This window comes from Prinia subflava (genome assembly GCF_021018805.1).
Source record: "Prinia subflava isolate CZ2003 ecotype Zambia chromosome W unlocalized genomic scaffold, Cam_Psub_1.2 scaffold_36_NEW, whole genome shotgun sequence".
NCBI lineage: Eukaryota > Metazoa > Chordata > Aves > Passeriformes > Cisticolidae > Prinia > Prinia subflava.
The window spans coordinates 1124829-1269007 of NW_026960611.1; the positions used below are offsets into that span (position 1 = coordinate 1124829).

At 43.4% G+C, this 144179-nt stretch overlaps 1 protein-coding gene across 1 annotated transcript; it reads right to left on the reverse strand.

Moving 5' to 3' along the window:
- Positions 1-30194: 30194 nt before the first annotated feature.
- On the reverse strand, positions 30195-90295 carry LOC134565141 (mothers against decapentaplegic homolog 2-like). Its single transcript, XM_063424589.1, has 11 exons — positions 90166-90295; positions 77644-77936; positions 47870-47959; positions 46540-46733; positions 45904-46038; positions 41421-41495; positions 39692-39745; positions 37617-37829; positions 35705-35842; positions 35399-35543; positions 30195-32062 (listed from the first exon to the last, which is right to left on the reverse strand). Exons 2-11 carry the CDS (start codon positions 77877-77879, stop codon positions 31939-31941), a joined length of 1404 nt encoding a protein of 467 aa, XP_063280659.1. The 5' UTR covers positions 77880-77936; positions 90166-90295; the 3' UTR covers positions 30195-31938.
- Between the last annotated feature and the right edge of the window lie 53884 nt (positions 90296-144179).

Below are 144179 nucleotides of genomic sequence, written 5' to 3' on the forward strand. Positions count from 1 at the left end.
CAGTTTCTAACACAGCTGGCATATTAATTACTGTATTTGTAATTCTTCTAACAAAGACAGTACCTCACTGATTCCTCAGAGGTAACACTGAAGCTTCAGCATACACAAAATCAGGTTATAGTCAAACTTGATTTAGTAAAAAGAACACTGCTTCATACTCAAGTAAAACATTGTGTGGGTGGATGTCTTGGTTTGAAAGACAGATGTCTGCCTAAGAAGGCAGGAACCTCCCTAAGAACAGAAAATGTGATCCCCTTCCCTCCAAATTATTATAATTCAAAAATGATGGGGCTTTCAGGCAAAGATATGGGAAAAGGAATAAGAGTTCTTTACTAGTATGTATATGGATAACAAGGCAAACAAACAACCATAACTGTTGGAGTCCATGTTCCCATGGATCCTCCGCAGAGAGTGAAAGGTGAAGGGGTTGAATTAAAACCTTTAGAAAAATTAAAATATATAAAGCCACACACACATAAAGTATAAATTTAAGCCTCAGTTTTAAGCTTTACATATCCTAAGTGCCTAATTTTTAGTGTAGAAGTACTGAGCTTCAGGCCTAGTGATAGAATTTAGACATAACATGATATTTCCCTCCTTATTCCCCTCAAGGGTCTCAGCTAGCTCAGCCCTTCTCAGGCCTAGGAGGATTATATCAAGAAAGACAGGATAAGGATTCAAAAGAGGCTCTCTTACCCTTTTTTGCTGCAAGTCTTTATTCCAGGATGATGTCCCAGGAGAGAGAGAGGACGATCCCGGGGGACAGGGGTCTTTTCTCAGGGTTTCTGAGGGAGGGGCAAGCTGGCACACAGCCAATGGTGTCAGAAGGGGAAGGAAGGGTCAAACTACATGACAGGAGTTCCAGGGGTCCCTGAGGGAGAAGAAACCATTTCCCCAGGGGGATGTAACATCTCCTCCTTTTTTTGTTTAAAAAGATACAGAGAGAAATTCTCAAATTCTGTTTGACACGGAGTGTGGGTTTTCCCACCACTTATGGTTGGTAGGGAGACTAGATCGCTTTAGGTTTGCCAACTCTATATGGTTGACTTCTGAGGTAGAAGATATGAGGCCATTAATAGCCTTGAAAATCAAACAGCGTAGGATCCCGAATGCTATGGTTACAAGGAAAAGGATAACAAAAAGTAACAAAATTGTTTTGACTACAGAAGTCCACCACCCAGTGAATCCCCAGCCCTTGAACAGTTCCTTGATCCAATCTTCTGATTCTTGCTTCACTTGTCCGATCATGTTGTTCATGCTTCGGAGGGCAGCATGGATGTTTGGAGCCTTTGAGGACAAATTCATGCAACAGAGTCCTTCAAATTCCTGGCATTCATGTCCATGCAATAGCAAAAGATAATCGATCGCGGCACGGTTCTGGATGGTGGCCTGTCTGGTAATCTCCTCGTCTTCTAGGAGGGAGCTGATGGCGATGGATGTTAAATTAGCTTGCTTGACCACCCAGCACTCTAGGTGGCCCAATTCACCTAGAGCTTTGGCTGCTGCTACCCACGGAAGAAACAGGGATACAGCAACTCTTTTTGACTTTGCCCAATGAAAAATGTCTGAATTACAATTTGGGTCCAAATTGTCAGCACTCCTTTTTTGAATTTTGTCAGCCGATTTGTTTTTGTGTGTCCATTCACGAATTAAAGTTTGGTTAGGCGTCAACACGGACAATCGCCCTATGGTACATGGCCCTCCGAAAAGCCGGGATGGAATTCCTGCCCATGCCCGATCCCCACAAACCAAGAACAATCCTCTAGGGAGGCTTCTGGGTTTGGAGTGAGATGGGTTGTCTGCTGCAATGTGGCTTATATTATGACACCACCTCTTTGCAGTAAATTCTCCCCGGAACTGCTTTATAAGGTGGTACTCGTCAGTGTTACGGGGTATTGGGATGATAGAGAACTGGATGCAGTATGTGGCAGGGGAGGAACCCAATAGTTCTAACTCCTGGGGTTCATGAGCTACCCTGGGCAAACCCTGCACCCATTCTGCTAAGGGGTTCATGGCGAACACACCTTGCTTTTGATGATCTTTGTGTGGTTGTGGGGTGTGTGCCTCTGGAATTTCGTTGGACTTGTATTTGTCCAAGCCTGCTGGAAATTCTCCAGCCTGCAAAGGAATTCCTACCAGACAGGTAGACATAGGATTCTTAGCTGCTGCAGTGGACAAACATATGTTTTCTTGCTGAAGTGTCTGTGCCAGGGTTACCCAGACGTTCTGACGTGGTTGAGGGATGATCCATGCAGCTGCCAGACTGTTCAGCATTAGCAAGATGACAACTTGGATGGGGTTCATCATAGGGTTGAGTGGGAGGTAGGTTTTCTCTGGAAGGGAAAAATAAACATTTTTTAAAACATGTTAAAAAGGTTCCTGTTTCTGCCAGAAGGAATCCACCTCTAAGGAGGTTCTTTCTCTTCCATCCGGCGGCGTCTTCTCTTTGAAGTATCAGTCACTTGCTTCTCGTCCCCTTCTGCTGGAGCTGGATTTTTGGGGACTAAATGTTTCACCCATTTCTGGGGAATCCACCGAGGGCCTGAGGGAGTAGCCACACACGCATAGCCACGACCCCAGGTCACCAGCTCATAGGGACCTCTGGTTTCCCAAGTTTCAGGATCCCTAATCAAAACCGGTGGACGCTGAGACAATTTAAACTGATTGCCACTATTAAAATGACGTACCACAGGTGGACTCATGTTTTCAAATGAACAGTTCAGAAAATTGATGGTGAACATGGCTTTGCAGAGCTTCTGCTGTGGTGTCATCCACGAAACCGAGGAGTTCTGCCTAGCCAGAACCTGTTTGAGCGTCTGGTGTGCACGCTCAATCACAGCTTGACCTGTGGGGGAGTGAGGGATGCCAGTTTTATGCTCCACTCCCCACTGCTGGACAAATTCTAGGAACTCCTTGGACACATACCCTGGGCCGTTATCAGTTTTGATTGTTTTTGGAATTCCCAACACTGCAAAGGCTTGCACTAGGTGCTGCTTGGCATGTATGGATTTTTCTCCTGCGTGGGCAGAGGCATACACTGCACCTGAATATGTGTCAATGCTCACATGAACATATTTGAGGCGACCAAAACTAGGAATGTGTGTCATGTCTGTTTGCCATACCTCACAGCTGCCCAGGCCTCTGGGGTTAACCCCCATGCCCATCGATGGCATGACCTGGAGCTGGCAGTTCGGACAGGTACCTACAATGGCTCGAGCCTGGCTCCGTGTTAGCTGGAATTGTCAGATCAGAGCTGGCACATTTTGATGGTAGTGTTGGTGACTCAGTTTTGCCTGTTGGAAGACATCAGGGAGATGTGCCTTTTCAACTGGGGCAGCAAGGGAGTCTGCCTGGCGATTCCCCTCTGCGATCTCACCTGGCAAATCAGTGTGTGACCTCACATGCATCACGTAAAACGGGTGCTGTCGATGAGAAACCAAATAGATTAGCTTTGAAAGCAACCTGAAGAGATGTTCATTCTCTATTTCTTTGAGCACAGCCTGCTCCGCTCTGGACACTACTCCCGCCACATAGGCAGAGTCAGTTACCAAATTGATTGGTTCTGAGAACTTCTCAAAAGCTCTTACCACTGCGGCCAGTTCAGCCACTTGGGGGGATCCCTCCACAAACTCGACATCAGCTTCCCAATGCTGAGTCTGTGGGTTCCTCCAAGTCATCACCGACTTGTTTGAAGCCCCCGATGCGTCTGTGAAGACTGTGAGAGCTTTGAGTGGTCTCCGACTCCTTTTCTCATGAGGAATGAGGTGGAATTCCTCATTGAACAACTTGTGGGACGGGGCATGGACTGATATTTGTCCCCTGTAGCTGTCCAGAGATAATTGGAGACTGGCATTACTCTGCAGCAAATGCTCAAACATCTCTTTGGTCAATCTCTCAGGAGAGTTCTTTCCCTCCTCTGAAAGTCTGACCGGGAGGTGAATGCATGCAAAGTCACAACCTGCCAATTCACACAATCTTACCCTGGCCTTCCGAATCAGCTGCGCTATCAGCTCCTGCGGCTCTGTGATGGTCTTGGATCTTTGGTGGGAGAGGAAAACCCACTCTATTATCAACAGTGAATCTCTCTCTTCCTCGATCCATTGAAAGATCAAGCCATGCAGGTGTGGCAGTTTTCCTAGAACAATGAACTGGAAAGGCACCTTTGGCTCACACCGGTGAGCCTGTCTCTCTGACAAGGCTTTTTGTACCTTTTCGATTGCTGTCTTCGCCTCTGGGGTCAGCTCCCTGGGAGATGTCAGCTCCTTCTCCCCCTTCAATAAATTGAAGAGGGGTTCTAGATCTTGATTTGTGAGGCCTAACCAGGGTCTTACCCAATTCAAAGACCCACACAGGGAGTGGAGATCTGCTAGAGTTTTTGGATTGCAACCAATTTCTAAGCTCTGTGGAACAACAGTCCTTGCACTGATTTTCAAGCCCAGGTATTTCCAAGGTGGCATCCTTTGAACCTTGTCCTCCTGTAATTGAAATCCAGCAGAGGTTAAAACTTTAACCACTAGGTCAAGCGTGTGTTGGAGTATAGAGTCATTGGGGCCACACACTAGCACATCATCCATGTAGTGAAGGATGATGGCTTCTTTTCTCTGTGCGCGTACTGGAGACAGTAATGAGGCTACATATTGTTGGCATATGAAAGGACTCGATTTGAGACCCTGGGGAAGGACCCTCCAGTGATAACGCTTCATTGGGGCCTGTCTATTGACAGTGGGAACTGAGAAGGCAAACCTAGGGGCATCTTCAGGGTGCAATGGAATTTGGAAAAAACAGTCCTTGATGTCTAAGACAGCCAATTTCCAATCTCGGGGGAGCATTGTTGGAGTGGGCATCCCTGGTTGGAGGGGTCCCATGTCTTCTACTATTTTATTAATTTCTCTTAGATCATGGAGCAACCTCCACTTGTCCTTTCCCGGTTTCTTTATCACAAAGATCGGGAAATTCCAGGGGCTAGTTGTCTCCACAATGTGTCCCTGAGCCAATTGCTCTTCCACGAGTTTTTCCAGCGCCTTGAGCTTTTCTTTACTCAAAGGCCACTGTGCTACCCATCTGGGGGTGTTTTCCAACCACTTTAACTTCTGGGTAGGGCGCTCCACAGTGGCTACTTGCAAAAATCCTGGGGTGTTTTAGGAATGACCAATTGGACTCCCCACTGAGACATGGTGTCCCTCCCCCACAGTGGGGCCTTATAATCTGCTACGAAAGGACGGACATTCACCACCTTTCCATCAGGTCCCTCAATTTGCACCACGTTTTTCGAAATCCTTGCCATTGAGATTCCTCCTATGCCCTGAAGTTTGCCTGCCACCGGCTGTAATTCCCAGTTCGAAGGCCACATGCTTTGTGGCAGAAGAGTAATCTCAGCTCCCGTGTCGAGCACTCCTGCCACTAGGAGGCGCTCTTGTCCACAAATGATGTTGCACATCATAGAGGGTTTAGGTTCCCCCACCACCTCTGTCCAGTAGACCTCTGGTGATTTACCGTCTGCTGTGATCTCTGCTGGAACCGGTATGGCTTGGGCAAGAATTTGCCCCGCTACCAGATAAAAGGGTGGGTGCATACAACGAGCCAACAACATGAGGCCTATTATTTTTCCCTTTATGGTCATGGGAGCTATCTCAATTTCCAAGGGTGTGTGTGCCGTGTCCCCAATAACAAAATACTCACTGTCCAATCCCATGTGGTAAACCGTCAGGTCCTGTGAGATGTCAGACAGGTCAACTGTTATAACCATCCACTCAGTAGATCTGAAATGGAAACCTTTGGTAGTTACAAGTCTAAAACGGCCAAGTGGCTGCCAAACCTTGTTAGTTGAGCATTTAACATTTACATTTTTCTGCACCTCCACACCCCGTGACCTGCCCTCCCCCCCCTTTTTCTTTAAGAGAGAAGCTTTTGCCAATGTGAGTCCCGCTACATTTATATCTTTGCGCGTTGTAGTATCAACAGCGGGCACGCGCTGTAAATTCAGTTTTTTTGTTTGTGGGATTTCTTCTGCTTCTGCGTCTGGGGGCAGGATCTGGCGAAGTGTCCTGGTTTCCTGCAGCGGAGGCAGATGATGCGCTGCAGCTGGTCTGGTGGCATCTGTTGCCTGCTGGGGTGTGGTCCAGCAGGGGCTGTATGCTGTGGGTGTGTTGTTCCAGGATGTCTTTCAGATGTGCAGAACATTTCTGCCCGTCTGGAACAAGCTTCTATCATCTGGGACAGAGTAGGTGGAGGGTCCAAGGGGAGAGTGAGGATAATTCTACGACAGGTCTCATTAGCATTTCTTTGAGCCATCTCTTTGATCAGCTCTGCCTGCACCACGGGATCTGGTATTTGGTGTTCCACCTGTGTCCTCAGACGATCAACAAACTGTAAGAAATTCTCCGTAGCAAATTGTTTAACATTGACATAACTTCCTTTCCCTTCCCTTGATGGTAGCTGATAAAACATTTTCTCTGCAACATTGCTAATCCTAAGTAAAATTGGTTTGGATAATACTCGGGTTTGTTTTTCGGGGCAAGCCCATGCACCTTCACCACACAGATGTTCAAATGTAATATCATTATTTTCAGTGTCCTTAGCCATATTAGGGTTTTGCTGAATCTCCTGTAAAAGTGTTCTTAAAGCTCTTTTCCACATATTGTCCCACAGATCATACTCTGAGGGAGATAACAGACATCTGAATAAGTCTTTAATATCATTAGGAACCATTTCATTAGAATCAAATGTGGCTCTAAACATCCCTTTAAAGATGGGAGTGTCCCTCCCAAACTCACGTTGTACTTTGCATAGTTCTTTCTTGTCTTGGTAGGAGAGTGGCTGGTATTGCCTAGAACCTTGCCTTCTACCTACATATGTAACAGGAGCTACAGAGAAAATGTGTTCATCTGCATTTGCCAAGGGTCTGGAAACTGCTGCTGATATCCCTGTACCCGGGGACACTGAAGTTACTGCGTTGGCAGTCCCTTGGGTGTTGGGAAGGGAGGGAGTGCTCTCTCCGTGCTGGCTGGGCAGCCCAGGCTGTCCCCCTCCCCCCGCCGTGTGGCAATCATACCCCCCGCCGTGGCCGTGCGGAGGGGGTGGGCCGGCCCTCTCCCTGCTGCCAGGGAGGCAGGGGGAGGAGGGGCCGGCCCTCTCCCTGCTGCCGCAACAGCCGGGAAGGAGGCAGGGGGAGGAGGGGTGGGGTGGGGCTGCCGGAGGCCAGCAGGGGTTGGCACAGGGGTATGGGGTGGGGGCGGGGACAGGGGGAGGGGGTAGGGGGGGAAGGGGTTGTGGGAGGAAGCTCGGGGCACATGGCAGCCGCCATTATTATCTGCCACGTGGAATGTGATCCCCAGGGGCTCTGCAGCCTGGCAGGAGTCCCGGGCCGCCGCTGCCCCCCCACCGAGACCATCCGGAGAGAAACTGGCTTTGTTAAAAGGATCCCGGGACAAAGGTAAACCCGGGTATAAAGGTGGATCAGAGGGAGGATTACATGGGGAAAGTTTTTGCTCCTGGCTGGGTTTGCTTAACTCTAAAAGATGTTTACGAGCTTGCAAAAATATTGGGATAAATACAGAAGCGGCGTGATCATTATTTTGGACTTTATCTGTGATCACAGTACCCACGTGGTCCCAAAAGGGAACAGTATCTATCTGTAACAATTCAGCTTCAGTAAATTCATGTTCTAACCAACGAACAAATCGTTTTTGCAGCCTTTTGGAAATTTTAACGTTAATTAGAAGGTCCTGGAGTTGTTTTAATATACTCTTTTGAGGAGCCGATAGCTGTATGCCCATGATTCGATATTATTGAAAGCTATTTGCTCAAAATCCAGCCTCCAGCTGCTACAGTCAGCTGTATGTAACTCCTGTGTCTCCTATAACCAGAGAGAACAGGCGGGGAAAACTCGGGGGCTGCGGTTGCGTATTCGCGCCGTTTCTCCAGCCCCGGTGGCACCGGGGGGGTCCCCGCAGCCTTGCTTGACCGATGGGATACGTGCCCGGGCCGGGGTTTCCCCGAAAAGCAGGGCTTCCTATGCGGAGCCACTCCACGGGCCCGCGGGCTGCGGCAATCAGAAACGAAAGAAAAAAAAAGAAAAAAAAAATCCCAGCCGCTGGGTCCTAAAACCACCCGCTTGCTATAATTGCAAAGGTAAAATGACGCCCTCCCAGTTTGCGGTACCGATCAAACGGAGGTCTTTACCTGGTCCGTGGTATCATATGCTGAGTCAGAAGCAACTGAAGGTCCTGTCTTTTAGCTCACTCGTGGCTGGGCAACCACAAGCTACGAGCTTATCCCTACCCACCTATAGCAACAACATGTGGCCAAAGTGGCTAGGGTAATTGAACTTCCCAAAAAGCTTATAAGACCCTGAAAGGTCTCCAGCTCCGCATGGGTTTCTATATTTAAACCCAGGTTGGGGGCCAATTGATATTTCCCTCCTTATTCCCCTCAAGGGTCTCAGCTAGCTCAGCCCTTCTCAGGCCTAGGAGGATTATATCAAGAAAGACAGGATAAGGATTCAAAAGAGGCTCTCTTACCCTTTTTTGCTGCAAGTCTTTATTCCAGGATGATGTCCCAGGAGAGAGAGAGGACGATCCCGGGGGACAGGGGTCTTTTCTCAGGGTTTCTGAGGGAGGAGCAAGCTGGCACACAGCCAATGGGGTCAGAAGGGGAAGGAAGGGTCAAACTACATGACAGGAGTTCCAGGGGTCCCTGAGGGAGAAGAAACCATTTCCCCAGGGGGATGTAACAATAACAAAAATAGAGTAGAGTACTGCTTATAATTTTTGGTATGAATTTTGTGCAAATAAGATAAAGTTTTTCACATAACAAGATAGAACTTTTATGCTAGCAAGATAGAGATTTTGTGCTAATAGATATACTATATGCGTAGGGTTTTGATACTGCTTTTCATAGTTTTTCGTAGTTTTACAAACTTTAAAAATTGTACCTAGATTGGCCAGTGTGTAGATAAATATATGAATATGCATTTGTAACTTACAGATAAAAAGCCTCTGGTTTGAAGGTGGAGGTATCGATCAATCAATCCGATCTATAGATCCAACCTTCACCTTCTGCAGCCTGGGGAAGGAGCCCTGCCAGGGAGCCAAATGGGATTTTAAAGTTACTATCTATTGTAGTCTTTGTCGCTTGGGATCAGGGCCCCAGGGTCCCTTTCCCCCTTGCGGCGCTTGTCGCCAGAGCTCTGGTCAGGGCCGCTGGGAACTCTGCGCAGGTTTGGGACCCCAGGACCCCCCTTCCTGTCCTTGTGACCCTGCGGCCGGGAACCCTGTCTGGAATTCGTGACCTCGGGACCCCTCCCTGCCATCACGACCTTGCGGCCAGGAACTCTGCGTGGGTTCTGGACCTCAGGACCTCCCTTCCTGTACTTGTGACCCCGCAGCTGGGAACCCTGTCTGGAATTTGTGATCTTGGGACCCTTTTCTGTCACTGCAATCCCTGCGGCCAGGAACCCTGCTTGGGTCTGGAAATTGGAGGTTGTTTTACCCGGAGGCTGTGGTGCTGTGTTCAGCTCTATGTTCTGACTGTTACTTTACTGGTATTTCATTTTTTAAAGACTTTATATTCATAACCAATTGTAAGACCACTCATTTAGGACTCTCACACCTTCATATATATGCTTTCATGTAATAAACAACTTCATATAAGACTTTAAAATGTTCTTGGACCTTTAAGAACTATTAACCTGTAGAAACAGCCTTGGCAAATAACAGCAGCAACAACAAACAAAACCAGAAACCCAACAACAGCCTTCTCTCGTCTATCAAGCACTTTCCCCTTTGGTGTAGTTATGATCTCTGCCAGAAGGGGTGTTGTTGGCTCCTGGCCAGGCAGGGCAGGTGTGATGAGTCTCCCATGGCTGCAGGGGGCACTGTAGTGCGAGCTCAGCTATGGGAGATAAGACAGAGAGTACAATGGAACTGATAAAGTAGCCTGATATCTTAGGCCTAATCGAGCAAAAACCATGGGACAGACAGACACAGATAACTGATCCCTGGGGTAGAAGTGACCAAGAAACATGTAAAACTTTGTAATGATTACCAAGTAACTGATGTCATGAAGAATGTATAACCAATGGGAAATTGTTACCAAAAATAGAATCCTATATAAGTGCCATACAAGAAAAACCCTATATAAATGCCTTGTATGCTCAATAAATTAGCTTCTGATTAGAACTCAGAATGTCCCCATCTCTCAATCACTGATACTCAATTGCTTCTCTCCACACGGTAATGGCAGGTGTGCCAGAGGGAGAGATAAGAAAAGGGTCTTTCTTTACAAACCCACAGGGGCAGCTGGGCTCAGTGCCCCTCTGGATGATGAAATGGGCTGTAGCAGGAACCTCATAGTAGTGGCTGGAACAGCAGAGGCAGGCACACCCCAGGGTGGCAAACAAAATGTAACAGAAAACTCTGCAGCATTAGCAAGAACCATAGGGATTGGGCAGACACAGGGTGTTGGATTAGAGTGTAGAGAAAAAGCCCGAGGCAGAAGCAGAAAGCAGTGGGACTGGGCAGTGGCAGCCGGGCTTCTCTGTAGTAGCTGCCACAAGCAGCCAGGGAGATGTGCCCTCTGGGAAGGGTTTGGGGTCCCAGGTTTTTCCCGAGGTACCTGAGTAGATGGTGAGGGTCCTTTCCAGTGAGATTGGGTGTTAATAAGGTCCCAGTTCAACAACGGTAAAGAAGAAAGCAGTAACAGGCTAGACTCTGCAGTGGCAGCAAATTCTCCTGCGGTAGCAGCAGCTTGACCATTCCCCTCCGATTCCAACAGCAAGAGAAAGGAGCTGAGCCCAGCCCCCTCACCCCCAAGCCAAAATCTTGCAGTATCTCTGCCCTTCCCAAGAGAAAAGCCCCCAGCTAAGAAGCTGCAGCCAGCTGCACCCCTTCCTCTCACCTTTGCCACTTCTTTTGTCTCTTAAGTACCGGTTATCATCTCTTAGGCAACAGATGGGAGAAAACTCCCTGAGACAAAGGGGGGGAAAAAAAAAAAAGAAAAAAAATCCTAACCTCCACCAGTGGAGTATAGTGAAGTCCCATATTTCACAATATTTTAATTCAAAACCCAACTGCAGTAAAATTTCAGTTTGCAATGCTGAAAAAAGCTGTAACCACAAAAATAAGAGAAGGTTGAAGGTTAAAACAGAGTTCACTGTGCCAACAATTCAGAGCTACAGATGATTATTAACCACCGAATTTCACACCCTCCCACTTCAACATGAAAAATCAAGTTGGACACATGAAAATCAAAAGCTTAGTGAAGTATGGTAGCTGTGATTTCTAGTTTTAACTGTGTTAATTAAAGCTACTATTCTTAAACATCCAAACTGACTACTTTGATAGCACCCAAGAACCTATCAAGGCAGTGTTGTGACTTAGGAATGGTATTCCCCAATTGAGTGTTCCCACTAAAACACTCCAAACAACACTGCTTGCTCACTCCCCCCTATGCTTCCACCCTGTGACAGGATGGAGAGGAGAATTAGGAGTACTAAAGGAAAACATCACAGGTTAAGAACAATTTACTGGAAATAGCAATGAGATAAGGAAACAAACAGTAACAGCAACGATATTAATAACAGGGTGTACAAGGGAGGCAAACGATTCACATGTGATTTGCCCACCACACAGAGCCTGGCAATATCAAATGGACCACCATGCTATGCGACCCTGAAGGGACCCCTTCCCCCATCTCTGGAAAATTATGTGAGGGTATATAGAATACAATCCAGGTCCTAGACATGCCCCCACCTGGCTACTGCAAAAAATAACCCTGTCCTGGCTGGAACAAGTACATTATCCACCCCTTTTTCTATACCATCATGGCCAGATCCTACTCTTTCCAACTATATATACATACATACATATATATACACGTACAAGCATGAGTATCTGACAGAAGTATGACTAACACCAAAGAAGGCTTCAAGCATCAGCACTTTATTGTTCTTTAGTACAACCTTTCATACTATTCATCTTACATGCATTATGCCTGTGTGCCCCCTCTACCCTTTTGTGATTGGTCAGTACACCTCAGCACTCCATGTTTCATTACCTTGAATACTGTTCACCTGTCCTACACAGTTGTAGCCCATTAGGGATGAGGCTCGGTCACAGCCCCATTCCCAATCACCACAAACTGTGCCTACAATTCCCCCTTCTTTTTCTTTTAAATAAATGACGTGATTACCATCCTTCTACAGGGCCCTTGCAGAAGAAATAGTAAACATGGTCCAAGTATCTTTTTTTGTAGGTTCCACTAGCTCTGGAATGCATCTGTGTACTGACCTTGATTCATTCCTCAAATCTACATTACATTTCATCAAAATCCTTGTACTTACACTTAAGGAATATTGACAATCAAAATCCTTATATCTACATTTATAGAATACTGACAATCAAAATCCTTATACCTACATTTATAGAATATTGACAATATCAATAGCAACATACACAAATAAGCCAAAGGCTGCATGTTAGGATATTAACAAAATCAACAGCTATGTAATTCTATCAATAGCTATACAACTTTAACAACATCAGTAACTATACAGCTCCATAAAGTAACATACAAGGATAAGATAGAATCTATATGTTCCCATTGCCCACGTCTTTGCTTATTCCAAGGAGTCAGGTGAGCCGCAGCCAGGTTTGTTGCTTTGAGGGGCATTATCCTGCACAGGTTGAATCCAATGAGCAGGCACCCATTGAACTCCAGTATCTGTTGAGATACAGGCATATCCATGTCCCCAGGTGACAAGATCCCATGGGCCCTCCCAGGCTCGTGTTTGCAAATTACGAACCCAGACTGGAGCAAGGCCATGAGTCCTGTCACTTGGTAACAAAAGTGCATTAGAATAACCGGCATTGTACAAGAGGGAGGAACAGTAAGATGATTCAATGTAAACACAGCTTTCCAAACTCTTTGCCAGTGGGGTTCCACTTACCATTTGCCCTGTTTTGTTTCTGAAGAAAGGCTTTAAGTGTAGAATGAAAACGTCTTATAATAGCTGGACCAGTTGAAAAATGCGAAATACTAGTAGCATGTTGAACACCCCAAGACTGTAAGAATTGTTGGGTACGCTGAGCTACATAACTAGGTCCATTATTAGCCTTGACAATATGTGGTACACCTAAAGCTGCAAAAGCACTACGTCAATGCAAGATCACATCTTTTTGCCTTCTCTCCTGTATGTACAGAAGCTCAACAGGCCTTAGAATGTGTCCACAGAAACATGTATATATTTAAAGTGACTAAACTCTGAAATATGACTGAGTTGTAACTGTTTTTCTGCGCTGATAAAAATACCCATTGCAAGAAATGCAAAGGATCGTGCTGTCACACCATTGAGCTATGAGGCCCACAGGGTGGTCCAGAGATAGTAATATATATATATATATATATACTGAGAGGTATGGTGGCAACCACCCTCCAAGCTTTTCTGTTTTGTACTCTTAATTCTACTTGCCTCAGTGTAGCAAGTGCTTCTGGTGAAAAGCTCCTGGAAAACAACAAGGAAGGACTACCTTCTAATGAATCAAAAAGTTGTGCCAACAGCACATTCCATAATCCCAACAATGGTTTGATCTAATTAATTGTACCTAATAATTTTTGCAAGTCATTCAATGTTTGTATAGAGTGCTGAACAGTCAGCATCTACGGTTTAACAGTTTGGTCCAAGATTTTCATCCCTAAATACTTCCAGGGAGCTTGCTGTTGTACTTTCCCAGGAGTAATGCACAAACTATAACTTGTTAAAGCCTCTTGCATTACAGGCATTGCCATAGCGAGCTGTTCTACAGTTGGCACAGTGACTAAGATAGAATCCATATACTATACTGAGTTCCAAGACACTATAAGTTGCTTTTTTACTGTTCATTGTTCCCTAGCTCTGCATTAGTTTTAAGGCTAAGTATAGAAATATGCATATGTCAGTCAGGGAAAGACAAATATAGCAAAATGCACTGTACCACACTGTCCTATCAAGAAGTAATTATACAACAAGTTCTGATTTTGTTAAACTGCAGTAAATGTTACAATCCACTTGTGTAACTGATTTTCCTTTTGAGAAGGCTGCCTACTAAATGAGTAAACTACATATGAAATACAATATTCTCAACCAAAAAGACAATACGAGGTGGACAAAACAGAAGTTTTGCAAACACGACTGACTTGAAAACTTAATTTTCTTATGCTCAATGGGAGAAAGCTGATCTTAAATCAAATTAGCTTATCTTATAAAATTTCAAGCAGTTAAATATTGTCAACATGCTATACCTCAAGTTACAAGTATCCCATTTATTATTATTCAAAAAAAATTCTTTCCTTACTGTCTTGGTTTAAAAGACAGATATCTGCTAGGAAGGGGGCATGACCTCCCTAGAGATGGAGAATTCAAATCCCCTCTGTCATGGGTTGGCGCTGGCCAAATGCCAGTGCACCCATGAGTGTATGTTTTTCCTAATGAACTACTGTGAGATGGGGTCAAGAACACAGCAGAGCAGGCCTAAAACTTGAAATAGAAAAAAAACTTTACTAAACTACACAACAACAGAAAATAGAAAAAGAAAAGAAAACCTAAACACCCAAAACCAGAAATGAAAACCTCCCAGAAATTTTCTTCTCCTCCCCCAATTTCCACCCCTTACATGCTCAAACTGTTAACACACGTTACCCTCATCTTACTTGCTTAAACCAAAACCCTGGGTTCCCCAATCAAAGTCATCATCACTCAAAAAAAACCAATCTTCAATCCATCCAGGGAGAGAGGAGTCTCTCTCGCACCACAGACCCCCCACAGGAAACACAGGTCCACCCTCCTGTGTTTCCATGTCACCCATGGCACTGCCCAAAGAAGTCTGTCATGGTGACACCCTCCTTTCCATGTCCAGTGCTCTCACCACCGTCCATGGACCAAAACCGCATATAGGGCTCTTTTTAGGATGTTCGGCCAAGTACCAAAAACCAGCCATCTTCTCATATTGGGACTAGCAGTCCCCCCCACATTTACCCCTGGGGCCGAGGGTTCCAAGAACAGGCCACAAAGTCTTTGGTTTTGAGCCAAATGCATCCACCCAAATATAGTCTTATTTATGTTCAGGAGAATTCAGGGTCCGTCTATGGCTAACATTACGCAAGAAAAGTCCAGGCCAAAAGCCACTCCTCTTCATCTCTGCCCATCTGGGGGTTCTTTTCATCGTCCTTTATCATCTCGGTCCCAGGCTGTCTCTCTCTCTTCTGAAACCACCAGCCATGAGAATCAATGTCTGGGAAAAGTTTTCCTCTGCCTCAGAAAGAGTTAAAAGCTTCTGTCTCCCAGCAAGGCCACAGGCTCAGGCACTCGCAGGCTCGCCAACTCCCACATGCAGCTTGGCACCTTCTCCCTGAGGGGGGAAAAGACGGGATGGGGGGGGGGCGGGGACGGGGGGATGGGGGGACGGGGGGACGGAAGGCACCTCCAAAGTTCTCCACCCCTCCATCCTCGATGGGGATAGCTCAGGTCCAGTCCCGTTCTCTCTCTTCCCCCCCCCCGGGGCATGGGCCTACCACAGCCTGGCCACCTGGCCCCCCTCCCCCGCCCAGCCTTGTAAGCTGGGCAGGGGAGGAGGAAAAAGATGCTCCTCTCCTGAAAGCGAAACCATGTGGGATTGCATTTTATGGAAATGGTTTGCTCTTGTTCACCCCTGGAAAATGTATGGTTTATCCCAAGTCTGTACCCTCCCTGCAGTATCGTGTATCTGTAACCTCATTGGCTGGAGAATGTTACCGCGCCCACCTTGAACCTCTGTGTTAAGAATGCAAACGCAGAAGGCTCGGCCTCTTTGCCCTTCTTCCCCCTGGAGGTCTTTGGATGCTCCCCTTCCCTCTCCCCCCTTCCCCCTCTCCCCTTCCCTTTCCCCTCTCCCGCAGGACCATGCTCCCTGCCTGGAGTGAGACTTTGAATAAACCCTCATCTCAGCAGCCGTCTGAAGTCTCTTTGCCTGCCAGCAAGCGAACACCCGTGACCCTAGGACCCGGGGGGCTCCCGGGGAACCCTCCCCGGGAACCCTCTCCAAAATTTAAACTACAACAGAACCAGAAAGAGGAAGTCCCTCTGGGAGTCCTTGCTTTTAACCCCTTGTGTCCTCAGAGGCGTGTCCAACCCCTCAGTGGCAACTCTAGGTGCCAGCATTCAAACCTGACCACTGATTGGTTTGACCTCAGCTTCCTGAAAAACTCACTTCCCCTCAAACCAAGACACCCTCCCTCCAGATTATTCTAATTTAGAAAATTAAAGGGGCTTTCAGGCAGAGGTATGGGAATATGAGCAACAGTTCTTTACTAGTATATATGACAAAACAAACAAACAAACAACTACAGCATTAATAATAAACAGAAACAGGAACCTTGAGGGCTTTCTTTCACAAAAGCCCAGGGCAGTTTGATCTCGGTGCCCCTGCAGGACTCCGAGAGGCCAAGCTGGAAATGGTGGAAAGTCCCGAGCTGGTGGATGAGATCAGATGCACTGTGCTGGTAGCTGGAGTGGCAGGGGTGTCCCGGCAGAGCTGGGCAGTGCAGGGCTACAGAGTAGAAGGAAAACCTCCAAGCTCCGAAGAAGCAGCGGCGGTGGGGGGAGGGCCAGAGAAAGCGAGCTCAGAATTCCTGGGTACACAAGGAGATGATGGTAGATTTCCCAGGACGAGGCAGAGTGATGGCCGTGAACTCTTCCTGCAGCGAGGGGCAGCTTCACTGTCCTCCTCGATGCTGAGAGCAAGTGGGCAACTGCCCCTCTAGCTCTGTCTTTTACCTTTCCCAAAGCTCGCATTTTCTCTCCCCTCTGAGCGAAACTCCCAGAGACTCAAAACAATAGTTGTAGCCTTGTGCTGCCATGTCGTTCAGCTACTTCCTTTGTTCAGGTTAAGCACTGTTGTTAAGTTTTCCAAGCAACTTATGGGAAAAAATTCTCTGAGTGAAAAAGAGGCAAATCTAACCCCCAACATTATCCACCCCAAATTTTTTTCCATACCAACCTACTACATTGAATTTAAATCTTTAAAATATATACACACATGCACTACCTAAATTATATACGTATATACATACAGGTATGGGTACAGGCACAGTGATGTGGGTAGTTCATCCTAAAGCAAGGTCTCCTTGAGGTATGCATCGGGTCTCTCCATCCCTTTGCATCACCCACCAGGTGCATCCTGGTCCCTGAGCGAAGACAACCCCACGGATGGGATTGTCTTTGCTGCAGACAGAATTAATCCAAACAGTTTTTCCCAGCATACTTCTCATGTGTACCACTGGAACCTTATCTCCATCTGTTGTTCTCAGGGGCTCAGATTGGGCAGGGCATGCTCGGTTGGTAGAACCTTGAGTGTTCACTAACCATGTGGCCTTTGCTAAATTAATCTCCCAGTTCTTGAAAGTCCCCCCACCCAGTGCCTTCAAGGTGGTTTTAAGCAGGCCATTGCACCGTTCAACTCTCCCGGCTGCTGGTGCATGATAAGGAATATGGTACACCCACTCAACGCCATGTTCTCTTGCCCAGGTTGTTATAAGACTGTTCTTGAAATGAGTCTCACTGTTTGACTCAATTCTCTCAGGGGTGCCATGTCTCCACAGGACTTGCTTTTCCAGGCCCAGGATGGTGTTCCGGGCAGTAGCATGAGGCACAGGGTAGGTTTCCAGCCATCCAGTGGTGGCTTCCACCATGGTCAGTACATAGCGCTTGCCTTGGCGGGTTTGGGGAAGGGTGATGTAGTCAATTTGCCAGGCTTCCCCATACCTGTATTTGGACCACCGCCTGCCATACCATAGGGGCTTCACTCGCTTGGCCTGCTTTATTGCAGCACACGTCTCACAGTCATGGATAACCTGAGAAATGCTGTCCATGGTTAGATCCACCCCTCGGTCTCGTGCCCACTTATAGGTGGCATCTCTGCCCTGATGACCTGAGGCGTCATGGGCCCACTGAGCTAGGAACAACTCTCCCTTGTGTTGCCAATTTAAGTCTATCTTTGACACTTCTATCTTGGCAGTTTGATCTACTTGCTCGTTGTTTCGGTGCTCCTCATTAGCCCGACTCTTGGGGATGTGCGCATCCATGTGTCGAACCCTCACTGTCAGCTTCTGTACTCGGGTGGCAATGTCCTGCCAAATCTCAGCAACCCAGATTGGTTTTCCTCTGCGCTGCCAGTTGGCCTTTTTCCACCTTTCTAGCCTACCCCACAGAGCATGGTCTACCATCCATGAATCAGTGTAGAGGCAGAGCTTTGGCCACTTCTCTCTTTCAGCAATGTCCAGGGCCAATTGAATAGCCTTGAGTTCTGCAAGTTGACTCGATCCAACTTCTCCTTAAGCGGCTTGTGCAACCTGTCGTGTAGGGCTCCATATGGCTGCTTTCCACTTCTGGTTCATCCCTACGATGCACAGGAACCGTCAGTGAAAAGAGCATAGCGTGTTTCTTCGGCTGGCAGCTGATTATACGGTGGAGCTTCTTCACCACGTGTCACTTGCTCTTGTTCCTCTTCATCAGTGAGACCAAAGTTTTCACCTTCTGACCAGTTTGTAATTATCTCCAAAATTCCAGGGCGATTCAGGTTTCCAATACGGGCATGCTGACTGATGAGGGCACTCCATTTGCTCCATGTGGTGTCAGTGGGATGGTGGGTAGAGGGAACCTTTCCTTTGAACATCCACCCCAGCATTGGTAGTCGTGGTGCCAGGAGGAGTTGTGCTTCTGTGCCAACCACCCCCAAGGCGGCTTGAACTCCTTCATAGGCAGCCAAGATTTCCTTCTCTGTTGGAGTGTAGTTGGCTACGGACCCTCTGTAACTTCAGCTCCAGAATCCCAGGGGTCAGCCTTGAGTCTCACCAGGCATCTTCTGCCAAAGGCTCCACGACAGACTGTGTTTCCCAGCTGCAGAGTAGAGCATGTTCTTCACCTCTGGTCCTGTCCTGACTGGGCCAAGGGCTACCGCATGGGCGATCTCCTGCTTGATCTGGGCAAAGGCTTGTTGCTGTTCAGGGCCCCAGTGGAAATCATTCTTCTTGCAGGTAACCAGGTAGAGAGGGCTCACAATCTGGCTATACTCAGGAATGTGCATTCTCCAAAAGCCTATGGCACCTAGGAAAGCTTGTGTTTCCTTCTTGCTGGTCGGTGGAGACAATGTAGTGATCTTATTGATGACATCAGTGGGAATCTGACGCTGCCCATCTTCCGACTTTACTCTTAGGAACTGGATCTCCTTGGCAGGTCCCTTGACTTTACTCTTCTTGATGGCAAAACGGGCTTCTAGGAAAATCTGGATGATCTTCTCTCCTTTCTCAAACACTTCCCTTGCCGTGTTCCCCCACACAATGATGTCATCGATGTACTGTAGATGTTCTGGAGCCTCACCCTTTTCCAGTGCAGCCTGGATCAGTCCATGGCAGATGGTGGGACTGTGTTTCCACCCCTGGGGCAGTCGGTTCCAGGTGTACTGCACGCCCCTCCAGGTGAAAGCAAACTGAGGCCTGCATTCTGCAGCCAGGGGAATGGAGAAAAACGCATTAGCAATGTCGATTGTGGCATACCACTTTGCTGCCTTGGACTCCAGCTCATACTGGAGTTTTAGCATGTCTGGCACAGCGGCACTCAGTGGTGGAGTCACTTCATTCAAGCTACAATAGTCCACAGTAAGTTTCCATTCTCCGTCAGACTTGCACACAGGCCAAATGGGGCTGTTGAAGGGTGAGTGGGTTTTGCCGACCACCCCTTGGCTCTCCAGCTCTCGGATCATCTTGTGGATGGGGATCACAGCATCTTGATTCGTTCGATACTGCCAGCGATGCACCATCGAGGTGGCAACAGGTACTCATTGCTGTCGTGGTTGGGGGGGGAGGTGAATTTTTCCAGGGGAATGTGGGCAGTCCAATCAGTGATCAGCTTTTCTGCTGGCACCTGGGTTGGTCACTCGGAGGTTTGGACACGCCTCTGAGGACACAAAGAGTTAAAAGCAAGAGTCTGGGGGGTTCGGCCTCTTTTTCGGATCCGGGTTTTCAGCAGAGAGACGTCTCCAGTCTCCTTCCCCTGCCCGGCCACGAGGCTGGGTGGGGGAGGGGAAACACGTGGTCGGCTCAGGTAAGCCGGAGCCCCCGGGGGGGGGAAGAAGAGAGGGGACAGGACTGGAACTGAGCTGCCCCGTCCAGGATGGAGGGGTGGAAAACTGTGGAAGTGCCTTCTGTGTGTGCTCACCCCCCTCCTCCCCCCCAAACTCCGGGAGAAGTTGCTCAGCCACGTGGGGGTTTGCGGAGCCTGGGAGTGCCTCCGCCTGCAGCACCCCTGCTGAGAAGAAACTGTTAACCCTTGCTTGGTAGACAGAAACTTTTCTTAGACATTGATTCTCATGACTGGTGGTTTTCGGAGAGAGGGAAGCGGCCTGGGACCGAGATGATAAAGCATGATTGGAAGGAACTCGATGGAAGAATGAGAGGAGTAGCCTTCGGAGCTGGACTTTTCTTGCATAATGTCAGCCATGGACTGAACTTGAGCCTCTTTTGAACATAAACTGCATTTTTGGGTGGATGCAGCTGCCCTTGCTTTTGCTACAGTGACTGGCACTTGAAGAGTTGGAGCGAGCAGAGAAGAGAGGGGGAGGGTGAGGTGGTGCCCTCTGCCCTCAGGGCAGACCTGCTCCTGGAACCCCGGCCCCTGGGTGAAAAGGGGAGAGCTCGGCATGCAGCATCCTTAAAAAGCCCTGTATGTAGTTTTGGCCTATGAGACAGCGGTGAGAGCGCTGGACATAGGAAAAAGAGAGTGTCACCTTAGCAGACTTCTCCGGGCGGTGCTATGGGTGACATGGAAACACATAAGGGGTGGACCCGTGTTTTCTGAGGAACAGTCAGTGGTGCGAGAGAGACTCCTCTCTCCCTTGCTGAATTGAAGATTAGTTTGTTTTTGAGTGGTGACTGTTTAATCTAAAACCCAAGAGTTGGTCTTTGAAGAGTGATGGGTGGGGAGGTAGAAACTGGGAGAAGAAATGCTCTAAGAAGTTTTTATTTCTGTCTCTGTGTGTGTTTAAGAGTATTTCTGTCCCTGTTCTTATGTAATTAATAAAGTTTTGGTGGGTTTTTTTTGTTTTCAAGATTTAAGCCTGCTCTGCTCTGTTCCTGATCACATCCCACAGGAGTTGTTAGAGAAAAAACATATATTCATGGGTGCACTAACATCTGGCCAGTGCTAACCCATGACAGTTGCTCTTCTACCTTCAGGAGTCCTACTGCAGATGGGTTCTCTGATAATCCAGGCAGGGTGTTCAATTTCTTAATGCCCTCTGCCTCCACGGCAGCTATTCCAAAAGCCCACCTTAGTCCCTTAGGGTCTTTGTAATAGCCATTTCTGAGAAAGTCTATGCCTAGAATACATGGAGCCTTTGGGCCAGTTGCAATCAGATGTTTCTGCCACTCCTTCCCAGTCAGGCTCACCTCGGCTTCCAACAGAGTCAATTCTTGTGATCCCCCGTCACCCCGGCAATGGAAATAGGTTCTTCTCCTGCATGTCTCGATTGCATTAGGGTACGCTGCGCACCAGTATCAAACAAAGCTTCATATTTCTGTGGCTCTGATGTGCCAGGCCATCGGATCCACACCTTCCAAAAGACTTGGTTTTCCCGTGCCTCTTCCTGGCTAGAGGCAGGGCCCCTCTAGCACCGGTTACTACTCTCCTCCTGTGCATACATAGTAGAGGTTCCTTCAAGGGGATCTGACAGAGCATCCTCATTTCTGTAATACCTGACAGCCTGGTCATGGGAGGCTGAGGCTACCTTCATTCTAGTGGAACCCCTTCACTTAGTGTTTCTCTCTTTGAGCTCACACACCCATGCTGCTAGAACAGAAGTGGGTTTCCCATCCCACCTTCCCATGTCTTCCCCATGGTCACACAGGAAGGACCACAGGTCAGCTCGTGGGGTGTACCCTCTCTCTCTAGCTGAGGGACATTGGGCTTTGACTCTGGGGCCTGTGACTCGCACCGGTGCCACACAGGAACTGTTCCTCCTCATCTCCTCCCTTACCTTCCTTATCTCCTTTTGGAGTTCTTTAACCACGGCAGAGACCTGAGTCTGCATTGGGCCACTGATCATACTGTCAAAATTTCTAAGCTTGCTGGCTACAGAACCTACGGTCTCTCAGTTGGTATCAGAATTAATCGTTGCCATGAATGTGGTGTATTCAGATGGCCCTTTAGTTGTTAGATTCCACAACATTTGCCCTGTGGACCTGATTTTGTCGAGGTCATTATCATGCTGTCTGCTCCTCCCAAAGAGTACCTCCAGTATTGCCACTTCTCTCAGCTGTTGGATCCCATCCTCAAGAGTCTTCCAGCGCATGCTATGGTGGTGGTCCTGCATTCTGTCTCTGTGGACAAACCTCTCCCTTATACTCATTAAAAGCCACTCCCAAAGGGAAAGGGGTCCTTGCTCCCTTACGAATACCTGATTCACACCTGAGTCTTGGGTCAAGGGTCCCATATTCCTTGCCTCACCACCATCCAGTTGCACACCTGTACCCTTAAGGTCCCAGACCTGAAGTAACCAGGCTGTATAAGGCTCACGTCCCCATCGTGCAGTATCTTTTTGCAGACTACGGAGACCTTCATACAACAGGGACTCAGTGATGATCTCAACCTCTGACTCCCCTGTGGGTTGTGAGGGCCCTCCTTTCTTATCTTTATTACCTGGGTGCTCTGATTTCATCTTATATTTCTGTTTCCACAGGGGCAACTGCTGCTGGCTGTGACTCCCCCTGTGGTTCAGCTGGAACCTGGACGGTTGTAACGTCTGTGGGTTCCACTGCTGCACCTTCAGACTCTCCTTTTTCAGGGAAGAGGGAGGGTTTCCCACCAGCTGGGGCTAATAAGGCCAATGAGGCCACCACTGGGGAAATGTGCTCTTTCAGCATCTGGCCTATCTCTTTCACCAGAACTCCCACCCAGTCTGGGTGGTTCATTTCTGAGGTGGGCTGCAGGGCAGGGTCAGGTGGTGGGGCAGCATCCTTAGTCTGTGGGGCAGTGTCAGGCTCCATGGCAGCATCCCCAGTCTCTAGGGGAGTGTCAGGCTCCATGGCAGCATCCCCAGTCTCTAGGGCAGTATCCTTATTCTCTGGGGTAGGTATCAGGGTGGTTATCCAGGTCGATCTCCCCTTATCTCTGAATACTAAATAGAATAGGCCTGTGAGCAATACCAGCCATTGAATTATATCATTAGCATTCAGAGAAGATTTAAACCCTTCAAAAACTGGTGGAATAGACCCAAACAGTTGAGTGAAAGGTTCGGAAAAAATTTCCCCTGGTGTCATTTTCTCACAGTAGGTACCATTGTTAAAGTAACCCCACAAACAAACACTTAGAGTGTGATAGCCATGTATCCATGTGCCTGCCTTCCAGAGGAAGGTAAAAATCCATGAATTGAATTTCCTGGGCAGGTCCCTAGACCATACTTTGCTTTATGGAAAAAAATGGCCTTCAGGACAATCTGGATTATCTTCACCCCTTTCTTGAAGACTTCCTCTGTTGTGTTGCACCATATGATGATGTCATCAACGTATTGCAAGTGTTCTGGAGCGTCATCCTTTTCCAGTAGAGTCTGGATCAGTCCATGGCAAACCATGGGGCTGTGTTTCCACCCCTGCAGCAGGTGGTTCCAGGTGTACTGGACGTCTTTCCAGGTAAAAGCAAACTGTGGTCTGTACTCTGCTGCTAAAGGAATAGAGAAAAACACATTAGCAATGTCAGGGGTGGCACCACTTTGCTGCATTGGATTCCAGGTCATACTGAATTTCCAACGTCTGGCACAGCAGCACTCAGTGGTGGTGTTACTTTGTTCAGGCCATGATAGTCCACTGTCAGTCTCCACTCTCCACTGGACTTAGACACTGGCCATATAGGGCTATTGAAGGGTGAGTGAGTCTTGCTAACCGCTCCCTGGCTCTCCAGTTCATGAGTCATCTCATGGATGAGGGTCACTAAGTCCTGGTTGGTGTGACATTGTTGACAGTGCACTGTTGTGATAGCAATCAGTACCCGTTGTTCTTTGACCCTCAGCAGTCCCACAGAAGGGTCCTCTGAGAGACCAGGAAAGGTATTCAGCTGTCTAATTTCCTCTGTCTCCAAAGCAGCTATCCCAAAATGCCAATGATGTCTTTTTGGGCCCTTGAAATACCCTCTCCTGAGGTAATCTATGCCAAAGATGCATGGGCCTCTGGGCAAGTCTCAATGGGGTGTTTTTGCCATTTGTTCCCAATCAGGCTCACTTCAGTTTCCAGTACAGTCAGCTGTTGGGATCACCCGACATCCTAGGTTGAAAAATGTAACAAAAAATGTGTATTCTATTTTCATCTCTTGAAACCGGTTGAGAGATAGTGTTCTTTATCTCTTATAACTCTAGGGGGGGTAGAGGGCAGATGCCTTCTTTTAATGGGACAACTGATAACACCAGATAAGGCAGTGCCTTCTTCTCTCTTCCTCCACCCATTTTCCTCCGAGGGACATCACCTGTGAATGGGCCATTTAAGGCCTCTCACATGACTGATAACATTACTTCATTCAATTGTGTGATGCTCCACCCAGTGGGAGGAGCCAAAGCCTTTCCACTGGGATAAAACCGGCCATCCCAAACACCAAGATAGCTGGCTTTCCACTGAATTCTTGGAGGAAGACCAGACCCATCTTGCCAAGCACTGGACCTTTCTGTTCTACAGATTCATCTCAACTTCACAGAACAACATCTGTTAGTCCAGGAAGACTTATTTGGACTGCTTCCAACACCCTGACCAACAGGGTGTCAGGTCATATCTCTGACTGTCAGGGTTTTCTAGGACTTTTGTTTGTTTGCTTGTTTGGTTTTTTTTGTACTATTGCATTTGTATTTTTAATATTCCTAGTAAAGAACTGTTACTCCTATTTCCATATTCTTTGCCTGAAAGCTCCTAATTGCAAAATTGTAATAATTTGGAGTGAGAGGGCTTTTACATTCTCCATTCCAAGGGAAACTCCAGTTTTCCCTGACAGATACCTGTCTTTCCAAACCAAGACACCCTGTCACCCCAGAAATAGAGATGGATTCTGTCCCTACATATCTTGATGACATCAGGGTACATTGTGCACCACTGTCAACTAAAGCCTTATACTCTTGTGGGTCTGATGTGCCAGGCCATTGGATCCACACAGTCCAATAGATCCGATTGTCCATTTCCTCCACCTGGCCAGAGGCCTTTAGTCCTTGTCATAGTACTCATTGCTCACTTCTTGTAAATATGAACTGGAGGTCCTTTCAAGAGAATCACAAGTGACATCAGCCCTCAGTACTGTGTCTGACTGAGATAGAGTTCATTTTTCCTTAGCACCCCTCACAGTTCTGTGCTTTGCATTGGTAGTGTTTTGGCTACTGCTGAGCAGCGCTGTCCCTCTAACATTCCTTCTCCCCAATCAAGGGGCTGGGAGTGGGCAAGATTCTGGGAGGGGATGCAACCAGGCCAGCTGACCCACATTAACCAAAGGGATATTCTATACTATATGATGTCAGCTCAGATATAAAAGCTAAGGGAAGGGAGGAAGAATGGGAGGCATTAGTTATTCTACATTTGCCTTCCAGAGCAACTGCTGCATGTGTTTTAGCCCTGCTTCCTGGGAAGTGGCTGATAATTGCTCGCTGATGGGAAGTAGAGATTAACTTTTCCCTTTGCTGATGTGAGTGCAAGCTTTCGCTTGTTAATTTCTTTGCTTTTGTAAATCGCCTTATCTAAACCTCCTAGCGTTTTCCATCTTATTCTTCCTCCCCTGTCCCACTAGGAAAGGGAGTGATAGAGTAGCTTAGTGGGCACCTGGCCAAGGTCAGACCACTACATCCTCCTCTTCTGTCTGAGGACTTGCCCACTGGAAAATGGAGCAGCATTTATCCTTGAAAGATTTTTTGCAATACTTGTTCTTCCTCTCAACTCACATACCCATGCTGTTAGGGCAGAGGTGGGTTTTCCATTCTACTTCCTCATGTCCTCTCCGTGGCCATGTAGGTAAGACCACAAGTGACCTTGTGGTGTGTACCCTTTCTCTTGAGCAGGAGGGCACTTTCTCCCAATAGCAGAGACTCTTGTTTGTACTAGTAGGGCATGGGACACTCCTTTAAATTGCTGGTAGTCCTCTTTAAATTGATGGAGGTCCTTGGACAGTCTTTACACAGACGAGACACAGGCCCATATAGGGTAAGAGATACTTTCTTCATATTGCTGGAGTTTGGTAACCAAATTATCTACTCTTTGTTCTCTTTCTTTCATTGACATCAATGCCAATGAGTTGATGCATGACAATGACACTCTGTATAGGAACTTCCACTGCACGGTTTATGCACACTTGACCATATCTGGGTTTATAGGGGATTGCTCATTATTTGAATCCTTAAAGAGTACCTCTAGCACAGCTAATTCTCTCAGGTGCCAGATACCTTGCTCCATGGTGTTCCACCTATTTTGGTGCACTACTAGATCATCCTTGAAAAGATATCTTTCCCTCAAGCCAGTCAGGAGTTGCCTCCAGAGGCTGAGTTTTTATTCTTTTCACAATCTCCTGGTCAATGCCCACATCCTGGGACAGGGATCCCAGTTGCTTGGCTTCACTACCATCTAGTTTCATATTGTGGGCCATGACATCCCAGCATCAGAGAAACCAGGTCACCAGGGGCTCACCCAACTGGCAGTTGAAATCTTTTTGCATACCTCGCAGCTTACCCAGGAATAAGGATTGGATGATTATCTCTGGCCCTGCCTCTTCCTCCTGCTGTGAGGGCCCTACTTCTTCATCCCTAAAAGAACTGATTTTCTTGGCTTTCTTTTCTGTACAGGGGCAACTGCTACCAGTCCAGGTTGTTCCTCTGGTTCAGCTGCAGTTTGAGTGGCCATAGTGTCTGTTGGTTTGCTTTCCTTCTCCTCCTCCCCATCCCCCTGAGGGTGCTGTCTAGTAATGGGCAGTGTCCGATAAATAGTAGCCAGGGCCTAGCACCTTGCATAACTTCACGCCTCTCTAGAATTGCCACAGCATTTTTCTTTCAAATATACTGCCGCTTTATCAGGGTCCTGTAGTTGTTCAGGGCTGAACTTCCAAACCATTGGAGCAGAATAGTCCTTCAAAAGCTGGTTCATTTTCTCCCAGCTTCCATGCGACTCATCACAGAATCACACAGAATCACTAGGTTGGAAGAGACCTTCAAGATCAAGTCCAACCCAGCCCTAACACCTCAACTAAACCATGGCACCGAGTGCCACATCCAGTCTTTTTTAAAACACATCCAGGGATGGTGACTCCACCATCTCCCTGGGCAGACCATTCCAGTACTTTATCACCCTTTCTGTAAAAAACTTTTTGCTAACATCCAACCTATATTTCCCTTGGCGCAGACTATGTCCCCTTATTCTGTCAGTGACTCATGATTACCCACTCTCAGAGCAGATTTCTGAAAGACCCTCCTAAAAATCTCTTGTAACTCTAAACATGGTGTGGACTTCACTGAGGAGACCTGGCAGACATAACAACAAGAACATGCTTTCCTTAACACCCAGAGGAAATTCAAAATTCTAAAAACCTGTTCTAACAGGCCTGAAGGAGGAAAAAGGGATGAAAAGCTGGGGAAATTCATCCTCCCCTGTTCCCCCCACAGGCTGGGTACGATTATTAAAGGACTCCTAGAATTTGCACGCAACGTAAGGGCAGAAGGGAAGCACTGAAGACATCCCAAATGACCCTCATTGCCCTTGATGTTGTGTCATAAACTGTTATCACACAGTACATCAACAAAACGCTTCTGATCCCTCTCCCTGTTCTGAAAATCATCACGAGGAGGACATGTTGCATATATGGGAATATATACAGGGTTAGGTGCCACAACCACATGAACAGACCAAGCAACATTGTGACCAGTGTCTCTGAACCTAATACAACAAATGCTTAGATCAAATTTGGTTCCAACCCACTCTGGTAAGATCTGTTGTTATCTCAACCCTTTGAGCCCCAAATTGGGCACCAAATAAGGCTATCATGGTTTAGGAATGATATTCCCCAATTTAGTGTTCCCACTGAAACACTCCAAACAATGCACTGTTTGCTCACTCCTCCCTTTCCCCTGTTGGCAGGCTGGAGAGGAGAATTGGAAGCACAAAAGGTTAAGATCATGGGCTGAGATAAAAACAATTTACTGAAAACAGCAATGAAATAAGGAAACAACCAGTAATAGCAACAATATTAATAACAAAAGTGTATGAGGGAGGTGAACGATTCACACAGGATTTGTTCACCACACAGAGCCTAGCAATACATGCCCACTCACCACACTACATGATCCCAAAGGGATCCCTTCCCCCGTTTACAGAAAATGACACGAGGTTGTGAAGAATAACCTCTGTGTGCTAGGTGTGCCCCCTCCTGGCTACTGCAAAAATTAACCCTGCCCAGCCAGAACCAGGCCAGACAGATATTCCTACTTACTTTATGCATTTAAATCAGGCACCTCAGCCAACAGCCTAGATTCTCTACCAGAGAGCAGTTCAGAGCCCCAAATTCAGACTTTACCTCTCTGTTCTGATTATACAGGTAGTCTGAAAATAAACTATTTATGCCGCTTGCCTGCAATCAGTCTCAAGGAGGTTAAGTTCTGATTAAGAACAATGTCCTGATTAAGAGCAGGAAAATACCACAGCTCTCACTGCTCTAGATTTATATAACAGCACCTGAAAGCCAAAGTACTCTGCAAGATGCTAAAGTAACAGCAGAGAATTACTGTTGCAGAGAGCTTACCACCTAGATAGGAAACATGCACTAAAGTAAGGGGGAAATACACAGAGAAAATGCTCTACTATCAGTTCTCACAATTAAAAGCCACAAGAGTCCAGGCATTTGACATTGTTCTCAAAGCCTCAGCCTTGAAACAACATCAAAATGAAATCAGGTTTTTCTTTGGAGAGAAAAGGTTTCTTAAATGTTAGCTCAGCATACCCAAGTTGCCAAAAGGCAACTCAAAAATAATTTTTAGGCCTGGGTTTTTACATCAGCTATCTGATTTTTGACTACTTGATTTTAGCAATACTATGAAACTCAAGCTCAGACAGGGCTAGTGACAAGAGAGAGATCAGAACCCAGGGTTACAGAATCAGTCCAAACTTAAGGCACCAATTACATGTAGAGTTTTTCCAGCTTGACAGTACAGATAGGCAGCTGGTTACCCATACTTAAAGCCTCTCCATTTGAGTACTCCCTGCTTGGTAACTATTTTATTTTACAAAACAGCATAACTGAAAAAAAAAATCACTTTTCATATGTACTTTGAATATCAGTACTTTGGCAGAAGAGGGATGAAGTCGCATTCCTTATGTAAGACAGGCATTCTGCATTAAGATGCTTGAGCAGGCACTGGTCAGATTTTGAAGAGCAGAAAAGCAGTGGAATAAGTCAGAAAGGCACTGGATTAAGAAACAGGAGTAGGTAAAGTTACTCAAGAACTGACAAAAGAATTTAAATGAAATGCAGGCAAGCAAATGTTTCAAATGCAGATAAATTCCCTGGTGCCACTAAGCTGTGGCTGAAACAGCAATCATAGGAGACAATATTTAGTGGTACTAGCAGAAGTTAAAAAAACACGACGTACATAGACTGAGATGGCCTTGCATGCAGGCAGCACCACAGGTCCACAGATAATGTCTGTGGTGTCCTTGTCTAGTTGGAATTGCCCACCAAAAAAAGGGTACGGTCAAGGTTATTAATGACAATATTCAAGGCAAAGCAAGTAATATTGCCATAACTGAAAGAACACACAGAAATCCACAATAAGGGGAGTACAGAATTAGGTCATCCAACTGATTCAAGTTGCAAACTGCTCATAAATGCAATGGGAGTCTTTCACCCTGACAAGTTGCTCTTATCTGTTTCACAGAGCTAGTAGGATGCAATTTGATTGTGGTAGGGAAAAGCAACTGGTTTATTAAACTTGATTGAGAGTAGAAATTTGTATCACTAAACACACGTAGATCCAGAACCTGCACAATAGCTGTATGAGAAATGATTTTAACATCTACACTATACCTTTCCAGCCACAACATGCAGGACAGTTGTGCCATTTATTTGGGTGGGTTAGAATGACTCCTAACCTTCAATAGAAAATATAGACAGCAATTAATAAAAAACCCAACCATCATGAGAATTAAAAGTTTTATTAGTGTATTCACATATTAGGCAAATGCAACACACAGGAAGCTTATTTCTTAGGTTCACAAGTTCTACCAATACATTAGTCTAATGGTAAAACTAGCATAAATTGGTAACTTCTTTGCCAATTTTTGAAAGGTGTCTGTCCCACTTTTTCAAGGTTTGATTTTTGGTATTCCTTTTATGCCCTAGTCATTATGGCATTAAAATATCCATTACTATTGTCAATTCAGTTAACAGATTAAAGCTGTAACACTGGCCCCATTTTTGTTCTAAAAGCTATCACTAGCTGTACTTACAAAGTACAGTACTAGTGTAATGGATGAAACAATGGGAAAAACAGACAAAGACAATCCCACTACTGCCACAATAATAAAAGAATGACAGACAGCTAGATCACAAGCTTGTTAGTAAGATATATATATTTTTAAGTCAGAATAACCCTTCTATATAGCTTCCCAACCCAGACCTATTTGTAGGATATATTTCTGAATATTTTTTATTATGGTGCAGCTGTAGTGTCCAAGGGTTCACAATAACATGCACAGTCACAAAGAACCTAGAAGTCCTTTGCTGGTCATACCTCAGCAACCACTATCCTAGAGGTTTTACAAAAGCAACTACTTTTAATAACAAGACCCATTATGACATAATGAATGTGTATGATCTGGTATGCAAATAAGCTATACAAAGCCACACAGATAAATTTAAAATCTGTTGCTGAAATATATTAAGATGCATCCATTTAAAACCTATAGGAAAGAGTAGTTTATCTTGGGAAAGAGTTTTTCAAGGTATTTAGCTCCAAAAATTAAACCCCATGATTTTTAGTGACATCTGTTCAATGAAAAAAATACAGATGTAAGGGGTAAGCCAATACCCTGTGTACTTAACACAGTATCCAATGCTATGATAAATTCTAATTCCATGAGAAAAAAACCCACTGACTTCAGTGATTCAAGGTAAACAAAAAAGTCCCAAATTACACTATTGCCAGCAATAATACTGGCACCAGATTCATCAACTCAGATGGGTAGGGAAAAGTAGATTCTTAGTGTGATGGATACTTGGAATTTATAATATGAATTGATTTAGGCCCCATTAAGTATATAGTGTCTTAAAATTTCACAGATGAATCTCAAGACATTTCTTTCCCTTCCAACTGAGGGATTTTCTTTTTCTTTAAGAAGGCAGCAAAAAGTTGAGCTTTTTATGTTTAGGACAACTCAAAAATCTGCTTATATTAAAAAATATAAAAGAATAAAGGAGTAGATTCTTGGAATTTTATAAGAGATTTACCCAAATCAAAAAACCCAAGCAACCATTTATGGGAACTAAAATGCAGAACAGCACAATACTGTGATATTTGAGATCATGACGCATTACTTGTACATATACTTAGTTATTCATGTTATTGATAAACCATTAGGACACTCAATTATATACCCAATAAAAACACCATTAAGAGTCTTGAGAACAGTCCCATCTTCTTTCTGAAGAAGGCATTTCTATACACTAAATTTTCATCTAGTAGTAGAGTATAGGAAACAGAATCCACAAGGTGCTTTAATTGATGAGACTTCAAGTGCTGTTTTTCTTTTTTTTTTTTTTAACCTTTTTAGATAGTAAACAGTTTGTGGGGACCACACACAAATACTATGAGAGACAAGGTGATATATTAAGTCTGTTGATTAGACTTGATATTTAGCCCACTGGTTACAGAGGAAGTTTTATGACATGCTGGAACAGCGTACTGAGGGGGAGCCCATCTGAGTCAATACTTTGTCCAACCATTGTAGAGGTCCATTCAGATGAAGTTCAATCCAGCAAGGAGTGCTTGTTACTGTCTGTCGCCTAGAAAATAAAGAATAGGGAAATCAGAAAGCAGCTTTAGCTACCATAAAGTTCTCCATCATGATCATAATCTGTTTCCATCTATATCTCATACACAGAAAGATAAAAACCCACAATCATTACCGTAATTGTTACTAAACTTTTTTCAGACAGTCTTTGAAGGAAAAAAATCCAACAAAAACTCCAAAATGCTCCACATCTGTAAGACACATCAATAATTACATGCTTGTCCATAATACATCGAGAATATTTCACTCTGGAGAATAAGAGCTTCAGCATTTGTTTCAAGTATGCTTCAAGTACCACACCAAGAGCTTTATATCTAAAAAGAAATTCAAAACTGAAGATTGTCCGACCAATGTGGTGTTCACGTCACAGATAGCTGTGTGCAGCTGCACTGCAACCTTAAAAGAGTCTGCATGCATAACTGGGTTTGAATTTTGTAGACAGTTACTGAGAAATACAAACTAAAAACCCTTGACTCTGCATTATTAGTATGGCCAAAAAGCACAATGCTATGATGATCATAAGGTCTGGCTTTTTTGGAGCAAATGACAAGATAAATGTATAGGGAAACTGCTAGTTGTTGTCAGAAACACTATGTAAAAACACAGTGTGTGGTTATACTGTGCTAACCGATGCTATCTCAAAGGAACACTAAACTTTTACCTCCAATTTTCTGTAATCTTACACTTCTACATGTTTTGTACTGCAACATCCTCACAAAAACAACCAAAGTAAAAATTGTTTCCATTGTTTTCTCTGTAAAATTACCTATAATTTTTTCACAATAGAAGCCCTTAATTAAACACTATATCGCAAGTCTCAATAAAGCTGAAGGGCTGACAATCAAAAAAGCTTCATTCACTCTCCCTGAAAAATCCTGTTTTTTTCACTATACCTGCTCCAGGCATGGGAATTTTCCCAAACTAGATTGACAAGACTACTGTTGCTAAGCCAGTTTTTCCTAGTAATTCTAGCTATCCCAAAGTCAAAGCAAGAAGGCATTAAAAGATTCAAAGGCAGCAGATTAGTCAGACAGAAACCCAGCCCCTTCATTTTTACTGTTGGCACTGCAACCCTTCGCTTTAAGTAAATCCATTTATATAAACAGAGGAACTGAAAAGGCAGAAAAATTAGTCAGAGAGAAGATGAATTTCTAAAGTTGTCGGCAATTTCACATTTTCTAGGAAAAGAAAGCAGCTGGGGTCTGTGCACTCTCAGCACACTAAAAAACATTGTTTATCTTAGCCCCAAATGCCTATGCCAAAATAAAGTGATCCAATAGAACAACCTAAATTACAGGAAATATAACTCCATTTAGTCTCAAATCCATTCCCAAAGAAGGATGTTCATTATTCCAATGCTGTTAACTCCCCTACAATGTGTTCCACAACACACTTCCTCAGAATTTTATAACTGGTTCTGTTCAACAACCCTAACTTTGCACTACACTGGCAGAAGTTGATAAAATAGCAACAGTTACTTAGTAGCTGTCTCAAAGCTAAAACTCAGCTTCTTCTACCCATAGATTACAAGCTCACATATCATTAAGTCTGTTTGCTGTAATTACGTCTCTACTGAACTCGCTTCAGATGATCCTAGACCTGGATAGTTCTTGTGATAACATGAACACTTGACTGCTGATCTGAACTGCTTCCACCATCCTCAATTCTAGCCAACATGCGTTGAGCAAAAAGTTGTAAACTATTTTGTCTACCAAGCTTATAAGCTTGGTAAATAAACAAAATGTACCACTTTGTCATACCTGTGCATTTACCCACATAGCATAAAATGTAAGTAATGCTCTGGCTTTGCCCAAGCCCGTTCTATAAGAAACCTTTTTGACATAATGATGAAGCACAGAAGTTTTAACAAGAATGATGGATTTTATAGTGCCTTCTAGTCTATTTTGACAATTCAGACTAAATTAGTTTAAATTCAAGGTTGTGTTTGCAGGAGCAACCTCGTCTTGCTTTAATCACAACTGCAGCATAACTTACAGGTTTTGTGCATCAATACTTTACTAGCATCATCTTAAATAGAGATGCAAAGAAACTAGCTCAGCATGCCAGTAATCAGTTTCTGTGGTGTTCTGGCAGTGTTTGCACTGCAGCTTTTTTTAATACTATCTCTCAACAGTTCATAGACTACTAACAACCAACATTCTCCCTCCTTAGAAACAAATTTACCAAAAGGTTCCTCACTGTTTTAATTCAGCACTTACACTCCATTCGCTTCAAGTTGTCTCCATATAATCTGACTGATTAAGCCTCTTCCGTTGATTTGAATGTTGTATTTAATTATGTGTAAGTGTATACATACCATATCCAATAGTTCTTTAAACTTGAGCCACATTCTTTTTTCTGTATCTCTTACTAACAAAGAGGTACCAATTTATTCCATTACTCAAATTTCTCATTTCATCTAATTAGACTTATACAAAATTGGCTTCATTTATCTGAGAAGCCTCCCCCACATACTGATGCTGCTATTTACATGTGTATATTTCAAGAGCAGATAAAAGAAACAAATCCCCAAGATTCACAGTGGAACCTACACACCATTATTCAACTTCAGAAATTACATGGATTTTTAAAAAGTCATTACGTATTACAATAGGGTATGGATATGTCAGACTTCATTCTTTCAGGGGACAATTTCTAGAGAGGTTTAAGGAATTTGTTTAAATAAAGAATACAACTGAAATCTATTTTAAAAAGCAGATAAAAGGGTATTTTTCCACTCAAAAATGGTTCAGCAGTTTTACTACATAAACACAGTCATCTTATTCCCATAAAGTTTTTTCCATTACAAGTTACAAAATATTTGTCATCCCTTAAATGCATGTTCTCCAGCTGTTTCATTCTGCAGAATGCACTCCAAATTACTTCAGTTCTTTCTGTCAGATACTATCAACTGCATCCTTCACCACAACCTAATGAACTCATACTACACACAGAACAGGACAGAGACCAAAATGACTGTACATCTAATAAACAGCAAATAATCACACAGCACAAACTGTGAAACTTCTGGATATTATCAGTGATTTTGCCATAATAAGCAAGCAAGCAGAACCAAGCAAGGAAACAACTTTGACAACATTCCTTGCCCAACAGTTGACTGTAATAGTAAAATCAATTTCTGGTCTTTATAACTTAAAAACTCAAAAGCTGAGGAGGGAGAAAAAGGAAAATATGGGGTTCAAGTTGCAGACAGCATGTCTACAGTAGCAGTAAGAATCCTGTAGGTACAGCTTTCAAACCAGACAGATATAGTACATTCGTGAAAGAAGAAAAACTAACTATAAAAATAAAAACAAAAGCTTTTTACCTGTATTCAGCTCCCCATCCTTTAACAAAACTCATTCTTATGGTACACATTCTAGTAAGCTGATAAACTGCTTCAAAGCCCTGATTCACAGATTGAGCCAGAAGAGCAGCAAATTCTTGGTTATTAAAGATTTTTAGGTTGCATCCTATAAAGAAAAAAAAGTCCAAAGAGTACTGTCAATCAATGAATACTTGTGTTTGCTACACAGAAACCCAAAACTATGAAGAAACTATGAAAAGGAAAGCAAATGTCCAGTGAATACATTCACTGGATATTTTTACACAAGACCTTTGGTAAGCTACTAACCTGGTGGAATTTTGCACACAGTTGCAGGATGCCAGCCATATCTTTGATTACAGTTGGGGCTCTGAACAAAAATCGCGCTATCGCTTAAGCACTCAGCAAAAACTTCTCCACCAATGTAATAGAGACGTACCCCCCTTCCTGTAGCAAAATTCAAAAGAACTCCAGTTATGATATGACCCAAGAAGATTAACAAACAAGAGAGTATTTTGTTTCAGAAGGCCAAGGTTTTTCTTTATAACAGAAGCAGAAATCAGTTATCTACAGGACAACACTGCTGAGCTGACAGCTGTAGCAGGAGCAGAACACAATTAACTTGCATTTTTCCTCCCACGAACTCAAAATATTTGAAGGAGAAGCAGAATAATTTTTGGTCAAGAGTGAGATAGAATTTTCTAGCCATGTAATAATTTGTAACCAAATCAAAATTAGAAAGCAGTGTTAACTACCAAATAACTTTTTACTTTAAGAAATATCAGAATCAAAATAAAAATATTAGGTTCAACAGAGTTAAAACTTGGGCTAGCATTAAAGTGTTGTATATGAAGCAGCACAGGCCACTATGGCAAAAAAGGAAAACACTGTACCACTTCAACACTCTCTGCTTGCATGTACCCATACTATTTCACAACCCACTGCATACCCCTTCCTCTATACTACTTGAACAAAACCAACAGGACTTCATTTAGCTCTATTATAAAAATAAACCAAAAACATAAGAAATACTATTGTTCACTTTTAAACTGTGGTTTTGTTCTCTCTCTCTGAGTGGAAAAAAACCTGTATAGCTTATTTCTAGCAGAAGATAAGTAATGTACAATTGAGCTCTCAAAGAAAGCTATTTATAATTAACAGGTTCTTTAAAGGCCGTAGTTTCTATTCCCTCTTTTCTTTAAAACAAATTTTCAAACAAAATGTGAACTGCTTTATTAAAAAAAGTGAGAGTTCCTCACATTTTTGCTTTTCCTCATCATTGATCATTTTGATTAGTTGGCACAGGTGTAGCCTGGGCTGCTGCACATCTAAATTTTTATTAGACAAGCATTTGGATTTGGCATAGAGGCAATCACAAGGTTCTATTAAAGAGGCTGAAATTTTTACTAAAAATCAAACAAAAAAACTTCATGAATGTTGCTAAATAAAAGAATCCAGAAAAAAAGGATAGTTTATCGAAGAACCTAAAGCCAAAACACTGCATTGTAGAAAACAATATTCTTTACTAACCATTACAAAGAAAATCTTAATCATGTCAAAACAGCATGTTATCTCAACTGCAGCTTTTCCCATTTCAGAAAAGCATTCAAGTACTACCAATGTTCATTCTGCATTTTATAAATTAGAATAAACTAAGCAACATGCTAATATTTTGCAATTAAAGCTTAAATTTCAATTATAAGCAACTCTGAATATAAATGCTACCTAGGGCAGAGCAGTCCAATGAGGAGCCTGAAAGTCAAAAACCTGCCTCTTGGGATACTTTGGTGCATCATCTTTTTCCAGAAGGCAGAGAACAGCAACATGAGCAACAGAAATCCCCTACAGCTGAGTGGCTTCCTCCTTTGCTGCTTGCATTCTGACACTTGTGTGACTGCTACTGCCATCAGCTTAGTAACTACTGATCAAGGAAAGGGAGCTCCTTTCAGCTCTAGCCATCACTACATCGCTTCCAATTGCAACAGGCTGTGGTAACAGAAGCAGCTACATTTCTCCTCAATTTCAGAAGCAACAACCTCTCTATCTTTCCACTTCTGTCCTCAGCAAGAGATCAAGCTCTTCTTGGCAAACCCCAAGAGAGAAGTTCTATGGTTGGCTGCACAAGGGTGAAAGGAACCCAAAACACAGATCTGCCCATCCTACCTGGATCATTCCAGATAATTTAATTTCTAAAATGAAATTAAAGATCAGAGATCTTTACCTATGTGTCGCCTTGTCATTTCCACTGTAGCATTTCTGTTTACGTTGGAAAGCAAACCTAGACAAAATCGTTCTGAATTTGATGGATCTGTAAAGCCATCTACAGTCAGGGAAGGCTGGGATGCATGGAAGGTTTCTCCCACTCTCTGATTCAGTTCATAATATGCTATTGAACACCAAAACGCAGGCTCCGAGTAAGTAACTGGTTGCAAGTCTATAAAAAAAAATTTTAAATCAAGCTTAATACAGAATTTGAGGCTGAAAAGAAATCTATCTGCCCTGCTATTTGTCTTCCACAGAAATAACAGCCACAGGCTCCTCAAATTATATTTTACTTGATGTCATTTTTACCTACTCCAGTAAACAGAATGGAATTTAGACTTTCACACAAAGGAAGAAGGAGAGGAAGAGGGGGTGATCTAATCCAACCACAGCTCATTTAGTTCAGTACTTGCATTTTGCTTGGCAAAATGATTAAGCTAATATGGCTGTGAGTGCCAGACACTGAGACATTTCTGTTGCTTTTCTATAACTTGCAAACATTTTGGCAATGTTAAAGAAAAGATTAAACTATCAAACACTGAACCACACAAAGCAAAAAATATTAATATGAAAATGATGTTGTTGGGGGTTAGATTTAGTTTTTTTTCCTTCTCACAGAATTTTTTCCCATAAGTTTCCAAGAAGCCTTGATGACTACTTAGTCAGAACAAAAGGAGTGCTTGAGGGATATGGCAGCACGAGGCTACACCTATTGTTTATGAGTCCCTGGGAGTGTCCCTCAGAGGAGAGAGATAATGAGCTTTGGGAAAGGCAAAAAGACAGATCTGGGGGAGGAAGAGGCACTCTTGCTCTCAGCGCCGAGGAAGACAGTCAGGCTGCCCTCTGCCTCTGTCTCATCCTGGGAAATCTATCGTCATCTGCTGTGTACCCAGGAATCCTGAGCTCGTTTTCTCCAGCCTCCCCCCACCGCCGCTGCTTCTTCGGAGCTTTGAGGTTCCCCTGCTACTCTGTAGCCCTGCACTGCCCAGCCCTGCCGGGACACCCCTGCTGCTCCAGCTGCCAGCGCAGAGCTCCTCATCTCTTCCACCGGTCCGGGACTTTCCTTCCTTCCAGTTCGGCCTCTCAGAGTCCTGCAGGGGCGCCGAGATCAAACTGCTCTAGGCTTTTGTAAAAGAAAGCCCTCAAGGTTCTTAGTTCTGTTTATTACTGATGCTATAGTTGTTGTTTGTTTGTCATTTTGTCATATATACTAGTAAAGAACTGTTATTCCTACTCCCATACCTCTGTCTAAAAGCTCCTTTAATTTTTTTTTTAATTAGAATAATTTGGAGGGAGAGAATTTGAATTCTCCATCTCTAGAGAAGTCCTGCCCTTTCCTAGCAGATATCTGTCTTTCAAACCAAGACAGATGTTTCCTTATATTACACTAGATCTTATACCATCTCTTTATCTAAAAGCAGTTCTGAGCTCCTTTTACTCTCCTCTATAAGATCTTATTATCTTCCCTGTGCATCTTCAGCTTTTCCTGAGCTGCTTTCCCTTTTTACCTACTGTCATTACTTACTAACTGTTCTGAACAGCATTTTTCTGTCATCATTCCTTAAACAAACCCAGGGGAATCTGATCTTCCTGAGGCATTTATACAAATACACAGCAATGGCACCTGATCAAAGCAGGTGTGCAACTAATGTAGGAGCAATGATTGTGTTGCAGTTACAGGTGAAACAGTACAGGAGAAGAGTAGCAGAACATATATACAAGGGAGTCAGCAAGTCTGGGCAGCACTATGGATTGGCTAACATCCTTTAAACTATTTATTTTATAAATGCTAGTCCTGCACACACAACTATATTATTCTTTCTCTTTGCTAGGAACTCAACAGTTACAGAAATAGAGTAGTAGTTAAGAAGTTATTTACCCAGCCCTATTATGTTTATCATCAGGAAGCGAACCCAATAGTCTCATCCTAATACAGTTCTTAATTTTTTTTAAGTACATTTTCAGTTTTAATGTAATATATACATAAGGAAGAGTCATCACAAAGAGAAACAATTACAAGTATTTCCAGCTTACCCAGGCTATGATTAACTGGAGAAAGACTACTAGGAGACAGCTCTGCTGGAGATCCTGTTGAAGCAATACAGATTGTTTCAGAGCAAATGACTCTCGTTATTTCAGATAAATAGGAATAACCATTATCTAGATATAGTTTTACATTGAAATTCTTCAGAGTAAGAAACCTCAGAAATACTAACACCACTTTTCCAGCATATCACACACTTATTGTGAATTAAGACTTCATTTAATTTTCCAGACTTATGGGACCCTACCCCTCCTCATAAACTTAATTAAAATCTTAGTGTTGTATTTAGCAGAGCTTTCACTTCATGTACACTCTGTGAACATAACTTTATTTATGTGCTTGTCACAGAATCATAGAATGGTTAGGACTGGAAGGGACCTTCAAGATCATCTAGTTCTAACCCCCCTGCCATGGGCAGGAACACCTTCCACTAGACCAGGTTACTTAAAGCTCCATCCAACCTGGCCTTGAACACTTCCAGGGATGGGGCAGACACAGGTTCTCTGGACAACCTGTGCCAGTGCCTCACCACCTTCACAGGAAAGAATTTCTTCCCAATATCTAATCTAACCCTACTCTCTGTCAGTCTGAAGCCATTCCCCCTTGTCCTATCACTCCATGCCCTTGTCCAAAGTCCCTCTCCAGCTCTCTTGTAGCCCCTTTATGTACTGGAAGGTGCTCTAAGGTCTCCCTGGAGCCTTCTCTTCTCCAGGCTGGACAACCCCAACTCTCTCAGACTGTCTTCATAAGAGAGGTGCTTCAGCCCAGTGAGAAGGTAGTGACTTCTTCCCAAATTCAGTGGAAAAACAGCTAAGAAAAAGTGGATGAGACAAGCAAGATATTGCCTCTATTCTCAAAGGAGAGGGTTTATCTCTAGAAGAACAAGCTGGATTTCCTCATTTGAGATTATTCTTTCCTGGAAGGAGGAAGGAAAAAATTTAGAAAAACATGAACTCTCCAACATAATTTGTGTAGACAAAATACAAAGAGGCTTTGCACAGAATCATTCCTACAATGATTGCTGATATCAGGCTTTTTAAATTAAGGTAGTCATTATCACATAGTGGGAAAATATTGCAGTTCTTTCGGAAACCGGTGCAGTTGATTCCAATTAACTGAAAAAGACTGCTAACATTAGCTAACCAAATACACTCAAGTCTGCCAGCAGATAGCAGGATGTTATTATCCAGCACATTAACTGTTCTTTGACCAAGTCTAAAGCCAACCACATTATCTAGAAACTCTTTCATATAAAGGCACGGATGCTTAGTATTTCTACTACTCTTTACATAGAGCCTTCCATACAAGAATTGATTTGAAACATGGCAGAAGCAATAAGGTACCAGAGGTAAGAGACAGGTTCTCAAAATTCAGTCTGTAACTTGTTTAGGCCAACAGACAAATTGCTTCAATTAACCTGTTTCCAGAAGGTAAAGTTGGGGATGGTTAAAAAAAATCAGCTATTAAAATCTGATGAAGACTTAATTAGACCTGTATGCTTTTGTTACAAAACAAATGTAATGTACTTAATATGGCACAGAATGTTTTAAAAGCATTCCCCTAACCAAATATTAATTTGTTCACTAAAGACTGAAAGTGATATTTTAAACAGAAAACACCAGGTTGTACAGAGGAAAACTGCCATCATCTTTTAGGCTGAATTCATTCTGCTATGCAGAGGGATCACAGCTAGTGATCCCAAGTTTTGAAAGTAGTTACCTGTATCCATGCTTTGGTTCAACTGCTGGTCATTTGTTTCTCCATCTTCACTGATATATCCTGGAGGTGGCGTTTCTGTCAAAAAAAAAAAAAAAAATCACGTGAGCTGTCTTGTGGAATTGCATTTTATTGAAATGGTATGCTCTGGCTCACCCCTCGAAGTGTATGGTTTATTTCAAGTCTATAACCTCCCCTGCAGTATCATTTATCTGTAACCTCATTGGCCTGAAGATCTATCCACGTCCACTTTGAATCTCCCTGTTAAGAGTGCAGGGAGAAGTGGGCTCGCTCTCTTTGCCCTGGAGGCCTCTGGAGGCTTTGCACCTCTCCCCTTCCCTCTCCCCTTCCCTCTCTCCCCCTCCTCTCCCCTCTCCCTCAGTGACCATGCTGCCTTCCTGGGGTCGAACTCCAAATAAATCCTCATCTCATCAGCACCTCACCAGCCGTCTGGAGTCTCCTTGCCTGCCTGCATGCAAATACCAACGAACCTAGGATGCGGGGGGCTCCCGGGGAACCCTCCCCGGGGACCCCTCAAAATCCTAACTACAACACTGTCTTAATGTACTATAATCATCAGATCAGATACTCTCCCATGCCTTATAGATTTGAAGGTTACTTTTCAGTTCAATTCCCAAATCCATTTTTCTTCATTACCTAAAAGTTGATTTCACTCAATAATAACTATATTATTTAACTAGTTACACTGCACAAGCTCTATTATCATTATTACTTCCAAGCTCTATTAAAACAATCATCTTTCTTTAAAGATGGAGTTTCACTAACCAAAGCAAACTCAGTGTCCTGGTTTGAGGGGAAGTGAGTTTTTTTCAAGAGGCTGTGGTCAAACCAATCAGTAGCTACTGAGGGGTTGGACACGCCTCTGAGGACACAAGGGGTTAAAAGCAAGGACTCTCAGAAGGTCTGCCTCTTTTGGGTTCTAGTTTCAGCAGGGAAACATCTCCTCTCCCCTGCTCAGCTTTAGGCTGAGTGGGGGAGGGGAGCCACGTGGCCGGGCTAAGAAGAACCACGCGGCCGAACTGAAGTAAGCTGGGGCCCCGGGGGGGGGGAAGAGAATGGACAGAACTGGAGCTGAGTTGGCCCCATCCAGGATGAAGGGGTGGAAAACTGTGGAGGTGCCTTCTGTGTGTCCTTCCCCCCCCCCCCCCACCCCCCTCTGGGAGAAGATGCCCAGCCGCATGGGAGTTGCTGAGCCTGGGAGTGCCTGAGCCTGCACTCTGCTGGGAGCCAAGAACTGTTAACCCTTTCTTGGCAGAAGGAAACTTTTCCCAGACATTGCTTTTCATGGCTAGTGGCTTCAGAAGAGAGAGAGAAACAGCTTAGGACTGAGATGATAAAAGCAGATGAAAAGAATCCCAGATGGGCAGAGATGAAGAAGAGTAGCTTTTTGAGCTGGACTTTTCTTGCATAATGTTAGCCATAGACTGAACTTGAATCTCTTTTGAACATAAACTGCATTTTGGGGTAGATGTAGCCAGCTCGACTTGCTGCAGTGGAGTGAGCAGAGAAGAGAGGGGGAGGGTATGGTAGCGCCCTCTGCCCTCAGGGGAAACCTGCTCTTAGAACCCTCGGCCCCAGGGGAAAGATGGGGAGAGCTCGGCATGCAATCATCCTTAAAAGAGCCCTATATGCAGTTTTAGCCCATGGACAGTGGTGAGAGCACTGGACATGGAAAAGAGAGTGTCACCACAGCAGACTTCTCCGGGCGGTGCCACGGGTGACATAGAAACACATAAGGGGTGGACCTGTATTTTCTGAGGAGCAGTCTGTGGTGCGAGAGAGGCTCCTCTCTCCCTTGCTGAATTGAAGATTAGTTTTTTTTTGAGTAGTGATAGTTTGATTTAAAACCCAAGGGTTTGGTCTATAGAGGGTAACGTGTAGGGGGTAGAAATTGGGGGAAGAGAAGAAATGTTCTGGGAAGGTTTCATTTCTGTTCTGTGTGTGTGTTTAGAGTTTTCCTTTCTATTCCTGTTCCTATGTAATGTAATAAAGTTTTGTTCTCTGTTTTCAAGTTTTAAGCTTGCTCTGCTCTGTTCTTGACCACATCTCACAGTAGCTCATTAAGAAAAACATACACTCATGGGTGCATTAACATCTAGCCAGTGCTAACCCATGACACTCAGTAACAAGTTTGAAGCATTCTGATACTAGAAACGTTGCCTAATTCAACAGAAATATCTTCAAAACCCAGAAGAGTATGCATGTTCCTTTTCTCCATTCAAAAGGTACTTTGTAATCCAGATAAGTTAACCAACTGCCTTTCAGGAAATAATTTTCTTTGAACTAGGCAAATGTCTTTTCCTATATGGAGTTGGACTTCAATGATCCTTGTGGGTCCCTTCCAACTCAGGATATTCTATGATTCTATATATTAAAGGAAAAACCTAGATTGCTTTAGGGAAAGTGTTTGAAGCTAACTATGTCTACAGTCACCTTAGAATTTTCTCTGAGACATCTGAGGGATTAAATACATTTAATTACATTATTATCAAACAGCAGAAATTTAAAGCTTTTTGCCTAAGAATTAAAATCAAATTATATCAAATATCATGTCTGAGATTTACAGCAATATAGTAAGGTAAGAAGGAAGTCAGTGAGAGGAAACTAAGTCAGTTGATTAAAAAAATTAACTAAAAGAATTATATCTTTGGTTCACTCCGTAAAACTAGTGAGCTAAATATAGATGTGACAAAATTCAAATGAGAATTTAAAGGGATGATTAAGGGAAATCTTCACTATCAAGAATTATGATAACAAAAATCATACTAATTTTGAACATTTTCATTGAATTCATTGTGATGAAGTGGACTCCACCCTTCTCCAAATCATTTATTATAGTTAAGCCCACAGCCATGGTAAAAGGTCAATAACCATTTCCAATCCAACCCATGCCTCCTGTTTCCAGTCGCTAATGTAGAGTCTTTGGCACAGATTATTTTCCATAACTAATCTCTGTCTGAATAGAGATTTCCTCCACATAGTAGTATTAATGGAACATACAGCCCCGGCAGCCATCCTGCACCTTCACAACTGCCATCTTCCCAGCGCTAAGTGAAACCAACCTCTCTGTAGACCATATACTGAGACAGTATTGTGGTGCAAAGCTACCACGGTCTTAGTCTGGCCTACCGCTAAAGAAAATGGTTCTCTGAAGCAGGCTGTCAAGACACAGAAGACTTATCAGAACCTAGCTAAGTGTTCATGACTAAGTCAGCAAGGTCAAATAAAGATGCCATGAATACAACAGGAGGGTGTCAGTGACAAAGATAAGGAGGCAAGGTGTGGTTAGCTGCATAAACATTTGAAAAACATGTGAATACCCACAATCACCTTGAACATACTTCCTGCAAATAACTATGTAGCTGTTTTAGCTCATTTCCATAGCACTGAATTTGCAAACGGTAGCTTTCCAGTAAGCTGTTATCAAATGATATCAAAAGCCCTCAGACTGAGTCAAAAAAGGCATACATCAGTTAGGAAAGCAGCATCAATTTCTATCCCCTTAAATTGCTCTTTAAAGATCTGTTGTCCCTAGGAAGAAACAAACATGGCCCAGATTAAACAGATGAGAACAAATTTGCATTTTTAATGCCATTTCAATTCTTGGATATATTTAAAGAAAACACAAGCAAAAACCTGTTTAAAACACATAGATACAATTTCTACATTGCACATATTTGAGTTTCAAGTAATTTTATTCTTCAAGAGAGTCCAGATCTGAATTTTCAGCTTGTTCATAACATAGCTGCATTAAACATTTATGAGAAAACTTCAGCTTTACTTGGTTTTACACTCCAGGCAACTTCCTGAAGGGATAGGAAACACAAAGTTTAGGCAGGAAACAAAGTTCACTGATTTTATGTTTCAGTAATAGTACCAGCTTTCAGGTGCACTGTAGCAGGTTAGTCTTGAGGTGGGGAAGGGGCAAAGAAGGGGAAGAAGGAATTCTTTGATTTCAATATTGTTAGGTTGTTCTTTCATACTAAAAAGACAAAATTGTGCACACAATAGTAACAAATACAGAAAGCAGACCTTGATCGATTGTGGACTACAGAACAAAACACTAAGTCACTGATTTGCAACTTAAAGTTTTCTCCACAAACGACACGTGGTGAGATTGAGTAGTAAACTGCTGCTTAATCTCCAACACACAGCATTTGGCAAACCCTATATGCTTGCAAAACAGATTGAAAGCATAAGATAAAGGTCTATTTTTCACTCATTAGCATTCTGAATCTTAAATAAGCTACTGAAACCAAGTAAACAATATAGTTTCACACAGGATCGTGTTCTGCAAACAGCAAGATTCAGGTATTTCCATTGGAACTAATACACAAAATCAACTAGATCTAACTCATTGTCACATCTTGCAATTAATTTGATCACTTAGGAGCATAAAATTACCATCTTTGTTTCAGTGGCACAATGTTAAATGTACTGTTTACAGCGAAAGTTAAGAAAATACCTGGTATGTAATTGCTCTGTGGTTCAATTCCAGCTGGAAAGTTAGTGTTTTCAGGAATGGAATGGGTATAGTCATCGAGAGGTGGCAGTTCTGTTAGAATCTCAGTGTGCCGTGGCACTAGTACAGGAGGCAAGACTGGAAAAGCAAAATTCAAAGCATTAGTAAGACCCTCAAAATGCATGCTTCTGTGAGCTAAAAGGAAAAAAAAATATATATCTAAACCATCTAACAATTTCTTCAGATGTTTTGAAATTTTCTGAATCTCAGTACTGCTAGTATTATGATTGTACTGCTAGTGGTAGAAACAGATACCTGAAGTGCCTCTTGAGTAAGACTATTCCACATTAGCAAAGGTGAATCATCTCTGTTCTTTTAAGTCTGGGTTGTATTTAGCCATCTGGAAACTACTAGCAGTCCTGGAAATGTTTATCAGGGGTAAAGGTATCTCCCCATTCATAAAGATTTTTCAGTAACTTTACTATTAAAAACTATCAAGCGTGGTTTTCTCAAAAGCTGTATCTCTAAGAATCTTGTACTTTTGGCAAGAGAAAGCATCATCTTTCTCTTTTTCACTTATAACATTATGCTGATCAAGTACATACAGATGCTATACAAAGTCAGTAGTAGTTTTCCTACCTGGTGTCTCTACCCTCTGGTAGTGGTAAGGGTTTACACATACTTCATCCTTTTTAAGATTAAAAGCATATTCGCAGTTTTCAATTGCTTTAAGTTCATGGTGACTGTGAAGATCTGGCCAGCGCCACAAACGACAGTAAATAACATGCGGCAATCCTTTACGATGAGATACTTGTAGACGGCCATCGAGAGATCTGGAGGGGAAAGATGTTAAAAAGTTTTTGCGGACTGCATGCTCTTAGTCACTCAAGCAAGAGTGTACACACATGGGATGGGTAGTTTATTCATTCTCAGAATTCAGTGGATTGATACTGCTAGTGACATTTATACTCTTGTTGAAAGGCTTCAAATGTGATAAAAATGATCATATCAGTAGTCTCTTAACTTATATTTGAGTTGCTCAAATCATTGCCAGTAAATTTAGAATTCATTAAAAGCCACTTTACCTCCAACCAAGTATTTAGGATGATTGCTTCATATATTTTTTTAAATGCAAAAGAGAGTTGTTAAAAAGAAAATAAAATCACACACTTAATGGTCCTTTCCATTAATAAACCTCAAAGCTTTGCTATGGCATAGATGCTTTATGGCTTTAAGTTTAAGAATTCTCACAGGACTGCAAATAAGCCTATAAGCAGTTAGCTGTCCAAGTGATCCACATGGCAGTATAACTGTAATGCAAAAAGCATGAATGCACATCTTTTAAGGACTGTACAGTTTTTCTTCTTGACTTTGCCTTACTACCAGCTGAAATCATTTTGCTAGTTTTAAGACAGACTGCATATGCTTACACAAATGCAGATGTTTATGACTGTTATGGGATGGGAGACAAACCTCAATACACAAATCAAGTAATGTGACATGAAAAAATAAAAACCCTGTTTAGAATTTGCCTGCCATTAACTACTGATGAATTTACAAACAATTTTTAGTAGCTCATATCTGAGCCAATTAGCAAGATTTAACTGAAAGCTTGTGACATACAAAGCAGTTTAAATACTTTGTAAGATTAGGCCTAAAGAATCAAGCTTCCCAACTTTGTTAATATAAATACCAAATCATATTAGAGCTTGCATTTAACAAGTCTTCCCATTCTTTCAATAGCACTGTCAAGAAAAATCAATATTTCAGAATTAGAGTTTCATTGGTCAAAACATCAGCTGATAACACTTGGATTTCTACACTGGCAAGCAAATATCTTAAAATGCTGTACCATGAGAGGCCTAGGAAGCATTTTAGTCTATTTTACAGCTAAAGTATCCCATTACAGACCCTCCAAAGCAAATCCCTCCCACAAGATTTCTATGATGCAAGAGGGCAGAATATTCACCTGGTTTGTTCAGAGAAGCTGTAAAGGCCTGTTGTATCCCACTGATCTATCGTGTTTGGTGTACTCAGTCCCCAAATTTCAGAACAAGTGCTGTACATAATAAATTGAAAACAAAAACAAAAAATTGATATGAATATGGAACATGGTTATTCAAAACACTATGGTGTCAAACATGGAAAAACACAGAATACTTCCTTTCACATAGAAGATAGAGCATTGTTAGACTTGCATTTAGACTGACATCGCATGCTATATTTTCTATATGAAGGAGGCTATCAAAACGGAACAAGTGATTCAAGGTAAATGATAAATGTTTTTAAAAGGTGAACAAGTTCTCTACTTTTAAGTAGTCAATACAGTTGTAATGTTACAACAGGAAAAACTTCTTCAGCCTAGCTCTTAAAAAAATCAGTTTTAAAGGGTAGTTTCTGGGTTTGTTTTTTGGGGTTTTTTTGTTTGTTTTTAAACATAAGCTTCCCTAAGACTTCAAGCAAATGCCATGTATATCTGAAACTGAACATCACAATCTAACTTTCAGGTACCACCACTTAAGCATTAATCTCCTTCTCCATGCACATACTAATTTGCTGCTTTCCCCAAAAGAGGAAAATTCAGACTTTAAAGAAAAGCACATTGTAGCTAATACTTCTCACTGTTTTCAGTACTCTCCTTGATTAAAGAACTAAATATTCTTTTCCACAGTATACAAAACACAGAATGTTTAACACAGTTTTACAGTATAGCATTTTAAGATTCAACGACAGGAAAACAAACCTTTAATTGCTAAATCAAGGAGGAGGAAAAGAGAGACAACTAATTTTTTACCAAACTGGTTTAAGGACAAGATCACAACAGTAATGAAAAAGGAGCCTTCAGTCATAGGCACAAACTAAAAGTAGCATCAGATTTAAACAAAGCAAAAAGCCAGCATGGCTTTGTAAACAGAAAGCAGACTCAGAAGCATAAATCCAGCTCAGCTCTATCACAGACTTGCTCGGTGACCACTAAAAATGGACAGTTTATTTTTTATATAAGTGACATACAACTAGACTTCACACCTCAGAAATTATGAGAATTTGGCTCACAAGCAACTTACATCTCTACTTCCTAATTACAGAGCCTGAAGTTTGACAGTGTGTTACAGTCCCTTTAAAATTAATAGCCTCTGAAAAGTTGCAACACAAAGAAAAGAATCTAAGTTCAACAAACTCCTGGTTTTAAATATAGGTGTTGCGATTTAAACTACTAAACTTAGCTGATACAGTCACAAGTTTGGATTGAGTGCTTAATGGAAGAGAAGTAGGTATTTTTATTTCTCCTCCCTACACAGCGAAAAATTCATTAGTGTTATGAAACAAGAAATAAATATAAGTGTGGGCTACTGATGAAGGGAATTAATGGTTCTTGTTCCCTTCTTGCCTGTCCCAAACACCTCGTTTTTAGTGCCATTCCAGGGAGGCTGAAATGTTCATGCAGTTGAGCAGCAACCCCAATCTATCAACTGGCTATCTGACCACAGAACATACATGGCAGAAAATTTAACTTTTGAGAGTTACTTTTCATCTAGATCACTTCTATTCACTGTAGAGCTACATGAGCACTACAAATGAAGAATAAGACTATAATTGTGGACAGCAGCCTGCATTTATAACAAAATTGTTACATAAAATATGGCCTTTGTCATTTTATTGATTACGGACACAAGTAAAATCTTGTAGTAGAGAACATTTGTCTAGTAGAGAGCAGCAGAGTGTCAGAAGAGAAGGCCCATTCTCTGATTTAGATCCAGCTCATCAAAAGAGCCAACTCTCCTGAACAAGTTACATCTATCTCAGACACAGGCAGCATCACAGATCTCTAAAAAGTGGGCAAAGAGGGATCCTGAGCATCACTATATCAGCAGAGCATACAGACTCTTTTTCAGGTTCCTAAGATGTCTCTAAGATGGTAGGCTGCCAGAAGCTGTGTAATGATTGAAATAGTTACCCTGAAGACACATAGGGAGCCTGTGGGATGCCAGGTGTCATGACGGGTAAAAGAATTATAAAAGAAAGGCCTCATAAAATCAGGCCTGCTCTATTAAATTAATAGCTAGCCTATCATCTCTTATAAGTGTAGTTAAGCAATTTGCAAGTTCCCATGCAAAAACAATCTTGGTATGAAAACTCATTAGCATAACAACCTATTCCTGGGTTGAAAAACAAATGCACCTGCAATAACAAGGGATTTGTCCCATGAGAATCAGTAAAGAAAATATGTAAACAATACAAGAATAGAGAGATTTGATAGACAAGTAAAATACCTTTTACTAACCAATAGAGTAATTGGCAAGAAAGCTATTAACCAATTAAAGTTCCACACGAGGTCTGTAAAAACTGTATAAAACGAGTTGTGAAAATAAAGAATGGGCTTTCCCTGCATGAAGATAATGGAGTCTCAGCTGACTTATTACAACAGCCAGGGAGCATTTCAACACTGTACTGTGTCCTTAAATATTCACTACTGCTGCTTGTAAGACAGACCATCGCATATATTAAATCAGAAGAACAATCAGCAGACACAAAGCCTGCTGCATATTAATTGACACAGTCAGCTCATTACCTTTGAGCAATGGATGCTTTATACAAAACAGTGCTCCAAAGCTGACAGTTACAGATTACACATTCCCAAAATTGTGGGGTGCACCACTGGTGTAAGCATGACATGCCCCACATTTGCTGCACAAGACTAAAGACAGCACATGCAAAAGTAAAATGTCACAGTTCCTGACAAAGCATGATGAATAGGAACAATATTTTATATTGCTAACCTTTTCTCTCTATAAATATTTAAACTATCAAAGCTGACAGCATATTTCATAACCTACAGAAAGACAAACTGTATCCTGAAGTGACTGCAACAGGGTCATAGGTTACAATGAAGCTCAGGATACCATGGAGGGAAGGCAGGCCAGGAGGTACAGAAAAAGTGAACAGTTAGAAGTTAGAGCAAAACTGCTCTAATATACAGCAGCTTACATGACATGCTATCTTCCAGAATGTATGTCTGCTTAGAATTAGGATTAATAGAAATGTTTTACTGGACATCTACATTATGACTATATTCAACTCCAATAATCCACAATCAAACACAGAAGACCCTGCAGGAAATCAACCCATATGATCAATAAAGTCAGCTCAAAATAGCTTTTACTGTTCCCTGGAAGAAACATCTGAGGAAATAGTGGTCTCTCCACTCTCCTGCTCACATAAAAGATCCATTCCATGAGATGCAGGACTGTCCCCCCACTACATCACCCAGACAGTAAACAAGGCCCTTTAATATTCACACACATACACACTAAATCAGAAGGAAATTCCTCACAGCCCTAAAAAGCATACTTCATGCACAGCACTTCCATGAAAGACCACAATATGTTCATTCATATGGAAGCAATAGCCTGACAGAGGGCAGACACATCTATTCACCCCAGAAAGGTCGAGCTGGAAAGGTGACTACATTCTGAAAGATGTTTAAACAACCACTAAAACCCTTTGAAAGGGAAACAGGAGTACAGAATTACTATCCCAAAATAAATAGGATGTATTCTCTCCTAAACCTACCATTCTGAAGCATCCAAAACCCCTACTGAAGAGTCCTTTCTGTCTTATTCCATAAAGAATTTAGGAGAATCAAGGATTAACATCTGTACTCATAAGTTAAGTCTTGTCTGGAAATATTCCCATGCCCTGGAATGTGATCATTTATGCTAGAAAGCAGCTAGGACATTCCCCAGGACCGGGCCATGCCAATTACTGTTCTTCCACACAATTCCCAGGTTTGTGAATGGCACATCATCAGAATCACTTCAAAGATATTTACATATGAAGTACCAGAAACTCTATACAGAAGTTACTAAATATCATTTTCTTCTTCTTCAGTCTCAGAAAGCAGAACTGTAAAGGAGCTTAAAAGGCACCAAGTTAAGTTGACAGCCCCCTCTTTACCTGAAGTGGTAGCACTAGAAAAATGGCAAATAAAACCTGAAATGCAAATAGCATCACGCTAGTCAAAGCCCACATTATACAGAAATCATTACACCATGGACATTTAACTTGCTTATTTGTGAAATATTACACTGAGCCACTAACATTTCTACTGAATTTTTCATATCTTTTAGAATCTGCAGCCACTAACAAGTTTACCAAGTCCACATTCAAGGCAATGATCTCCATTTGGTTTTTTTCCCTGCATCTTATAATCACAAGCCTTTCTTCCATTTAATCTGCCTACCCCTACATTTTCTGAGGTATTTGTTGTGCTGGAGCTGTGACTGAAACAAAAAATAATTTCAGTAAACCATGACAGTAGCACATTTATCTCTTTTAAAGTAGGAGATGAAAGTTTTCAAATTCTAGAAATGTTATGCAAAGTCTTCCATATAAATGTGAGCCTGACATTTGTTTTTACTCACATTGTCACTGAAAGACTAAACAAGAAAAATGCAACAAAAATATGATCAGGTTTTCCCTTGAACTGGAGAAGTTACTTAGCACAGAGACAGAAACACCTTCATACCAGCCTAACATTTACAGGACTTACTACTTTGACTTACTACCTTTGTCAGGGGGTGTCCTGGGCTTGTTCAGGGATTTAGGGTCAGTGCCCAGAGAGTCTCAGGGTCATGGGTTCGGGCCCCACGTTGGATTAATGTATATGTCCTGGTTTAGGGCAAATTTGGGAGGAAACCTCCAAATGGGGTCCCTCTACAAAGCAAATTCAAGTGGCTCCTCACCAAACTGGTCCAAGTAAAAATTTCCTTAGAGAAAAATGGAAAAAACTGTTTATTCAACAAGCAAAGTGCCCACAAGCACAAAAACAATAAACAATATCAAACAACAAAACCTCTCGCCATTCTGAAGAGAGATGGCAAAATTGAGGAAGTCCTTGCTGTGGGTTGTAGCTCAGCTTGCCCAGTCTCTTATCAGTCCCTTTGGCGCTGGAAATTGCCATCCTGGGTCCCAGTGGGCTGCAGGCATGAGCTCTGGGTGTTTTTCTGGGTTTTCAGTCCAGAACAGATTTAAACAGTTCCAAGTAAAAGAAGATAAAACAGTCCAGAGAAAGTCTCTGCCTCAGCTAGCTAAAAACTAACTAAAAAAAAGTAAAGGAGAGCTCTCTCTTGCTGTCCGTCCGTAGACAACACAGTCCAGGAGCAGAATGTGGAGGAGTGAGTGCAGTTTCTGAAAACAAACTGCATGCTTCTTTTCCCCCCCCTTCGCTCTCGGAACCAGTCTTAAAGGTGCAGAACTTAATATCCAGCACAAACAGAAGAGACAACTGGGGATACAAGCATCACAAAGTCACCCCAGGAGAGGAGGGTAGAAAAGAGGTGCAGAATTTGCTTTGAGAGCTACACCAAGCTATCCAAACAAGAGTTAAAGCAGTAAGAAATGACCACTAGATTTATAGAATCCCATTTTCACACAAAAAATGGGCAAATGCCAATGCATTAACATTGCTCATGGCTGCTTGTGTAAAATTTGCCTGAGAAAACGGGTTGAAGTCTGCAGATTGAAGATCTGTACCTTGCATACTAATTGATTTTTGGTTGGTTGGTTGGGGGTTTTTGTGGGGTTTTTTTTTTGGTTCATCACTGGTGAAGCTCCTGTGAAGACACTGTCCCAGTATACTCCATTGATACTAACTTTGAGAAAAGGATCAACGAAGTGATGGAGGAAAGAACAGAATCCTTCCTCTCATAACAGTTATCTTCTTCCTGATGCACCTAAGGTTCAAGAACAGCTGGGAGGGAAACATACCAAACCTTTGGAACTAGTTCAGAGAGGGTCTCAAAGACAACAGTGATAAGAAAGTCTGATTTGACAAGCTTAGGTTAATAGAGATGAAATAAAGTCAGCTATTAAAAAAGTTCATTGGCTTACATACAATATTGTACTCAGCACAGACAGTTCCTATCAAGTCTGCCAAATTCTACCTTGGACTTCTGGCAAGGAGTCTTTGGCCTGTTTAGGACATTTATTGACAGAGTACCTGGGGAGTTAGTCCTAAAGGGCAAAGGTGTCCAGGAAGGCTAGATGTGCTTTAAGAAGGAATTGCTAAATATTCAGGAGCAGGCTGTCCCCATGTGTAGAAAGACAAGTTGTCGGGGAAAGACCAGCCTGGTTAAACAGAAAATTTAGGCTGGAACTTAAAGGGGAAAAAAAGATTTTATCATCTCTGGAAGGAGGGTCAGATAACTTGGGAGGACTATAAGGATGTCACAAGGGACACATAGGGAGATGAGAAGGACAAAAGCCCAACTAGAACTTGATTTGGCTGCTGCAGTTAAAGGCAACAAAAAGTTTCTAAAAATACATTTGCAGCAAAAGGAGGGTAAAGGAGAGTCTCCATTTATTGAATGCAGAGGGTAGTGTAGTGTCAGGGTATGAAGAAAAGGCAGAGGTATTTAATGCCTTCTTTGCCTCAGTCTTTAATATCAAGACAATTGTCCTCAGGATAACCAGCTCCCTGAGCTGGAAGGTAGGGACCGGGAGCTGAGTGAAGCCCCCATAATCCAGGACGTGATGGTCAGTGACCTGCTATGCCAATTAGATACCCACAGGTCTATGGGCCCAGAGGGGATCCACCCCAGAGTAATGAGGAATCTGGCAAAAGAACTTGGCAAACCACTCAATCATATACCAGCAGTCCTGGTTAACCAGAGAAGTTCCAGCTAATTGGAAATTAGTAAATGCAATGCTCATCTACAAGAAGGGTTGGAGGGATGATCCAGGGAACTACAGGCCTGTCAGCCTTACTTCAGTGCCAGGTAAGGTTAGGGAAGAGATGATCCTGAGTGCCACTACATGGCACATGCAGGACAATCAGTGGATCAGGCCCCGGCCAACATGAATTTACAAAAGGAAGGTCTTGCTTGACCAACCTGATCTCCTTTGTCCTGGGCAACCCAAAATGTTACTGTATTCCATATCTATCTGTGCCCAAAATTGTTACTGTCTCTAAGACCCTGCAACGCAGCCAGAAACGCAATGGTGGGGCAGGGGGTGCCTGGGGCTTTTAAAAGTTGGAGCATGCAGGGAACCCTCTCTCTCTTGCCATTTTGGCTCTCTCTCTTTTGTTTGCCTTGTTGCTCTTACTCAAGGCAGAGGCTCCCCTTTGGGGTTTATTTTCTGTTTCTCTCTGGCCTCTAGAGGGGGTTGTTTCAGGCAGGTTTCTGGACTCTCAAAAGTAGCAACTCAAGAAGCTGCATTTCATGATCAAAAACTGTTTCAGAGCAAAATTTGCAACATCTATCAGCACTGCAAAGCCTAAGTCGATCTGGGGTTGGGCTGCCATTCATCAATGCCTGAGAGTCCATTTTCTTCCCCTGCCATGAAAGTGGGGACCCAAGACAGCAGTACCACCACTGGCAAAGTCCAGTGGGTGGCAGGTGGCAACAAGCGGTAGCACTAACCCCCACAAACTTCAGCAATTCCTATCTGCCACTAAACTGCTTCATAAGCTCCTACCTTCCTGGTTTTATTTGTTCCAGGGGCAAGGGTGCACCGAGTGGGGTTAGTCTGCCATCTCCCCTTTGTCTCACAGACCACACAGTCACCTGAAGAGCACACCATCTTGGCGGGAGGGCTGCCACTATCTTTTTCTTTTGTCTCTCTACGCACATGGCGGGCACCCTCTTGGGGAAGGAGACACTTTGCCATTTTGGGTTTCTCTGTTCACAGGGAGGCTGTGAAATTTCAGCAACTTTGTAACTAGTGTCTATAACTTATTTTTTGCCTGTTGCTGTTTCATTTTTTAGTAAACTTATTTTTTCACTTATCTACTTGTATTAGTTTCTCCTTATTGGTGTAAAGGAATTCATTAAAACTAAAGAGGTAACTCATTTCAGTGTCCACCTTAAATTGTCTTAAACCAAGACACCTTCTATGACAAAGTGACCCACTTAGTAGATGAGGGAAAGGCTGTGGATGTAGTATATCTAGAGTTCAGTAAAGCATCTGATACCATCTCCCACAACATCCTCTTAGAAAAACTGGTTGCTTGTGGTTTGCATGGGTGGACTCTTAGATGGGTAAAAAAACAGTTGGATGGACAGGGACAGAAAGTTATGGTATATGGAGCTAAATCCAGTTGGTGGCCAGTCACTAGCCACATTCCCCAGGGCTCTGTTTTGGGGCTGGTCCTCTTTAATGTCTTTATTGATGATCTGGACAAGGGGATCAAGGGAATCCTCAGTAAATTAGCAGACACCAGGTTGGGTGGGAGTGCTGATCTGCTCAAGGGTAGGAAGGCTCTGCAGAGACATCTGGATAGACTCAATCAATGGGCTGAGGACAACTACATGAGGTTCAATAAGGCAAAGTGCCAGGTCCTGCACTTGGGTCACAGGAACCCCATGCAGCACTACAGGCTGGGGGAAGAGTGGCTTGAGAGCTGTTTGGCAGAAAGGGACCTGGGGGTGCTGGTTGACACTTGGCTCAATATGGACCAGCAGTGTGGCCAAGAAGGCATCTTGGCCTGTATCAGAAATAGTGTAGGTATCAGGACTAGAGCAGTGATTGTCCCCTTGTACTCAGCACTGGTGAGGCCGCACCTTGATTACTGCGTTCAGTTTTGGGCCCCTCACTTCAAAAAGGACATTGAGGTGCTGGAGCATGTCCAGAGAAGGGCAACAAAGGCTTGTGAAGGGTCTAGAAAACATGTCTTATAAGGAATGGCTGAGGGAGCTGGGTTTGTTTAGTCTAGAGAAGAGGAGGCTCAGGGGGACCTCATCTCTCTCTACAATTACATGAAAGGAGGTTGTAGTGAGGTGGGGGCCAGTCTCTTCTGCCATACATGCAGTGAGAGGACCAGAGGAAATGGCCTTAAGCTGAGACAGGGGACATTCAGATTAGATATTAGAAAAAAATTTTCACTGTTAGGGTGGTCAGGCATTGGAATAGGTTGTCCAGGGAAGTGGAAGAGTCACCATCTCTGGAGGTGTTCAAGAGGCATCTAGATCTGGCACTGGGAGATATAGTTTAGGGGTTACATTGGTAGTTCTGGGTGGCATAAGGACTTGAAAGGCACAGTTGCCCATCTCAAACACTGTCAAGGCCACGGAAAGTACTTGCCAAAAGCCACAAGAACAGGAACTTGAGATAAGCACAGAGGGGAGGAATTTGTGACAGGAAGGTGCTAATTCCAGGCCAGGCAGAGGTGAGATCTGGCTAGCACATGCTGGTTAATGCATCTGGACAAAAATTCCAACCATGGCAAACTGTGGGAAAGCAAGCAACTGCTCATACACATATCACCTCAAGTTATAGGAACGCCATTGTGATCACCCCATGGATACCCAAAACTTGGACTCTGTAAAGTTGATACCCCCAGAAGAATGTCTTTGGCACCCCATAACAAAGAAGTCCAGGGTGAAGGAGAACGCAGAGGATGCTGTTGGATCCACAGGTGGTGACCATCTTCTGCTCTCTCCTCTTTTCTCTCCTTCTTTCTACTTCCACTTTTCTCTCCCTCTCTCCTCATGCATTCCTCTTTGTCTCTCTTTTCTCTCTCTCCTCTTTTCTCTCACTCTCCTTTCTCTCCTGCTCCCTCTCTCCTCCTCTTTCTCTTTCTCCTCCTTTCTCTCCCCCCCTTCCTCTCTCTCTGTCCTTTCTCTCTTTTCTCATGAAAGACCTTTTGTTGCTCAAGGCCCCACTTGAAGTGGTTCTTATTTCAGGTCATTTGATAGAGGGGGCTCAGAAGCTGGCTATAACCTAGAACATGCATTCTCCAGAACCCCACGAGGCCTAGAAACGCTTGTGCTTCCTTCTTGTTAGCTGATGGAGAAAGTTGCAATTTTGTTAACAACCTCTGTAGGCACATGACAGCGTCCACCCTGCCATTTTATTCCCAAGGTCCCTTGACCTTCCTTTTCTTTTTGGCAAACTCAGTTTTCCAAAGAATCTGAATTATTTTCTTCCCTTTCTCAAACACTTCTTCTGCCTTATTGCCCCACACAATGTCATTATCAATATATTGTCGATGTTCAGGGGCATCACTTTTTTCCAGTTCAGTTTGGATCAGTCCATGACAAATAGTAGAGCTGTACTTCAACCCTTGGGGCAGTCAATTCCAGGTGTATTGGACACCTCTCCAAATGAAAGCAAACTGTGGCCTGCACTCTGCCTCCAAAGGAATTGAGAAAAATGCATTGGTAATATCAATTGTAGCACACCGTCTGGCTGCCTTTGACTCCAGTTCCTACTGCAACTCTAATGTCTGTTACAGCAGCACTCAGTGGTGGCATTACTTCATTTAGGCCACAATAGCCTACTGTTAACCTACACCCTGCATCAGACTGGCACTGGCCATATGGACTATTAAAAGGCAAGTGAGTCTTACTGATCACTCCTTGGGTCTCCAGTTGATGAATCAGCTCACGGATACGAGCCAGGGAGTCTCAGTTTGTGCAATATTGCTGCCAGTGCAATGTCCTAGCAATTGGCTCCTGCTGGCCTTCAACCTGCAGCAATCCCAAGATGAAGGCATCTTCTGAGAGGCCTGGCAGAATGGATAGTTGTTTAACCTTCTCTGTATTCACTGTAGCTACACCAAAAGGCCATCAATACCCTTTTGGATCCTTGAAGTACCCTCTCCTGAGGTAGTCCACGCCAAGGAGACAGGGGGCCTCTGGGCCAGTCACAATGGGGTGATTTTCCCATCTACACCCTGTTAAGCTCACCTCAGCCTCCGATACAGACAGTTCTTGGCATCCTACGTCACTCCAGAGATCCAGATGGGTTCTGTGCCCCTGTACCCTGATGGCACCAGTGTACACTGTGCACCAGTATCTACTAAAGCTTTATACTTCTGTGGATCTGATGTGCCAGGCTATTGAATCCACATAGTCCTGTATGCCCAGTCATCCCTTTCTTCCTCCTGGCCAAAGGCAGGGACCCTCTATTCCTGTTTCTGGTCAGAGTACTCGCTGTCTGACTTTTGCAACGCCACACCAGATGTCCCCTCACCAGGGTCAAAAGGAAGGGATTTCAGTTGTGTCTGGGAGATGGTTGATTGTCTTCCTGTCTCACTGCAGCAACTACACTGACAGCCATCTTGGGTGACTCCTTCTTAACAACTCTCTTCCCTCAGTTTACCAACATGGGCTTCCAGCTTAGAGGTGGGTTCACAATCTGACTTCCTCATGTCCTCCCTCTGGTCACAAAGAGCCAGAGTTCATTACGTGGCCTGCACTTGGGACTTCCCTCTGACTGGGGCAGGAGAGAACTGATTTCTTGGGCTGCACCTAAAAGATGAGGTGCTGGTCTGTAGGGATGTGCAAGTACCTAGAGTTTCTTCTAAGTTTCAGTGTCTTCCTGGCTCCATCTCTAGTTGGCATATCCATTTTCAGGTAATACATTGCTACCAAGCTGCTGGAATATGATGCAGGGGAACTTTGAACCACCTCCCTCCACAGGGCCATTGAGCAAGAGACATCCTCTGGATCTTTAGGGACATAATTTTTTAGATCACTATAGACAACTTCCAGCACTGCTAATTCTCTCAAGAACAGGATACCTTTGTCTGCAGTGGTCAACTTCCCTGGGGAGTTCACAAGATCTTCCTTAAATGGATATCTTGCCCTCACACTTGAGAGAAGCCATTTCCAAAGGCTGCAAACTGCTCCTTGCTTTCCAATTCCTCTTTCAATTTCCCCATCTTTAGCAAGGGATACCAGCTGTTGAGCTTCATGACCTTCTAACTGCTGACTGTCGGCTCCATTATCCCAGGATCAAAGCAGCCATGCAGAAATCCGCTCACTTGGCTGGCAGCTGCAATCTTTACACAAGTCTCGAAGTTCTGATGAGGTTAGGGGCCGAGTAACTTTGGTTTCCTGTTTGATCTGCCTCACTCCTTTCAATTTCTGTGTTGAAGGAGCAGCTTCTTGATCTAACCCCTCCTTTGCTGATTCTCCTTCCTCCCTGGTTGGATAGATGGGCAGAGTCCAATAGGATGAAGTTTAATAAGTCCAAGTGGCAAGTCCTGCATTTTGGCCACAATAACCCCCTGCAATACTATAGGCTGGGGACAGTGTGGCTGGACAGTGGCCAGGCGGAAAGGGACCAGGAGGTACTGGTCGATAGCCAATTGAACATGAGCCAGCAGTGTGCCCCGGTGGCCAAGAAGGCCAATGACATCCTGGCCTGTATCAGAAAAAGTGTGACCAGCAGGACCAAGGAAGTCATTCTTCCCCTGTACTTGGCACTGGTGAGGCCGCACCATGAGTACTGTATCCAGTTCTGGGCCCCTCAGTTTAGGAAGGATGTTGAAACACTTGAACGTGCCCAGAGTGCAACAAGGCGGGCAAGGGGTTTGGAACACAGCCCCTATGAGGAACAACTGAGGGAGCTGGGGTTGTTTTGCCTGGAGAAAAGGAGACTCAGAGGTGACCTTTTCAATCGCTATAACTACCTGAAGGGTGGTTGTAGTCAGGTGGGCATTGGTCTCTTCTTCCAAGCAGCAACTGACAGAACGAGAAGACACAGTCTTAAGCTGCACCAAGGGAAATTTCAGTCAGATATCAGGAAAAAGTTTTTTTACAGAAAAGGTGATAAAGTACTAGAATGGTCTGCCCAGGGAGGTGGTAGAGTCACCATCCCTGGATGTGTTTAAAAAAAGATTGAATGTGGCACTCAGTGCCATGGTTTAGTTGAAGTGCAAGGGTATGGGCCTGACAATGGTCTGAATTTAGGCTTCAGGCTCTGCCAGTGTCTGTGTGAAAGGCAAGTGAGCAACTTTCTCATGTTGGCCTGAGAAATCTAAAGGAAGAATTCAAACAAACCTTGGGAAGTGAGAAACCATCCACAGGTGGTGTTTTTCCAACATGTTTACTGGAAAGAAATGTTTACTAAAGGGTGTAGACGCTGAATAACCAATCATATTCTTTGTACCAAACTACTCTATAAAAGTAGAATTTAGAAGAATAAAGTTTCCTCTCATCTTTACCATCATAGAGAGTCATGTTGTTATTTCTGTGCCGTCCGAAAACCATAACAACACTAGGGCATGGGTGGGACTCGATGATCTTAAAGGTCTCTTCCAACCTAGTGATTCTGTCTGTAATTCTCCCTTTCTAATTGATGATACGGACCTGTAGCTCTCCTTATCCATATTTCTTTTTCACTACTTGAGCAATTACTCTAGTTTCTGTGGTTTGAGTCCCTGTCTCAGGCATAGTGTCCTCTAATGCAGTTTGGGTTCCTGCCTCAACTACAGTCCTCTGAGAGTACTGAACAGTGACTCCATAGGCACAGACCAGGCCCCAGTACAGGGTGAGAAGCTTTCTTAGGGTTGTTTTCCTGTTCAGGTGTAAAATCCCAGGTAATGTTAGGTGATAACCACATTAAATACCTGCCCGAATCCTTCCACACACCCTGCCACCCAGGAACTGGAGGGCTCAGGGCAGATTTAAATAGCTTCTCACCTAGTGTTTTCTCTTACACCAGAACGACACCAGATTCCACAAACCACATGATATGTTAACTGTATTAATTAATAGTAATAAACAGCTCACATAAGGATGAACATGGACCACAGGAGTCTGCATTATAAAACCATTGTCCTGGTTTGAGGGGGAAGTGAGTTTTCCAGGAAGTTGTGGTCAAACCAATCAGTGGTCAGGTTTGAATGTTGGCACCTGGAGTGGCCACTGAGAGGTTGGACATGCCTCTGAGAACACAAGGAGTTAAAAGCAAGGACTTCCAGAGAGATTGCCTCTTTGGTTCTGGTCGCAGAGGAGAACAGACATCCTCCCCTGCCCAGCTTACAGGGCTGGGTGGGTGAGGGGAAGAGCCATGCGGAGCCCCGCCCAGGATGGAAGGGTGGAGAACTGTGGAGGTGCCTTCCATCTCCGTTCCACTCTCCCCCCCCCCGAGAGAAACTGCTGCTTCGGAATTGATACTGGCAGCAGCCGGCGGCAAAGAAGGAGCGGGAAGGGGGGGGGGAAGTTCCGGCTGTGTGGGGGAGTGCTGAGCCTGCAGCCCTGCCGGGAGCCAGACTTTTAACTCTTTCTTAGGCAGAAGAAAACTTTTTCCAGACATTGATTCTCTTGGCTGGTGGTTTGAGAGAAGAGAAAGGAAGAGGGTGTGGTGGCGCCCTCTGCCTTCAGAGATGAAGATCTCTGTTCTTAGAACCCTCAGCCCAAGGGGAAATGTGGGGGGGACTGCTGTCCCAATATGAGAAGATGGCTGGTTTTTGGTACTTGGCCAAGCATCCTTAAAAGAGCCCTATATGCGGTTTTGGTCCATGGACGGTGGTGAGAGCACTGGACATGGAAAGGAGGGTGTCACCATGGCAGACTTCTCTGGGCGGTGCCATGGGTGACATGGAAACAAGGGAGGGTGGAACTGTGTTTCCTGTAGGGGGGTCTATGGTGCTAGAGAGACTCCTCTCTCCCTTGCTGAATTGAAGATTAGTTCTCTTTTTTTGAGTGGTGATTGTTTTGGTTGAGAACCCAAGGTTTTGTTTGAGCAAGTGAAATGGAAGGAAACATGTAAGTGTAAAAGTTTGAGCGTAGAAGGGTGGAAATTGGGGGAGAAGAAGAAATGTTCTGGGAAGTTTTCATTTCTGGTTTTTGTGTGTTTAGGTTTTTCTCTTCTATTTCTGTTCTTATGTAGTTTAATAAAGTTTCCTTTCTCTTTTCAAGTTTTGGGCCTGCTCTGCTCTGTTCCTGTCCATATCTTACAGTAGTTCATTAGGAAAAAAATACACTCATGGGTGCACTGGCATCTGGCCAGCGCCAACCCATGACAACCATTCACATCAGTCTTGGGCAGGCAGAGGGAGGTGTATTCCCTCATTGTCCACAGAAGATAGCTCCCCCAGCACAACAAGGCCGTCAACATAAGGACAAAGCACAGAACCATTGCTTGTAATAACATGTTCCTAAATTCAGCAAAAGATAAGCAGTGCAGCTGATAAACTCCGTGTCTCACACAGGAGCTTGTACTTGGCAACTTCTATTACTATAGCATGATATATATATATAAAAATATAAAAATATAAAAATATATAAATATAAATATATAAATATATAAATATATATATATACACACACATATATATATACATAAAATTGCCTTTGTCTTGCCCCACTTGGGTGCCAAAAAGGACTGTGGTGGGCTGGCCTCAGCTGGACACCAGGTGCCCACTAAGCCGCTCTATCACTCCCCTTTCTAGCTGGACAGGGGAGACAAAATAAGATGGGAAACAATTCATAGGTTTAGATTAAGCAGTTTACCAAAGCAAAAGCAAAAGTTTGCACACATGCAAGCAAAGACAAAAAAAAAAATATCTCTATTTCTCATCAGCAAGTTATGTCTAGCCAGTTCCTAAGAAGTAGGGCTTCAGCACATGTAGCAGTTGCTCTGGAAGACAAACACTGAAAATAACAAATACCCCCTGCTTCCTCAGCTTTTATATCTGACCTGACATCATATGGTACGGAATATCCCTTTGCTCAATTTGGGTCAGCATTTTATTTTTAAAATTAACTTAGCATGTTTGCTGACATATTAAGTTATATTATTATATCACCTTATGTGTTTTTGCTAAGGCAAAAATCAAGAAAGCAACTTAGCCAAGGTGTCTAACTACAGGACCCTGCTCTCCTCAGGCCCAGAACAGAACACAGGACCCCATATTTGATATTGTCGACAGAAAATTGAGTATGCAGGGGACACCTGAAGAACAAGAATCAAAATCTATTTCCTGAGCTTCACTGCCTAGAGGTAGACAGAAAGGACATATTAAGATCACAGACAAGTCCTGAAGCCTTCAAGAATCTTGCTCACAATCCATACCCAGAACATGCATCTGAAGATGATACCCACAAGTGCTCTTGCCTCACATGCAAGTTCTTGACAGTTAAAGCAGTTTCCCAGGACATCCAACCATTTCTTTTCCTCACTCCACCTAGCAGGAGTCAACCATGCTCTACCATCATTTGCCCACTGCTGAGGTGGCAGTTACTCTGCTCTCTCTCTGTCCTATTGCAGCCAAAAAGATGGGAGTTTCAAAGGCTTGAGGAATATTAGCATTCAAATAGTTATGTGTCTTCTTGCTGGAAGGAGAGCTGCTTAAATCCTTATTGGAATGTCTGTAGTTGTTGGTCAAAACATTGAAGGTTTCCCACATGATGAAAGACACACTGACAGTGGGCTCGAGTAAAAACTTATCATTAAGCAGTCTATTACAGCATTTTTTAATTGGCTGCCACCAATGCAGACTGCAACAGGTACAAGGCCTTCTGTTCTCTTACTACATTGACCTAATTTGAGATGCATAGGTGACAGCAAAGCATTGATTTTTCCTTACTAACTATGCTTAGACAAGGCGTCAGTCTGCAAGACAGGTACATGGGACAAGCAGAACATTAGACACTCAAAATTTAAATACAAAGGAACTAAAAAGGTATTTTCATTATTAACTTTGTGGAATTCATCAGTATGGACACACTTGAATTCTTTCCCTGATATGGCTGTTAAGTTTATATTCAAGTTCCTCCCCCCCCCCCAACAGGAGATTTATCACAGAAAGACAGTAAAGAACTATCAATAAGCTTTGGTGATTAGAGGCTGCACTGCTGTAGGCTTACACTAACACAGCGAGGTTCAGAAGCCAATCCTGAAAAATGTAGTTGGAGTCCATGAAATCAACATTTGAGTTATCTATTAAACAGAAAAGACTTCAACCAAACATCTGAGAGTCAAACATTGTTTCAAACACAACTTTCCATGGCACAAAGCTGCATGATTCCATGCCAGTTGTCAGCCTTTCTTCATGTTCAAAATTGCAAAACTACAGCATGAGGTACAATTATTTCAGATATCAGAGGAACATGATTTGTACCGTCCAACAACACTAAGAGGAAGTGAAGAACAGCTCTGGAATGTAACTTGTCAATTCAACTAAACAATAACTTTAAAATTGCACATTTAAGCACAACCTAGAGTATGCTTATTTTGCATCAGGTTTTTCTCCATCCAATACCCAAGAAAAGGCAACTCAAGCATCCAAAGAAATGGTCAGTTTATCTACAATTACAGGCAGATTATAAGTGAAAACTCTCAATTCCTGACCCACTAAAATTTGCTTGTACATTTCAGAATAAAAAGCCACAACTTGGGGAATCTTTTCTGAACAAATGCTCAAGTCAGATTACTGTGCAGCATTTGTTCAAGGGGATTTTCCCAACCTCAGTGTTCTGCCAATTTTTAAGCATATGCAGCAAGATGTGAACTTACTCCAGCTCTTGATTGTTCTCTTGTATCCTGCTGGTCAGCTTCAAATAATACAGCATGACAGATGCCAAAGAAAGTTGTTCATTATGAGACGACAGCATTTTATACAGTAAATTTTAGTTATCCACCAATCAGCACTGCAACTCAGTCAGACTAAGTAAACAAAAAGAAGTAGTAAACAAGACATGGGAAGTTACTTTTATTAAATTAGCAGGTATAGATTACAAGCAGGATTAAATCAGTAGGGAGCCTATTAACTAGCTATTTGTGTTCAAAGCTGCAGCAGTAAAAGAACTGCAGTATGTTGTTTATCCTAGAAATTCTTGGTAAGCTATCTATGTGAGCAACACAACCAGGAAGGATTTTTTCCTGTAAAATTGCTCTGGTTGTCATAAAACATTCACACCAGTAAAAACAGCACTCAGCTGTTTTGTTATAGTCCCAAGAAAACTAAATTGGCTAACTTCTACAGAAGAAAAATATAATGAGGAGAGGAATCTGTCACATTGAATAGCTGGCCTGATATAAAAGCAAATTACCACAGTAAACCAGGAATAGTTTAGAATTGACTGAAGCCAACTAAAGCCTTGATTCCATTACTGGAGGGAAAATAAGTACTATTTGTGAGATAATTTGGGGCTCAGTATTGACAATAAAGCACAGTCAACACTTTTCTTGAGTGACTAATATGTCTTCTTAATGGCAGCATGAAGTGCCAGATACAGATATTATTCTAACTAGTTAGAGCTTTATACCAGGATTCACTGCGCAAGTAAGTCACTAATCACAAGTAGCTCTTTTTCATTTGCTTAAAACTCAGCAGTTCTAGCATCAGTTGTTAACCTGACAAACAATAAATGGCATATAAAAATCAAGCAAGTTTTAACACTTATTTTTGATTCTGATTCTTCCTGCTTATTATTAAGACAATCTTAATGAGGAGCAACAGTAACTTGAACTTGCACAAATTCCAACATTTTTTCACCCATAAACTTGCTTTCCACATCACTGATACTCCAATGGGAATGATACCTTAAACTTACTCCCTAAACAAATAATACAGCTTATACCACTGAGGTGAAGAAATGGCATTATTCTTTACCTTACAAAAAAGCATCTCAATTTATAGACTGAAAAATGACAGCAAATAAAAAACTTCTAAGGTTACCTGAGAAAAAGCAGCAGAGCCAAGGCCAGAATCCACATCCCCTGAGCCTTTATCCAGTGCTCCAGTTAGTATCCAATATAGTCCCCAAAAGTCAATGTTTTTTTCCTCCTGACTTGAGAGACAAGCTCCTTTGAACTATACAGCATTTTGCTACTGGCTAAGTATCTTGTACATTTATATTTTTACATGTTGACCTACCTCAAAAGACATGCCAATACTTTCTGCTTGGCACACCAACTCTAACAAATTATGTGGGTAAGTCACATGGCTTCCTGAATTGCACAAGCTTAAAACTGGTAGCCCTAAGTATCTTTAATACTCTAAGACTTCCTTTTTCAGGATGACATCATTATAAGATGCTGTAACCTGAACTGTGTCTACACTAAAGCTTAACCTTAGTTATAGCAATTCAGTCCTCATCACCAGCTGTGCAACAACCCAAGTTATCAGACATATTTTAGTATTTAAAATTAAAACTCAATTACAATTAAACACAATCACTATTCTTAACTTCAATCAGCACTGTTAGAAGGCTAGAAAACTTAAGTCTTCAAATTAATGTTCTAAAGAATGACGGATTTGCAAGGCCCTAACTGCTCTAAAACACAGTGTCTGGGCAGTGCCCTACTGATGCACATACATTCTTCTGTATACAGATATCAAAATTATTTGGGTTGAAAAGGACCTTAAGACCATCCAGTCCCAATTCCCCCACCATGGGCAGGGACACCTTCCACTAGACCAGGTTGCTCAAAGCCCCATCCAACTTCACCTTGAACACTTCCAGGGAGGGGTGCAGCCACAACTTCTCTGGGCAACCTGTGCCAGTGCCTCACCACCCTCACAGTCAAGAATTTCTTTCCAATATCTAATCTAACCCTGCCCTCTTATCAGTTTGAAGCCATTCCCCCTTGTCCTATCATTCCATGCCCCTGTCCAAAGTCCCTCTCCAGCTCTCTTGTAGCCCCTTTAGATACTGGAAAGTTGCTATAATGTCTCCCCAGAGAGAGGGAGATAGAATATATTAGAAGAGTCCTGCTGCTAATCAGTTGTTCAAGGAGGAAATGTTGGTAGAAGAAAAATATGCTATTAGAAATCCTGCATCCTACACTACATATGAAATACACTGAAACTATGAAACAAATAGGAGAAAGCAAACCATTCAACTTTAGGCTATAATGTGGAAGTTATGTAGAAAGGGTTAAGGGAACAACAATATTTAACTTCTTAGTTTATTCTGCTTTGACTATTCACTGCACTCTGCTACACCTCCATCCATGATTGCTCCTCTCAATGAACAAGGACCTCAAGACTGTTGACCAGTTCACAAAAAAATTTACTAAAATGGCTTTTTACTAAGAAATTACTGTTTTAACAAAAGACTTCAAAAAGGCATTTTTTCAAGTCAGTTTCTGAAGATAAGCACCACAGACATCATACAGTATTGGGGGTTGGGTTTCTTTCCTTTACTATTCCTTTTACTCGTGGTTTTTTTTCCCATTGAGTTGCTAAGATGAACTGATGGCTGGGTGCTTGAGACAGGGGGAGGTGGCCAGGCCTCAGGGAAGGAGGGTGTCTGGTGGCACTCCTGTGGTTTTTGGGAGTTACAGAGGGATGGAGATACCGCGAGAAGAGAGGCAGGTAAAGGACGAGGGCTGGGGCAGTTACGGGTTCTCACTTGCTCTCAACTTTCGGAGGAGGACGGTCAAGCTGCTGCTTGGGGAAAGGAATTTCACTACCACCGCTATAACCCAGCCGGGAGCTGTCTTACTTCTGCTGCTGGGCCCCACAGCCCCTTGCCCTGTCGGGACGTCCCGCAGTTCCAGCTATCGCCGCAGAGTTTCTACTACATCTCATTCACTGCCCCGGGATTTCTGCTCATCCTTGCTGTTCCAGCTTGCTGCTTCCGAGAGTCCTGCTAGGGCACCGGGATTGGCAGCCCCAGGGGTTTGTGGAGCAAGGCCTCTCTTCCGTCTCTCCCTGTCTCGGACAAAGCCGCCACTACCGCGTGCTCCCCGAGCCTGCGCCGGAGGGCCCCTTGCAGCTGCATGGGGATCATTGCACCTGCCCTGTCCACTGGGAGCCATCAGCACTCCCTGCCGGCTGTGACCATCACTACACCAAAGGGGAAATTGCCCGCAGCCAAGAAGGCTGTCACTAGGTTCCTGGTTCTGTTTGTTGTTAATGCTGTGGTTGTTGTTGTTTTGTTTGCCTTGTTATACATACTAGTAAAGAACTGTTATTCCTATTCTCATATCTTTTTACCTGAGAGCCCCTTAATTTCAAAATTATAACAATTCGGAGGGAGAGGATTTACATTCTCCATTCCAAGGGAGGCTCCTGCTTTCCCTAGCAGACATCTGTCTTTCAAACCTAGGCATACAGTTATCCAACTCCTTCCCTGAAGAAGCATTTTAAAAAAAATAACAAATTGGGAATACTAATGCCAGAAAAGGTGATATTTTCATGTGGTTAGTTTGTCTGAACAGACTTTTTTTTTTTCACCAGCTCAAAAGAATCTGAGAAATTTGTGAGTGACCACCAGTTGTCATTTTTAAGTTTAATTTGGTAATGAAACAAGAACTAAATTGATTTTTAAGATAGTTTTTTAGTTAAAAGAAATGCATAAGAGTAGTTTGCAAACAGATGCAGGAAATCTCACAACACTGCCTTACTGATTGCTAACATCAAGCTTAGAAACTAAGTTCCATAGAGACTTGAAGTCAAACCTGACATTAATTTTTATTTCCCATTGTATGTCCATACAGCATCTAAAAGTGTTCTGCAACCTAGAGTTTGAACATATCTTACACATATGTAATTAGGGCCAGCATCCTTGTGTCTTTAACCACATCATCCTGAAAATTTAGGAACTAAGAAGAGCTGGAACCATTTATCTTTGGGTGCAAAATTGTTTCGGAAAACCAGGTGCCAGCTTCTGCCACTCCAGCTCTGCAAAAGGCTCCAAGGAAATTAGTAGAATCTCTCAGAGCACTCTTGTTCTCTCTACACACTAATCCAGACTGCACAATACAGCACTACAGAACTTGGACTAGTTGAAAGCAGTCATTGTAAAATTATTTAAAGAAAAACTCAACACAGATTAAAAGACACAACAAAATGTCAGAAAAACATTCCTAAAGTCAACAGCTTCACACTCACCACTTTCAGAAACAAGAGACTGCTTCTCTCAGGATCACCTTACATTTTATGTTTAGGCAATGCAGGTGGACTATTCACCAGACAAGCGGCTGCCTGGCTGTTTCCTAGGCTGGAAATTCAGGCTGCACAACACCATTTACTAAGAGGAAGTCAGGAACTTACACAGTAAGCTGACATAGGAGTACATACACATAGGGCCAACTCCAAGATGAAGAAATGTCACACACAACAGGAAGCTACTGCAAAGCACACTTACTCTGTCCTTACTGCCCTGTGGAGACCAGAGCCCGGTGCAACACACTTAGAAAGCACCAAGAGCTTTCTTTAGTCTTTTACAGAGAATGTAGAGACAATGTTCAACTCCCACCATAATCACAGAACTGAGAAAAAGAAAGGATAATTTGAACCTCCTGCTATACTTTTCCAGTTAACACAGCCAAAGCCTTCACAGCACCAGCTATCATAAAGGAGGATGAGGGGATTTTGAAGCTCATTTTGGCCAACACTCCCCAAAATATCAACGATCTCTTGCCATATTCCCAGGAAAGATCTCTCTGGCTTTCTCCTAAAGCATTGTTTTAATTGAAATTCCAACAAGAGAAAAATCACAGGGAGCTCTGCTTCATCCTCAATAATCCTGTTGATGCCTTAAGTTTTAACTTTCATGTTTTTCAGATTCTGTGCTGCCTAGGGGTATAGTTCTGAGCCTCATATTAAGTGCTAGTAAGCTCTCTTCACAGAGTAGGTAGACAAAACAAATCCTTTTCCTGCTGAAGACCAAAGACAACTTTCAGGCCCAAAAGCATAAACAACGGTGGACTGAAGGGAGAAACAAGAAGGATGAGACCTCACAACCTGAAGCTGTAACTGGACAATTAAACCCCAATATGCAAATGGACCAAAACTTATAAAAATGTAAGACCTCGTGACCGGTGGGGCATTTTGTGACCATTTTAAGTCCACCTTGGGTGTAGCCCTGGTCAGGCTCTTGTCTTGCCCAAGGTGTACCCTAAAAGCCTTTCAATAAATATCTAGTTTATTTTCTAGCTCTGTCCAGTCTCTGTTTCAGGTCAGCCTTCCCAAGGCATCACTGTCATAAGAAAAGGGAGTCAGTTTATGAACAAACAATTTACAAGCATATTCTTCATGTAACCTCAGCAATAAAAATATATTCTGATGCACTGTTTAAATAACTATACTTATTTTAGAAAGCTTAAGATGTTCAACTATAGTCTTCAAAAATTCATAGAACCAATTTACAGGTAAGTGAATGCATCCAGACTGAGATATGGTATATGCCATGACAATGGTCTTTGTACATAGCAACTCTCAACTTGCGAGCTATGATTAAGAATCAATGTCCATCCCCAACTTGAATAGTGAATTATCCTAGCTCTGCTACAAACTAGCAGACAGTGGCAAGTTCTGCTTCTGGGAAAATAGACTTCACCTCTGTCTGGATAGTAATATTATTTTAGGACCTACTGTGTCAATCCAGCTGCCTGCTGTTGTCCCCTTACCTAATGCACTCATAGCTTAGCAGCAGATGTTGGGAACTATGCTAAAACAGTTTCCAGAGGAACTTTCCCTTCTCCCCAGTTTAATTGTTGAAACGATCCATTTCCTATGGCTTTAACCTGTATTGCTATACTTTGAAGCAACCTATTTTGGGGAAACATGTTAAAACTTAAACCAAACTATTCTAAAAGCCACATTAGCTTCACACCTCTGCCCTACTAGTGATCAAAAGCATCCCTAAAATTAGGTTATTGCATCCAGCTATGTGATCACTTTCCTGACAAATATTCCCAAGGAATTAAAGAAAACATGCTAACAAGTAGCACAGGTTATATTCAAGAAAAACTGTGTCCTTTATACCTAAATGAGAAATTATTTTTTATTCAGTTATGAGAAGAAAAGACCTAAAAATGTCATAATTTTAAAAGATTTTTTTGTTCTGAAACAGCAGTTCCAAGCCAGTTATCCCATCTTTGCCTAGTTTACTTCTGCTGTATCTTGGTTTGAAAGACAGGTATCTGCTAGGAAGGGGGCAGGACCTCCCTAGAGATGGAGAATTCAAATCCCCTCCCTCCAAATTATTCTAATTTAGAAAATTAAAGGGGCTTTCAGGCAGAGGTATGGGGATAGGAATAACAGTTCTTTACTGGTATATTTGACAAAGCAAACAAACAACAACGACTACAGCATTAAAAATAAACAGAAACAGGAACCTTGAGGGCTTTCTTTCACAAAAGCCTGGGGCAGTTTGATCTTGGTGCCCCTGCAGGACTCCGAGAGGCCAAGCTGGAAGGGTGGAAAGTCCTGGGCTGGTGGATGAGATCAGATGCACTGCCCTGGTAGCTGGAGTGGCAGGGGTGTCCCGGCAGAGCTGGGCAGTGCAGGGCTACAGAGTAGCAGGAAAAAAAACCCCTCAAAGCTTCGAAGAAGCAGCGGCGGTGGGGGGAAGGCCGGAGAAAGCGAGCTCAGGATTCCTGAGTAAACGAGCAAATGATGGTAGATTTCCCAGGACCAGACTGAGTGATGGCCGTGAACTCTTCCTGCAGTGAGCCGCAGCTTGACTGTCCTCCTCGATGATAAGAGCCAGAGAGGGCAACTGCCCCTCTAGCTCTGTTTTACTTTTCCCAAAGCTCACATTATCTCCCCTCTGAGGGAAGCTCTGTAAGACTCAAAACAATAGGTGTAGCCTTGTGCTGCCATGTCCTTCAACTACTCCCTTTGTTCAGGTTAAGCACTGTCGTTAAGGTTTCTTAGCAACTTATGGGAAAAAATCTGTAAGTGACAAAGAGGCAAATCTAACCCCCAACATGCTGTTAACTCCTTTGTAGACACTGTGATCAGCTCAAAAGTTCCATATATGGAGGCTCATATCAACTAATAGAGAGTGAGCCTTTAGAAAACAATTTTAACATGTACCATAAGCTATGGCTAGGCTGCTTATCTTAGAGCCAACTCACTGCAGGGAATGAAAAAAAGGGCTGCAGGACAAGCAAGCAAAGGAATAACATTAGTATACTAGAGAAATTCATAATTTCTTTAGCGAATTTTGACCATGTAAAATGGTCTCGCTTTTACATGTTTGATGAACTTTCACCAGATTCTGCAGTTTTAGTAGTAATACTTCATAAAAAATAAATCCCTAATACAGTCATCACATTATACAAATGTTTGCATGGAAGCAGAACTCAACCTGTGATATGGACATACCCAGTTACAGCTCAGAAAGGACAGTCAGTTCTGCACTAGGTTTCAGACCTGTATACTCTAGAGGAACATAGGACATCATGAAGGAGTCTAAACTCAATGCTTCCCTTTGACTAGCTTTTTTTCAGTTTTAAATACATAGGAGCTACAACATTCCAGGCCAACATTATCCCAAACCAGCCCCAACTACTCTTATTAGTTGTACATTATCAGGCATTTTACAAAAGCAACTGCATTTGGCAAGTCTATTTAAAAGAAGCAAGAAGAAGGCATGAAGCATATCTATACTCTTTTAATGACAGAAAAGCCATGCAGCTGATCACACCAAAATACTGAGATTATGAAACTAGCTATTTGTTTCCCTGCTTTGGATTCTAATACTCTCTACTGTCATCACTGAAAACTTTATAAATAACGAAGACTATGAATATGCCATTTGACTATTCACTACGTGGCATGGTTTGGTTTGTTAAAGGCTTGGATTTTAGCTACCACTAATTACAAAGTATTTATGGACAGGGAGGGCTTTGAGCAACCTTGCTTAGTGTGAAAAATAGGGTTATTTAATTCATGTTCTATAGATAATTATAAACTGGAAACTGTAATATATTGTATAAATGTATGATAGATGTGTACGTGCTCCACCCGCGTGCCTCACAGATTCCCGTGGAGCACCTCTCCTGATCTTCCCGTCCAGAAATAGAAGGTGAAAAAGACAAGGCACAAACGCTGTCAGAAGAAAACAATGAACATTGACCAACCTACACCCTGACTACGTGCAGCAAAGATCACCTCAAAGCAAGGACTGACTCTGGACATTAGCATTTGAATACGGATCGAGGGACTCTTTCAGGGCTTAATGTAAACACTCTTAATTGCCGGTGCTTAACAGAAACAATGGGGAGAGTGCTGCCGAAGGGGAAATAAAGCATATTTAAACTGAGCCCCTAGGCGGGCGAATTCGTGTACCCTGCAAGAGACAGCATACTGCCAGGCTCTGTGTGTCTCGGGGTCACCCTTGGCTATTTTCCCGGGAAAACTCTTTCAAGTAGGTATTGCTGTTTTGTGGGGGTTTTTGCTGCCTAAAATTCTGTGATTTGATTCCTATCCAAATTTTGTGATTTGAATTTTTAATAAACCAAATTATTGAATTTGGAAATAAATTGTCCTGGCATTTATAACACTTAGTTAGTGGAAGGTATCCCTGCCCAAGGCAGAGAGGTTCAAACTAGGTGATCTTTAAGGTCCCTTCCAACTCAAACCATTCTATGATTCTGTGATTCTATTTCAACAGAACAATCCATGATAATTGGAAAGAAACTGCTCCATTAGAAGACTCATAAATGGTGAACTCACATGCCAACATTAAGTTTCAAGATACTCAGGAATTATGTGATTAAAATCCCACTGGCTTGCTGGGAGGATTCACCAAGATAACTACAAATTACTTAGGGGGCTAGTGTCAAAAAGACCTCTGTACTTATTTAGCCTCTGCTCTACATTACTGACCCACTTATGAAGAGCTAAGCATCCCTGCTGTGCAATGCCAACACCCACTCCATCTGTTTGCTTCTGCTTTCTCAGAACCTCTCTTAGTCTGCATAAGAAGTTCTGTTAATTACCACATGAGCAGCTTTTGCATAGCACACAGTAGCAGCCTCACTTAGTATGTAGTAATCTTGACAAAAAGCATAGGAACAGAGCAAACCTAATTCAACAGGATTATCGAGACACTAATTTTGAAGATTTCAGAAAAGCTAAGGTTACAGTTAACAATGGATGTTGCTGATTTAGTTGAAATAAACAGATAAGCTTTGCTGAAATCAGTTAAAAGTTAGAGGATGATTAAAAGAAACCAGATTTAAGATAAGCTACCCCAGATCTAATAACTCATTGCTTGTCAGAGAAACTAATCAATACAACACAAGACCTCTTGTTTCCAGAAACCCACTGAAACAGTCCTGGAAAACAGGAAACAGGGAGTTCTACCATCCACTAATCACATCTGCATTGAAAAGGTTGAAAGTTTAGAACGAGGAAGACTTGTTTTACTTCCTTTTGGTGACCACTCCTCACAAAAGGACCACCGACCCATTTCAGGGAACAAACTATGCATGCTTAATAGCCTTTTTGCCAATTAGCATACGAAGCAAAGAGGAAGTGACAAGGGTATGAATATGCATTTGTATTTTGTGTATTCAACACTTTTGTAAATAAAAGGCTTTGTAATTACCTGTGATCTTTGCAGTGCACGTTAGGGAGCTATCCCAGGCACTGCCCCCAGTGTCGCAATAAACATACACTTTCTAACTTTAACTGTTAGAGGTTTTTTGTCCATCACAGTTGGATAGTGATATTAGATCGATATTCATATTTTAATAAATCACAATGACATACAGTAATATATAATATGCAGATTTCTGAAGAGGCAATTTAATACAACCTTTGTCCAAGCTGCTCTCAGTTTTGAGAAAAGCTTGTAGGTGTTTAGTTGCTTTAGGTTTCAATGATGAAAAAGTACACTAGAGTTAAGTACTGTATCAAACTCTCTGGAAATCTCCAAGGGGACCAGAAATTTGTGAAATCACAAATTAAACTTCTGTTGAGGAAATAATGCAACAGTGGCAAACAGTAACATCCCACTTTTGTCAATATCTACACTGAGTATTAGTAAGTAAATCTAAAGGAAGTTTAAAAAACCCACACAAAACCAAACACAAAAACCCTCCCCAAGCAAAACAAGGTTTGGAAAGTTAGCCCAGCTGTCACATCAGAACTCCATCACAGCATCTTGGCACCTCAAAATTTCTGTTGACTAGGAAGGAAAAAAGTTCCAAATTCAGCATTTTATTATTTATCCTGTCTTATCTGCAGATCTTTAAGACATTCATTAAATAGGTCTCAATCAGCAGTATCATTAACTTACTAAATCCAAGAACAAGAATCTCCAGAAGTCATTACAGTACTGAGTTGACATCTGTTATTTCCTGGGAACACAGACTCCTGCTATCAAAGTGAAATAATATCAACAGTCCAAAACCTAACTATGAAACTCAAGAATTCTGGCAATCCTGATATAATCTCATCCCTTAATACCAAAGCCATTTCGTAGTTTAAAATTAAACCTTGTAAAAATGCCAACATCACTTCAAGAGCTATCTATATACTAGCTTACTCCTAAGGTAGTTAAGAAAAGTAAAACCTAGGTACAGTACTTTTTACAGCTTACTGAAGGATAGAGGAGAACAGTATATCACAGCCCAGCAAGAACTGCTGGTCACAACATGGAGACTATACAGAGTATCATAGAGCTTTGTATTTCATTTTAAAGAATTATTTAGTATGTCACACAAAAGGTCATGCAAGCAGAAAGACATATCCAATGTAGACAAGGAAAACAATGATATATTAGCATACTGTTTGTGTCCTCTAGAAAAAACAGACAACTGTTCTTCTGAAATACCAATATTTACTGCCCCAGTATCCCTCCAGGAGAGCTCTAGAAGACAGATACACATTTTATATCAAGTGAATCGCTATATGGGATATTTAGCTTCTGTCATATGAAACACCTCCCAATTAAAGCATTTTGTCTTTATCATGGTAAAGACTTGCTAAATACATAGAGTCATCTTATGTCAAGTCAAGAAATACATACCCCTACAGGTTCCAATCTTAGTCTACTGATATACATCAAGACAAGAAAGAGCTAATATTTTATTTCCGATTATTTTCCAGCCAGCAAAAGGAAGAAAGCAGAAGGGAAACCCAGAGAATTTTGGAACTGCTCTAGGGAAGAAAATACAAGCAGAGGGCAGCATTAGAACCAAAATGTGGATAGAAAAGAGAAAACACAAAGTAGTCATTTATTTAGAGCATACTCATGATTTTCCCAAACAGCTGTGTCAAATCTAAAAGAGAACTCTAGAACTATTATAAGAGCTATAACACATTTGATATATGGAAATCATTAGTGACACCAGTCAAACCTAGTTTGTGCTATGATTAACACAAAGTTTAAAAGTAGTTGGGATGAATGTGCTAATACAGAAACTAGTGTCATAAACCAGATGCAGTTTCTCTCCCCTAGAAATTATTTTGTGTCAAGGCACTAAATGCCCAAAATATTCCCATGTCACCAGATCCTCTTTTTCATAGAAAAACACACCTGTGAAGTGATTTGATACTTGTGTTGCACATAATGAGCTTGCACAGGCACCTTAGTGGTATTTCTGTACAACATGAATGGAAAACAGACCACATTATACTTACAAACATAACCCTTGCCCCTCGCACAGCAGTTGCTATGAATTTAGTTGAGAAAGACAAAGGGAGAGAATGCTAGTTATTTACCTAAATGTATATACATACCAGGAGTGGAAGAACAGTTCTAGAAATACTCCAAGTTATTAAATAAAAAAGCATCTACATTAACCAATAACAAAAAATTAAAATGGTCTTCAGACAGTGTGCCTCCAAAGACAAAACTTCAAAAGGAAGAATGGATACAGCTTGTACAAATTAACTGAAACTACCAGACACAACAGAAAATAAATAGATGACTGAAGTGTTGACCAAGGAAAAACTAGTCTTATTTTTAAAATGAAAGTTCAAGTATGCCCCTCTGATTATAGACAGGGTTATTAAATAAAATCATAAGGCAGCACTACAAACGAAGAACTGTGCTAGGCACCACCAGAATACACAGAATTTGAATCTAAGCAGCAATGACAATTGAAACAAAGATATTATTAGAAATTGTAACTTTACAAAGCATGCAATTCAGTTATAAGCAAGCACTATATAAAATCAAAATAGGTTTTAAAGAATTTGTAAATAATCAAAGTATGCAACTGATTTTTTAGTCATTTTTCAGATAGCCTAAACATCCATTTACTTATTTCCTAAGTGGTTGTAACAATTTCAAACACAACAGCACTTACCTTGGAATTGTCACACATTTTGTACTGCAGTTCTGAGTGGTAATTGCCTTCTCAAGCTCATCCAGCTGTCCTGTTTTCTTTAGCTTCTTGACCAAGCTTTTTACCGCTTTTTCACACCACTTTTCATCCTGACCATTCTGCTCCATACCAGTAGCCCCTCCAGAGCCACCAGCAGATTTTTTCCACCCCAGAAGTCTCTTCACAACTGGTGGAGTGAATGGCAATATAGATGACATGACTTTCACCAGACAATACACTCAGCAAGCAATAAATTAGAGATTCCTGTCTGATCCCTAAAAACACAAACCAAAACAGACACATTAGGCACTGAGGTTTCACATGAAACAAATACCTTGCTTCAGACTTTTTATTACCAAATGCCATAGGACCTCGCATCCTAAAATAAGTCAGATAAGTCTGCATAAAGGTTAGGTACTTCACTAATAAAATTCAAATGCAAGTTTGCTGCAGACTCTTCAACAGTTAGCACAGTCTAAGGTTACTGTTGGATTGGACATTTAATTTTCCCTCAAGTCTTTCCTGGCTAAATCAACTCCAGAAAAAAAAAAGTTAACTTTAGTCTAGCTTTGCACCTAGGCTGGCTGAGTCTATTAATTTATTAAAATTTTCCACAAGTGATATGTACATTCTGCCCATCTCCAAATTAATTTAGCAAGCTAAATTGTGTTTGAAATGTCATTTAGTCATGACAGCTTGACAGAAGTCTTCCAACAGCCAGCCATTTCACAAGCTTTTTCTCCTTGTTTGTCATGCTTTAAATAAATACCAATTTTTGTTCCACTGGGGACACCAATTTGAAATTCACTTATAAATCTGGTAATAAGCTTATTCCCATCTCTCAGTCTAGAGTTCAATGGCTTACAAATAATTAATCTTCTAAACTGGCAGGGCTCAAAACCATCAAGTCTTTCAAAATTTATTAAAGGATTAAATCTTAGTTTGCAGATACATGGGTAGTAGAACTGTCCATTTTCAATTTTGATAGCCTTTCAGTATCAACTACCTGATCAGGATGTTTATATGAAATGAAACATTAGAAGATACGCTGAAAGTTTGGCTATGTTTAACATTCACTACAACTTGCACTTCAAATAATTTAAAAGAAAAATTATAGCCATTTAGAAAAAAACTCTTGGTTTTGGAGCTTCTATTAGACTAGTTATTGTGGCGGTGCATTATTTTTAGTTTATTATGATTTCATATTTGTTGTGATAACTCAGTTTTGCATACCCCATTTTCCTTCTTTATGTGCCCTTAATTCAGTTCTATGTACCTCTACCCCCCTCATTAGTATTCCTTTGTCTCCTTCAGTTGCTTTAAGTTATGCGTGCACCTGTGATGTTATGTGACTTTCAGTTATCTGTCTATTATCTTTCCCGCCTTATGTAAACCCATCCCACACATCCTGGATTGGTTTCTGTTAGTTTTACCCGCGGATGCAACACCCTAGATACAGACCCTAATTGGTTGTTTCAAATTTACCGCTCCCTTTACCCCTCCCCTAAGCCTGTTGTATAAAACCCACTGCCCGAGCCCTGCTCGGGGCTTCTTGGGGTGTTGTCTTTTAGTTGCTCATCTGCTTAATAAACCTCTTCAGTTCACCCCAAGACCCGTCTCGCCTCCACTCCATCTCTGCTTCCGAAATAGACACTGCCGAGAACATCAGAGTCCCTAGGTGGGGAGGTGAGAGCTCCCCAGGGGGAAGGTGTCGCACCCCTGGCCGCTGTGTGCCCTGGGACTAGAGAGAGTCACACACCGCGACAAGTTATATGTATTAAAACATAAGCCCCAAACCAACCACATTATTTCAGGCAGACACCTGTTAGAAATTGCTCAAGTACATAATAGTCTTATGGATAGAAGTATGGCATTGAAGTCAAAAACAATCTTATTTCCAGGCAACAAACTCCAGAAAGTTCCCCTATTTCCAAGCTATATAAATTAGTTCAGTCAGGTGAAAAAAACTTTCAGCTAAAACTTTACGTTAAATTCAGTCTACTCAGTTTGAGCTTTCAAGGCAGCTTACATGTCTCTCTACATCCTGTACAGGTATACTCCTCACTTCTATCCAAAATACACCAACTTAATCTTACTGAAGTTTCCCATCTGCAAAACAGCATGGTTGATTTGGGATACTTCAGGCTACAGTACTTATGGCTAATTTATGTCTTGTCACATCTTTGCAGTTTCACTGAGAACCAAGTCAACAGACACTAGATTATATTCTACAAGGAACTTTAAATCATAACTTTTCAACTTCTGCAAAGCAGAACATTCAGTAGGCATGACATTTCAGTTTCAACTAAATTATACTTCCATAAACCAGTTTCTGAGAGCACCTCAAAACATAGGTGAAGCAAGAAATGTAGTTCTCGGGTCTAGGAGACAGAGGTTCCAATTAACAGGGACTCAAGATTAACACTGGGAACTTTATGCAAGCCATTCAAAATAATCTATCCTACATAAGAGAATCATAGAAATTTTAAAATTAAATACTGACTAGGACACTCAGGGTACAGTTTCATAGGGAGGCAAGCCAACCCAACAGCTTCCTGCCACAGGAAGCACAGCCCTCCCCTTTTCTTCCCTGTGGCACCACCATCACTACCACCTTTGCATCTGTGCTAATACCTTTCCACAAAGACTCAGCTAGATAACCAAGTAAAAACTGATCCATTTATGAGTGGTTTTGGGTTTTTTTTTCCTGAGTTAGTTTTCTTTCAGGTTAACAAGTTACAGCAGCTCACACAGAGAACTGTAAGTACTCCAGCTGATGTCAGGGGAGTTACAGGAGTATGTATGCAAGACTCTAGTCCCAGCCTTCAGCAGCCACCGTAGCACTGACTGCTTTGCTGGAAATGTAAATCTGGGCATATACTTTTAACTTAGATCATTTATTTTGGTGGCAAAGCCAAATAGGCAGTTTTACATTTCCTTTTTTGCATGTTCTGAACTGTTCACAAGCCTGGAAGAAAAACATGTTAGTCCCCTAATACAGTACACTGAGTAACTCCAGAGATGAAACAGGAGGCTTGCATGGCCTCTACCGTTTTAACAAACTCTCACACCAGGTTTCTGAAACAGGGAATAGCAGTCACTCTGAATGTTAGAAAAAGACTTCAATATTTGAGCAAGGCCAACATTAGATGCTTCAGAGGCATTTCCAAGAAATTGAAAAAGACCAAATCAAAGAAGATAACCTCTTTTGCTTTAAGGATCCCATTTTAAATACTAGCAATTGATACTTGAACATTAAATTTGGTGTTGAAAGGTGTGGGCAACCAAGTACCACTGTCACTGCTTATCCACACACCATTTCTTCTCCCCATTTAGGGAGTTCACTGAGATACACATATTTCCTGTTTAGTTTCAAATTTTTTACCTTTCATTGCCGCAGAATATTCCTTTGATTGTCAGTCTTATAAAACACACACTTCAGTATGGTCTCATTTACCACCAAGGTAAATTGCCTATTCTTCCAGGCCCTCTAAACATTATCAATGCTTTTATCCAATTTTTCAGCTTTACAATACTCCTTGTGATGAGGTATCCAATTTTGCAGTATTTTCTCCCTTAAGATTGATCTATGTATCATTTTCTGTATTCTCTGGTGTTCTTTTTTTTTAACTAAGATTTGCCTTTCTGCTTCAAATGCACATTTGAATAATTTAAGTCTTGCAGCAGGAAAGAATTTAGAAGCCCCATACATTTCAGTTTTTCTGTATATTTAAACTCTCACACTATTTTGACATACTCAGAGGGGGAAAAATATAAATCATTCTTTTCCCACTTTCAAAAGACTTTAAGTTCAGACCTAACTAATTGGAAATTTCCAGATACTATACTTACTTTTAACCAGTTCCCTTATAGACATGTGCTCATCCAGCTTCTCTAGAAGCTGTCAGTGTTTGATCTGCTATCCCAGTGAAAAGTAGCTTTTAAAAAATATAAACCACAAAGAGATACACTTAAAGAGCCCTTTATTACAATAACTGTTACAGCTTAGCATCTATTAAAAAAAAAAAAAAAGGCAACAAAAAAACCCCACAACATACACCACAGCTGCAGACTAAGTCTGGGAGGTTTAAACAAGCTTCTTCTTTCTAGCTACTGTTTTGCCATGTCAGGGATTTGCCAGGAGTATCAATAAGAATTTCACTAAGTTATTTCAGTAGTGGCCCTGTATCTTTCAAAGACATAGAGCAGAGAAAATATGACACAAGTAGGACAGGACTTCATTCATCTTAATACTTCAGCCAATTGTGATGACAACTCACAGGAGAGCAGCACTCTGCTCCAAGCCTATAAGAGACAGAGCAAAGTGCAAAGCATGGTTAGGTTGAATTATGAGCAATTTAGAAAAATGCAAATTATGCAAGGAAAAAGTAGCAATCAATAAATTAATAAAAAATACCCTACTCTGCCAGGAGTGGTACATCTAGCCTAGCACTCAATCTCCAAAGGTGGCAAAAGGACATGCTACTCAAGGAAAGCACAAGAACCTGGCTCTTTTCTGAACCTGTTCTCATAATTCTTCAGCATCTTAAACTGTTACAGCAGTAAATTAAAGGTTACATGCCTACCCATTCCCTTTAGCAGCTATTTATGGACCTCCTGCCCAAAAATTCATCTAACTACTTTTTGAATCTGTCTCCACAACCTCATGGCAGACTGCACCAGAATTTAATGGCTCAATGTTTAAAGAACTATTTTTAGCTATTTTCTTTATCATCTTCTTAGTTTCAAAAATTGTCTCTTGTTCTACTGTTGCAAAATGTGGAATATGTAAAATTTTCTTAAGAAGGGATGTTCTTTGATCTTTATATACTTTCAAGCCTAATCAAAAAGAAGGGAGATTTAATCCATGAAACCAGGAGCAGCTAACAAGTTCTAAGTGATGTCCAGGTGTTACAAAGACAAACTACTTGGTAGAATTGTCTTGTTAAAGTTTAGGGCTCAACATGTTTCAATTATCTCAGACCTAGGGGGAGGTTAACAAAGCTTGGCAAGAAAGATGTACCACTGATAGTGGACACAAAGAATGCAGAATTTACGGGCCACAAGGATGTTTAGCAGACCTCCCAAGATAAGGGAGAAACTATTAAAGCAAACTCAGCAACTGTGCTGAATTGGCTCCGACTGGGTAAAAGGTAATTCTGGCAGGGGGAGATCACAACCACAGACTCACGAACCCCTGACCCAAGAAATCCACTGACTTAAAAGAGGAAGACGGAGCATGCAGAATAATTAGCATTAGAAGCAAGGGAATCATTAACCAATAGAACATAGAATATTAATTAATAAGAGAACTATGTAACTTGTAGCAAATGAACACTATTTCCTTTGTTTGCTAAAGTGTATAAATAGTAAAAAGTTTTAATAGTTGGTGTGCTTGATTTGTGGAATACCACTGAGTACCCAGGCTTGTGCAACTCTGAAATAGTCTTCCTCAGGTGTGTAATTATTGGCTTGTTGCACATCAGGTAAGGAATCTGATTTTTGTGGACAACACTACCACTGCAAGCTTTGCTGAAGAACTGTTTGTATTCATCTTGCCTGCAAGCTTCATGATTCTGTACATTTGAATCACATCCCACCCTCAAATGGAGGGCTATCATCAGTCTTTTGTCACAAAGTAAGTATCTGAACACAGCTCATCCAGTTTGGGATGCTCCTCTGGAGAGATGCCAAGCCTGAAAGCTTTACTACTTCAGTTAAATTACAAATACTCAAAGACGACTGACCTAAAGACCACAGAAAAATTGTATCAGTCTATGGTTATCTTCTCACTTATCTTTTTGCTCATATTATCCTAAAGCTCTCAACACTAAAATTTAAATAAAAAGTACTAAGACAGAAATCTACACCTCGTGAGGAACTGGACACAGAAGGCAGAGTGCATATCTGATGCTGAATATCTGGCAGGGGCTCAAATAAAAATGAGGAGCCCTACACCTGTATTGGGTTCTAAATATCTATCCAGTCTCAGAGACCGTGTTTATGGTAACAGGTTTAAGAGTCACTGTTGCAGCTCATTTTTGACCAGCAAATCCCATTTCAATTAATAAACTGCAACTTTTGCCTTCAAATTGACACAGTAATACAGGTTTTGATCTTTGTTCCTAAAGAATCATCCTCTTATACACTGGCACTGCTGCTACTAGCATCTTACTAAAAACATTACTCTAGTTCTTTTGCCTTGTACATTTTCTTCATTCACAAAAAAAAAAAATAAAATAAAATGCTTTTTCCCCAAACACACCCAGAAAACAATCTTTGCCAACAATACAAGAAACATTTCCACTTTGCTAAATTGGCTGCAAATTAAATACATGCTAAATATGTAATATCCCCTCTTCCTTGTCATATGTTTTTGTGATTTCCTTGTAGTCTACAACCAACCATCTCAAAAAAATGAGTACTCATTTACAGCCTTTTCTTTTAGGGATTTTAAGCGTGCTTCACAATCACTTATTCTTTTCACTGCCTCTTCCTTTGCTCACTCTCTTCTACTGAGGCCCAACACTACAGCCCAAATATGATTTTTAATTCCCATGTACTATTTTTAATTTCCACTACAACACACCAACATACAGGGACTCTGAGTAACTGCAGAGAGATTTTTTAAGACCCCTTTCTGAGCTCAACTATAGGTGAACTATTACTATCAAGGCAGCAGTGCAATACATAGCAGAAAACTTCGACTGTTTTATCCCTTTTCACATTCTCTGGATTGTTCCTTAAAACTGCAGCTTTGAGTACTCAAGGTACACTCACTGTTGCCCAGAGAGGTACAAGAGTTTCTTTAGACTGATGGAACACAGGGAACACATGCTGTTATTCCTAACAGATTAATAATTAAAAAGCTACAAACTGCCTAACTGGTGATATTTATTTCATCTCTGCCCCCATAGTATCTCTGCTTCTTGATGCACACGTTTCTACAGTGTCAAACAGTGTCATAGCTGGCAGCTTCTAAAGTCACAGCTTGAGTCAAGTCTGCTATTTATTCCATTCTACTGTGGTTCTCTGGAACAAGTATTAAATATTAAGCCCATTATCCCAGCAATAACTAAGCATAAAATACAAAGTAAATCTTAAAGACAGCATGCTATCAGACTAACATCTTCAAGAGAAATTTTCCTTTCCTGAGTATCTAGAACATACTATAAACACGCTGGTGCTACCAAAAGTATCAAGTGCTTTCTGGCTAATTTATTCTAAAACTTTATGCAACATATTTCATATCAGTCTGCTTATTCATCTTAGACTTGAAAATAAAGAAATCTGATCTCTCCGTTTGACTAGAAGCATTCTGTCTTAGAGGAATTTCATTTGCAAGAGCTGTTCTGGAATAAAGAGGACAGAAATTAAGCTCCTAAGGAAAGAAGATCAAGGAAAATAATAAGTGGTATTTGAGAAAGAGTCTACAAGCTCATTTCCTCACAAATTAGGTCAATTTTTGAGATTTTTTAAGGCAATTTTTTTCATTACTCCTGGAATTTGGACAAGATTCTTTATCAATTTCACCAACTGCACGAAGACAAGGGTATATCCACCCTTTCCCTTCACATGTACCACTGTGATATTACTGGTTTCACAATAAAGTGACATTAATTGAAGCATAGTCTATTTAAGGCAGAATCAAGACCTTAGGTTAAACAATAGTGGGAGTTGAAGTTTTAAAAAGAATAGCTTATGCAATACTTGCATGTCTCCTATATTAAGTCAAAGTCATTAAGACTTAGAAAAACAATAAAACAAATATTTCATCTTGCATTGAAGAGAAGAAAAACCAAAACTTATTGTCTGCTTCTCAATCCTTCAGGCTGTGTTATTCCATCCAAGGAGACAGTTTATCCTCTGTGGAATCTGAGAAAGTTCTCCTCCATGTTAATGATCTTAACTTGCAGGAAACCTGAATTTTGCATGAACTTCAAACTAAAATCAAAGTCACTTTTTTTCCCTTTCAGATAGTAAATACACTCTAGTTAAATTACACAGTGTAACAGACAAGAGAAGACATTTCACTTCTATTGCAGCCACAATCCCTCCAAAACCTGCCTTTCACAATTCCATAAGGGCTAATTCTTTCTCTACAAATGAATATTAGACACTTGGTTTTGTCATACTGGAGAAGCTCAAGCCTACTGTCACATATATATTTTTCTGAAGAACAATCACACAAGAAAATGAGATGGTGCTCATCTTCTCTCCTCATATTTCAGCCATAGTAGAACAGCTTCAAGTATTCCCTTACTGGGTTTTGGGTGTTAGGGTTTTAGATTTTGTTGCTTTGGAGGAAGGGGAATGCAGCCCTACTGAGCAATACCCTCAAATCGACCTCCCAGTTCAGCTTTTCAGCCAATTAGCCCAGCAGTGGGGAGTGGCTCTGAAGAGCTCCCTCCCAAGGGGCTCCATCTGGCCAGCTCACAGCCCAAAGTTCCAAGGAGTAAAAAGCCAAGGTCCTGGTTGAGCTTTGACACGAGCCAATGAGGCAGGCTGCTTGTGATCTGGGGGGGGGGGGGAGACAGGACGGGGGGACAGGACAGGGGGGGACAGGAGCAAGGAAAATTCTTGGTCTGGGGTCAGCTTTAGAATGAGAATTTCAAACATGCCTACAGAGACTCAACATGCACAACTTTAAAGTATACTATGCTCTATTATTGCAATGCATCTTGAAACTCTGCATAACTATAGTACCTTTATATAGCTCACTGAAAACAGAATTACCTATCTACTGTGAAAGTAGACTTTTTTCCTGTCACTCTCTTCATGAAGTTTGGTTATGAATCAAATGAGAAAACTCATATTTCTCACACACAGAAGTAAAATAAGCACAATCATGACATTAGGAAAGCTTCAGAAGTTGGATTTTTTTTTAATTACTAAGGACTACTGCAAATGACATCCAAATGTAGTAATGAAAAGCTATATTGCTATTAGAAATTTGCAGTCTATGTGACACATTCATTCATGGTATACTAAAATTGCATGCAACTGGAGACACAGGAAAGATGTTAATTTTACTAACCTTTGATGAAATTACTAATAGGACCAAGGTATTTTAGCAACTCCCCTAGAATTGCAAATGAGGAAAATTACAACTGCAGTCAGCCAATTCACCTGTCTCTGCAAAGCAGCAAACTTCTTCCACTTAGTGTTATGAACAACCCAACAACATTGCTCCTTAAAGCTAAAAGGCCATAATAGCCCCACAAAAGCACCAAAGAAGCACTCCAAACCACAGCAGTTTAAGCTCTTACCTCATTAATTTTGACTAAAATTTTTCATGTGTAACAAAGTGTCAACTTGATTATTTTAGAAAATAAATACTCCTGGGCGAAATTTGACAGGAATATTCACAGAACTGATTATCAGGTACCTCGGTACCTGTTTCAGTTTTTATCTGTATAGCTTAGCAGCTTCTCCACTTCACTAAACCGCAAACAATTGCATTTAAAAATTAGTTAACACAAGATCACTTTCAATACAGGCCAAACATAAACATTTCTCAAACAATCCCCCTTGTTAAGCAGAGTTCACTTTCCATAAGCTCATATTGCTCCAGTGTAATTAAATCTAGCTTGAGTCCCAGACTAAACTGATAGGAAACCCAGGAACTGCTCTCTCAGTCTCTTCTTGGTCTTACTTGACCACTTATGGCTGTCACCTATCATCATAATAAAAAGTCATATGTAACGAAGCCTTACTGTTTGTAACAGTTTCTCTATTGAAAGTGGAGGGGAATGTTTAGGAAGGTTTTCTGCAGCAGCCCAGAGTACTCAACACAGGGCTGCCTGCACTCTCTACTCTATTACAAAAAAAAAAAACCTAATCCCATTGCATGACCTGCAGCAATTCAGTTTAACAAATCAACAATTATAAATATTTTGGCAAAGTTAGCTTAGGTATTGTTTGCCTCTCAGCACACTTGACAATCAGCTAATGGCTTTATGATAAAAGTCATTAAATCCATTTTGAAATGCAGAATTTACAGCCCACTAAGCAAGTCAGGCCCATAAATGGATGCTTTCAATTACAGGGCATTTATATGCACAATCATTAAGGCAGCACTGAATACATTTGAAAGCTCAAAAATACTTCTGATAATAATTAAAACTTTTGTGCACTTTTCTTCATACAAACAAAACTTAGGAATTCATTTCAGTCTCAAGCAGAGATCAGTCGTTATCCAGGCCTATTCTCACAGTGCTTTTGTGGGAAAGGGATTGGAGAGGTGGAAACAAGTTTTTTTAAGTTGTGTTTAGTAGCAGAGATTTTTTTGGAACTCAAACTCAAGTATATCAACTGGTGCTCAACACTTCTGAAAGATCAAGTGAAACAGGAAAACCGAGAACCCATAAGGGACTTTCATTTGGAGATTCACTGTAATTATTTGATTTTGTTCATGCATCTAGCTTCTGGGTGGAATAAAAGAAGAGACTGGTTAGGAGACCAATGATTTTAACCTCATTTTCCCAGTTGTGGTGCTCTATTTAATCATCAAGCAGAACCTCAGGAAAGTTGACAAATTCTTCTCCGAGATTATATTATACAAACCCAGCTTCTTCCATAAATAAAATTGGATCTCCAAACACTCAATCCTTTTGGTGACTGTCAATATAGTCTGAGTCTGGCCCACACAACTGCAGAACAACAATCAACTACCAGGTTACTCTATTAAAATCACAATATGCTCTTAAATATGTGCTAAGAGTTGTCTTTGAGTTAAATTTAAGCCACTTTAAATTAGACCCTCCCCTCTCTTTTTAAAGGCATTTGTAACTAACGCTCTCATCACGATAGTGGCTAAGCAAACGGGGAAAGGGACTTCACAAACCTGTTTACTTATATTCTCATTCTCCCCTAACTCACTCGTTTGTAAACATTAAAGTTTTAAAGCTATACCTCAGAACAAACACATACTTAAATCTACTCACACAATGCAAGCTCCACACTGCAGTGAAGCATAGGAAAGAAGAACGATGTTGCTGTATAGACTAAGGGAAGCCTTTCACTTTAACAAGAGGGGGTTTTGTTGGTTTGGGTTTTTTTCCCAGTTTGGAGAACAGAGCAAAGATTAATCAGTCTCTCACTAGAGAGTCCAGTCTCCACAGAAATAATGTCACAAATCAATCTGAAAGTACAGCTATCGAGGCTAAGAGGAACACTTAAGAAAAGACAAACCTGCTGTTATGTGAAGTCTCCCAATAACCTGCTATTATAAACTTCTTGTTACATATGGAATCTGACTCATTTATAACCATGAACTGTTATAACATGAGCCCTACACAGGTTGCAGCATTCACTAGCATTATTTTCAGAAATAGTTTGATGATAAACCCCGTAAGCAAAACTTTTTCTTAATGCTATCCACTTGTTTGTAAATTATTTGAAAAGAGCACAACACCCCCGTTGGGGTTTTTTTAGTCAAAAACTGTGAGAGACAAACAAAAATACATGGGACTAGGCTGCAGTATGAATTCCAGCTGTTCAACAGCTGTCCAAGACTATCACAAGAGCTCTTCACTCACCCACTTTTTAGTCTTCTTTTATTTCCCCAGAATGAAGGCTAAAAGACTAGTGTCACACTTTTCCTCTTTCCCTCCACCCTCTACAGAAAAAAATACAAATAGGAACTGCACAAAATTACAAAAAGGAACTCAGCAGTAACACCAACTACTTGCATTTATCACAACACAACTTTTCCCATGTGCTTGTCTAGGCAGATGACATACTTAACACGATGTTTGTTTACATGTTACAATGCATGGACAGCCACAGCATTAATACTAATACCATGAAGAAAACCACAAATCAATTCGCATGTACACGTCTCATGTAAACTGTAAATATTTCACATCCATGGCTCTGGAATACACATAAGAGCACTGGCTGAAGTGAAACCTTACAATCCTAAACACTTCTTTCCAACTTGCTTCTAGCTTTCTCCACCACCCCGGCACGAAGTCTTTGCACACCTAACCTCTGTAAGAAAAAAAACGTCCAAGCAAGAGAGGAAGGAGAGATAAGAAAAGCATATATTATTCCCCCTCCCCTCATACACACACTGAGGGCGCAAGCCAAACCTTCCCACCTTTCAACACCGCGCGCCGAGGGCTATTCCGGTGTGGGGCAGGCGGAGGGGGTGACAGAGACACTCCCGGTCCTATTTCCTGGGAGCAGACCCTGGGAGCAGCCAGCAGGAGCCGCGCCCCCCCCCCCCCCCCCCCCCCGCGGCAGTTTCCTTCCGCCAGGAGAGACAGCCGCCCGACCCGCCGCCGCCACCACTGGGGCCCACCGCGCCTCTGCCGCCCTCAGCGCCAGCAGCGCCCCACCACAACAAAGGGGGAAGAAGTGCGCATGAAAGAGGGCGCGGGGACGAGCCCCCGTCTCCCGCCGGGACCAGGCCGGCCCTAGTCAGCCCATACACCGGCGACGGGGCACTCCTTCCCATAGCGCAGCCGAGCCGCTCGTCGAAACCAACCCAAGACCAACCTCCTCCTCAGCAAGCAGCCCAGCCGCCCTGCTCCCTCAGCGTTGCTCTCCCCAGGACGCCCGCCCTCCCCACACCCGACCCCAGCAGTGGGCGGGGAGGCAGCGCACTGGTTCGGCCGTTCGTCACTTGAGAAACAGTGGGCGAGGATTGGGCAACGGTTGCCAAGGCCCGACCCCAGCCGCCGATTGGCGGATTGAGCCGCCAATCGACTGCACGCGGCCCGAAAAAATAGATAAGGAAAGGGAAAAAAAAAAGACGCGAGGCGAAGAGGGGTGAATCCGGCTGGGCGGGGTGGTGTGCTCCGCGCGGCGAGGGCAGGGCGGCGCTTATTGATCTCTTCTCGTTAAAAGCGCCCATTGGGGGGTGGTTGATCAAGAAAGGACAATCGGAGCGGAAGTTTGAGTAACCCGCAGGCGCGCGCGCCGCTGCCGCAACATTCCGCGCCGGGCCCAGGTGGGAGCTGAAAAAAGTAGCGCGCTGTTTCCCGACATAAATTACCTCAGGAACCGCAGCGGCCCCGGCACGCTGATACCACCCCCCGCTCCGTTCCTCCGGACCTCCTGCCCTCAAGCGGCCAACAAAGCCGTAATTAAATCGAGGTTTAAATGTTCCTTGGATAAGGGAGGATAAAACCTCTTCCCTCAGTCTGGGTACGAATGGGAACCACGGTGACCCCCTCAGGGGCACAAAACTGCACAGTCCCCGCAGCTATGGTGAGGACAAAATGGCCTGCATCCCAGCCCTCACCAGGCCCCTTTTTACCTGATCGCATCCTGTGTCTTTTGGTCGACAGAAGCCGAATATGAGCCAGCACGTGCCCAGGTGTCCAAGAAAGCCAAGGGCATCTTGACTTGTAACAGCAATAGTGTGGCCAGCAAGACGAGGGCTGTGATTGTGCCCCTGTACTGGTGGGGCTGCACCTCGAGTACTGTGTTCAGTTATGGGCCCCTCACTCCAAGAAAGACATTAAGGTGCTGTAGCATGTCCAGAGAAGGGCAATGGAGCTTGGGGAAGGGGCTGAAAAAGTCCAGTGAGGAACAGCTGAGGGAGATGGGGGTTTATTCTGGAAAAGAGGAGGCTGAGGTGACCCACTGAAAAACTCCAAAACTCAGAGCTGAAGTGAGTTTTAAAGTAGGTATGTAGTTTATTCAGCGCTGGACGCGATGCAGATAGTTCCCAAAGGCATGCGCGCCCCTCACTCACTCCCGTTTTCTTTTATCCTATAGAATGTTACATATGCAGCAAGTTTCACAATACCCCCATGCATATTCATCCCTTGGCTCCCCCCCTCCGCTTCGTATGCTAATTAGCTTATCAGTACTTTGCGCCTGCGCAGTTGTCTCTGGTGGTTGTCTCGGAAGGAGTCTTCCTCTCGAGATGAACTTCTGACCCTATTGCCTTGCACATGCTCACTGATCCTCTGGTCATAGTCCAAGCTATGAAACCAGTCTTTATCTGGTCCTGGGGCCTGAGGAGCCTCGTTATCTCAGTATCTCTGGTGATCTTGTATTCTTGTCTCCTGTTCTGGTAAACATCCTTCCCCTTGTCAGACATCCTAGCCTTCCTCCTTATTGTTCTCACACATCTGTCTTTTCCCTCCTTAGGCAACTGATACAGCACAAAGAGCAGCAAGTATTAAGCAACATATATCATCTGAATGCCTATTGCTAATAAATATCTTCTAATTTCTATGGCTAATAACCTCTAGTTTCCAATATCATGTTTCAGTACCCCCTTTTCAATAAGGCAGTAAATTCTTTTACTTAGTGCAAATTACAGTCCTTACAATATGTTTCTCTCAATGCCTTCCCATGTACTTGGGATAAAGAGGTTAATATTGCTATTCATTGTAACAGTTTCCAATTCCAGATAAGCATTACAAAGGACAACACTAAACTTATACCAACTAATATTAGTAGAACAATGATGGGGTGACATAATGTATTTAGGATCCCAGTTGTAGTAGGTGACCATCCAAAGAGTGAGTCCCACCAACTGACTTGCATCTTGTTTCACTCTTTGCAGAACCTTGTTTATCTCTTTTGTGTCATGATGGATAGTAATTAGAGTTTTCTCTCCAGTTTCCTGAATATCTTTTAGAATTTTGACAAGGTCCTGATGATTAATTGTTTTACTAAAGTGAGATTCATTCCAGTAGGTGTGGGTGACAATTTGTGATATATTGTATGGTCGGACTTAACTAGCTGGTGGAACACAGCTGGTGCTGAACACAGAAAGTCACACCCTAAAATCTTAACAAAGTTACAAATACAAAGGTTAGACTGGTTCTTGCTAAGCAAAGTTACATTATCCCTGTCTATTTCCATAAAAGCACATGCAGTTCTCAAGCACACACAACCCTGACCCATATATACAAGTACAGTCTTTTGACTAGTATTTGGATGAATTTCAAAGTGACAAACACCCTGGTCAGTGTCAAGACATATATCTCGAGCATCAGTTGTGTTACTTTCACAAATGAACCCTTGTTGGTCTTGGGTAATGCAAGATTCCAGATTCACAGTTTGCCATTTCTTATTTATTCTCTGTGCTCATGTTCTATGTTCTGAAGGGTCAAGCACTGATCTCTCATGATTCAGTCCTAATGCTATAATGGGGTGAATAACATGAACTGTGGCATTGTGTATGGTGAGCACAAAAGCAGTAGCCATGTTAGCAATTGGATCATAGGTAAAGTTTACCAAAGTCCACCAAGACTGAAATTTCTTTTCAAAATCAGTAGCATTGTCCCAGACAGCTTTTCAAATTTCCATCGGAAAGGCTCCTTCGCTTCCTTCTCTTATAATCAAGGCAGCTGTTGATTGCAGCCATAATTGTGCTTGTACAAAGCTAAAAGCCAAAGACACATTACTCTAAGCCATAGCAAGTGCATCTATGATTAACCTATGGTCTTGGTCCTCTGCTTTTTCCCAACTTGGCAAAACTTTTGAAACCTGCCACTGACTGGTTCCCAATGCCAAGAAAGATGACTATAAGGGTTGTGTTAATTTTGTTAGATCACTTGTTGCTGTGTGCGGGGTTGCTAGTCCAGAACATGGAACAGGACTCCTACACGCTGCAGAGTTCCAGCTGATACAACAGAGAGACAGCTGCTGCAATTACTTACAGAGATACCTCTCTTGGCTCAGTGGCTGAGATCGGTTACATCTGTACCATGTGTTAGTTCAAGTGCTGACTTGTCCCAGACCGAGAATGGTGGTTGAAGATGCAGACCATCAGGGAGCCGGGGAAAGGAGACCGCTTTTCCTGGTGTTTACTTGCCAAGAAATTGGACGAGATGAAAGAGTGGGAGCTGGACTGCAGGGGGATTTTCTTAGTCCAAAGTTTATTTGAGCCCCAGCATGGGCTTTGAACCAGTCAAACAACCCCCACAGACCCCGATCATGCGGTCTGTGGTCCCTTTTATTCGGGGGAGGAGTGGGAGTAAGGGGTAAGGAACCCACCAACAAGGGGGCAGGGGAGGAGACAATTCAGGTAGAGGGACATTCAGGTGAGCCAGTGTTCTTCTAGGGGGGATTTACTTCCTTTGTTTTTCTCCTATCATTCAACGCCTTTCTCTGGAATTCCCCTGAGGAGGTAAAACCCCTCTCGTTGATGGACATGTCTCTGGGGAGGGGATGTAGAAGGTTCTGGGGGTCTGGGGAAAAGGGAGGACTGACCCAAACCTGGGGGAGGGGGGGGGGGCAGGGAAAAACCATTAACAGGAATGAACTCTCACATCATAAAACACAGCACAACATCTTCCCTTTTTTTTTTTTTTTTGTATAAAAAGTAGAGGACTGGATTTGGGTTGCTTAATGCTTGCCAAACCAAGGTTGGTAAATTGGTCCTTCTTCATCGGGAAGTCTAGTGATTTCAACTGGGGCCTCTAGGTCATCTGTTGGAGCACTGAGGGTTTCTAGATGGTAAACCTCAGGAGGGGAAGATGAGCTTGAGATTAATTTAAAAACCATTTGCTTGATTAGTCCAAAAATGATGCTAACAACTACAATAACAATAAGTAAAATAAACAATACTAAAACCACAGTTTTCAGCATAGATCCCACTCAGCCTGAGAGTCCCCAGCCTTTAAACAGTCTGCTCAGCCAGTCTTCTGTCTCTTTCTTGATGTCATTCACCATGATTTTCATTTTGTCGATCGTGGCATGGATGTTCTCTGCTTTCGATGACAAGTTGAGGCAGCAAAGACCTTCAAATTCTTCACAGCGATGGTTGTGCAGGAAGAGCAGATAATTGATGGCCACCCTGTTTTGAATGGTAGCTTGCCCGGTAATTTCCTCGTCTGATAAGAGGTCACTCAAGGCAGTAGAAGTGAGGTTTACGTGTATGGCTACCCAACATTCCAATCGGCCTAATTCTCCCATGGTTTTTGCTGCCGAGATCCACGGCAGGAGGACTGTAATTGCAGTGGCCTTAAATCTGGACCAGTGAACAATTTCTGAATTACAGTCTGGGTCTAATTGTCTTAAGTGTCTTTTTTGGATGGCAAATTTATTTGTATTATTTTTCATCTGCCAATGCATTAAATTTGTTCAATTTGGGGTAAATAGGCTCAGTTTGCCAAAAGTGCATGGACCTCCAAGCAGACGAGGGGGGAGACCTGCTCATGCTCTCCCCACATATCAAAAACACACCTTTTGGGAGCTCATGGGGCTTATAAACTTCACCTGATGAGTGCATGACTAGGACCGAATTTTCGCACCAGTTTTTGTCCATGCACTGTGGGTTGCTAGGGTAAGGATAAGTGTTTGGTTCAACTTCATAAGGTGGCATGCGGGGATTAAATTTAAAGTGAATGCAAAAGGTTGCATTTATGGAGCCCAAGAGATGGAATTCTTGTGGCTCTCTTTTTGGCACCGGTAACTGCCTTGCCCACTTCTGCCAGAGCAGTAACAGATTGTCAGCAGGGTATTGACCAGGAGGAGGTGCGAGTGAGTTAACTTCATTTAAAGCATGCCACATTTCATCTGGGAACTCTGCGGATTTGAAAGGAACCCCTACTAGGCACGTTGACAGGGGGTCAGAGGCTGATGCTGTGGAGGGACAGATGTGGTCTTGTCCAAGGGCCTCGGTCAAGGTGGTCCATACATTTGCTTTGGGCTGAGGGACTATCCAGAGGCTCGCTGGTGGAATGGTCATGAGCAGGACAAGGAGCAGACTCGGTCTCATGATGTCTCGAGACTGCACGCTGACAGTGGGATCTAAACTGGTAAAAGAAAACTTAAAACAGAGAGAATATTACAAACAATTCCAGACAGAAGGAATCAGTGGAATTTCTTCCAGGGAACTCACGCAGCGTCTCCTCCTCCAAGCAGCATTAGCAACTTGGGGCACTTCCGTAGACTCTCCTGAGACCTTGGGGATATAGGGCTTTACCCATTTGGATGGAACCCACTTTAAGCCAGAGGGGGTAGACACACAGGCCACGTCCCCATGTGACTAATTTGTAAGGTCCCACCGTCCTCCAAGTCTCAGGGTCTTTTACTAGGACTGGAGGCTTTTCTTTCAGTGACATTTGACTGTTCCCTGCAAAGTGTCGTACGATTGGTGGATTCAGGTTGTCAGAAGAACAGTTCAGAAAATTAACTGTGAAAAGTGCTCTGGACAACCGAATGTGAGGCGGTTCTACTTTCAGGACCTGATGTTGTTGGTCCAGGACTCTTTTGATATCACAGTGAGTCCTTTTTACTATGGCTTGACCTGTAGGGGAGTAGGGGATGCCTTTTTTGTGCTCTACTCCCCATTGTTGCAGGAAACTCCTTAATTCTTTGGATTTGTAAGTGGGCCCGTTATCAGTTTTCAAACGCTTGGGAATACCCATGAAAGAGAAAGCTTGTAGGAGGTGTTTTATGGCATCAAGCAATGATTCCCCTGTGTGGGCAGAGGCATAGACTGCTCCAGAAAAGGCATCTACTCTGACATGAACATATCTTTGCTGTCCGAATGATTGTATGTGTGTTACATCGGTTTGCCATAGCTCACAACTGTTCAACCCCCTCGGGTTTGCTCCTGCACTCACTGTAGGGAGTGCGTGTTGTTGGTAAATGGGGCATGTGGTTAAAATCGCTCTGGCCTGTTCTCGGGTGATGTGAAACTGGTGGACTAGGCCAGGTGCATTTTGGTGGAAAACCTGGTGGCTGATTTTGGCCTGTTCAAAAACGTTTGGGAGAGGAGCTACCTCTGCAGGTGCAGCGAGAGCATCTGCCCTTCTGTTGCCTTAAGCGATGAACCCAGGTAAATCGGTGTGTGACCTGATGCATCACATGAAATGGTTGCTCTCGGTGGGAGACTGGCTTTACAAGTTTTGAGAGCAATTTGAAAAGTGCCATGTTGGACACTTCTTGCAGTATTGCTTGATCTGCCCTGGATACTACCCCTGTGTCTTGGGTTAAAAAATGTAACCAGAAATGTGTATTCTGTTTTCATCTGTTGAAACCGGTTGGGAGATATTGTTCTTTATCTCTTGTAACTCTAGGGGGGGGGAAGAGGGCAGATGCCTTCTGTTAATGGGACAACTGATAACACCAGCTAAGGCAGTGCCTTCTTATCTCTTCCTCCACCCATCCTCCTCCGAGGGGCATCACCTGTGAATGGGCCATTTAAGGCCTCTCACATGATTGATAACATTACTTCATTCCATTGTGAGATGCTCCACCCAGTGGGGAGGAGCCAACCATTCCCTACCCAGATAAAATGGGGACACAGGGACCTCAGAGCACTCCTCTTTTCCACGGGATTCTCAGAGGAAAACTGGACTCATCTCACTGCCACTACAGGATCATCTCTACTCCAACAGAACCACATCTGTCACTCCAGGATGACTTATTCGGACTGCTTCCAACACCCTGGCTGACAGGGTGTCAGGTCGTATTCCTGACTCTGTCAGGGTTTTCTAGGACTTTTGTTTGCTTGCTTGCTTGTTTTTTTTTGTATTACTGCATTTGCATTTTTAATATTCCTAGTAAAGTACTGTTACTCCTATTCCCATATCTTTGCCTGAAAGCTCCTAATTGCAAAATTGTAATAATTTGGAGGGAGGGGGTTTTACATTCTCCACTCCAAGGGAGACTCCAGTTTTCCCTGACAGATACCCGTCTTTCCAAACCTAGACATCCTGCCACGTAGGTGGAGTCTGCAACTAAATTGAATGGTTCAGAGAACCTTTCAAAGGCTCTAACAACTGCAGACAATTCAGCAACCTGAGTTGAACCTTCCACCTCAGCAATGTCTGTCTCCCACTGCTGAGTTTGAGGATCTTTCCAAGTCACAACAGACTTGTGGGATCTTCCTGACGCGTCCGTAAAGACGGTTAGAGCTTTCAAAGGTCTCCTGCTTTGAACACTTTCTAATTTTAGAGTGAACTGAACTTCTTGTTTGAAAATTTTGTGGGCCGGTCTATGGATAGAAATTTGTTCTGAGTAGGAATCCAGAGCAAACTGCAAGGCTTCATTTTCTTGAAGCAAGTGTTCTAATATTGCCTTAAGTAATTTGGCCCGATTTTAACCTGATTGGAATGTGAATGCACTCAGTCACATCCTGCCAGTTCCCTGGTCCGGGTTCTAGCTTTCCGGATCAGTTTTGCTACCAGCTCTTGGGGCTTTGTCAGTCTCTTGGACCTTTGGTGACTGAGGAAAACCCACTCTATGATCAAGAGTGGGTCCCTCTGGTCCTGGCCCTTTTTGGGTGTTTCTTTTGCCTTGTGTGTTTGATTTTGTTCCCACTGGAAAATGATTCCATGGAGGTGCGGTAACTTACCTGAGATGATAAATTTGAATGGCAGATCAGGCTGACATTGGTTGGCCTGTCTTGTGGACATTGTTGTCTGAACCTTTTCTAGTGCTTTCTGTGCCTCTGGGATTATAGCCCTGGGAGAACTCAGCTCCTCTCCCCCTTTCAATAAATCGAAAAGGGGGGCAAGGTCTTCGGTGGTCAGACCCAGCCAGGGCCTTACCCAATTCAAGGACCCACACAACTGATGGACATTGGCAAGGGTCTTGATTTTCGTTTTGATCTCTAATTTTTGAGGAACAATGGTCCTCTTCCCAATTTCCAAGCCCAAATACTTCCAGGGTGGCATCTTTTGAATTTTCTGTTCCTGGAACTCGAACCTTGCAACAATCAATGCATTGATCATTAGGTCAAGCATGTGGGTGAGTAGATCATCAGAGGGGGCACATACAAGGATATCATCTATATAATGATAGATGATGGCCTTTTCTGTGGCTGCACACACCGGGGACAGCAAGGAAGAGACATACCATTGGCAGATAGACAGCAAGGCTTTTAATCCTTGTGGCAAAACCCTCCAATGGTACCTCTTCCTCGAGGCTTCTCTGTTGATCGTGGGGACTGAGAATGCAGAATGCGGGGCATCGTCAGGGTGTAGGGGAATTTGGAAGAAACAATCTTATATGTCAATACAGCCAAATTCCAGTTTTGGGGGAGCATCGCTGGGGATGGCATTCCAGGTTGGAGAGCCCATATCTTCAATGACATTATTAATTTGTCAGAGATGGTGGAGGAGCTGCCATCTCTTTTTGTCAGCCTTCTGTATGACAAACACTGGGGAGTTCCACGGAGACGTGGTCTCCACGATGTTACCCTTCTTTAACTGCTCTTCCACTAGCTCCTCAAGCGCCTTCAGTTTTTGTTTGTTGAGCAGCCACTGTTCTACCCAGACTGGTGTATCTGTTGTCCAATTCAGTTTTTGGGTAGGGCGCTTGTCAGTGACCGCTGCCCCCAAATCCTGTGGAGAGTCTGGAATGTCAGTTGTGACTCCCCACTGGGCCATCAGGTCTCTCCCCAACAAGGGGTCTGGATAATCTATAACAAACGGACGTATATTTGCCAATTGTCAATTTGGCCCCTCAATTTGGATGATGCTCTTGGATTGTCTTGCTAATTGCATGCCCCCTATACCTCGAACGTGACCAGCCAAGTTTTGCAAAGCCCAATGTGATGGCCAAGTGTGTGCTGGGAATATCGTGCAGTCTGCCCCAGTGTCTAAAAGCATTTTAATGTGTTTTGACTCCCCATTCCCTCTGACATTACACCAGATTTCAGGTTTGTCTTTCCCAATAGCTTGGACCCGGACGACTGTGGGTCCCTGTTTTTCGGTGTCTTCAGGTGGAGTTGGCGCCGGGATAGCTTGTGCTATGATTTGTCCTTTGGGAAGAAACAGGGATGGGTGGAAACCGTCCAGCCAGAGAACGAGTTGCTCAGGGTCTGATGTTACCATCCCTGGAGCAATCTCGATTCCTTGTGGTGCGTGTTTGGTGTCCCCAATTATGATGTACTTACAGTTAGTTCGGTGCTTAATACTGTTGTTGCCAATCAACAGAGACAGAATGGCACTCAACGTCTTTCAAATGTAATGGCTCTGGCAGCAGCAATCTGAAAGGCTCGTTAGCAGATACAATGGTTAGAGTAGGTTTCACATCTGGTGGTGGACCAGCAGAAGTGGTCTTTGAAGCATCTGCTTCACTTAGAGGAATTGAAATATTATTGCGTGTTTGGTCTTTTTCGCTTCCCTCATTCCCTTGGCCTGCGCTTTTTGTGTCTGCGTGCCTTGCAGGCCGGCGCTCCCCATTCAGTTTTTTTGTTGTTGACCCCCTGGGAGCTGTTGCAGTTCTTTTTCCTTGCTATTTTTAAATTCATCGAACTGCTTTTTCAGTGGACACCGGTTAACCCAGGGCCCAAGGTTCTTACAAAGCAGGCATGGTTTTTTGGGGTCTATTGTTGGTCTTCACTGGTGCCCAGTGTGCTGCTGTGCTGATGGAACAGGTGCTGGGCTGGCAATGGTGAATCTCTGTGGTGGTCTTGGCAGCAGCCTTGGTCTGGCATCTTGAGCCATGTCAGAGTCTAGAACATCCCTCTGGCCACCCTGAAGGGTTTGGAGACTGGACAGAGGGGTCTGGGTTCTGTACAAGGGGGTCAGACAGCCTCACACAGAGCCCAGGAGGACACTGCCTCTGATCCCTGTCCATGGGACTGAATGCCCACATTGTATGAAGAATCACAAGCTGAGAGAATTCAAAATAAGTAGTAGTTAGTTTATCACAGAGTGTAAATGTAGAATCTAGGATTTTTAGTATATGGATTTGAAGAGGCAAGATGGAGGAATTGGGGAGTGGTCCTGTCCTCCTTGTTCTTGTTCTCGTCTCCTATTTTCTGCTGAGTTGTATCACAAGGATTGGTTTAGAGTAGAAATGACATGTTAACATAGGTAGTAAGTATTGGTAAGATTTTGTAAATGAAAAGTATGTTGTGGACGGTGGTTGGACCAGGGAAATGGTACAAAGGGTCCAGGACCCTCTGATCTGCCCAGTCTGCCACATGTCCTGCTCTGCTGAAGGTGCCTTGCAGAGCTGAGAAAGAACTAAGATAATGTACCCTGCCAGGGATGCCTGGCAGAGCTGAGAAAGAACTGAGAGATAATGAAGAATAAACAACCTTGGAAACATGCACTGGCGGACTCAGCTTGTCTTCTCTGGCTCCAGCGTGAGACCTTTTGGGCAAGGGAAGCTCGAAAGCCTTATTACCTCGGGGAACAGCAACCCCAAGGAAAGTCTCAGGGCACAGCAACCCTGAGAGAGTGGCACCCAATCATCTCAGGAGCCACGAACCCTCAGAAAGCCAGATGCCAAAACCTCAGCACTAGAAGACAAGAAGAAGAGACTCAGCAGGTCGCCGACCTTGGAACTTCAGCCGGACCGACGTGAACCCAGGGGCCCAGGGCTGCATGATTCCACAGCTGCCGGACAGTAAGGGACCACACCGGTTCCAGTTCCACAAGGAGGAAGAACTTGCACCTAGGTGAAACTGGTCAAAAACCCAGAGCACAGGGGGAATGTATCCCAGAAGTAGCTACATATCTTATTAACTCTGCAGAGCATCATTGCTGCATAGCCTGCAGCTCTATTTAACAAAGAGCCAGCAGCTCTTTAACAATAGATTTGCCTCGAAATTCCACACTGTAGAATGGAACTACTGTTCCAAACAGAATTCTGGAAAGAGGTGAACAGAAAGCTATATTAAAAAGCCACAACAAGAGATGAAGCAGCTCTCAAATTGTTGGCACCAGCAAGACCATTGCTGGAAATAATATCACAGAATACCGGGGAAGAATATAAATTCCCACAGCAGCAGAGAGGCAAAGAGGAACCAGATTCCCAGCCCTCTGATCAACAGTGAGCCCACATGCTGACCGCAACCCCAGAAAAGGGAGGGGACGCTCAAAATCAGTCTCTAACAGTTTCCCAGACATCCCCACAATCTATAAACCTGCCACAAACCTCCTCACCAACTCCAGGAAAATTACAGCTCTTCATTCATCCTGCTTTGCAGGAACACCTTGATATGATATTTTATGAAATTGAGTCCTCTGCACGCAAGTGTAAACCTAGGCAGAGGCATTTGAGTGCCCCAGAGTTCAAAACCCCATCGCCCACTCCGCACCCTACCCCGCACCCCGGCAAGGACAGCAAAGAGGGCGGCCCGCGGCCGTGTCGCACTGCCCTCCCCATCCCCCATTGCAGAACAGCAAGGGAAAGGGGAAAGGGCAGAAGGAACGCCAGCTTTGCCACCAGGGCCCGCACGAGCACACGCAGCCCGGGGGAGGACAGTCTGCAGACACACTGCACTGGGAAGGAAACATTAGCAGGGAAGAAGAGGGGTTGGAAACAGAGGGTGAAGAAATAGGATGGGGAGAAGGCGAGCTTTCTCATTCACCTTTGAATTGGTCAGAGCAAGAAAGTGAGGAGAACAAATCGTTTCTGTGACATTTTCGCGAAATACGACTTACACCAAGAAACACAGGGCAGGTTCAGTGGCCGTGCGTGCCCGCACAGCTCAGAGCTGATATGAAAGCGGCAGCGGGCTCTGCCGCTGTGCTGGGGGAAGACGGGACAGGTCCCAGCAGAGCGATCTCCTCCGTGCATCGCGAGGCTGGGGGAGGCTGGATTGGGTCACGCCGCATGAACGTTCGCAGAGCCCGCTGCACTCGCCGTGTGGCCGGTGACAGAGGCTCCTGCCTCCGCGAGCAGGGAGGTGGAAACGGGGCCGTGTCACGCCAGCACGCGTGGAGCGATGGAAATGAGCCATGTCACTGCGCGCGAGCAAAAGGAGGCGGGACAGGAGGTGCGGTCACAATGACTGAATGCTCGGAAAAAGTGTTTTTTACTTAATTTCCCCACGGTCCCCACACACACCCTATCACCGGTCCCGAGAAGGCTGAAACTACTGATCCATCCTACCGAGCAGGAGGACATGGATCCCTTTTTTTTTAATTTTTTGAGGCTTGTCTCCCTGCCATGATACGTGTTCCCCGGGAAGGAGGCGTGGGGAGCCCAAATCAGACCCGGCCTCCATGTCCTCTCAGCTCACACCCCTCCAAACATCGAACATGGAGGGACAAAGCTCTCTGCCCCCCCCTCCCACAGTGGGACAGGGAGAGACGAAGGAGAAAGCAGCAGAGGGATCGCAGGCAGCGGTCACCAAGCGCGGGAGCACGAGAGCACGGGAGCGCGGGGCAGATAAGCCGCTCCAAACCAAGCCGTTCGGGGCAGTTGGGACAGGCCATGCATTGGGAGGGCGCAGACCACGGGGACGCCCTGTCTGCGGACACTGCGCTCGTCTGCGGCGCAGGCAGGACACACAGTCATGACGCAGACTGTGGAAAGCAAGGCAGGGACCAGGGCCACCAGTCCAGCACTGGCGGCGCGGATGTAGGATGCGTGAGCACCGGCGGGATTTGTAGCGGGCGCTAGTGCAGATCAGGGCGGGGCAGACCCCGTGAGAGGGCAGGGAGAGTGCGTCTCCTTGGGCTCTGCCACGCCAGGGCAGGCGGAGGAGGGGCGTGGCCACGCCAGAGGCGTTCCTTTCCACGCCCCTATGCCAGTGTAGATGGGGGCGAGGCGGGGCCAGGGTGGGATTTCCCTCTGGGCACCGCCCCCCCTCCCCACCCTCCCCCGCAGCAAACGCAAGCAGCATTCTGCCCATTCCCTCTCATCACAGCAGTGATCAGACAGGGGAACTGTCCCGCAGAAACCGCGGTGCACAACCGAACTTAAAAACAATTATGCAGCAATGCCAAGGTGTTGAAACAATTAAATCAAAACAGCAAACACGCTTGCAGCACCCAGCCAGGGCTAGGCAAGTGACACAATTGCAAAATTGCAGCTTTTTCTAAGCATGCTGCACAAGGACTGTAGTTCTCCCATCCTCAGCCAGGAGAGGGAAGAAGATGTTGCATGACAGCAACGCACAGCATTTAAGATTTATAAGAAACACACAGCAACACCCAAAATCTCCAGTGATCAGGGCAAAGAATTTTTCACAAACATGCCCATTGTATCACAACATTGGCACGAGTCGGCCATGCCAGGGACCCCCTCAATGTTTTTATCAACCTCGAATCCCTCAGTTCAGTCAGAATGGCCTGACCAGCCAGGCGAGCAAACGCTGAACCCAGCCGGCTCAGCGACAGTGCCACGCATGGCGGAACAACAACATTGCAACGGATTTCCAGGCAGACTGCACAGCTTCAACAACGAAAAAAAACAAGGAAGAAAGCTTTCATCAGCTCCTGAAGACAACAAAGTTCAAGATATTCTAGCTCAGAAACAGCAGCAAATATTCACCGTTGTTGACAGCAAGTCAGTGCAAACTCCACATGATTTTTAGACTGCAGCCCAAACTTCTTTTTCCACTCAATCACAGTCATCTTTATTTTCAAAAGAATTTTTAAAGTAATTATTCCTTCAGTTGAAAGACTGTGCTCTGGAATTTTATCCGAATTTAGCAATGCATTTCCCTCAATAACCCCTTCCAGCATAAGGTAGCCACACCCTTTCTGAATCCTCTGCAAATAATTCCTACACATTTATGTCTTGGTTTGAAAGACAGATATCTGCTAGGAAGGGGCAGGACCTCCCTAGAGATGGAGAATTCAAATCCCCTCCCTCCAAATTATTCCAATTAAAAGGAAAATTAAAGGAGCTTTCAGGCAGAGGTATGGGGGTAGGAATAACAGTTCTTTACTAGTATATATGACAAAACAACAAACAAACAACAACTACAGCATCAATAATAAACAGAACCAAGAACCTTGAGGGCTTTCTTTTACAAAAGCCCAGAGCAGTTTGATCTGGGTGCCCCTGCAGGACTCCGAGAGGCCGAACTGGAAGGAAGGAAAAAGTCCCGGGCTGGTGGATGAGATGAGGTCTGCGCTGGCAGCTGGAACAGCAGGGGTGTCCCGGCAGGGCTGGGCAGTGCAGAGCTACAGAGTAGCAGGAGAGCCTCAAAGGTCCGAAGAAGCAGCGGCGGTGGGGGGAGAGGCTGGAGAAAGTGAGTTCAGGATTCCCGGGTACACAGCAGATGACGATAGATTTTCCCAGGACGAGGCAGAGGCAGAGGGCAGCCTGACCGTCCTCCTCGGCGCTGAGAGCAAGAGTGCCTCCCCCTCCCCCTCTGAGGGACACTCCCAGGGACTCAAAAACAATAGGTGTAGCTTCGTGCTGCTATATCCCTCAAGCACTCTTTTTGTCCTGACTAAGTAGTCATTAAGGCTTCTTGGAAACTTATGGGAAAAAATTCTGTGAGAAGAGGAAAAAAAAACCAAAACCAAATCTAACCCCCAACAATTTATATCAAGGCTACCTGCTGGGTCAATGGCAATTTCAGCCATGATTTCCCTTCACTGTGCCACATAGGTATTATGTGCAGCACAGAGAAAGTAATTCCCCAGTCCTCATACAGGAGGGGGAAAAAATGATTTACAATATCCACTCCTCATCCAGGAGAGGGAGAAAAGTCAGAAATGTCAGCAAGCTCCAAAATGGAAGACAGAGCATCATGGCAACAGCAATTGAATCATATTCCTGCAAATTCACAGGATGAAAGAATTACCACAGACTGCAAAGAAATCAAAAAGAAAACACTGAAAGAAAAGAGCTTTGATATAGTGAAGCATGGAAAGTATTGTGTTACCAACAACTTATGATCTACAGGATGCAAACTCAAGATAGGGGCAACTGGATCACGATGTGCTCAGAGACTGGAAGAAAGTGATGCGAGAAAATGGTTTGAAATCTCTGTACTTCAAACAGTTTTTGAAGGAATACTAAATGGAGGTAAACCCTCGAGGAACTGAGGAACAGATACCAAGGAGGAGTGAATGCAACTCTCACCATGTTGCAGATGGCAGGGGGCATGCCACATGACAGACCCAAAATTCAAGCCAGGGACTTGCCACAACAGGTGCTGGCAGACATCAGAAATACAGCACAAAAAACAATTTTGCCAACTCCATCAACTGAAACACCTGAAAACATTTATACAATAATCCAGCAAGGACCTTCAGAGTCTTTCATGTCATTCCCTGGTTGTCCCAAAAATGCAATGAAAAGGCAAGTGAACAATGAAATAGCAAAGCTATACCTGCTTCAATTCCTTGCATTTGGGAATGCCAATGCAGAATGCAAATGCATCATCAGTGCAATGCCTGGTTGACCATCTCTGGCAGAGATGGTGAAGGCAGAAATGGTAGAGGCATGCAGCCAAGTGGACACACCTCAGCACGTCACATCAGTGCAGGCAGGCTTCTGAAGAAAGCAGCTTGAAAGGATCCTCCAAGCCTGGGATGAAGGAATTCTCACAGCACTTCAACAAGTTCTTCAACAGAACAGCATGTGGACATTGTAAGAAAAGACCAGAAGAAGAAAATACAATCATTCTTCCCTTTGTTGTGGAGCAATCCATGATTGTGTGGGAAACACAATGTGGGAAAGGGACATCCTATCATAAAGAAGGTAAAAAAGAAAATGAAATGGAAATGAGCTTTTAGCCAGTTATTCATTGTGTGCAAGTCTGAGTTGTTTCCACATTTTAGTGTTGTTGAGATTGATTTTCGTGTGGTTTGGTTCGAGTTTGAGTTACATATTGTTAATTATATAATTTTAAAGTTTATTTTAAGTTTGGGCCCTGCTGAGTTTAAGTTAAGTTTATATTTAAGTTTCATGAAGTTTAATTAGTAATGAATTTATATTTTATTGATTTGCTGTATATGGATTTTATAAGGTTACTGCAAGGTGTAGATTTTTAATCAAGATTTATTTATGCTGAATTTCAGTGTTGTTTGATTTAAAAGGTGATTTACAATTTATAAAAGGTATGTTTGTTTAATTTGCAAAGTTTAGTTATTTCTCTTCAGAAATGAAACAGTTTCAATTGAAATGATGATGAAACATTGATAAATAAGATTTGAGGAGAAGGTACAATTTGTTAGATCCTTGATTTTATTGTTGGTTGTGAATTGTTCCAGTCTTTTGTGTTTCATTTTGAATTCATAAGTGTATGAATCTTGAAATACAATTTGTTGACATGTTAAGTATTGATATATTGATTATATAGTGTGAAAATATATATAAAAATTGATAGTACTTGTAAGTTGATATTACAGTCAAGCTTTTATCCTTTGTCATTTGTTTATAAGGTTTTTCAAAAGGCATTTGTCATTTTGAATTTTTCTATTTGTTTTTTATCCATCTAAGCTTTTCATAAATGCTGTTGTTGAAAAATGTAGTTGTATTGTTAAGTGCAAGTCAGAATTTTTTCTTAAGCTTCATTTTAAGTATATAGTTTGTCACTTTTGTAATCAATCTTGTATGTTTTATGCAATGTTTCTGCATGTCCTTTTGAAGTTTCATTTGATTTTTTAACTGTGTTATGCATTTCTCTTGGAATGAGATTTTGGGCTTGTTTTGGTACCTCTTGTGTGAGTAGAGGCACTGCATTTCAGTTTGTTAAATCTTTAAGTGCTTTTCAGAAGGTCTTGGAGAGAGATATCTGAAGCATCATTGATGATTTTTCCATCAGCTGTTGATCCTGTGATTGTTCCAATTGGTACTCAACTGTTTTCAAGAAAAGTTCCAGAAAAGACGAGTTCCTGAGTGATCTGATCAATTTTTCCTCTTAAGTTTTAAGTGGGGTTTTTTTGTGTGTAAAAATGTTATGATAGTTTGTTGTATTTTGGGCATTTTATGTTCATTGTTGTTAGAGGTTTTATTTAAAGGATATACTAAAGAGCATCCCTCCAACTTGAGGTTTGGGTCCTGGCCAGATTCCGATTTTAACTTGGACGGATGTTGTTTTCCAACAAAGCCCAGAGGTTTCGGCTCCAAAAAATAATGTGCAAGTTTATCTTGACTTGGCAATTTGATCCTATTAATATAACAGCTGAATCAACTTTGAGGTGAAACCTGATGTCCTTGCCCGGCAAAGGGTATCAGGATCTTCACTGAAGGAAAGTGTTTCAGCAGTTTGCAGTCTCTGAGGTGATAGCAAAAATGTTTTGATAATCAAGCTTCATTTTCATTGGTATGCCGAATTTTTCCTTTGTGTTGAGCATTCTTTTCATTGAAGTCTTTTGTCATGTTTTATAGTACTCATGTCATATTTTATATCTCAAAAAAAAATTGAAATAACCTTCATGGTTCAAAAGAAGAGGGGAGGAATGGTGAGTGGAAATTTAAGCAGAATTCTGAATGTTGAGGAAAATTTAGTATGTTTTAAACTTTTGACAAGTTCTTTTGTAGAGTCCACTTCACTGAGCATCAAGTGGAACTTGAAGAGAAATGTGAAGAGAATCCTTTAGTCTTGAGCAGAAACCCAGAGACAGGATAGATTGGAAAATAATTTAAATTGAAGGTTTGGGGCAGGGATTGTGCTTGTGTTTTCACAGGAGCTGAAAATGAGCATCGGCAAGGCATGAGAACCTCTGCCAAAGTCAACGGCATCAGACACTGGTCCCAGAAACGGAGAAGCGAGCACGCAGACGTGAGCTGGTGTCAAGACTGAGGACATCTCTTTGTTTGGTGTGCAAAAGATTTTGGAACTTGGGATTTCTCTTGGGACTTGAGTGGTGTTGCATTTCAGAGATTCCCACAGAGAGTGAGGCCTTTGAACATGCAGTTCAATCAAGTGTTATACTTGTGCCTTGTGTTCTCACCACTTGCCTTAGGCAGTGGGGTGGTTTTGCCCATGACTCAATCAAGGGAGAATGGTTGGGAAGCTCTGGCCAATGCATCAGACTTGAACATCTTTCGTTTGATACACTCAAGGTCAGGGAAATTCTTTTCAACATGTTTTATGAGTTTGTTAGCAGGCAGGTGATCGAGCAAGTAGTCGATCCCAGAGGACATCCCTCCAGCAATTTCACAGTTCATTTTCAACCAAGTGGACAAATGGAATGTTCAAATGAAATTCTTTTCTGTGGTTCTTTGTGAACCTCGGGAATGAAAAATTCTTGGTTCAGCAAAAAAGAATTTTTGCAAAAAATTTGGTCTTTTCTGGAGGGACACAAAAAAGATAACATCCTAGATGTCACTCTGTTATAAATGCCAGGACAATTTATTACCAAATTCAATAATTTGGTTTATTAAAATTCAAATCACAAAATTTGGAATCAAATTACAGAATTTTAAGTAATAAAAAAAACAAAACAAAACCCCACAAACAGTGACACTTACTTGACAGAATTTCTCCCAGGAAAAAATGAGTCAAGGGTGACCCAGAGACAAGGACCCTGGCAGTCGGAGTCTCTAGCTGGGTTCACACCTTGCCCACCTAGAGGCTTAACTTAAATACCCTTAATTTCACCCTCGGCAGCCTTTCTCCCATTGTTTCCACTAAGCACCGGCCATTAACTTTGTTTATACTAAATCCTGAAAGGGTCCCCTGGCCCATTCAAATGCTAATGTCCAGAGTTAGTCCTTGCTTTGAGTAATTTAACCGTCGTAGAAGTGTGTGATGATTCCTCTGTACGTAGCATTTGATCAGTGGGAGTCCCTGCTTTTAGCCGTAGAAGTGTGTGATGATTCTTCTTGCACGTAGCATTCGACTGGTGTAAGTCCTGGTAATTTTCGCTGCACGTAGGCAGGGGTAGGTTGGTCCGTGTTCATTGTCTCATCAGTGCCTTGTGTTCTCACCTTCTATTTTTGGACCAGGGAGATCAGGAGAGGTGCTTTACAGAAGTCCGTGAAACGTGTGGGTTGAGCAGACACACATACCTTTATACAATATATTACAGTTTCCAGTCTATAATTATTTATAGAACATGAATTAAATAACCCTATTTTCCACACACTCCAAATCATATGATTTGTAAAAGTGCATCATCTTGGTGAAACTACACTGAGATGTCAGATAAACTATCGAGCCAGGTTTCAATGCAATTGCCACGAGGAATCTTTTTCATTTGTGAAGACAGGATTTAGTCTGTGCTCCCTGCAGATGTCAAGAATGTTCCATGCAGCAATAGGAGACTTTCTTTGTTAACACCCAGCATGACATGGATAAAAGAGCAAGAGAGAAAAGATCTGTTGAACAATATGATCCAAGTTGTGATGGCAATGCAGATAGTATCGGGGATGATTTTAACACAATTGGATCAAAGGGGCTGTGGGCGGAACAAGTATGCCCATGCCACTTCTCTTGCACTGAATGATTTGTTAACTGGTATTGACAGTGTGAGATGAAAGCAGAACAGAAATTCATTGCTGACGCTGAGACACGAGTGTGTGAGTTTGAGGAGATATCATGAGAACATAAGACAACTGGAGAAAGGGTGTGAACCAACTTGATATGAAAACTGAGCCTTGGATGGATGGAGTGTTCAATTTGTTTAACCTTTTACCATGGTAGAGGGAACTTTTGAGAGTATGTGTGTATTTCCTGTTGAGGCTTGTGATTCTTCTGATGTTTGTGCAATTTGCTTCAATGCATACAGCGGGCCATGAATAGAGTTGTCAGAGAAGCGTTTTCAGTGCAAACAGGAGGGGGAGATGTCAGAGTCTAGAACATCCCTCTGGCCACCCTGGAAGGTTTGGAGACTGGACAGGGATATCTGGGATCTGTACAAGGGGGTCAGCCAGCCTCACACAGAGCCCAGGAGGACACTGCCTCTGATCCCTGTCCATGGGAGTGAATGCCCACATTGTATGAAGAATCACAAGCTGAAAGAATTCAAAATAAATAGTAGTTAGTTTATCACAGAGTGTAAATGTAGAATCTAGGATTTTTAGTATATGGGCTTGAAGAGGCAAGATGGAGGAATTGGGGAGTGGTCCTGTCCTCCTTGTTCTTCTCGTCTCCTATTTTCTGCTGAGGTATATCACAAGGATTGGTTTAGAGTAGAAATGACATGTTAACATAGGTAGTAAGTATTGGTAAGATTTTGTAAATGAAAAGTATGTTGTGGACGGTGGTTGGACCAGGGAAATGGTACAAAGGGTCCAGGACCCTCTGATCTGCCCAGTCTGCCACATGTCCTGCTCTGCTGAAGGTGCCTTGCAGAGCTGAGAAAGAACTAAGATAATGTACCCTGCCAGGGATGCCTGGCAGAGCTGAGAAAGAACTGAGAGATAATGAAGAATAAACAACCTTGGAAACATGCACTGGCGGACTCAGCTTGTCTTCTCTGGCTCCAGCGTGAGACCTTTTGGGCAAGGGAAGCTCGAAAGCCTTATTACCTCGGGGAACAGCAACCCCAAGGAAAGTCTCAGGGCACAGCAACCCTGAGAGAAAACCTTATTACCTTGGGGAACAGCAACCCTGAGGAGAATCTCAGGGAACAGCAATCCTGAGAGAGCCACACCCATCAGAGGTACTTTCTTGTTGCAGACTAGAAGTATATCCTTTAGGGTAGGGGGAGGTTCTAGAGGTAAGCTTAAAATTGCAGCTTTACACTGCTCATTAGCATTAGCAAATGCCATTTCCTCTTAAATATCTTCCCTTACATTTTCTTTTTTAATTTGAATTTCAATAGCTTTAGTTAATCTTTCTAAAAATTTCAGGAAAGGCTCTGATGGTAGCTGTTTGATTTTACTATATGGTTCAAGAGGACCTTCCGGTCGTAGGGTAAAGAAGGCTTTTTCAGCTCCTTCTTTGACTTTCTCAAGGACTTCTACAGGGATTTTTGCAGCTTGGGTTGGGGCCAAGGACCATTGGCCTTCACTAGAGATGGTCAATGGTAACTGGCAAACCATTTACATCAATTGCTGTCTTTGGATCAGTGAGTAAGTCTGGGAGAACCTCTTTTAGCAGGTTCTTCCATGCTAGTTCCCATAGTTTGAATTCTGTTGAGGTCATTAGGCATGAAAAAAGCTGTTTTAAATCATATGGAATTGTCACAACTCCAGCTAAATCTGCATTTAAAAGGCCACGAAAATATGGGCTATCTTGTCCATACTCTTTGTGTGCTTCGCATAAATCTTTGATGATTTGTTTTGGAAAGGCTCTCCAATTATCATGTGGCACCTCCTCCTCGCCTTGCACGCCGATATGTCAGAGGGGTGAGCGAGAATATGGGATCCTGTGTTGGATCTGTGGTTTCTTGCTCTTCATCTTCTGAATTAGAAGCATTGGACTCTATTGCAGGGGTATAGGAACCAGCAATGGGCATGTTCTCACCGTGGGAACGGGGAGCAGGGACATCTGGTGACATCATGTTGGTCGATGCCCCCGGGGAGGGGTAGAGGGGCAGCACTGAGGGAGTGACAGGCAGGGTGGGGGGAGGGAGTGTGTCACGAGGGTCCAGAGGGGGAAAGGGCAAGAAGGGGTTTTTGGAATGCTGAGGGTAATCATGGGAAGGGGGTGACCAGGCAGGGCATGGTGCCATGTGGCATCCGCCATTTTCCTGGCTCTCTGGGGACTGGGAGCCATTTTGGGGGTCACTGCTCTCAGAGAAACTGACACGTGCTGAGGGTTTCTGAGCTGGGGAGACAGGGGGTGGGGGAGGATTCCACACGGTCTGGCCAGGACCTTGGGGGCAGGGAATCTTGGACATTTTAAGGGGCTCCGGGAGTCGACTTTCCCAGGCATGATCTCTTTTTAAAATGCCGAGTTTTGGTGTGGGTTTGGGACTGGGCTGAGAGACACAGGGGACAGGGGTACATCCATTGTTATTTGGCTTTTCTTTCACTTCTCTTTGTTTAAGCAAAGCTGACTGAACTTGCAAACTCCAAAATACAAATTTGCCTCACGGAGTGTGTCCTGATTTCCCCAATTTTAATAATTCTTGCCCAACAGTGTCCCAAAACTGGGTGTTATGGACTAGCTCTGGAGAAATTTGTGGGAAGTGTAGAAAAAGCCGCTGTATGAATTTCTTTCATTTTCTTTTAGAAAACAATATGTGAAACACAAAGTTGTGTTTTGTGTCAGGGAAATAAAAAGAATCTCAATATTTGTAATTGTAGAACACGACCATGGGACAATTATGAGTTCTAATAAACAACCGAGGAAAGCATGGAAGAAGGGGGGGTTTTTTTGAACAAACTTTGCTTGCTATTACCTATTATAAATCTCAAACTATTCTGTAATAAGAGTCTTTGAATTATAACTTTAGAAGCTTGTTTTGTATTAAAGAATTTTAAACTGTAGTTTTAGAATGTAAAAAGGCTTTCTCACAGACTGGTAGAAAAACATCCTGGATATGGAAGAAAGACTTGAGCTCGCTGATTTATGGTTCTCGAAAAAGGGGAAACAGAACATCACTATCAAAGACTGATAGACCTGGAAAACAGAAGCTGGACTCCACATATGGAAGCTGGACCCCACCACCTGGAATGCATATCCTGAATGTACATCCTGAAATATTGAAATCTAAAATAGACTGCAATAGGTATTGAATAATGACGTTAAAAATCAGAAATAGAAACTGCTGAGAAAAGCTTATGAAAATGCATGAATATAGCAAATAAAATACCAGCAAGTTCAGCAATCGGGGTGCAGTCGGAAGGGAAAATCCTTCCACTGTACCCAGCATCCTGTCTTTGCTCACACTTTACCATGCTAATTAATCAATTATTAAATTGAATTGCTGCTTGATATATTGGCCATGTCAAGCGTCTCATTTCTAACAGATACATTTTCATTTACTAAAATTCCTAATCTTTGATAATAGACTCCCTTTTCTGCTGTGCTTAGTTTAGCCCCCATTTCAGATGTTAAAAGCACAGCACAATCTCACGCTAACTAAAAGCAAACTAAACTTGCAACTGAATTTTCAAAACCGTGGTTAGGAAGGTAAAGCAGCCGGCTATTAGCCTTGCACACAGCACTGTTGCTTTTAAAAACTCATGCTGCCACTGCCTAGCCGCCGCGCTGCTCTGAGCCAAGTGTGGGGGGCAAAACCTGCCGCTCGCTCAGCCGCACTGCCGGGCTGCCGCGCGCCACTGGGCAGGGGGGGAGGGCTCGCTGCTTGCTGCACCACCACCGAGCCACACGCCACCCGCCGCCGCCGCTCGGAGCTGCCGTTCCATGGGGCCACCGAGCCACACACTGTGCGCCAAGCCGCCGCGCGCGCCTCAAGGCTACACGCCACACCAAGGGGGCAGGCAGGGCTCGCACTGCCGCGCACCGCCAAAAGCCGCACTGGGGTGGGAGGGGCAAGCAAAGCCCACCACTGCTCGGAACTCCCTCGTGCTGCTCTCCCCACCGCGCCGCTTGTCCCCCTGCTACGCCGCTGCTGGCCACGTGTATTTAAAAAGGGACAGACCTGAAAAGAACAGGGCATATGCATATATTAATATTCAGCTCTTAATTAAAGGGATCAGCTCATTATTAAAGTCATCAGCAGGATTGCAGAGTTCGATCAGAGTTTTCCACTCTGCTGCAGCCATCCGAAGGAGCAGGTGCTGTCCCAGTTCATCTTTCCACTGCAAACAGTAGAAGCGCAGTCCTTGTTTCCATAGGAAGAGCTAAGAGTTCTCTCTGGTCAACCATCAGGAGGCAGAGCAGTGAGCAGTCTGCCACTGGAGTGCAGAGTCAGCTCTTTACCATCAGGGAAAAACCTTGAGAGTTTCCCATTGTCAGACTCAGTCACCCCAGCTAGCCGGTTCCCATTCCATCCGAACTCCTCATAGGTCATGGTGAATCTTCAAACCAGGCCAGGGGGTGTGTCCACTTCTTGCTCGGCCAGGGCACTATCTAATTCTCTTCTGACGCATATAACTTTTTGTCTTGGGGTGCAGTTTCTCTAAAAAACCCTCCCAGGATTCACAGGAGCGGTTTTATTTGCATATACAAATGCATATGCATTTGTCCTGGCCGCAGCAGCTGCCGAAGGAGGTAGTTACAGAGAACAATGACAGGGCTATCTAGGTATGGGCTGCTCCTTTTCACTTTTTAATGAGGTAGGAAAATGCTGCCAGACAGCTTTTCTTCAGGGCAGCTTCCCTCTGTCTTAAAACTTGCTGGGTTGTGGGGGTTACCTCTAGCCAGGAGGGGGTCAGCCGCTTTAGAGGGACAGCAGCCTCACCCCAGCGATGGGGTTCTCTGAAACAAGGTAAAACCCCCATTTTTCTAAAGGGCTGGGTGACAGCACAAATTGGGAGGAGGGTGGGGTTGCATTCTGAGAGCTCAGAGCTCTTTTAATATGCTAATGGGTGCTCTGTGTTTTCCTCTGGAGGGATGGAGCAACTGTCTCGCTATGGGGCTAGGACAGGGATAGCCCAGCCCCTCCCGACTGGGAAATTTGTTCATAACAGACCCACGCTACACAGCTATGATGCTCATGCTCCTTTGCTACCGTTTCCCACAGGGCCACGTAGCCTTTCCGTGCTCTACGAAGAGCGAATTTGAGTATTCCCACCTCCCCTAATGGAGCGGGAATTCTCACCCTTGCCAGTGCAGTTCAGGTGTCTCAGTTTGCGGAGTATCTCTTCGCCGGGCAGGACTTCTTCGGGAGCTGAAGAAGCTACCCTACCCTTCCTCCTAGAGAACGCAGTAGCTGAAGGGGGTCTGCTATCTCAGAAGGTGCAGGACTTCCATGAAACTTGTGATTAGAAATCCAAAAGCTGTTGCAATGGGTATCCAATCGTTTCTGCCGAGAGAGCAGATGTAGCAGTGCTCTCTTCGGTGGAAGCCAAGCTGTCGCAGTCTCTCTGCAGTTGTTGCAGTCCAGTGGGGTCTGGTGCTGTCTCGGTCAGGCACGGGGTTGTGTGGCCTACATCTGTGTGCCAGAAATGCGCGGTTGCTAGTCCACAACACGGAACGAGACTCCTACAGGCTGCCGAGTTCAAGCTGATACCACAGAGAGACAGCTGCTGCAATTACTTGCAGAGATACCTCTCTTGGTGAGACACTAATTTTGAAGCTTTGAGAAAAGCTAAGGTTACAGTTAACAATGGATGTTGCTGATTTAGCTGAAATGAATAGATAAGCTTTGCTGAATTCAGTTAAAAGTTAGAGGATGATGAAAAGAAACCAGATTTAAGATAAGCTACCCCGGATCTAATAACTCATTGCTTGTCTGTTGCCCTGGTTTTTCTGAGATTTTTTAAAGCTTTCTACTTGCTTGTAAGATAGAGTCAGTTCTTTAGCTACTGTTGCGATATTAAGGGTCAGTCTTTCACTTTCTCACGCTTTAGAACATAAACAACCCTTCTTGTTTTTGTTCACTGTCCTTTGCTTACATATTTCCAGCCTGAAAACAATGTTAGTTGACAGCTGGTCTAGCCAGTGGGATAAAGGGGTAGTAACCCCAGGAGCCAATGTGCTCCCAGACCCACAAGATTATAAAAAGAAAAAAATAAACAGGCTAGGCCCTCTTTTCTCAGTAGAGAGCAGCTTTCACTAAAGACTCTACCTCCATGTTGTTGATTATTGCGTTCCGAACAACACTTGTCAAACAGAGAAACTAATCAATACAAGACCTCCTGTTTCCAGAAACCCACTGAAATAGTCCTGGAAAACAGGAAACAGGGAGTTCTACCATCCATTAATCACATCTGCATTGAAAAGGTTGAAAGTTTAGAACAAGGAAGACTCGTTTTACTTCCTCCTTTTGGTGACCACTCTTCACAATTCTTGTCAATTAGCATACAAAGCGGAGAAGAGGAAGTGACAGGGGTATGAATATGCATTTGTATTTTGTGTATTCAACATTTTTCTAAATAAAAGGCTTTGTAATTACCTGTGATCTTTGCATTGCGCATTCGGGAGCTATCCCACGCACTGCCCGGCGTCGCAATAAACATACACTTTCTAACTTTAACTGTTAGAGAGTTTTTGTCCATCACAGTTGGATATCAATATTAGATCGATATTCCTATTTTAATAAATCATCTGGCGACTGTGGCAGGACTCTGCTCTCTCTGGCCGAGGGGCCATTAGGGTCTTGGACCCCTCTGGGTGCCCACCCAGAATTTTCTGGGAAGAGGGCTCCCACGGCCCCGCTGACACCCCAGGGAAAGACTAGGACCTGTCAAAACTACGGACAAAAAGGTATGTTTAATAAATATTTGAAATGGGTACCTTTGAATAGAGGCAGCTTATAAGAGATTTCTAATACAAAGTAGAGGCCTGATTGGGTTTTGTAAGCTCCGCGAAGTCTGGTATTTGTGGTTTGTGTTTCAGGTGGTGCTGGCAGCAGCACCAGGAGTTTGTAGCCTGTGTCCTGAGGTGGGGCAGCGGCAGCAGGACAGCCAGTTTAGCTGTGTTCTGGGAGCAGTAGTGGCTCCATTTGGCTTGGTTTGTGACTGAGAAGCGGCTTGGTGAGCTGCGTGTGGGTGTCAGCCGCGAGTTTTGGGATGAGAGGGGTCCCGCTGTGGGTCTCAGGAGACCGCAATTGCAACCCGTGCGTGTAGTGTAAACAAATCTTTGTTTTGTAAGTTTGCATGCTTACACTGTGGAAATTACTGGTGTGCCATACGTGTTGTGGTTTGTGAGAATTTGTATTTTGAGTTGTGTGTTTTTGGGGTGTGCTGGTAGCGTGCTGTACGTGTTTTGGAGGAGTGGTGTATGTTTAAAGTTGTAAAAGAATTTTAAAACCCCCGCCTGATCAGCAGAGGGATATCTGTGTTGGTGTTTGTGAAAATAGTGCTTATACAGTTCCTGGAATGTGTGCCACGGGGAAGTACTGTGTGTGAGTTTTGTTTGTGTGGCTGGCAATGATATTTTAACCAGTGTGTTGTTAAGTTGAGAAGACAGTTGTGAGTGAATAAGCTGTTTATTTTGTGTGTAAAGGAACGAGTCGTGTGAAAGGTTTGAAATTACGCCCGGTGTCAACTTGGTAACCAGCGGAAGGATTCAGGTTTTGTCGTCTCGCACTGTGTCTTACCAGCCCCGCTCAACTCCAAAAGGTTTTTGTTTGTGGGGACTTGCCTTGACTGCGAAGGAACATAGTTGATTGCTTGTGAGGCTTTGAGATTGCCGGTGTGTGTGGTGTGGTATTTTAACTAGGAACTGGTGATTCCTGGCCGCAGAGGAGTGCGGGACAGTGTGGGACGGGGGTCGCCCCCCCCCCCCCCACTTCCCTCTTGCAGAGGGATTTGTGCTGTGTCTCCGCTTGAACCCTTTGGCTTACGGCGAGACTGTTAAAATTTTTGGTTGAGTGTGTATGTTTAGGATTGTTAACATCTGGCCGAAGCCAGATATTGGTTGGTATTCTGCAAGAGCCCCATCTGTACTCTAATTACAGCTCGACAGGAATTGCGTTAGGTTTTAACTGTACCCTTGCTGCAGTATGTGTAAAACTGCTTGCAATTTTTGAGTGCATTTTTAGCTGTAATATAGCCAGTGTAAGGTATAACAGAGGACTTGGTTCGATAGCGATTTGTAATCAGCAATTTAAGCAAGGAAGAGGGGACAAGTCTGTGTGTTGTCAATTTGTTTGACTGTGTTGTGTTGTTTCCTTTCAGATTAAAATAAAAAGGAGCTTTTCCCTTCCCATGGGGTGTGTGTGTGCATGCGTGTAAACCCTGCTTCTTTCTTCAGTAAAAGTATATGCCCAGGAGCAGGAGATATAGGGAAGCCAGTGGAAATCTTTAGGGTAAAGAGTGCCCACTATATCTTTATACCAGAGGGATATTAAGGATGGGAGCAAGTGAAAGTCAAGAGATTCCTAAAGGCAGTCCTCTGGGATGTATTTTAACACACTAGAAAGAATTGGTCGGCTATGGGGGTACAGAAACCAAAAGGGAGCTTGTTAAGTTTTGTACACAGTGGTGGCTGCTGTATAGGCTGGAAGAGGGGGTGAAGTGGCCGGCAAATGGTACACTGCACTATGAAACTCTTCTGCAGCTAATGCTCTTCCTATGCTGCGAACAAAAGTGGCAGGAAGTGGCTTATGCTGATATGTTTTTTACTCTTATGGATTACCCTGAGTGGCAAAGGGATTGTGGAATGAGGCCACCATCTGATCCTTTAGTATTGGCCCTTGAAAAGGACCATAAAGTTACTAAGGGAAAGCCCAAACGGTGTTGTAGCACCTGCTCAATAAATCAGAGGTGCACACATCCTGACAAGGTATACCAAGCAGAGGCTTTGGAACAAGAGACAGAAGACATACTTAAACCACCCCCTAAAAGGCAGGAAAGGAGGAGGGTGCTGGGGGATGCAGATTCAGAACCGTCATTAACTCCAACCTCCCCCGCTTCATCTCTAGCTTCATCTTCCTTTGGAAGGACAGCAGCTGAGGTAGGGGTTCCTCCATCCACTCCTGAACCCAGGGAACCATCCAAATTTTATCCACCACTGCCTAGCAGTGACAGTGAGTGGGATGAACCTGAACCTCCCTCACCAGCTCCCAAACTTCCCCCACAAGGACCCATAGCATTAAGGACCCGAAAACAAACCAGAGAGGTCATACAAGCACCTCTAAGGCAAGCAATGACCTCTGATGGAGAAACAAAACTGATTAAGGTTCCCTTTTCCTCGATTGATTTAGAAATTTGGGAAAAGAGTGCTAAGGGCTATCAAAGTGATCCAATAGGGGTTGCTAAGAAAATGAAGTTTATGATTAAGCAGCATTTACCTGATTGGGCAGACCTCCAACTGCTGCTTGATGCCCTAACAGAAACTGAGAAGCAATTTGTTTTGAAAGTAGCTAAGGATCTGGCCGAGGATGATTGTAGAACAACACAGGAGGATGTTAAGGATATATTTCCCCTCCAAGACCCAAAATGGGATCCTAATGGAGATGAGGGGTTGGGACGGTTAAAGAGATACCAGGTATTGATAGTAAAAGGGCTGGAAAGAGCAATCCCCAAAACCATAAACTGGTCATCCTTATATGCTATCAAACAGGGCCCCACTCAAACACCCTCTGAATTTCTAGATCACCTGCAATACGCAATGGGCTGACACACCACCCTGGATCCTGGATCTGATGAAGGGATGCAGCAATTAATAAATTTATTTTTAGGACAGTCTACAGGAGACATCAGGCGGAAACTCCAGAAGATCCAAGGTCCAAACAGCTGGAATTTAGAAGCTTTACTGGATGAGGCCTGGAGAGTTTTCAGTAACCGGGAAGAAGGATATAAACAAGGGATGAAAAAATTAGTAGCAGTAGTAAAAGAGGGAGAAAAAGGAAAACATGGGCAAGGTCCACTGAAACAGGGACCACCCTGACTGGGAAAAGATCAATGTGCATTTTGCAAAAGATTTGGTCACTGGAAAAACCAGTGTCCAGAACTAAGAAGGGGTGATGAACATAGAAAAGATGGTCAAAAAGGGGAAAGAGTGGTTGCTCATGTAAAAGAGGGCTGAGAGAGACTGGAGGGCCCTACCCTAGAGGACCCTCTGGTTATAGTCAAACTGGGGAACAAAGACAAAAAGGTGAAATTTTTGATAGACACAGGGGCAACATTTTCCATGCTGAATAAGACCCTAATACCTGTAAACAATGACTATGCTATGGTAAAAGGGGTGACTGGCCAATCTGAAAGAGCTTATTTTTGCAAACCACTGAAGTATAAATTGGGTAAACAGTGGGGAATTCACCGATTTTTATACATGCCTAAAGCTCCATCTGCACTTTTGGGCAGAGACCTGCTAAGGCAGCTGGAGGCAAAAATAACCTTTAAGAATGGGGACATTATTTTGGAGGTAAAAGATCAACAATATGTAGAACTGTTAAGTTTAATGATGATAACCAAAGAAATTGAAGTTGCAAATGAAGAGCAAAATTTCAGGAAAATAATAGATCAGGTATTTCCTGGAGTGTGGGCTTTTGATATACCAGGAAGGGCAAAGAATGCACTACCAGTGCAGATTAAACTTAAAGAAGGAGGACAGCCAGTAAGGGTTAAACAATACCCCCTAAAGAAAGAAGATAGAGAGGGGATTAGTCCAATTATTGAAAACTTCTTGAAGATAGGACTACTGAGGGAGTGTCAGCCTGATTTCAACACTCCTATTTTGCCAGTGAAGAAGCCTGATGGGTCATACAGGTTGGTACAAGATGTAAGAGCTGTTAACAAAGTAACTGAGGACTTGTACCCAGTAGTTGCCAATCCTTACACCCTGTTAACCCGTTTAACACCTGAATTAACCTGGTTTACCGTTTTAGATTTGAAGGATGCTTTCTTTTGCCTACCTCTCCATGAAGCCAGCCATAATTTTTGCATTTGAATGGGAAAGCCCTAGATCTGGACGTAAAACTCAGCTCACATGGTGCGTATTACTGCAGGGGTATAAGAACTCTCCTACCCTATTTGGGGAGCAGCTTGCAAAGGATTTGGAGTCCTGGGAACCTCCTCCAGGAGAAGGACAGCTCCTCCAGTATGTGGATGACCTCTCAATAGCCACCCAGACTCAGGAAACATGCGTGGACTGGACGGTAAGCCTCCTAAACTTTCTGGGCATGCAAGGATATCGAGTATCCCAAAAGAAGGCTCAGATGGTAAAGCAGACAGTTATTTACCTGGGCTATGAAGTAAGTGCTGGACAAAGAACCTTGGAACAAGATCGCAAGGAGGCGATATGCCAGACCCCAAAGCCTCGGACAGTGAAAGAGTTGAGAACCTTTCTAGGCATGAGAGGGTGGTGTAGACTGTGAATTTATAATTGTGGATTGCTTGTTAAACCTCTGTATGCCTTGATCACGGAAAGGAGCAGAGATCTACAATGGACAAAAGAAGCAACTCGAGCCTTCGACCAGCTAAAGAAGTCCCTCATGTCAGCACAAGCCTTGGCACTTCCAGACTTGAGCAAGCCATTCTTTTTGTTTTCTCAAGAGAAGCAAAGAATCGCTTTAAGAATACTAGCACAAAATCTGGGCCCGTACCAAAGGGTAGCTGCCTACCTCTCCAAACAGCTGGATACAGCAGCTAAGGGGTGGCTGGGGTGTCTCAGAGCTGTTGCAGCAGTAGCAATGAACATCCAAGAGGCACGCAAGTTCACCCTGGGCCAGAAGATGACTGTGCTAGTGTCCCACACAGTGTCTACAGTCCTGGAAGCGAAAGGGGGGCATTGGCTCTCCCCACAGAGATTCCTGAAGTACCAAGCTATACTGGTAGAACAAGATGATGTTGAGATTGTGGTAACTAACATTGTGAACCCAGCTTCCTTCCTCAGTGGGAGTATGGGAGAACCAGTGATCCATGATTGCCTGGAGACCATCGAAGCCACCTACTCCAGTCGCCCAGATCTGAAGGATACCCCGCTTGAGAATGCCGAGACCTGGTTTACTGATGGGAGCAGCTATGTCATCAGTGGAAAGAGGCAAGCTGGGTATGCAGTCACCACAAGCAGAGAGGTACTAGAGTCTGGACCATTACCAACAAATACCTCTGCGCAGAAGGCTGAGATAATTGCCTTAATTCGAGCCCTAGAGCTGGCAAAAGGAAAAGGAATGAATATCTATATGGAGTCCAGGTATGCATTCGGAGTAGTTCATGCACATGGAGCCATTTGGAAGGAAAGAGGACTGTTGAACTCACAAGGGAAGAATATTAAACATGCCCAAGAAATACTGAGACTATTGGATGCAGTACAATTACCTGAAAAGGTAGCCATCATGCACATTAAAGTGCACCAAAAAAGTGAGCTCTGAATTGGAGGAAGGGAATATGCTGGCGGATAGGGAGGCAAAAGAAGCAGCAAAAGGTGAGATACCTGATGAGACAATTGAGGCAGCATTGATTCCAGATGGAAAAGTTTCTATTGAAGGTAAGCCAATATACAATAAAAAGGATAAGAAACTTATTAAGGTAGTAAAGGCAAGTTATAACCAGGAGGGATGGGCTGTAACAGAAGGGAAACTTGTAGTACCCTCTTATTTGTTGTGGTCATTAGTACAGAGGGAACATGAGAAAACACACTGGGGAATAGATGCCGTGTATAACCATTTGAAAGAAAGAATTATGGACAGGAAATTGCAGGGCACAGTAATACAAGTTACTCGTCAGTGTAGCCTTTGCCTCCGAACTAACCCTAAAAACACCCCAAAGCCTAAAGTGGGACAAATTGGGAAAGGTTGTGGACCTGGGCAACAATGGCAAATTGATTTTACAGAACTGCCCAGGAAGGGAGGGCATCGTTACCTATTGGTGCTAACTGAAACCTTTTCAGGATGGCCAGAAGCCTTTCCTGCCAGGACAGCTAAGGCCCGAGAGGTGACCAAAGCACTGTTGCAAGAAATAATACCGCGATTTGGAGTTCCAGCCACCATATCCTCAGACAGGGGGCCACACTTTATTTCAAAAATTGTACAGCAAATAAGTCACCACCTGGGAATAGACTGGGAACTGCATACTCCATACCACCCTCAATCTAGTGGGCAAGTGGAGAAAATGAACCATTTGATTAAACAACAAATTGTGAGATTGGGGCAAGAAGCAAATTTGCCCTGGCCCCAGGCTCTCCCATTGGCATTATTGCGAATTCGGACAAAAGCAAGGGCAAAAGAGAACCTAAGCCCTTTTGAAATATTGTATGGGAGGCCATATGCAGTTCAAGAAGGGACAACACCCATTCAAGTAGGGGAAGAAACCCTACATAGATATATGGTGGCCCTAAATAAACAACTCAGAGAAATTGAGAGATATGTGGCTGGAGCTCAAAACAGGGAATTAGATGAGCCAGTACATGATGTACAACCTGAGGATTATGTGTACATTAAGTCTTTTGCAGAAAAGACCTTGGAACCGCAGTGGGAAGGACCATTCCAGGTGCTCCTCACTACCTTCACTGCAATCAAGATCAAAGAACAGAGGGCCTGGATCCATCACTCCCGAGTGAAGAAAGCCCCAGAGGGAATTTGGAAGGTCACACCAGGCGATAACAAACTGAAGCTGAAGCTCACTCGGGGTCACGAATAAATGGACTAATAGTTATTATGGACATTATGTGGAAAGTTATAACTATTGTAGCAATTACCTTAGCCATAACAAGAGTCAACGCAACACCATGTAGGTATAATGTGACTGGGATATATCGGTGCCTGAAACCAGGGTCCCTATATGGAAGCTGGAACAGAGCAACGCACGATACGACCAATATGGTTAGAACATACGTTCTCCCCTTTATTCCCTAAATGTCTGGGTTTATACAGTGCAAAATAATTTACAGTTACAGGTGCATTCTTATTGGCATTCAGCGTGAACAAGTATGTAAACTATCTCAGTTTAAGGCAGCGACCGTGTCTTCACTCTAATTGTCCTATACAGTCTATGCTCACACCTTAACTTAATTTCTAACTGTGCCACAAGTTTAATCTACTTCTACATGGGCCCAAATCTGAGGCCTAGCAGGCCCAAATCTGAGGCCCAGTTTGGGATAGCTCAAATCTCATTCCACAGCACATCATGCCCACGATCTCTAAGAAATTCGGTTACAGGTGCCAAGGAAGAGCTTATGACCCTTACTCTCATAAGGCTTTAAACAAGATGCTAAAAGTCACAAATGCAAGCTTGTGGGAAGGAAGAAATGTTTGGGGATGTAAATATGCATTCGTACAGGATGGATTCCATGAGGCCTACCACCCACCCATGAGACCCATCCAGATTAGTCCTGAATGCTGTGACAAATGCTTGAGTAAATGTCCTCAGTTTAGACTCAGAACAGAGGGGTGTGCAATAAGAGGGTATGATATTGACTTTAACATCACCCAGGTATGTACTGAGCTCCATAAAGACCAGACTAAGATTACTCCACCAGTGCCAAGAAAGGCTGTGATCACCCAGATGCCAGCTATTCCAGAAGTAGAGGAACAAATAACTCCTGTAGGTACCAGAAGTGGGCCATATGCTATTAAGAAGACAGGAGTTCAGAAGCTGATAGTTAACCCGAAGTGGTCTTTGAAACGAGTAGAAATGGGAGTACAGGTAAATGCTTCTCATGTTCGGCCAGAATGTGCCCCATTTCCCAGGAACTCCTTTATGGACTGGACCACTTGGCACCAAAAAAGTATGCCTCCTAATTTTAGGAGTAAGAGGGATCTCACTGGGTTGCTAGGGACAGGACTGGGAGTGCTGAACACAATAGATTCAGAAGTGCTGATGAATAAACCTCAGTAGGGAGCGATTTAGTCAAACTACAACCACCTTTGCAATCCTCTCTACTAGCACTAGGTAACAATCATTGGAAATTGACCCAAATATTACCAGAATGGGAAAATACAGAGGAGCGAGATCATGAGGTAATAATGAATGCGCTAGGCACAGCTAGTGAAAACATCTCGCTGGCTCTAGGGTGTACTCAAGCACAACTGTGGATGCAATCAGTGGCTGCTGCAGTTATCAGAGAAGGTGGAGAGGGGACATTCCCTGCTGAAATTCACAAGATTGTTTGGGACAATGCCTCTGATATGGAGAGGGAACTTCAGTCTTGGTGGATGTTGGTCAATTTCACCTATAACCCTGTGACTAGTATGGTGACAGCCTTTGTTTGAACTATACACAATGTCTCAGTGGACCTAATACATCCAATAGTCCCCTTAGGATTAAACCATGAGGGAACGGTACTGTACCCTTCTGAACACAGGATGTGGGCACGAGAAATTGAAGGAAAATGTCAAACTGGTAATCTAGAGCTCTGTACTGTGAGGAGACAACTAGGATACATATGTGAAGGGACATTCAAAGGTTACAAAGACACTTGTTTGGATACGGACCAAAGTATTTGTCACTTTGAAATGCATCCAGGCAAACAGACAACTTCACTTGTGTATACAGGACAAGGTTGTGTCTGTCTTAGAACTGCATGTCCCATCATAAAGATAGACAACCAAATTATACATGAGACTCAATTCAGTTTGTGTGTTTGCAATTTTGTTAGAATTAAGGGATGTGGTTTTTCCTATCGGGCACCTGTAATATCACATCAATATATAAAGGCCAACCTAGCCACTCTGCAGGAGATACTGCCTGTGCCCATAGGAATGAATTTGACTCTAGTTGCTCAATTGATGAAACATCACGAATTGAGAGAAATCTTAAAAGAAATTAGAGATGGAGGGGAAAAGACATTAATTACAATACATCATGACACTGAGACCATCAAAGGGGTTTTTAAAAGGCTTAAGGAACATTTGTCTCATCATTGGTGGGATGTGCTTTTTGGGTGGTCACCAACAGCAACTGGTATACTGAATGCCTTAGTCCACCCTATAATTGTGTTGCTTATTTTAGTCAGCATAAGTTTAGTATTATCTGTTGTAATACTTGTTTGGAATTGGAGGATGCTACAACGAGTGGCAGCATTAACATCACTATCAAAGGCGTATGGCTTGGTCTTGAGAGACACTAGCCATATGGCTTGGATAGATGAAGAAGACGCTGTATACTGAGTAAAAGAATTTACTCATTTCAAAGAAGTGGGGAAATGAGACACTAATTGTGAAGCTTTGAGAGAAGCTAAGGTTACAGTTAACAATGGATGTTGCTGATTTAGCTGAAATGAATAGATAAGCTTTGCTGAATTCAGTTAAAAGTTAGAGGATGATTAAAAGAAACCAGATTTAAGATAAGCTACCCCAGATCTAATAACTCATTGCTTGTCAAACAGAGAAACTAATCAATACAACACAATATCGCCGCGAGCTTAGCCAGAAAGACACACTGGAGCCGGAGTTCTGGGTTGATCAGAGTAGCAGGGCAGAAGACCCTCTCTCTTGTTTATTCTTCCTATTATATACTTCTAGCAAGGTGCCCGTGGATTGGAGAGTGGCATTCCCACCTCTCCCCACATTGGTCAAGGGGACTGTCACACAGTCTTGTTTGTCCCAGTATGGAATGTGAAAACAATGGGTATGTTTATAGAACATAGCTGGTGTTTACATGAAAAGAGCGTGAGAAGGTACAAACTTCTACTTTAGTATGAAACGCTCAGCAGCTGGTAAATTCTCATGGCGACAACACAAGACCTCCCGTTTCCAGAAACCCACTGAAATAGTCCTGGAAAACAGGAAACAGGGAGTTCTAACATCCATTAATCACATCTGCATTGAAAAGGTTGAAAGTTCAGAAGACTCATTTTACTTCCTCCTTTTGGTGACCACTCCTCACAAAAGGACCACCGACCCATTTCAGGGAACAATCTACGCATGCTTAATAGCCTTGTTGTCAATTAGCATACGAAGCGGAGAAGAGGAAGCGACAGGGGTATGAATATGCATTTGTATTTTGTGTATTCAACATTTTTCTAAATAAAAGGCTTTGCAATTACCTGTGATCTTGGCTGTGCACATTAGGGAGCTATCCGCGGCCCGGTGTCACAATAAACATACACTTTCTAACATTAACTGTTAGAGAGCTTTTTGTCCATCACAGTTGGATATCGATATTAGATAGATATTAATATTTTAATAAATCATTGGCTCAGTGGCTGAGATTGGTTACACCTGTACCATGTGTTGGTTCAAGTCCCGACTTGTCCCAGACCGAGAATGGTGGTTGAAGATGCAGACCATCAGGGAGCCGGGGAAAGGAGACCGCTTTTCCTGGTGTTTACTTGCCAAGAAATTGGACGAGATGAAAGAGTGGGAGCTGGACTGCAGGGGGATTTTCTTAGTCCAAAGTTTATTTGAGCCCCAGCATGGGCTTTGAACCAGTCAAACAACCCCCACAGACCCCGATCATGCGGTCTGTGGTCCCTTTTATTCGGGGGAGGAGTGGGAGTAAGGGGTAAGGAACCCACCAACAAGGGGGCAGGGGAGGAGACAATTCAGGTAGAGGGACATTCAGGTGAGCCAGTGTTCTTCTAGGGGGGATTTACTTCCTTTGTTTTTCTCCTATCATTCAACGCCTTTCTCTGGAATTCCCCTGAGGAGGTAAAACCCCTCTCGTTGATGGACATGTCTCTGGGGAGGGGATGTAGAAGGTTCTGGGGGTCTGGGGAAAAGGGAGGACTGACCCAAACCTGGGGGAGGGGGGGGGGGGCAGGGAAAAACCATTAACAGGAATGAACTCTCACATCATAAAACACACTGCAACATCACATACTGCAACAGCAGTGGCCAATTTATTCATTAATATTTCTGAACCAATTACGTTTAGAACTCCCATCCCTGTCCCTAGTATTCTAGTCAGATGTCTCTGCACTCTACCCCTAGTGTATGTCTGCCTTTGCAACCATGCTGTTCAGTCCTCAAAGGATGTCTTTAGAAAAGAAGAGCAGGCTGGTTGAACTTGAGAGATGTTAATTTGCATTAGCAATTCAATGTGCTTGAGAGACCATTCTGGATTAGACAACAATTGTTGTTGGCCCATGTTTCTTATTACATATGGGCCTATTTCATAAATTTTGGGCCCTTAATTAGGTGGTGTGATTTGGGTTTGAGCTGGAGTGCTAGTGTAAGTTGTAATGGGCTTAGTTGTGGCATTTATTTTAAATTTGAAGGACAGCCCAATATTCTTATGGGCCCAAAGACAGACCACCTCAACAGTCTGTACTAGTGTAAAGTTATACCAACAGTCCAATTCACTTGAATGACTACAAACCTTCCGGTGTTTGTCTGTGAGAGTGGTTGAAGCACTGATCTGGGTTGCTTTCTTATGAGTGGTTCCATTAGTCATCAAACACCCTATTCTAATTTTCTCTCCTATAGTCCCTTGGAGTGACCACAACCCTTGTTTTTGCCACTCTTGCCTTTTATATACTTGATTTTTGTGCATGACTACAGTTAATAGGTTTAAATCTTTTATATCAGAATATTCTCCCATGGATCCAGTGTACCAAGTAAGAGCTTGGGACCAAGGCCACTCAGCATTGTTCTGGCCAGAGGTATTTCCCAGTTCTTGGATTGCAATTACGATTATAAGCAACACAGTTTTCTCAACTAAATCCTTGCAACTTGGATTACAAGACATTCCTAATTGCAATATACTCATTTTGTTTGGGTGAGTTTTAGTTTCAGTTCATGTTGGGAAGGATGAAGTAGAGAGGCCTTGTAAATATGATGGTTTAGATTCTGGGAGTATGAGACCAACATGTAAGATAGAAATGAAGGCAAGTTTTGAGATGTAAAATATCAAGCCATCAGCTAGTGAACAATAGTGTGCCTAGCTGAGGGCAATCTCCCTTGATTAAACAATACCCTCCTGCTTGCCAAAGGTAATGGGACAGTTCTATTGGCTGTATGTAAATGCTGTGAGATTGGTATCTTGTATTAGATTGGTTGGTCCAACACAGACTATTCAACTCAGAAGGACATTTATTGTACAGTTACCAGAACCTCGCCCTCTTTTCCCCTCTTTTCCCCTCTTTTCTCGCTCTCTCCTGGCCTGCTTTAGCTGTGCCTAGCAGCTACAAGCAAGGTCCCCACAATAAACCACGTGTTCTCTCAGCTGTTTTGCTTACAGAGATACTTTGTCGGCTACTCTGCCATCACCGAGAAGCTCCTACAAGTTCACTATCACCCGGTGTTACTTTCCAAGGGGCCTCTGGAGCTTTCTTTCCTCTAGAGTGGTGAATCCAGACGTTCTGCTCTCAGATCTTAATTGCAGTAAAAGTGGTGAGAAGCACTTGGAACAGTCCTGCCCACTGTGGCTCCAATGTCTTTACTGTAAGAGACTTCACATACACATAATCCCCAGGTCGTATGTCATGCACTGGCTCACTAACCCTCTGCTCTGAGTTCCAGACGTGTTTTTCACTTTCTTCAAGTTGTTTACCTAAGGTTACCATATAAGCAGTCAGCCTTTCTTCTCCAATTTGGGTGGATATCCCTTTCTGCTCACCATATGGTGTCTCGTAAAGCATTTCAAAGGGGCTCAGCTTTTCTTTAGTTCTGGCCTTAGTCCAAATTTGCAGCAATGCTAACAGGAGGGATTGGGGCCAAGGCAAATTAACTTCTTTCCCTAGCCTCACAATTTCTTGCTTGATCAAATGATTCATTTTCTCAACTTGGCTGCTTGACTGAGGACGGTATGGCATGTGAAGTTCCCAGCCTATGCCCAGATGTTGACTGATCTGTCCAACTATTTTTGAAATGAAATGTGGTCCTCTATCTGAAGATATTGTGGCTGGAACTCCAAAGCGTGGTATTATTTCTTGCAACAGCACCTTGGTTATCTCCTGGGCTTTGGCAGTCCTGGTGGGGAAAGCCTCTGGCCAACCTGAAAAGGTATCTCTTAGTACCAACAAATATCAATACCCCCCTTTTCTTGGTAAATCAAAAAAATCAAATTGCCACTGCTTACTGGGTCCATGGTCCTTTCTAATTTGGCCAAGCTTTGGTTTAGGGGTATTCTTGGGATTAGTCTGGAGGCAAAGTTCTCACTTCCGGGCCACTTGGGTGATAGTGGCATAGAAGTTCCTGGCAGTGATCTTTCCAATCAAGTAATTATACAAATGGGAGAGCATAACCAGTTTTCCTTCTGCTGTAACAGCCCATCCCTCCAGGTTATATGTTCCCTTTTGGTCCTCAATTAACCTTCTATCCTTTTTATCATACACTGGCTTGCCTTCCAGGGAGATTTGGCCATCTGGTATCAAGGCTCCTTCTACTGTTACCTCACCTTTTGCTGCTTCTTTTGCCTCTCTGTCTGCCAGCTCATTTCCCTCTTCCAATTCTGAGCTCACTTTCTGATGTGCTTTAATGTGCATAATTGCCCCTTTCTCAGGCAGTTGGACCGCTTCCAGCAGTTGTAGTATTTCTCATGCATGCTTAATGTTCTTCCCTTGCGAATTTAACTAGTCCTCTTTCCAGATAGCTCCATGAGCGTGCACTACTCCAAATGCATATCTTGAATCTGCATAAATGTTTATTCTTCTTCATTTTGATAACTCTAATGCACGGGTTAGGCCAATAATTTCTGCCTTCTGTGCTGAGGTACCTGCAGGTAGTGGTCCTGATTCAATTAGGTCTTTGGATGTGGTAACTGTGAACCCAGTGTGTCGTTTGCCATTGATGACGTAGCTGGTCCCATTGGTGAACCAGGTTTCCGGATCATCCAAAGGGGTGTCCTTCAGGTCTGAGTGGCTGGAGTAGGTGGCTTCAATGGTCTCCATGCAATCATGATGAATTGGCTCTCCTTGGTTCCCACTAAGGAAAGAGGCTGTGTCGCGGTGCCTTTAAGAGAACTCAGTCTCTCTGCCTGCCCAGGCTAGCTCAGGCACCGCAGCAGGCTAAAGGGTACAGCTAGGCAAGTCACACAAGCCGGCTGATCCCTGTGAGTTCTTGTCCTGAGAGGCTGTGTGAGGCAGTGGAGAATGCTGACAACGACAGAGAAGAAGAAGGGAGGAACCATTCTGGTAAAAACGACAGATTTATTTGGGGGTCCCACAGGACCTCCTTACCACCTGTCGGATGCTCAGACTGCCCCCGAGTCTCTTCTGACCTGCTGTTTTATACAGCAGTGAAATGGAGTGTGGTAAGGAGGTTACTGAAGGAGTATCTCCGAGACGGTAGAGTCGGCGACAAAGTATCTCTATAAGCAAAGTAGCTGGGGTAGCACGTGGTTTATTGTGAGGGCCTTGCTTGGAGCTGCTAGGCACAGCTAAAGCAGGCCAGGAGAGCAGGAACTGAGAGGGAAGAGAGAGAAAGAGAAGAGGGAAGAGAGAAGGGAAAAGAGCAGGGGAAAGGGAAGAGGGGATAAGAGCAGGGGAAAGGGAAGAGGGGATAAGAGCAGGAAGTTCTCAATACTGTACAAAAAATATCTTTCCAAGTTGAATAGTATGAATTGGACCAACCAATCTAATACAAGATAACAACATTTACATACAGCCAATAGAAATGTCCCATTACCTAAGGCCAGCAGAAGGGGATTGTTTAATCAAGGGAGCTGGCCCTCAGCTTAGCACATCGTTGTTCACAAGCTGATGGCTCTGTACCCTACACACTAAATCTCAAAGCATGCTTTCATTTCTATCTCGCTTGTTGAACTCAGACTCCCAGAATCTAAACCACCATATTTGCAAGGTCTTTCTACTTCATCTTTCCCAACAGGTTCCTGTGGTTTCACAGATGGTGAAGAGATATACTGTCTGGGAGAAAGGGCTGTTTGTTGTCAGTCTAGCTCTTGTAGAAGTGGAAAAGATCATATGACAACAACCCATTGTCCTGAGAGGCCCTTTTAAAGTCATTAAAGCTGTCACTGCCAGAACCCCCCCACCAGAAGGGGTGGCGCAGAGGGCCTCAGTTAGGAAGTGGTATTCCCGAATAGAACATTACTGTAATATTTTCGCCATAACTGAAGGGGCTGTAAAGAACTTACCTATACAAGAAACAGAAAACTTGGATAACAGTCAAGAGAAACCAGTTTCAGTGATCAAAGTAGCTCCCCCTTTCACGCCCGAGCAGTCAGCAAACTCTTGGTTTACAGATGTTTCAGCCAGGAGAGAGGGGAAAGTGTGGAAATACAGAGCTGTCGCAGTGCCTTTAAGAGAACTCAGTCTCTCTACCTGCCTCGGCTAGCTCAGGCACCGCACCAGGCTAAAGGGTACAGCTAGGCAAGTCACACAAGCCTGCTGATCCCTGTGAGTTCTTGTCCTGAGAGGCTGTGTGAGGCGGTGGAGAATGCTGACAACAACGGAGAAGAAGAAGGGAGGAGCCATTCCGGTAAAACAACAGATTTATTTGGGGGTCCCAGGGGACCTCCTTACCACCTGCCAGATCTTCGAACTACGCCCCCTAGGCTCTTCTGACCTGCCGTTTTATACAGCAGTGTCATGGGGCGTGGTAAGGAGGTTACAACCAATGGGCTTCAACCAAAGAGGTGGTACGAACATGGGGTGACATAACAGAAACCAATCAGGGACAACAGGGAGGGGTTTACACAGACTATGAGAAAAGATTGACAAATAACTGAATAGCTACATGACTTTGGGGAATTACAGGATAATACCAACAGGAGAAAAATGGGGTACAAGGAACATACCATTGTACAACCTAACAAACTTATTATGAACTTAATTCCACGCCACCACATGGCTGGGTTGACAATGTTAGTTACCACTATTTCGACATCATCTTGTTTTACCATGATAGCTTGATATTTCAGGAACCGCTGTGGGGAAAGCCAGTGGCCTCCCTTTGTTTCCAGTACTGCAAATACTCTGTCTGGGACACTAGGACAGTCATTTTCTGGCCCAGGGTGAACTTACGGGCTTCCTGAATGTTCAGCACAACTGCAGCCACTGCTCTGAGGCAACCTGGCCATCCTTTAGCTGCTGCATCTAGCTGCTTAGAAAGATAAGCGACTGCCCTTCTATATGGGCCCACGTCCTGTGCCAGTGTTTCCAGGGCAATTCCCTGTTTCTTGTGAGAGAAGAGAAAGAATGGTTTACTCAAATCTGGAAGTCCCAAAGCTGGAGCTGACATGAGTGCCTTTTTCAGCTGACCGAAGGCCTGTGTGGCTTCCTTTGTCCACTGAAGCTCTCTGCTCCCATTTTGATGAGTGAGTACAGGGGTTTCACGAGCGACCCGTAGTTGTAGATCCACAGTCTGCACCATCCTGTCATGCCCAGGAAGGTTCTCAGTTCTTTTGTTGTCTGGGGTTTCAAGGTTTGGCATATCGATTCTCTGTGCTCTTTCCCCAAAGTCTGTTGCCCAGCACTGATCTCATAGCCCAGGTAGATCACCTTCTGCTTTACCACCTGGGCCTTCTTCCTTGTCACTCTGTACCCCTGAAGCCCCAAAAAGTTTGGAAGGCTTACCATCCAGGCCACGCATCCTTCTGTTGGGGTAGCTATTAGGATGTAATCTACATACTGTAACAGTTTCCCTTCTCTTGGTGGAGCTTCCCAGGATTCCAAACCCTTTGCAAGTTGTTCTCCAAACAAAGTAGGTGAGTTCTTATACCCCTGGGGAAGAACGGTCCATGTGAGCTGAGCTTTCCGTCCACTTTTGGGATTCTGCCACTCAAATGCAAAAATTTTCTGGCTGGCTTCGTGGAGAGGGAAGCAAAAAAAGGCATCCTTCAAATCTAAAATGGTAAACGAAGTTAGCTCTGGTGTGAAACATGTTAACAAGGTGTATGGGTTAGCCACCACAGGGTAAAGTTCCTCAGTTATCTTGTTAGCCCGTACATCCTGCATGACCCCGTATGACCCATCACGTTTGTGGACAGGCTGGATAGAAGTGTTAAAATCAGACTGGCACTCCTTCAGCAACCCCAGCTGTAAAATAAAATTCAATTATCCGACTAATTACTTCTCTGTTCTTTTCTTAAGGCATACTGCTTGATTCTGTCTGGTTGTTTTCCTTCCTTGAGCTTTATTTGTATTGGAGATGCATTTCTCATCCTTCCTGGTACACTGGAGGCCCATACCCCTGGAAACACTTGGTTCAGTATTTCGTCACTAATTTCTTCTTTTGCCTCGGTAGCTGTCAGTATTAAACTCAATACCTCTATATATTTTTGATCATTCACCTCCAGAGTAACCTCTCCATTTTTAAATGAAATGGTTGCCTCTAATTTGTCCAATAGATCTCTCCCTCGGAGTGAATCCAGGGAGTTGGGCGTGTATAGAAATTTATGGATGCCCCACTGTTTTTCATATTTGTATTTAAGTGGCTTGCAAAAATATGCTATTTCAGATTGGCCAGTTGCTCCCCTCACCCTAACATAATCATTCCCCATCGTTACCAAAGCTTTATTCAAAACTGAAAATGTTGCCCCTGTGTCCACCATAAGTTTCACCTTTTTCCTTTCCTTCCCCAGTTTCATTTTTATAACCAGTGGATCTCCTGGGGTGAGGTCTCCCGGTCCCCCTCAGTTGCTTTTTGTGCAAGCTACCACCACCTCTCTTCCCCAATTTCCTTTCCCATTTCTTCCTTGTTCAGGACACTCATTTTTCCAGTGCCCAAACTTTCTGCAAATTGCACACTGATCTTTGCCCAGCTGAGGTGGTCCTTGCCTAGGTGGTCTTTGTCTCTGCCTCCCTTTCTCTTCCTCTCTTACTACTGCCATTAGCTTTCTCATCCCTTGCTTATATCCTTCTCGATTGCTGAAAACCCTCCATGCCTCATCTAACAAAGCCATTAAATTCCTTCCCTCTGGTCCCTGGAGCTTCTGAAGTTTCCTCCTCATATCTCCCATAGATTGCCCTAAAAATAAATTTACTAGCTGCTGTATCCCCGTCTCAGATCCGGGATCTAATGGTGTATGACGGCGCATAGTGTCTCTCAGGCAATCTAAAAACTCAGAAGGAGTTTCAGAGGGAGTCTGCTTAATTGCATACAAAGCTGACCAATTTATAGTTTTGGGGATGACCTGTTTCATCCCCTTTGCTACCCACTCTTGATAATTTTGTATTTTTGTTAATTGCCCTTCATGATTTGGATCCCAATCTGGATCCTGGAGGGGAAAAACGTCTTTAACATCCTCTTGTGTTGTTCTGCAAAAGTTTTCTGCTAAATCCCCTGCTGTTTTCAAGACTAGCTGTTTTTCTGTCTCCGTTAATGCTTCCAATAATAACTGCAGATTGGACCAGTCTGGGTTATGCTGCTTAATCATATACCTTAACCTTTTAGTGGTTCCTGTTGGGTCATTTCTATAGTTCTTGGCAACCTTCTCTCAACCTTCCAAGTCAATTGTAGAGAAAGGGACTTCATTACTTTTTCTCTCCTGGGTCCCACCGCTTCCCTTAAAGGGGCTTGTATTATTTCCCTTGTTTGTTTCCTAGTCCGAGATGCTATGGGAGTACTCACACTTGTGGAAGGCTCCTCATCATCACTATCAGGTAATGGGGGATACACTGTTGTTTGTAGGTCAGAGGTGTGTGGGGGAGCAGATGGTCCAGCTTGTCTCCCTTCTAAGGGAGCTGAACCTGCTCCCCTTTGTCCTCTTTGCCTCTCAGGGGGTGGCCGAAATAAACCCAGCAACTCTTGTGTTTGTGCCTCTGCTTGGTAAACCTTATCATGATGTGTGCAACGCTGGTTTATTGAGCAGGTACTACAACATCGTTTAGGCTGCCTTCTATTAGCTTTGTTTTCCTTCCCAAGGGCTAATATCAGGGGATCAGAAGGGGCCCTGATCCCACAATCCTGCTGCCATTCAGGGTGATTTTGGAGGGAGAAAAACATATCTGCAATGAAACTTCAGACCATTTCCCTTCACGTCTGAGGAAAAGCATCAGCTGCAATAGGGTGTCATATTCCAAACTACCATTTTTGGGCTACTTCATTCCATCTTCCAACCCATACAAGGGCCACCACTGGGTGCAATACTTCACAAGGGTGCGTTTGGATTCTGTACCTCCCGAGCCTGCAATCTCCTTCCAGTGAGCTAAAATACAGCCCAGAGGACTTGCTTTAGGGACTTCCTTACTCTCTCCTGATCCCATTATTCTCTCCACCTATTTTGTCTCGGCCCCAAACTTCTTCTCACACTCTCCTACAGTCTTTTTCAATACTTTATTTTACACTCCAAATTTCTGGGACTATATGTGATTTTCCACAAAAAAATACTCTAAAATATCTAGTTTAGGGTCCTCTTCACCTTGTTACTCCACGCTGAGCATTAGCACTATGTCTTCTACTCAAGGAACAATACCACCGCTCTCCACAGGACCAACACTTAAACCAATACTCATGCTAGGTGCTGCCCTTCTTGCCTGCAGGAACAGATTGTCCCACTCCTCCTATTTCACCTGGATATTCAGATCTTTTGGTGCAGGCTGCCTCTAGTCTAATACAACCACATTGCCTGCAAAAGTCCTATATAGTCCCTCTAAATAAACCTGCTGGTGTCTCCCTTACCACGCAAAAACCACTGGGGACAGGGACCCCTTCCAGTCTTTTTGCCACCGCTAGAACAACCAATGCCCTATCCACAGCAAGGCACACTAAACAAAAAGCAGTACTCACAACAAGAACATTAAAATGAACAGCATTAACCCAGAGCAGCATTTACCACACAAACTCTTAAAGGCAATGCTTACAAAAAAGCATAAAAACCACAGCAGCAATCAAAAGGAAAAAGGCACTCTATCAAACAAACTGTAAAGATGATACTCACAAACAACAATCCCAACAGAAAGCACTTCATCAAATTAGAGCGCAAAGAGAAAAAAAAAACCTTAAGGACAGAACTCCTGGCAAGCAACACAAAACAAGACATAAAACAACTTGCGGAAAAAAAAAAAAACATGAAGAGTGCACACAAGAATATAAATGTGGTATGTTGATGCAATTATGACTTTAGATGCAAGATGGCAGTATTACCTCAAAAATATACCACAGACCCAAACCCATGGTCACCTTACACACTTCAAGGTAGACACAAAACAAAACGTAAAACACATCCGAACTTCTAAAACTCAGAAACACAACCAAGAAGCAGCCATAAAACAGGAATTTGTTTGATTTACCCCCAAAATCGCTAGCGGCCTATCCACGGTCAACGAGGCCGCTTCTACAGGTTAATAGATCTTAAAGGTCCAAAAACATTTTAAAGTCTTATACAGAGTTGTTTATTACATGAAAGCATAAGTCTGAAGGTGTGAGAGTCCTAAATGAGTGGTCTTACAATCTTACAATCGGTTATGAGTATAAAGTCTTAGAAATAAAATACCAGAATAAACAGTTGTCTTAACATGTAATTTAACATAACATTCCAACCTTAGGATAAAACAACCTCCAACTCCCGACCCCAAGTAGGGTTCCCTGCCACAGGGATTGCAATAACAGGAAGGGATCCCAGGATCATGAATCCCATGCAGGGTTCCTGGCCGCAGGGTCGCAGTGGCAGGAAGGGGTCCCAGGATCACGACCTCCAAGCAGAGTCCCCGGCAGCCCGGAACAGAGTTCCGGGGCAAGCGCAGCAGGGGGGAAGGGGAAGGGAAAGAGAACCCCGGGGCCCTGCTCCCAAGCAACAAAGACTACAATAGCTGGTACCTTTAGAATCCCATTCAGCTCCCTGGCAGGGCTCCTTCCTCAGGCTGCAGAAGGTGGAGGTTGGATCAATAGATCGGGTTGATCAATCGATACCTTCACTTCCCACGCAGAGTCTTTTTATCCATAAGTTACAAATGCATATTCATACCTTTATCTACACACTACCCAATCTAGGTGCAATTCTCTAAGTTCTTAAAACTACAAAAAACTACAGAATGCAGTATCAAAAACCAATGCATATAGCATATCTATTATTACAAAAAAACTCTATCTTGCTAACGTAAAATTCTATCTTATTGTGCGTAAAAACTCTATCTTAGTGTACATGAGAAACTTTATCTTATTTGCGCAAAATTCATACCAAAAATTATAAGCAGTACTCTACTTTTGTTATGTCTAAACTCTTTCACTAGGCCTGAAGCTCTGAACTTTTACACTAACAATAAGGCACTTAGGGTATGTGAAGCTTAAAGCTGAAGCTTAAATCTCTATTTTATGTGTGTGTGGCTTTATATATTCTAATTTTTCTAAAGGTTTTAATTCAATCCCTGCACTTCTCACTCTCTACAGGGGATCCATGGGAACATGGACTCCAACATCTCCCCCTCCTCGTTGACCCATGTAGACTTTCTCAACAGCCTTATTAATCATCTATATTTGTCTTAGGTTTGGCTAACTGGTAAATCTGTGCTAGTAAAAGCAAGCAAAGCAAAAGGGCAAAAGGATAACATACAGTTGTTCCCCACATCTACTGACAGAAATTCTACAATACTACAGATTCCCACACTAAAATCCCCAGTCTTTTGTGACTGAAGCACACGATAGCAGGTGCAAATTGGAATCTCTGCGCAGTTCACATCTGCAAGCTTGCTCCTCTTTTCTGGAAGTGGTCAGCGTGTTTATGTGCTTGATGTCTTCTTCACATTCTTTGCTAGAATTCACCTGGGTTCCAAATCTGCAGAAACACAAGCAAGCCCTTCACCCCAGTTTAATAGAGAAAGTGTACCTTCAATTTGTCCTGTTTCTGGATTTCTAAACAAAAAAATAACCTTTCCCCTGTATGTACCGGTGTAAAATTGCACTTAAAGATACATCCACTGACCGATGGATATTTTGTACTTCTCAATTCTCATGAGTTGACTGCTCCTGTAGATAGAGGGAGTTGCACCAGTTGGTAGACTGGGCAATATTTATGATTGGTGCAAATATTACATAAGTTCACAGGTACTCTAAACAAATGCATAACTTTGTAAAGAACTGACAGAAATAAGGAAAATTCAGGTACAACAATTAGGAACAAGCATAATTGATGACTTATCAATCATAACATGTGTGAAATCAAATGATTATTAATTACTAAAATATTGTGCCATCATCTCAGAGTCTGCAGACAGCTTTTGTAACCTTTTTTCAGTGAGGACTCAGACCTCCTTTCCTGGGCAAGATGCTTGGGTCCACTCTGAAAATCGGTTCAGATGTCATTTTACAGGGTCAAATTGTCAAGTCAAAATGACTTGAATTTATTTTTTTGAAGCAGAAATCATCTGAGCTTTTGGCAGAACATCCATCCAGATAGAGTCAGGGCTTGGCCAGGGCTCAGGCTCTAAACTGGAGTGAGGTCCCTTAATACATTTCTAAAACAAAGATCTTAACAGTAGCAGTTATGAAATACTTAAACAATTAAAAATGAAGGAAAGATCTTGAAATGACACGTGTGTCTTTGGATAATTAGAAGGAGGATATTAAAGCACATTAAAATCAACTGCAAAAGAGGAAAATTAACAAATTCACATCAAATAATTAATATATCGACACTAATCATCTTAGAAAGTTGAAATAACACCTCTCTAAACTGTCATATACTTATAACTTACAGAAAAGGGAACTTCACTAAAACAACTTACAACCAATAACAATCCTAATGTGGATTTGTGAAATTGCAGCTAATGAGAAAACCTTTCATGAAATGAGGGATATGGCAAACTGCATCTGCTTCCATCTACTAATAGATGTTCCCCAATGTTTCATCACCGCTGTTGCCGTGAAGTATCTTATCGCTAGAACTAATTTGACTTTACAAATAAGATGAGCATATTTTAACAGAACTTAGGGTGATCTTAATATTCAAACAATACTTAATATGAATAAATTTTGGCAGTGTCCTGGTTTGAGGGGGAAGTGAGTTTTCCAGGAAGTTGTGGTCAAACCAATCAGTGGTCAGGTTTTATGCTGGTACCTGGAGCAGCCACTGAGAGGTTGGACACGCCTCTGAGAACACAAGGAGTTAAAAGCAAGGACTTCCAGAGGGATTGCCTCTTTGGTTCCGGTTGCAGGGTGAACAGACATCCTCCCCCCCTGCCCAGCTTACAGGGCTGGGTGGGGGAGGGGAAGAGCCATGCGGAGCCCTGTCCAGGATGGAAGGGTGGAGAACTGTGGAGGTGCCTTCCATCCCTGTCCCACTCTCTCCCCGCCCCAGGGAGACATTGCCGCTTCGGAATTGACATTGGCAGCAGCCGGCTGGCGGAGAAGGAGCGGGGAGGGGAAAGTGCCGGCTGGGTGGGGGAGTGCCGAGCCTGTGGCCCTGCGAGGAGCCAGAGACTTTTAACTCCTTCTTAGGCAGAAGAAAACTTTTTCCAGACATTGATTCTCATGGCTGGTGGTTTGAAAGAAGAAGAGAGAGACAGCCTGGGATTAAGATATCAAAGGAAGATGAAAAGAATCCTAGGTGGGCAGAGATGGAGTGGCTTTTCAGGCTGGACTTTTCTTGCATAATGTTAGCCATACGCTGAACCTGAATCCTCTTGAACACAAGGACTGTATTTGGGTGGATGCAGTTGGCTCGAACTAAAGACTTTGCTGCAGTGACTGCCACTGTAGGAGTGGAGCGAACAGAGAAGAGAGGAAGAGGGTGTGGTGGTGCCCTCTGCCTTCAGGGATGAAGATCTCTGTTCTTGGAACCCTCAGCCCAAGGGGAAAATGGGGGGGACTGCTGTGCCAAAATGAGAAGATGGCTGGGTTTTGGTACTTGGTCAAGCATCCTTAAAAGAGCCCTATATGCGGTTTTGGCCCATGGACGGTGTGAGAGCACTGGACATGGAAAAGAGAGTGTCACCCTGGCAGACTTCACCATGGGTGACATGAGAACATGGAAGGGTAGACCTGTGTTTCTTGTGGGAGGTCTATGGTGCGAGAGAGACTCCTGTCTCCCTTGCTGAATTGAAGATTAGTTTTTTTGTTTTGTTTTTTTTTTTTGAATGGTGATTGTTTTGATTGAGAACCCAGGGTTTGGTTTGAGCGTAGAAGGGTGGAAATTGGGGAAGGAGAAGAAATGTTCTGGGAGGTTTTCATTTCTGGTTTTTTGTGTGTTTAGGTTTTTCTCTTCTATTTCTGTTTTTATGTAGTTCAATAAAGTTTTCTTTCTATTTTCAAGTTTTGGGCCTGCTCTGCTCTGTTCCTGATCACATCCCACAGTAGTTGTTAGGAAAAACATATACTCATGGGTGTACTAGCATCTGGCCAGTGCCAACCCATGACAGGCAGAAAGAACTTAACAAAACTCATATGCGATAAAACCTTAAATTAATAGAATATAGACCTAATATTATCTAAATTTTATAAAACTAAAACTTACCAAAACTTAAAAGTAACTTAACAGGGCCTAAACTTAATTGAACTTAACATAATTTAACTGAGCAATACTTAACCTATACTTAAACTAAACCACACAGAAGTTAATATTTACAGATTACTAAAATATAACTTAACTCAGACATATATATATAATAAATTACTCTAATTAAAAATCCATTTCTATTCTACTCCCCATTGTCATAGTGTTCCATATTATAATGTATTTCTGTATGAATCAAACTGCAAGTTAGGTGCTGTTCTCTTTGGTGGTGGCTGTTTTCCGTGCAACTTGACTGAAGAAGCCCAGAAGAGATGCTGTACAGAGGTTTTACATTTACATCTAGCTTGGAACGTGTCATGGGTTAGCACTGGCCAGATGTTAGTGCACCCATGAATATATGTTTTTTCTCTAACAGCTCCTGTGGGATGTGATCAGGAACAGAGCAGAGCAGGCTTAAATCTTGAAAACAAAAAAACCCACCAAAACTTTATTAATTACATAAGAACAGGGACAGAGATACTCTTAAACACACACAGAGACAGAAATAAAAACTTCTTAGAACATTTCTTCTCCCAGTTTCTACCTCCCCACCCATCACTCTTCACAGACCAACCCTTGGGTTTTAGATCAAACAATCACCACTCAAAAACAAACTAATCTTCAATTCAGCAAGGGAGAGAGGAGTCTCTCTCGCACCACAGACTGTTCCTCAGAAAACACGGGTCCACCCCTTATGTGTTCCCATGTCACCCATGGCACCGCCCAGAGAGGTCTGCCAGGGTGACACTCTCTTTTTCCTATGTCCAGCGCTCTCACCGCTGTCCACAGGCTGAAAACTGCATACAGGGCTCTTTTAAGGATACTTGCATGCCGAGCTCTCCCCTTTTTACCCAGGGGCCAGGGTTCCAGGAGCAGGTCTGCCCTGAGGGCAGAGGGTGCCACCTCACCCTCCCCCTCTCTTCTCTGCTCGCTACTCACTTCAAGTGCCAGTCACTGTAGCAAAAGCAAGGGCAGCTGTATCCACCCAAAAATGCAGTTTATGTTCAAAAGAGACTCAAGTTCAGTCCATGGCTGACATTATGCAAGAAAAGTCCAGCTCCAAAGGCTACTCCTCTCATTCTTTGCCCACCAGGTTCCTTCCAGTCGTGCTTTATCACCTCGGTCCCAGGCCGCTTCCCTCTCTCCGAAAACCACCAGTCATGAGAATCAATGTCTAAGAAAAGTTTCTTTCTGCTAAGCAAGGGTTAACAGTTTCTTCTCGGCAGGGTGCAGGCTGAGGCACTCCCAGGCTCCGCAAACCCCCACGTGGCTGGGCACCTTCTCCCGGAGTTTGGGGGGGGAGGAGGGGGGTGAGCACACACAGCAGGCACTTCCACAGTTTTCCACCCCTCCATCCTGGATGGGGCAGCTCAGTTCCAGTCCTGTCCCTTCTCTTCTCCCCCCCCCCCCCCGGGGGCTCCGGCTTACCTGAGCCGACCACGTGTTTCCCCTCCCCCACCCAGCCTCGTGGCTGGGCAGGCGAAAGAAGCCTCACACGTCTCTCTGCTGAAACCGGGATCTGAAAAGAGACCGAGCCCCCCAGACTCCTGCTTTTAACTCTTTGTGTCCTCAGAGGCGTGTCCAAACCTCCGAGTGACCAATCCAGGTGATAGCAGAAAAGCTGATTACTGATTGGACTGCCCACATCCCCCTGGAAAAATTCACCTCCCCCCCCAACCACGACAGAACGACACTGATTTACATAGTGTCTCCCCTTTTTACATCTAGGCCAGCGATAAGGTGGTTTTGAATTTGCTGGCTCTGGGCAATACTTTGATATGTGGCCAGGCTTCCCACATCAGAAGCACAGTCTTTTGTCATTCTTATTGTCCTGTGATGTCTTGTTTTGCTGAAATGCTGAGTGGAGAATTTCAAAGGCTTTTACAAATGTATCATCTCTTGCTTCTGCTTGAAGTGTTACCTTAAGAGAAGCCATAGTTTTTGTAATATACTGGGAATTTTCTTTTTCTCTGCAAGCCTTAAACATATGATGTATAGAAGGCTGTGGATCAGGCAAAGCTCTAATTATTCGTTTACATTTTTCGTTGGCATTAACAAAAGCAAGATGATTAAGCAGATAGGGACATGCCAAGTCATCCTTACATTGTGTCTCTATGGCATCTCTCAGGCAATCTACAAATGTAAGAAATTACTCTGATGTTCCCTGCTTTATGCCTGTGTAAGTCTCTTCTGGAGTTGCTACTGACTGCATCAACACCAGAGCTTTACAAGCAGCATTTTTAGTGTCCTCATGATTTAGTGGTTCCAGTGAATTGACACCTTCTCTGCCATGCCTGACTGTCAAAGCTAAAAACGGCTCTTCAGCCAAGTTAAAGTCCTTGTCCCTAATTGTTTGGCATCTGACTGCTGCCCGATCTGTCAGGGGTTCATGCTGAATTCCTTTTGGAGGATGCCTTAATTCAGGCAGAGGTGAGGAGTGTTCCCTGTCAGAAGTGGATAAGTCTCTTTCCCAGTTTGAGTCTGCTGGGTCTGAAGTTGATGAATCTGTGGGATTGCATTTTATGGAAATGGTTTGCTCTGGCTCACCCTTGGAAAATGTATGGTTTATCCCAAGTCTGTACCCTCCCTGCAGTATCCTGTATCTGTAACCTCATTGGCTGGAGACTGTTACTGCGCCCCTTTGAACCTCTTTGATAAGAATGCTAAGGCAGAAGGCTCTGCCCCTCTTGCCCCTCTACCCCTGGAGGCCTCCTGATGCTCCCTTTCCCTCTCCTCCCTTCCCCCCTCCCTTCCCTTCCCCTCTCCCTCAGTGAATAAACCCTCACCTCATCAGCATCCCACCGGCATCTGAGTCTCCTTGCCTGCCAGCGCAGGAACACCACGACCCCAAAAGACCCCGGGGGTCTCCGGGGGGCACTCCCCGGGGACCCCCCATAAATTTAAACAAGAACATGAATCTGAGTCACTGTCTGAGGAAATATCATTTGTGTCTCTGTTTTGATGCATTATAGTTTTGTGGTGTCTCCCATGGATGTCCTGTGTAGTTGCTTCACTTTGGTGCCTGCCCACCCTGTTCCCCCCTCTTGTTAAAGCATTGGTATTGTCCAAGTCCTGTGTAGGATCAGGGGGGTTTTTTGGAGAGTGGAGTGGGCAAGCAGGCACTGGCGCAGGCGCTGAGGGCAGGACGGTGTGGGTTGGCGCAGGCATGACATCATTCCTCAGCGCTCGTTCTTTTCCGCAGGTAATACAAACCACGTGGTTGCGCAATGGCGACATGGATGCTAGCAAAGGCTTTT

Excerpts from the sequence above, each read along its gene's own strand:
- LOC134565141 (XM_063424589.1), bottom strand. The coding sequence starts at position 77,879 with ATGTCATCTATATTGCCATTCACTCCACCAGTTGTGAAGAGACTTCTG. Across the intron at positions 46,734-47,869 it reads AGCTTCTCTGAACAAACCAG|ATCTCTCGATGGCCGTCTAC; the intron begins GTGAATATTCTG and ends TTTCCCCTCCAG. Across the intron at positions 35,544-35,704 it reads TGTGTGCAAAATTCCACCAG|GATGCAACCTAAAAATCTTT; the intron begins GTTAGTAGCTTA and ends TTTTCTTTATAG.